The 144179-nt window shown below is 36.2% G+C and overlaps 3 protein-coding genes and 1 non-coding gene across 8 annotated transcripts; 2 read left to right on the top strand and 2 right to left on the bottom strand.

Moving 5' to 3' along the window:
- Positions 1-3820: 3820 nt before the first annotated feature.
- On the top strand, positions 3821-5287 carry LOC127813405 (probable WRKY transcription factor 43). The gene is made up of 2 exons (XM_052354360.1): positions 3821-4362; positions 4718-5287. Exons 1-2 carry the CDS (start codon positions 3962-3964, stop codon positions 4893-4895), a joined length of 579 nt encoding a protein of 192 aa, XP_052210320.1. The 5' UTR covers positions 3821-3961; the 3' UTR covers positions 4896-5287.
- A 1993-nt stretch (positions 5288-7280) lies between these two features.
- Positions 7281-70996, bottom strand: LOC127812464 (E4 SUMO-protein ligase PIAL2). Of its 2 annotated transcripts, XM_052352855.1 has the most exons (16): positions 70762-70996; positions 49506-49578; positions 49103-49168; positions 48234-48299; positions 48045-48127; positions 31669-31720; positions 31512-31583; positions 23002-23069; positions 22868-22916; positions 22679-22763; positions 22483-22584; positions 22319-22370; positions 10237-10288; positions 9587-9704; positions 8587-9509; positions 7281-8420 (listed from the first exon to the last, which is right to left on the bottom strand). In XM_052352855.1, the coding sequence occupies exons 1-16, from the start codon at positions 70950-70952 to the stop codon at positions 7617-7619; spliced, it is 2856 nt and encodes a 951-aa protein (XP_052208815.1). In that variant the 5' UTR covers positions 70953-70996; the 3' UTR covers positions 7281-7616. The 2 variants fall into 2 exon arrangements, with proteins under 2 accessions (XP_052208815.1, XP_052208816.1); XM_052352856.1 differs by lacking the exons at positions 23002-23069; positions 49506-49578; positions 70762-70996.
- Positions 70997-101514: 30518 nt separating this feature from the next.
- TRNAA-AGC (transfer RNA alanine (anticodon AGC)) lies at positions 101515-101587 on the top strand. The gene has a single exon. It is a non-coding gene; the product is annotated as a tRNA-Ala (tRNA).
- Positions 101588-101943: 356 nt separating this feature from the next.
- LOC127812635 (protein LURP-one-related 17-like) lies at positions 101944-111538 on the bottom strand. 4 transcript variants are annotated; one of them, XM_052353117.1, is made up of 3 exons: positions 111348-111538; positions 102700-102795; positions 101944-102381 (listed from the first exon to the last, which is right to left on the bottom strand). In XM_052353117.1, exons 1-3 carry the CDS (start codon positions 111507-111509, stop codon positions 102007-102009), a joined length of 633 nt encoding a protein of 210 aa, XP_052209077.1. In that variant the 5' UTR covers positions 111510-111538; the 3' UTR covers positions 101944-102006. The 4 variants fall into 4 exon arrangements, with proteins under 4 accessions (XP_052209077.1, XP_052209076.1, XP_052209075.1 ...); XM_052353116.1 differs by lacking the exon at positions 102700-102795 and adding an exon at positions 110565-110948 and having other exon boundaries at positions 101944-101997; positions 111252-111538; XM_052353115.1 differs by lacking the exon at positions 102700-102795 and having other exon boundaries at positions 111252-111538.
- Between the last annotated feature and the right edge of the window lie 32641 nt (positions 111539-144179).

Genomic DNA, 144179 nt, shown 5'->3' on the forward strand with positions numbered 1-144179 from the left:
AAAGTCAGAGACGATAGGGAAGGGAGAGCGTTGATCGAAGGAAATGACCAAACATCGGTTCGGTCCTTCTGCTGAAGTTGGGTTCTGGTTGTTTAGCCTTTCATTTATACTACACACAAAACGATATTGTTTTGTAACTTCAGTTTGGTTCAATTAGTTAGGTTACTTGGACAACATTAATGGAACCGAAATTGATAATCGGTTTTTGACCCAAACGTTAACTAAATCGCTAACTGACACCTAAATAACTGAACTGGATGGTTCGATCGGTTCAATTCGATTAGTTTGGTCTAACCGAACCTTTTCTCACTCCTACCTTCTTAGCTTAATGTGGCTCCACCATTGCTCAGAGGGTCACATAATCCTAGGTTTTCAGTTTTAAGCATGTTGATGCACTACATGATAAATATCAAAGTTCAGGGTCTTCGTTGCAATTTAAATAACTCAAAACAGAATGATTTTCTAAGCAAATTTTGGAATAAATTCAAATTATCATTAATACACCTATGATAAGTACAACACATAAATAAGAAAATAACTTCACTTGAATGTATGGGTTTTGACTAGATGTTAAGATGGGCAATATATTTGACCTACACAGTTCCCTTACTAAACAGGCCCAAGAGAAACATGTTGTTATTCCATGGGCTACACCATGGACTACACAATACATAAAAAATGACGAAAATACCCTTTGCGCCTCACAGACTCGTGCTGTCTCACTACTTTGGATGAGAGGTATTTTAGTCATGTGCCTTACAGTTTCATGTCGTCTCACCACTTCACTTCATCATCTTGGGTGAGGGGTATTTTGGATATTTTATTTATATTATGTAGCTCAAAGTATAACCTATGATGTACCAATAGTATTTTCTGGCCCAATAATATCTTGACAAGGATATTAATTAATGTTAAAAGCATATATTGTTACAAATTAAACATTTGACGAGACACTTGTGCATTCATATATTGTCTATTTGGTTAGATACACAATATAATTAGGGGTGAGCATAAGTTCGGGTAAACCAAACTAATCGAACTGAATCGACAAGTTCGATCAGTTCGGTTTGATTTTTCATAGAAAATGGTTTGGTTTGATTATCCTTTTTTTTTTAAAAATTGGTTATTCGGTTTGGTTCGGTTATTTTGTATAAATAATCGAAGAATCAAACCGAAATGTTATTAACCATGAGACCACCCCCCTGAATCGAAAGTGCATGTTATTAACTTATTGGTACTTGTGACTCGTGACCCCACCCTCCAAGTCCACCCCTCCCCGAGGCAGTCACTCATTTGCAGACTAAAACCGATAGAAAGAGAGAGAGCCTCCAGCACAAATCGATCGATTCTGTGCTTGTTAGCGCATCGCCATTAGTAATGGTCACCGATGGTCCTCTGTCTTTCCCTTTGCCGTCGGTAGTTAACCGCCCTCACATTTCCTTTTCTCGTTTGGTCGTCCCTTTTGTCTCTTTCATCAAACCACACCAACGATTATCCCAACTATTCCTTCACTTCCTTGTTTCTTTCTTTCCTTGTGCTTGGAGATTGACCCACTCCAACGACGACTGACCGTCTACAAAGGTTAGTATCGACAATTAGGTTTGGGTTTTGTAAGATTTTTCAAATTTTTTGACTTTCAAATAGGTTAGTTTCTTGATGTATTTCTTTGTTTGAGTTAAGGGTTGTTCGTTTGTACAAACGGATTTGTATTCTCTCGTATGTATTTTCTTATGTTCTTCTTCATTGTAAATGAGTTTGCATTTTTTTGTTTCTCGTATGATATTCCTTTGTTTCTATATCAATTTTTGTAAATCAGTTTGTTTCTATATCAATTTATGGTTTTGCACAATCGGTTTTCAATTACTGGTTAGGTTAACTTAATTTAGATTTTGGTTAGTTCAGTTTTGATTAGTTTGGTTAGTTGGGATTAGTCGGTCGATTCGGTTCGGTTTGATTAGTATATTTTGATTGGTTCGATTATATTATAACCGATTGCACACCCCTAAATATAATATATTAGTTTAGGTTGCAAAGAAAAACAAAAATGGAAAATCGATATGATGTAAGACAAAAAAAAGGAAACGACATTTTTCAAAAAAATAAGAAACAAAAATGCTGGAGAAAAGCATAAATAAAAGAATATAAGGGTGTTTTTGTAAATATAATTTTTAATATAAAAAAATAGTTATTCAATCTGAAAATAAACATCAATTCCATAATGCATTCAAATAAAGTTAAAAAAATTAAAAATTTTGATTAACCTCTTCGTAGACGGAAATACGTTTAACGTTCTCAAATCGGAAGCATATTTCCAATATTTTTCTAATATTAGGAACAATCTCAAAATATTTTCAAAATTATAGAAACAGTTCGAAAACTTTATTTTAGCATTTTTTGACCTTTCAAAAACGAAAGTATTTCAAAAACACCAAAACAACACTCTCAAAATGTTTTCGTGTGTATCATATACATCATACCAAATATCACTTTTCAATGTCTAGTTAACATTTCCATGTGTATATACACACACAGATACATCTTACCATAATATATTCAAATTGTGATTAATTCTAGAGATTGATCTTTAATTCCATATATATAAATTAATGACCATAAGATATCATCCATTTTGGCCTCTGAAATAGGTTATCTATGCGTTTTCAAACCCACCACAACAGCACTTTAGATTGCTATGTTCCTCAAGTTATATATATATATAAATATATCTATATATAGATATAGATATAGATATATGCTCCAGTAGTTGCTTAACCATTCTGAATTAATCCTTGTACTTTCTAACTCCATTTCTACCTATCTTCCTCCAACAACATGCCTGTACTTGTGTTATATACACACTTCTGCAAGAATAGGAGGAATTTCAACTGTTTTACAAAAGTTGGAAAGATCTTTAAAAATGTCAAAAAATTTATTTTTATAAACGATGCTTATAATTCTAAAAAATTTCACGACCATCACATTATTTTAGTAATATTATTTTCTACAAAAAATTATCAAAATATATATTGTTTTTGCTAAAAAGCTCCTACTTGTTGCATTCTATGAAGAAAAATTAAAAATATGGGAAGAATATATTTTCCAATAAGATTAATTAATTAGCTGAGAGGACATGATTTTTGATAATTTTGAAATTTAAAATAAAATTTATCTTTACCAACTATATGTCATATATTCAATATCTCCATACATAATACCTTTTTATTTAATTATGATATCATGTGAGGGAGTGCTTAATAGCTTAACTATTGATTAGGGGTTCTTAATTTCCTCACAAGCCAATCTTAGAGTAACATGTGTCCCTATTAGAAAAATATCACATGATACTATCTCCACGATAGTCGGAAAGAACGTCCTCTAGAATGGTTCAAAAATCACAAATCGAGTCCTACGTAAGGTCATATTCAAAGGTTATATCGTAAGTAAAGAAGGTCAATCACAACTAAACTATTCTCTATATAAATATTAATTTCTCTAAAAGATAAAATGAGAGATTTACACTGTCTTACTCGTCGTTATTCTGCCTTTTTACTCGTTCTAAAATATCAAATACAAACATGGTTGTCAAAAAAATATATCAAAAAAGTAAAAAGTCTTATATTTGTAAAAACTGAGGGTATAATGTTTTGGGGTGGTAGCTACCAAGCAACAGTGAGTGAGAGACTTGCTAGCTTGTATCCATTACCAAACCAACTACACTTCACCTACTTCTTTCTGTTCAACTGCCTTTATGGAAGAGAGACTGTTTTCCCCAAAATCATCTCTCGTTATAACCAAAGCATCCCATACATACAAACATCTCTCTCTCTCTCTGTACGTATATATGTGCATGAGAGACTGTCGTCCAACCTCCATTAACCTACCCCACCTCTGAGCTAGCGATCGAGCTCCAAACATAGATAAATTCTCCCACCCAACACCCAGCAGAAATACTGCCTCATCAATGGCGGAAGATGATCACAGTTATCCCAATCTTAATCACTTGCATCATCTCTTCACGCCTAGTTTAAATCCATTGTCGTCCTCGCCATTGTTACTGACGCCGCAGCTTCCTCTACTTCCCAATATTCAAGATCAGTCGGTTCCTGATCAAACTGCCGCAGCTCCGGACGTGACAATCGACTGGGATGGCGCTGGCCTCCTCGTAGCAAACGCCATTGATCAGAAAGAGACGCCATTGCCAAGTAGTAGTAGTAGCAAATTGGGCAGAGGTTTGGCGAAGAAGAAAGCCCTTAATCCGCCGAGGATTGCGTTCCATACTAGGAGCTCCGAGGATGTTCTTGATGATGGCTACAGGTGGCGCAAGTATGGCCAGAAAGCTGTCAAGAACAGCCTTCACCCCAGGTATCTATCTATCTATCTATCTATCTATAAATAGTAATTAATCGTATTAATTAGTATGATCAGATTATATATCTTGTAGGTAATTAATCGACTAATAAAGCCTAACCCTTTGAAGAAAAATTGATTTTGTTAATTATTTGGATAACATATTGAGCAAGATTAAACATGAATTAGGAGTCAAGTAACATGAGAAGAGGACATGTCACACAACTAGATGAATTAACCATGTTTATAATTAGAAAATGCAAAAAGAAAGTAGATTTGCTTCATATATATACGCATAAATCAAAGTTTTGTTTGTTCTGTGTGTTGTTTAATGTTTCTAATATCTTCTTTGTTGTTTGAATTCAAAAAGGAGCTATTACCGGTGCACCCATCATACATGCAATGTGAAGAAGCAGATCCAGAGGCTGTCAAAGGACACAAGCATTGTGGTGACAACGTATGAGGGCATCCACAACCATCCTTGTGAGAAACTTATGGAAACCCTAGGCCCTCTTCTCAAGCAAATCCAGTTTCTCTCTGGCTTCTAATTAATTGAGAACCCAGCCATATATATACATATATATATTTCTGCTATATGCTAGACTGAATGAATTGATGTTGAAGCATGCATTCACAGTCCTGCTGGCTTGATCACTCCTAACTTATGTATATTGTACATAAACCAAAAGGAAGAAAATCATCAAGAGAAGGCAATGTATGTGGTTGATATGTACGTAGCTGTACATGATCAGGCATCTATCTACTTTCACAAACATGCACACACACACACACACACATATATATATATATGTATGTATGTATGTATGGATGTGTCTTTGTCAATACTTAAAGAAGCAATACTGTCTGATATCAGCTGATATTGTGTGTTCAAATGTGATATTTTCTTCTTTGATATGATAGTGTATTGTTCTTCTTACGGTCTGATATCTTAGTTTGCAAGACAATGAAGCTTGAAGATCTCAGCAAAAAACATAATGATCTTTCTGGTCATAAAGAATTGTTTACCAAAGCTAATTACTCAATTAGTTCCTGCTAGCTGCTAAGCCTTTGCCTTAATATTTATTATATTTATTTTAGCAAATAAAAAAGGTATGACTTTACCAATAGTTCATGTTATTTGGAGTCTATTTATTGAAAAAAAAGAGGAGGTATTTGGAGTCCAAAGGGGGGATTTTATCTTATGATTTTAGCATAATAATGTTTTTGCCTACTTTATCTCTATATATGGATGAGATCATCATACACATATTAATGTCCCAACATGTTTTGATAGTCATCTAGGGTGCAATCACTAACTTATAACATATTAAAATAGGTTACTTACGTGATTAAGGGTGACAAGACTCAAAAATAACATAAGATTAGTGGGTTTATAGGTTTAAATTAAATGAATTCAAATCAAAAAGAAATTGGCCACTTTATCCGTTTAACCCATGTTAAAAATTGTAAGCCACTCATTCTCATTTATATTACTAACAGCATAACACACTCTCAAAAGTCTAATTTAGAATCTCGCTCTCAATTTCACAATAATTTTTTTTCATAATAAATAGATGATTGAAGAGGTTAATCATGTTAAATCATATAAAATTATGTGGATATTATTTATATTTAGATCAAACATGTTACAAATCCTGTTCAAATAACATATTTAATGAATTGTGCCATATTTAGATTAATCTATTTTCTATTATGTTAATGAATTAACATGAGAAGAACATGACTTAATCAACATGAATTTCCACCCTTTATAGCATATGTACAACTCAATTTGCTTGTCTGCTCACATGAACTTAAGTAGGTTTGCAATACTGTTGAGGAATTCACATCAATGAATTTGTATATTTGAGAGTCAATGTGGGGGGTTTTGCTTACCTTAATTATCTCACAAAGTTTCCTGTAAAGAACAAAATTAAGAAATTTGTTTAGGGCACATCTGAATCAACCCTTTTAACACTTGGAAGAGAATTGCGGCAAAACAATGCAGCAAGATTTAGATGGTGGCAGGCTCATGATTCGTGTTTTTCCAAATGAATCATTTATTCCTTTTCTCTGTATTTATAGGCCATGGATAAAAGGTGTAAGTCAAGTTGGTTTCCTCCTTAGTAGGACCCAATCTTTTTATGGTAATTCAATGCCGAAGAGATAAATAAATAACCACTTCTCCATTGGCTTATGTATGGATCTTCCCCCATTAATTAGAGGTATCCTTCTTGGACATAAGAGTTTTTACATTTCCGTGATATTCTCAAATTTTCTAAAAATGAATGTTATGACTTTCTCAAGCATACAATATTATCTTAAGTTAAAATTAAAAATTAAAAAATAATTTTCTAAAACTAAACAACCTCTTTAAGTATTCAGTCTTTAATTTGGTCGCTTAAGTATTCGGTCTTCAATTTTGGTCGCCTAGGTTTACAACTTGGGTATGTTATCTCACCTTTGGTTAGGGTTGAGTAGGTTTGTGGCTCAACAGACCACTTGTTCCTTGGACTATGCATCTCAAAACTCTCTTCCATTTACCTCATTGTGTATAAATTTCTACTCTTAACCTTGTACCAGTATAAAATAAAATAGAAGATAGATTTTAATATATTAAGAATGGAGAGGTCCACACTTGCTGTGTCATAGACAAAAGTTAATTAAAAAATTTAAAAAAAATTAAAAACCCAAAATAACATTTTAAACTAAAAGGTATATTTTTTTTTCGATCTGGAACAAAAAGCAAACAAAATAATTTCTCCAAAAATTCTACGAAAATAATAAAAGAGGAAGTATACTCTGTCCCTCCATAAGAAAATCTTAAATCCATACCCACTTAAAATGACCAAATTTGTCAAAACCACTTGGGGCAGGAAAAAATCTCACCCCTAAATCAAGCTATTTCCTGTTTTTGTTCTGAATTTTAGAAGTAAAATAAAAACGCTACCAAAAAGCCCTTAATTTCTTAAAAACCATAACCAATGAGACCAACCAAGTTACATACGGTAAAACAAAACAACTAAAAGTCACAAGCATTAAGCACAAAACTTGGAGGTACCTAGGCACATAGGTAGCACCTCCAAGCTGCAAAACTCTTCTCTATGAGACAAAAGATGTTAATTAGGGACCAAGCTATACTCACCACTGTTTAACTATGAGAACGCATTCACATCTAGGAACCTATATGGTAACTTTACAGGTGACCAAGGAGCACAAAATTGGTCACCCTATGTACAAGCCAGGGCCAGTTTCCTTGTCAAGATCACTCACTGCATCTCATGGCCACTGCGATGAACACCAGAGTTGCCAGCCAGATTGGATGGCAGGCCACCCGAGCTGCCAGCCATATTCGTCGGTAGGCCACCCAAGCTGCCAGCCAGATTGGTCGTATCAGGAGCATGCGCATTCCTGTTATTTGCCAACAGCACCTCCATTGCTGTAGTCGATGCCATGTTTATAGGTGGTCTAGCTGTTTGAACTGTCTGAGTTGGCTGAATAATGAACTGGCTGAGAGCAGCAGAATAGGCCCGCCCTGACAGACTTCCACGCATGCGGCCAGTGGGCCGCCAATTCTGTTCAGATGGCAAATCAGGCGAACCATCAATCCCTGCGGTTTGTTGCAATGATCCTGCAATGTTCCCTCTCAGATCTCCGGGAGATGGCCTAAACCTATCAGCATTTACTGGAAATGATGATGATGCTCTTGTTGTTTGAAGGGGAACGGGTACTGAAGGTGATGACTGTCTTGCCATCTGGGCAGCTCGCAGGGTAACTCGTTGAGATGAAACCACTAGCTGCGGGCTATTTGCAGATACTGCAGTCTGACCAACTCCACTTTGTGTACCAACTTGTGGAATTTGATTACGCATAAAAGGAGTAGGTAACTGAACAGATGAGTGAACCAGGCCTGAAGACTGATTCATACAGTGGGGAACCCTAAGACTAACGGGCTGAAGATGGCGAGAGTTTTGCTGCTCAGTTGACGCCGATGAAACCCTGTAGGCACTAGGGAGACTTGGAGCTTGAAGGCCAGCAACCCGTTGAGCTGCTTGACTTGAAACCCAGTTCGGCTACAAAAATTCAACAAGAATTTAATAACTTACACACATACAGACAAGAAATGAGAACTGACGGGTGGTGGAAGCCATATGGAAGTGAGCTACCTAACCAGTGTTGTTACCAAGGGATTTTTTAAGGGAAACACAAAAGTAAGGTGCAATGAAAGTGTGAGCTAACCTGTGTTGCAGAGTGCTGCTGCAATGAAGATGAGGTCAGTTGTGATGCTTGACGTGGAATGAAATGTGATATAGGAAATTGCTGCTGCCTTTCCATGGTACTTGAGATTGTATTGAAACCATCCGCAATAGGGGAAACTGAAGAAGTCTGAGAAGCAAGAGAAGGCCCTTGGGGAGTCAAATTATTGAAACTGTTGTTTGATCTTTGTTGCGAAACTGATGTTAAAGACTGAGCCGGAAGGGCCTGGACTGCAACCGATGTTCTGCTAACATGTCTGGGCATGGATGGACCTCTCCCATATTCATTGCCAGCAACAGAGTTCCCAAATTGTGATTGCTGTAACTGCAAATTACTAGGAGCAGAAAGTTGACTTTGTGGCATAGAATTAGGGAGAAGAGCAGACCCATGCATAACTTCAGATTCTCGATTAAAAGTAGGAGAGACAGCATCAGTCAACACAGGAGACATCATAAAATTGGTAGAGAAAGATCCAGGAACTGCACCTGCAATTTGGGCATCGAATCTAGCACCGGGGGCCCCTGATCCATATGTGGACAAGTAGAGTCCTGACCAAAATTCATCCGGTATAGGAGCAGCATTTTGGTTGATCTCAGTTGCATTATTCATGCCAGGAGGCGCTGTTACATTTCCAACACTAGATAGTTGGACATTAGAAAGGACAGGTTTCTGGTCCTGCATTTCAGTTGCAAGAACATCCATCTCATCATTCCCTTCTGTGAGGTCCAAGATATCTGGACGTGCATCTGACATGTCAGTATCACTTTGCTTAACTGGCCTGTCTTGCTGGCCATTGAGCATCTTATCATATGGCTGGTCATTGTCAGTGTTTTCCGCAACGGCCTCCCATGATCCATCTGCAGAGATAATTATATCCACAACATTCTCTCCAACCTCTTTCAAGACCTGGAACAAATAATGGACGGTTTATCAACATAAATACGTAAATGATCAATGAAAAAGTAAACAGGAACACCACTTTCCTTAACCATATTTTGATCAATGCGAATGTCAACATAGCTGACACTCTGGTTACAATGTGGGCAGCGCCATGATGGCCTTCTTGAATTTATGTCCAAAAAGTTGTCAAAATCAAAACACTAAAACAACAACAAAAAAAAAAAAGGAATTAGAAGGACAACATAATGACAAAAGGATTAGCTGCATGGAAAAGAGAAGTCGAAAGAGAAAATGCAAGACTGAAAAGCACAAGAGGTTTGATTCTATCAGAAAATCATAAATATTCCAGAATTTTGTCCCTGATTTTAGTGGGCTGACACAGATATATCAAATTACTGGGAAGTTGACACATCCCATATAGATAAAACTAGGATACAGGTTCAAAGAGAGAAGATCAAGCGATCATGCATACAGAGGGACATTGCTTCGCAGTCCTTGTTGGTTCATGCTCAGATCCTTGTTCCCAATATTGCACCAATTTTGACAAATGGCACAAAATCCTTTTAAGGCAACTTCCTTAACAAAGTTGGATTCAACAACTTAATCAAACTTAGAAGAGATATGCCTTCATTGTGCCATATCAGGGTAGCTTCTACTCTAATGTCGGGTTTAATGTATCCTTGACAAGCATCACAACTTCTAAAATGCGTTGGTAAAGCTCAGGGCACTAACCTGAGGATGTTTGCATGAGTGCCCCTTGACAGGAGTCTTAATACGCCTGAAACTGTTTGATGTAGGAAATCAGAAACAATTAATGAGGAGAATGTAAACATGATTCTACTGGTACCAGATAATGAAACAGTAAATTGAAATTCTGTTTTAGGTTTCCCACTGGGGAAAAGGACAATATCTAGATGGGGGAACAAATAAAGATCTTCCACAACAAAGCTGACTGTTGACTCAAGCCAATTGCAATATATCCCAAGCACATAAAATGAAGAATTAGTATCAAAGATTGTTCTGTGGTCATCACACATGGAAAGTTACAGGTTAATCATAGTTAATATTCAATAAAAGCTCAAACCCTAAGGACAAAAGGGATAAAGGGGACCATAATCACTTATGTACACCAAATCCTCTTCCCAAGAAATTTAAATGGATGTAACAAATGGACATTCTTGGTTTCAGAAGGCCATAAATGGATAGCGTGCAAGTCAGCTAAAGTAGATGTACAAGTAACCCACACAGATAACCAACTTAAAATTCACAATGAAAAAGAATGGAACCACATGAATACAAAACATCATCTGGACAATGACGAACTCACAATTCGAATTTCTTTCTATCAGTACCACGAAATAAGGTAGTTTGACTAGGCACCTAAAAGTATGGAAACTAGGATCAGATCAAACCTAATTGGAGCACTCAGGATTGCAATACAAAATTTGGAAGGGAAAGAAGATCAAAGTAGCATTGGCACACCAATAGGAAAATGTCAAAAAAGGAAAAAACAATGTGTACCAGTTTGGTACTAAAAACGAAGACTGCTCAATGACCAGTGACACTAGCATACCTCCAAGAACCTCTACTTAACTTGCAGGGAAAAATAATAGAACACATGGAAGCACGAAAAGAGATATTCAAATCAAGTTTGAGCGAACAGGAAGGGCCCAACAACTAATATTCAAGCTCATATACCATCCATTTGCAAATTCCTCGCAGATGGGAGAGACCACCTAAAACAGGGGAACATGAGAAGTGGTTGATAGACACTGCCTTAATCCCCACCTTTTTTTGGAGAGGCCGAATGCTACGTGCCAGGAGAATAGCATGTCTTCGCATCAGGCAATTGTCACTACAATGGGTGAATGAAGTACACTTACACTTGGACCCATGACCAACCCTAACCAGAATCCCAAAACCATGTAGAAAAATCCTTACCCCAGCAAAGAAAAATTAGGGAAATGGCTTAAAATAAAATAACATGTTCTCAAAGAGAAGAAAAATTTAAGACGACAAAGAAATGACAGACCTAAAAGTGAATATCTTTACAATTTTCATCATTAGAAATACTTTCTCAATTCATAAGCTTCTAGTAAAAGCCAATCAGACTGAAGAGAGAACAAAAAAGTACCACATTATTATGTACTTGAGATGACAACATGGTGGAAGAATAACATTTCTCTATACAAAATCATGCTTGTAGATGGTTCTTGAGACACATACCCATAAATACACCCATACTGACACATGAAAAGAAAAAAAATAGAATTCCTATGTGTGATATAATATCCAAACTTGTAGAAGAAAACTGAAAACTTGGTATATATTTCTCTTCATCTTCACAAGGAACGGTTATAATATATATAGGAGAAAGAAATCAATCAAATCCCTATAACTAAGGAAAAAAGAAGGAATCTTAATTACATCAATTACTAATTTACATCAATTAATCAATCTCAACAAATAAGATTGATTATAATCAATCCCATAGATTGTGGAATAATTGGGATTGATAATCAATCCCATGGATTGAGGGATCTAATTTTCCAACAAAATCAATCAACAAGAATCAATAAAATCGATCAACACTCCCCCTCAACCTAGTGAATGAATATCAATCCTTCCCAGCTTGCCTATAAATTCTTCAAATCTCTTGATAGACAATCCCTTTGTTAACACATCAACAATCTGATTTTCTAAGGTAACAAAGGGTATACAAACTTTCCCAGCTTCTAGCTTTTCTTTAATGAAATGTTTATCAATTTCAACATGTTTGGTCCAGTCATATTACACAGGGTTATGTGCAATACTGATTGTTGACTGGTTATTACAAAACAACTTCATTGGTCCATAGCTAGAGATTTTTAGGTCTTCCAGCACTATTTTTAGCCACAATAATTCCCACAAGCCTAGTGCCATTGCCCTAAATTCAACTTCTGCACTAGACCGAGCCATTACACTCTGTTTTTTACTCCTCCAAGATACCAAGTTGCCTCCAATAAAGAGAAAATACCCTGTAGTTGACCTCTTATCCACTAGTGAGCCCCCATAGTCAGCATCTATATACCCTGCAACTTTTAATTCCTTTCCCAATCTAAACAACAAACCTTTTCTTGGAATTGCCTTTAGATAGCACAATATTCTCCTCACTACTTGCATATGTTCCTCAGTTCGATTATGCATAAAATGGCTCACCAAGTTGACCACAAATGCAATCTTAGGCCTGGTGTGAGATAGGTAAATCAAACAGCCTACGAACCTTTAATACCTTCCTCTTTCTACCACCAGACCATCAGCATTTCCAAGCTTTAGATTAGGCTCTAAGGGAGTGCCTCCTGACTTGCTACCTAGCATCCATGTTTCCTCCAGCAATTCCATAGTATACTTTCTTTGGGAAAGAAAAATACCAGTACTAGAGTAGGCTACTTCAATCGGTGGAGAAGAATGTAGCGCGTTTGCTGGAATAGTTCGCCTGGATGAGAATGAGATGGGAAGGATAGGAACAGGAAAGGAAGAACAAGAACAGGAAAGGAAGAATAAGGAGGAGTTGGGAGACCAGCCTCCATAATTCATTTAGGATTCCGAGGCGACGCTGAAAATTGGAGTGCGGCGAGTTGAAGTAGGGGGTTCTGAGGGGGGTTGGCGGTCAGAGACCCGAGGGCAACGATTGGAGATGCCCCTCCTTGAAGGCAAAGATCTTGATAGCTGGATATTCCGAGCCGATAGGTACTTTGCGGTGCATGGGCTGACTAAAGAGGAGAAGATGGATACAACAACATTGTGTTTGGAGGGTGCTGCACTTTCATGGTTCCAGTGGGAGCAACGGAGACGAAGAGTGAGAAGCTGGGAAGAGCTAAAGGGGCTGTTGAGGAATCGCTTAGGATCCATGCAGGAAGGCACGGTGGAGAGGTTGAACGAGTTGGGGGACACAATTAAGGAGGGTGAGATGGTGGAATTGTCGCTGAATTCCGTGGTAGGCCTAACTCCACCACAGACGATGAAGGTATAAGGGAAGGATGGTGGTGGCGAATTTACGTGGACTACAAGGCTTTAAACAAGGTCGTCCCTAATATTGCCTGGGGAAAACGAACCCATGTTGTAGTAGATGTTGGATGTGGAGTTGCTAGCTTTGGAGGCTTTTTGTTTGAAAGAGATGTTCTGACCTGTCATTTGCCCCAAAAGATGAACATGAAGCGAAGGTTCAATTTGCCATTGAAAGGGCAATGTCCCCTATATTAGCAGTAATGGGCACTAAGAGACTTCAGTTTTTGAGCAGGGTCTTTGATGTTGTCCACTGTGCACGATGTAGGGTCCCTTGGCATATTGAAAGGGGGATTGACGGTTGAGCAGAACATGGTGTCACGAGGCAGAATGGCTGCCGACGATGATGGTCTTGGGGAGTTCACCAGTGAGGCAAAAGGGCAACCGATGATCGATCGGTTTAAAATGCCAAGGACTGCTAAGGAGAGCATCTTACCGATGATTGGGGCGCCATCAACAGTCCATGTTGTCTGGGAAGCTGGTTTGATTCTTAGCCCGGTTTCTAAGAGATTTCACATGGGGTTGGTTGATAATGGAGCCCCCCCCCCAATGTATTCTCACCATCATGAGGGGGTGGGTGCCTCGTCCAAGCAGGTCATGATGGTGGAAGGGTAACATGTTTCTAGAAGTTAAGGGCTCAATTTGCATTCTGTTGTGGAGCCCAAGGTATAGACCCAAAGATCTTAAATAATGATGTGAATTTGGGTGAACTTCATGATGAGGTTGAGATTTGGCAAGCCATGAAACAACTGACAAAGTCAAGGTGCTGGGAAGTTAAAGAGGATTTAAATGGCTAGAATAGTGGCCAGCACGGGTGGGACAACCACTGTACTAGTTATTGAGTTCCCAGTTTGGAATCTATGGCAAAGCAGCCCCTGAAGATTTCGCTGCAAACTATTTGCCCCGAAAACGAGTGGTGATTAAATCATATCTGACTGGAATGGGGAGAAACGGGTCATCTGTCAGGAATGTTATGGACATGAAAGTTATCCATGGAGGATCGACTGCTACTCTAAGAAACTTAAAGGTGTAAATCATGATTATGGTGCCAATAGGCTCTTCAGATGCACTACCTATAGTTTATGAACGAGACCATCTCTTCTCCAAAGTTAAAAAGAGATGGAATTTGACGGTTGTGGTTGTTGCGGTTGACTAGATTCTCAGCTTAGAGGGGAAACTTACTGTTCGCGACAAGGTGGAGATCATCAACAAGGTGGAGGAAAGGATTGGGAGGTTGGCTTACAAGCGGTCTCTACCACCCTCCGGTGCAATTCACCCTGTAATTTGCATCTTCCAACTTCGAAAGTCTGAAGGAGCAGTGCAAGAGGCCACCACTATCCCTAACCAGCTAACTGCAGAACTGAAACCAAAATTCCTACTGGGGGTAAAGTCAGGCATGGAAAATAACTTGAGGAGCCTCAACATTCTTATTCAATGGAAGTGGTTCCACCACCCCCACCCCCAGCGACCAATTGGGAACCGTACAATTCGTTACTGCATCAATTTCTTGAGTTTCAGCTTGAGGACAAGGTGAATCTTGTGAGCGAGAGTAATGTTAGAACCCCTAATTCGTAAGTTTTACTAGAGGCGTTAAAAAAGAAAAAGAAGGGAGAGGAAAGGGCAGCCAAGGAATAGGACACGAGGTCAGAAGGGCCAAATTCGGTTGGGGGAGAATAACAACCCACATGGTTGCAACGAATTGAGGAGGAGCCAAGGAGGTATAAAAACAGATGAAAAAGGAGAGAGAGGTAGCTAGAGAATTCTGAAGAAGTTTTGGGAGAGAAGGCCCTTTCGAATAAACTTATATTGTTTTCTTTTTTTCTATTCTTAGCTTGTAATTGGAGATTCTTAACGTTGATTGTGAGATTTTATCAATTTCTTGTGAGGATCCTATCATGGTCCTTACATAGCACATGGATCAGGTTGACCCTTCCTCTTGTACACATAAGGTGATCCTTTGAACCTTGCATGAGATATCACTGGATTTGGTATAGGGTTAGGAGAATCATGAGATGTTGGAGAATCTAGTATAGGAGAGATAGGTTGAGGGGAAGAAGAAGTTATAGTGTCAAGAACAGGTTGTGACTGAGGTGTAGGAGATAGATTAGGAAAAGATAAAAATAAGGGAGATGGAGAAAATGGTCTTCTCTATTTTCTATCTCAATTGATACACTGATTCCTCTCTTGTTTTTATAGAGGAAGAGTACAATATGAAAGGAAAGAATAAAAAAAAAGAAGAATATGCCTAAGAATATCCTCTATCAATTAGAATAACTTTCATTTCTACACTCCCCCTCAAGCTGGCTTGCTCACTAATTTTTCAAACTGATTTTTGTGTAATCCCTTTGTAAAAACATCGACGACTTGATCAACTGTTGGAATGTAGGGTATACAAATTACCCTATTATCAATTTTCTCCTTAAAGTGTTTATCCACCTCTACATGCTTAGTCCTGTCATGGAATATCGGATTGTGGGCAATGAAAATCACAACTTTATTATCACAAATCCCATGGGCAACAGAACAAAATTCAGCTTCAGCACTACTTTTGACCACCACGTTTCGTTTCTTACTCCTCTAAGTGACAAGATTACCTCACACAAAGGTGTAGTATCTCGATACAGATCTTCTATCAATAACACTGCCTGCCCAATCTGCGTTTGTATAAACCTCTATATGAAGATGTCCACGTTTTCTGAAGAACAAACCTTTTCCAAGAGTTCCCTTTAGGCACCTTAGAATTCTGTAGATAGCTTCAAAATGCTTTGAACCCGATGAATGCATAAATTAGCTTACTACAGTTACTACAAATGCTATATCAGGTCGAGTGTGGGGCAGATAGATGAGTCTTCCCACCAACCTTTGATATTTCTCCCTTTCTACCACATCTTTGACCTTGACAAGTTGTAGCTCCAAATTAGGTTTGATGGGAGTTTCAACTATCTTACACCCAAGTATTCATGTTTCTTGAGTAAATCCAGGACATACTTACGTTGGTTGACAAAAATTCCCTCCTTAGATCTTACAAACTCCATCCCAAAGAAATACTTTAGAGGTCCCAAGTCCTTGGTCTCAAACTCATGTGCTAGTTTCCTCTTAAGTTCTTCAATCCCTCTCTTGTCATCATTAGTCATTATTATATCCACATAGACAATTAAAATAGTTTTTTTACCATCACTAGAGTGCTTGAAAAACATTGTGTGGTCCGCCTGGCTCTAAGCATAACCATAGCTTTTTACCATCTTTCCAAACCTTTCAAACCACGTTCTTGGAGACTGTTTCAAACTATACAAGGATTGTTTTAAATTGCATACCTTGTTGGTATCGAGGCTCTTCTCAAATCCAGGTGGAAGGTCCATATACACTTCTTCCTCCAAATTGCCATTTAGAAAGGCATTCTTTACATCGAGTTGGTGTAGAGGCCAATCTTGGGCCACCGCGAGAGAAAGGAGGACTCGAATAGAGTTTATCTTTGCCACTGAAGCAAAGGTCTCTTGATAGTCGATGCCATATGTTTGGGTGAACCCCTTGGCAACCAATCTTGCCTTGTACCTCTCTATGCTACCATCTACCTTACATTTTACAGTAAAAAGCCATTTACAACCTATAGTTGTCTTAGCTCTCGGTAGCTTCACAATCTCCCAAGTCCCATTCTTTTTAAAAGCATTCATCTCCTCCTTTACTGCTAGCTTCCAATCTAGATCACCTAGGGCATCTTGAATTGTTCTTAGTACATGCAAGTTAGAAATATTTGAAAGAAATGCCTTGTGGCTATTGAACAGTTTTTGATAGGACAGGTATTTGGCAATAGGATGTTTAGTACAAGATCTTACTCCTTTTCTAATGGCAATGGGGACATCAAGATCAGACAAATCAAATGAAAAAGAATTTAAAGGAGTGAGTTTAGAATTATCCTAAGTGGAAAAAGGACCATCATTCAAAAATGTCAACTGTTAAGTTACTGAAGGAATATTCGGATCAATAACATTTCTCTGAGATTTTCTTCTGGTATAAAACTGAAACTCAAGTTTCGAATTGCTTTGTTCCGTTTGTAGTAATTCTCCCCCGGTTCCAACTCCATTATGCTTGGCACTTGTGAACTAGACACATCCTATTCTTTATTATTTGGAACACCAGTTTCCTTGGATTATTCATTAGAATGGAGTGGAGTGTCAACCATATCAATCATATTTGGAAGAGGTTCAAAAATTTCCAAAAAATTATCTTCTTCTACATTATTCTCCCCTTGAAGATTATTTTTGGTAAAATAAGGTCGATTCTCCATGAACGACACATCAATGTTCATATGAGTTTTCTTTGTCAAAGGATTAAAGCACTTGTACCCTTTCTTATTTGGGGCATAACCAACAAAAACACATTTTTCAACTGTTGGATCCAATTTGGATAAAAAGAATTGTGGAATGTAAACAAAGCATGTGCATCCAAAAATTTTTAAAGGTAGTTCGGAGTACAATCGGCACAGAGGAAAAAGTTTTTTTAGGGAATTCAAAGGTGTCAAAATTTAAGACTCGAGTTGGTCCTAAAATAGGCAATAAGAGTCAAAGAAGGTAATACAACAGTTAGAATCTTTTGAGAGTTTACTAGCAGACAAAATATTACAAGCAAGTTTAGGAACATAAAGTACATATTGAAGATCAATACTTTCAAAGATTTTAATGAGTCCTTTACTAGCAATAAGAGAAAAATTGTCGTATGCTACTCTTACTTTTTCACTACCTAAACAAGAAATATATGAATCGAATAGATTAGACAACCTAGTCACATGATCAGATGCCCTTCAATCAATGATCCATGGAGTAGATTTTAAGGAACTTGACAGGGCTAAAGGAGTTCTACTTGAATAGGCTAAAGAACAATTAGGTGTACCAAGTAACGAATTAGACTGTAGCCGTTGTAGGATTTGATCGAGTTGCTCTTTTTAGAAGGGTCCTGCTTGTGGCTGATTGACTGGAGTGGCGGTAGATGTAACGTCAATCATGGTGGTTGAAATGGGCAGTAAGAACAACACCAAGCGATCAGATATGGTTATCAACAAAGACTAGATCTAGGTGTGTCAGCAAGCAAGGATCCGGCGACCAACGACGTTGGACAGGAGCCAACAACTGAGATTGGTGGCGTTGCTTAAAGATGAACGTAATGATCGAATCTAAAGACCGATGGTTGGATCTGGCGACAACAACGGCGACGACTCAAGGATCTGGGCTTTGGCAGCCAACATTCAATCTGGGCAGATGCTCGGCGCAACGGCCTGTGGCCGAGGACGCGAATCTAACAACAATCTGCCTGATAAGAGAGGCGACAATAGTGACGGCAGCATGGCCATATTAGAGAAGTGATGGCGACCGTCAATGGCAGCAGCGGATGATGGACGACGACAAATTTGAGGGATTGACACCCAAATCTTGGGGAACAATGGTCGGATCTGAAAGATTGATGGCCAAATTTGAGGTATTGATAGTTGGATCTGAGGGACAACAGTGGCAGATAGAGTGGCAGCAGCCTGTGGATCGACGACGGCAACAATAGTTCGTAGAGCTGGATCATGGCGGCCGAAGAAGACGCGATAGTCGTTGAATGATGGCTAAAGGCAGGCAATCGCAATCAACCAGTGGCTGCTCAAGAAGCTAAAGTCAGCAGTGGAGAGGAAGCCGTCGATCGATGGTGCTGGGAAGCCCAACGGTCGGTTGAACGAGGAGGCAAAAAAGGCAGACCGTTTGTAATGCGAACTAGCGAAAGAAACAAGAGCTTTGGCGAAAATAGCGGCGGGGGTCGAGGACAGATCTTGGTCGGCGACGACTAATTTTTGGTGTATGGCAAAGGGATGAAAGGCTACCTAAGGTTTCACAGGGAATGGTTGTGATTAAAGGGTTGTCTAGGGCTTCATAGTGAACGGCTATTATATAATCCCTAATTCCTACTCTAATACCATATAAACAAGGGAGATGGAGAAAATGATCTTTCTCTATTTTCTATCTCATTGATACACTGATGCCTCTCTTGATTTTATAGAGGAAGTGTACAATATGAAATGAAAGAATAAAAGAAAAAAAAAAGAAGAAAAATATGCTCTATCAATTAGAATAACTTTCATTTCTACATAAGGTATCAGCCCCATTGAGTCATCCAAACTTAGCAGCAAAATTTGGTCACCGCTCATACTCTCCCCCTGGTGACCAGAAGGAAAAGGGCTGGAAAATGACTGGTTCTCCACAAAAGTGACATCCTTAGAGATAAAAAACTTTCGAGTGGAAGGATGGTAACATTTATATCCCTTTTTAGTAGGAGAATAGCCTTGAAAGACACATTGAAGGGAACTAGGATCAAATTTGTCCCTTCATTGTTTAGACACATGAACAAAGGCCACACACCCAAACACTTTTAAGGGGAAGAGGAGTATGAAGACCAAGTTCTGGGAAGTGGGATGTGAGATATTGAAAAGGGCTGAGATGACCTAGCACACTAGAAGGACCCCTATTGATAAGATATGTGGCAGTTAACACTGCCTCACCCAAAAAGGATTTAGGCACATAATGCTAGTGTAAGAGAGGCCTAGTAACATTTAGGAGATGCCTCATCTTTGTTTCAGCAACTCCATTTTGTTGAGGGGTGTCAACACAAGAGGATTCATAAATAATCCCCTTTTGTTGGAAAAAATGATTTAAATGATAGTTAAAGTAGTCTCTTGCATTATTAGTTCCATACCTTTTAATTGACACTTCGAATTACTTGAAAATCATGTTGTGAAATGATGGGAGGATGTTACTAAGGGCTACTTTATCTTTCAATAAATAAACCCAAGTCATCCTAGTACAATCATTAACAAAAGAGACAAACCACTTAGCCCCAGAATAGTTAGGAATTTTAGAAGGCCCCCACACATCAGAATGCACCAAAGAGAAGGGAAACAAGGATAGTTTATGAGTTCATAGGTCTCAAAAGTTTTTAGGTTAAGTGTCATATGGTCAGTAGTTCCAGAATCCAATATCCATAGTTCATTCCTAATAGATTTAAAGGCAATTGAGATTTCAGAATTAAAGCACATACCTGCTTGAGCTAGAGAATAGGATTCCCCTTGGAAAGTTTTAAGGAAGGTTTTCAACTTACTCATCTCCTCTACATTTAACTCCCCCAGGTTTGGGATGACAATAGGCTCACTCTTTTTAGTAGATTCTTCTACTTCTTTAGCTGACAGGTAAACTCTTGTGGAGTTCTTAGATGGCAGATTCTTGAATCCCCCCATTTTGCTCAATACAGCCTCATTACCATGCAATTTTAAGCATGTCTCTCTTATGTGTCTTGGCTTCTTGCAATAGGAACACCATACTCTCTCTTTGTTTTGTTTAGGAACAACTTGATCATTTCCTTGAAACGTTCTCGACCACGCACCCTGCATCTTATTAGAAATCATAGCAAAACCTTCCAAATGATGGTCATTAAATATAGTTGTCCTCCTATGTTCCTCACTTCAAACTATAAAATAGACTTCATTGAAAGATCACATTTTTTTCTCGACTAAGGACTTGTGCCCTGACCTAATCAAATTCAGGATTGAAACCAATCAAAAATTCTACTATTCTATCTCTTTCTAGCATAGAGGTTAGAATAATAGCATCTTCACTACATGCCATATTGATATCTTGATAATGGTCTAACTCAAGCCAAAAAACATTCATCCTCTCATAGTAATTAGTCACAGACAAGAATCTTTGTTTTGTGCTACTGACTTTAGTCTTAATTTCATAAACAATCAAGGCATTTTGTACCTTTGAGCAAGTCCTCTTGACAATCTCCCAGATGTCCTTAGCTGTAGATAAGAACATGTAGTTTTTGCTCACCTTGGGTTTCATTGAGCTCTACAACCATGACATCAACATTGAGTCTTCTATATCCCAGGCAACAAACGTAAGATCCATAGCTTTAGGGGTTGGTCCAATGAGGGAAGAAATCTCCCCTTTACCCTTCAAAAAGGTTCTCACTAATTGAGACGATTGAAAGTAGTTACCACCATCCAATCGGTATGAACGGTGCATATTGGGCAACTCACCGGAAGAACTTCCGGTTGATGGCTCTATTGGTATCGCTTCCCTTGTTGACTTGGGAGAAGCAGTTTTTGAAATCTCGAATATTGTATGGAATGACGAAAAGAAAAGGTGAAGTGAGAAGCAATCGGATTATAGTGGCAATTAAGGCCATAAGAGAATGAGACTTCTTTAGGCAACAATTTGCTCTAATACCATATAGAAGAAAACTAAAAACTTGGTATATATTTCTTTTCATCTTCACAAGGAATGGTTACAATATATATAAGAGAAAGAAATCAATCAAATCCTTATAATCAAGGAAAAAAGAAGGAATTCTAATTACATCAATTACTAATTTACATCAATTAATCAATTCCAGCAATTAAAATTGATTATAATCAATCACATAGATTGTGGAATAAGATTGATGATAATCAACCCCATAGATTGTGGGATAATTGGGATTGATAATCAATCCCATAGATTGAAGGATCTAATTTTCCAACAAAATCAATCAACAAGAATCAATCAACAAAACTAGTATCACAAAAGGCTGGATTCAAGATTAGGATTACAAGGAGAACTACAATCTAGTAAAGAGAAATTAATGACAGCAATATATATACATATACATACATATATATATATATATATAAAAGAACGAAAGAAAGAAGAAGATGAAGAAGAAGAAGAATAAAAGGCTTACAAACAATATGGAAGAAAGTTACCTTATTGGACAGTTTAATGAAATTCGTGATGGCCCTTCAATTATATCATCATCTAAAAGAAAACAGGTAATAGATAAATAACTACAGTTACATAAAGCATCACATCATTGGAAACAATCAAATAGTATATTTTATCTTTTGTTTACTCCTGTTCTGGACAATACCTGAATCAAGAGGAGCAACAGCAGGTTGAACATAATCTGGCAGGACATGATGATCAGGTCTTGATATCTCACTTGTAAATGCAACTACTATAATGTAATTTCCTTTCCATAGCGAATAGACTGGGTCAGAAGGCAGCTGGCATTCAAGCAATAAATGCAGGAAAGTTGAACATAGAAGACCTATATTCAAGCATACCATTGGAAAGACCAACTGCTTGAAGAAGATTTGTTCCATATTTAAGCATGTGTGTCACTGGTGTAGGAAGCTGCGGTCCAGGGTCCTAATAGAGTAGGAAAAACACAAAGTTTGGTGTTACAATGTGTGCAGATTGTGCATAATGTCATAGCATAAAATAACTTGTCCAAAATAAAAACAAACACAAACCGGAAACACAGCAATCCTCTTGTCCACTCCATTCCCATTTAATAGAAAGCTATAGAAACCAAATGACAAAAGCAGGTAAGAATAAATTTGAAGTAATTCCACAGCCAAAAGATAAAGAAAGAAATGGACCATACTTCACTTTTGGAGGAGTTATAATACATGAAGATGTCTCTACATTATCTTTTTGAACCACAAATAACCGCTGCAGGTAAACAGGCACAAAGTAACGAAGTAAGCAACAGCCTGCCTCAGTTTTCCCAGTACATGATGCCAACATCATTTACCATTTATAATACACAGATAAATCCCACCACCCACCCCCAAAAAACAAGAAAAAGGAGAAAAAGTTAATTAGAATACATTCATAAGTAACATCACATCTTGATGTGTGATGACTGATGTGTATAAAGTACAAACTAATCCCTTTTGATATGGTTATTGTCTACATCATTTCATGATATGTACTAGTTGGAGTCTCAAACAACTGCAGATAAATGAAAAAATTTTTAGGCACAAGGGTTTTCAGCGAGCCCTTATCACTTTGCTTCTAGTGATAATATGAACTCACCAAGCATATCTAAGAAGCCTGTCTCGGTGTATCATATTTAGAGCTGATGTTGTCTTGGTGGATGAAAGACAACATATCAAGTCTTTATCCCACTATGTGGGATCAGCTACATGATTGTAGCTTTCCATTCATTTGTATCCATGCAATGTAAGAAAATGAGATACTAAATTGGAGTTAGAGACGGACACCTTAAAATCCAAAAATTCACGTCAAAAACCGAACATGTGAAATGTAAGTTTAGTAAAGATAGAAGTGTGGAAAATTGTTTTGACTTAAAGATCAAATCATTTCAAGAAAAGATCAGATATCTAGAACCAATTATTCAAGAAAATAAAAAGATCATTGAGTATGTTACTCACATAATCAAGGCAAGATGGTTAAAGTGGAGGAGGACTTCAAGCATGTTATGTGATTTAAAATCATTTTAAAGCTAAAAAGAAAGTTTTATGAAATAATTAGAAGATCATTTTGTCATATGGCATGAAATATTGGGCAATTAAGCATTGATACTTGCAAACTATGAGCATAACAAAGATAATGAAATTAGAGTGGATATGCAACCATACAAAGAAAAGGGATGAAATGAGGTTATTTCTAATAAAGTCAAGAGTAGTGCCTATTAAAGATAAGATACGCAAGACGCAATTAAAATGGTTTGAACATATGAGAAGAGAACCAACAAACCATTGTGTCAATAAAGTAGATGGAACAGAAGAAGTTTGTAGTGAAAACAATATATGAACATCAAAGAAAATTTAATGAAAATTAAACATGGCATAGATATAATGTCCTTAAAAAAGAATATGGTAAGTTACACTCAGCATACCTAAGGTCTGGCAAAAAGATATTTATAGGAAAAAAAAAAAGGTTTGGCAAAAAGACACATAATACCCTTGGCATTTGAGAAATGACAAAGACCACATACTTAAAAAAAAAAAAAGGAAATAAGGATGAGAAGACCATTTTACCCCTGAATTTTTAAGCAACTTATCTCACCTCTCACCTCTATATTACCAACAAAGCCATTACGGCTATTAACCATTGCCACTGGAGAAGCAATGGCGATCAGCCATGTCCTAAACCAGTGGCTATGGCAAAAAGCCATGTTTATCTAGTTGAGGGGATCATCATTCCGAGAGAGAGAGAAACAAGAGAGTGAAAAAGCAGAAAAAGGGCAAAGAAAATGCAGACAAAATGTGAGAATTTTCGTCATGCTAAAAATTGTAACATTTGGAAAATAAAGGCAAGGGAAGTGAAGGCAGACTTGTACGGTCAGGGGAGGTCCATGTCATTTCACAAATATCAAGGGTGTGTGTCTTTTTGCCAAAGCTCAGGGGTGCCAATTGTAATTTATATAGAAAGATATAGTCATGAATAAAGATGATCGGCTAATTGTAATCTATGTAGCCAAATCCCACTTAACAAAATTAAGGCTTGATGGATTGTTGCTGTTGCTAACTAAAAACAAATATTGCTACACTTTTAAATACTAGGAAGCACAGGCAGGTGCCTAACCATGTTGCATTAGTGCCTGATGTTTATACATAACATGAAACTTGTATGCATCATGATAAATGTCAAAAACAAGTCTAAGTTGGCAACTCATGTTCTTCACTTGGACAAAAATGAAATGCAATAGGTTTGAAGAAAATAACTTAATGTTTGTTGTAAAATCAGATCCCACAATCTATGGGATTGCAATATGTTCTTTGTTGGCTGCCATGTTATGATCCATTGCAAGATATGGGACTTGTCCCACATCGGTAAATATGGACTCTTAGTTTGGGACTTATAACCTCTTAGGCACTTTCCCCTCAACAACTAGCTTTTGGGGGTGAATTCTACCCAAAGGGTTGTAACAGTAGTATCAGAGCTAGCCTCATGGCTCCCAGTGCAATCAAGTGGCGACGGAGGTGACGCTGGCATTGCAGTGTTTGTCCGAGACTAGTTGGGTTAGTGCACAACCTGCCGTCGTGGACATCAGGCTGTAGAGCGTGGTGGTATGTTATGGTATATTGTAAGGTATGAGACTTGTCCCACATCGGGAAGTATGGGCTCTTGGTGTGAGGCTTATAACCTTTCAGCACCCTCCCCCCTCAATAGTTAGCTTTTGGGGGTGAGTTCTACCCAAAGGGTTGTAACAGAACCCTTCATGTTTTTTACTTTCAACTACCACACCAAACAAAACACTGTCCCGATGCCTCCTCCCCTCAATCCTGGCGCTGCCATTGCGCAGACATCCCACCTTATCCAACACCCCATTCCCTTGATTGTTCATTGTCTTAATGGCACCAATTTACGAAAATGGTACCAGTCCATGAAGCTTGTGATGGTAAAGGGAAAATAGGCCATCTTATTGGTGCTCCGCTAGCCCCAAGCCCTCAATCTCCCAAATACAACACAAGGGTAGCGAAAAATTCTCTAGTGATGGCCTGGTTCATCCAATCCATGGAACCCAAAATTGGAAGGCGTTATTTGTTCTACAACACTGCCTAAGAAGTGTGGATTATTGTTCACCAAATGTACTCTGACTTAGAACGTCTCTCAATTGTTTTAAGTCCGGGTTGCCTTACACTCCACAAAACAGGGAAGTATGTCGATCACGGAATATTTTAATACCATTTCTAAGTTGTCGCAGGAGCTTGATCTATATCACACTGTTACTTGGCATTGTACCAATGATGATCAATTGTTTCTAGCTATGCAGGAGAAAGACCGTGTCTTTGATTTTTTTTATAGGGGCTCAATACTGAATTGGATGAGGTATGGGGCTGTATTTTGAGCACCAAACCTCTGTTAACTGTCAATGCGGCAATTGCAATTGTTCACTGCGAAGAAAGTAGCAAACGTATTATGATGACTCATTCCAAAGATCTTGGCATGAATTCTACAGCCCAAGGCTCTGCATTAGCAACTTATCGTCTTGAAAAATCCAAAGGACCTTCTAGGTAGCAGTCACTCGAGCCTCAGAAAGATCGTTTATGATGTGAGCATTGCAACAAACCATACCACACCAAGGAAACTTAATGGGACCTTCATGGGAAGCCTACCGATTGGAAACCCATAAGTCAAAGACACATAAAAATAGCTTATGTTGCTGATGCTCCACCTGCCTCTCCCTCCTCTAGCGTCTTACTATTCACAGCCAAACAAATGGCGGTGCTAAAAAAGCTCCTCCATCCTACTAAGGAACCTAATTTTAGTTCCACTACACTTATGGCTCACAAAGGTAAAATCAGCTATTTTGCTTCCCTTTTATCCTACAAAGGTCCCCAAGACGTTTGGATTGTAGATTCCTGAACGACTGAACATATGTGTGGCTCTTCGGCTGGGCTCCTTAATTTTCACCCTTGTACAGAGGCCATTGGTATTACAGTGGTAGATAGGTCCTTGTGTAAGGCCGCGAGCCGGGATCTCATGTTGTTTGGGTTGCCACTTATGTCTGTTGTTTATGTGCCAAAATTACAGTGCAAGTTAATCTATGTTCATAAATTAGCAATTGATTTATATTGCTCTATAACTTTTTTTTTCTTCCCACTATCAATTTCAGCATTTACCATTGGCGAGGACAATTAGCAATGCTAGAGAGCACAATGGCCTGTACTATTTGTCTAATGGTGGTCTATTCAGTCCTTATGTTCTTATGGATCTTCACACTATCTTTGAATTCGATGTCCTTCACTGGCACCAATGTTTGGGGCATCATAGTTTTTCATATTTAAAGTTTTTGTATCCCCAGTTATTCCTTAATAAAGATCCTAGTTCCTTTCATTGTGATCATTGTGTACTAGCAAAACATTCGCGTTCTCCCCATCCCTCTTGTCCTTATACACCATCACGCCCATTCTACCTTATGCATAGTGATGTCTGGGGTCCATGTCGAGTTTCCACCATCACTGGCAAACGGTGGTTTATCACATTTATTGATGATCATACTTAGGTTTGTTAGGTTTACTTGATGAAAGATAAGTCTGAAGTTCTCATGATCTTCAAACAGTTTCACCAGCTTATAAAAAATGTTTTCTTTTCTTCTCTACAAATCCTCCCCACTGACAATGCTAAAAAATACTTTTCTCATGCTTTTAATCACTACCTTCAAGACTAGGGTATCTTCCACCAAAGTTCTAACTCTTGTACTCCTCAGCAAAATGGGGTAGCCAAGCGCAAAAATCGTCACTTGCTGGAAGTTGTCTGGTCCCTCATGATCGTTAGCCATGTCCCTCATTCTCTTTGGGGAGAGGCTATTTTGACTTCAGCCTACCTTATCAACCAGTTACCATCCAAAGTTCTCAAGTTTAGCACTCCGCTTAGTGCTTTACTCAATATCTTTCCTTCATCTCACATTCATAACTCTCTTCCACTTCGAGTTTTGGGGTGTCTTGCCTTTGTTCACAATAATCAACCCAATCCTAATAAGCTTGACCTCAAAGCCTACAAGTGTATTTTGTTGGGCTACTCTGCTTCTCAGAAAGGGTACAAGTGTTATCATCCTCCCTCCAAAAGATTTCTAATTTCCTGTGATGTTTCCTTTGTGGAACACCAATTCCTACTCTCCAGGGGGAGACTTCATCAGGAGATCAACGTTGGGATCCAATAGCCATAGGAAAACTTGTTAAATCGAACCCTGAGCAACAAGCTTTTCCCTTGCATCCTGTAACCTTACCTACCCTTGATTTTCCCAGCTATTCCTCTCCAAACACTCAAATTAAACCAGGCCCAAATCCAGGGAGAGTGTCCCAGAATCCTGGACCACCATTGAAACATGTTCACTCTCGCAAGCCACACACTCTCAAACAGAACCATGAGTCTGAACTAATGGTAGATCCTCCTGTGGAAAAGGAACCAAGTGTGGTTGAAGAAGATGTAGAGGAAGAAGATGACTTGGATCTCCCAATTGCTATTAGAAAAAAGGTAAGAGCTTGGACAAAGTACCCAATTTCTAACTATCTCACATATTCTCAATTATCAGGAAGTCACAAGGCCTTTATTTCTAAAGTAGATGAGATTCAAGTGCAAGCATTACAAGATCCACAGTGGAAAATGGCGACAATGGAAGAAATGAAAGCTCTAAAAGAAAATAGAACGTGGAGTTGCTTGAAGGAAAAAATATTGTTGGAAGCAAATGGGTGTTTACAGTGAAATACAACTCAGATGGCACTGTAGAAAGATACAAGGCTCGATTGCTAGCTCAAGGGTACACCCAAACCCATGGAGTTGACTATGAAAAGACCTTCGCTACGGTGGCAAAACTAAATACAATTCGAGTATTGCTATCACTAGCTGTAAACTTGGATTGGGAATTACACTAGATGGACATTAAGAATGCATTTTTGAATGGCACTCTGGATGAGGGAGTTTACATGAGAGCTCATCCAGGATTTGGGATGCATGCTGGATTAGGGAAGGTATGTAAACTGAAAAAAATCCTTTCATGGTCTAAAATAGTCTCCTAGAGCATGGTTTACAAGATTTAGCTCTGTTATGAAGAAACTTTGATATAAACAAGGACAGACACATCACACTTTATTTGTCAAAAGAAGTGATAATGGGAAGCAAGCAGTCCTGATTGTCTATGTGGATAATATGGTTATCACAGGTGATGACAGTATAGAGATTGTGAATTTAAAGAAAGAACTCCAATTAGAATTCAAAGTGAAAGACCTCGAAACTCTAAAATATTTCTTGGGGATGGAGTTTGCTAGGAGTAAACAAGGAATTTTTATCTCACAAAGAAAATATGTTCTGGATCTGTTGAAAGAAACTAGAAAACTGGGATGTAAACCTGCATCGACTCCTCTAGAGAGGAATTGGAAACAAAAGATTACAGATGATGATCCACCAGTGGACAGGGAGACCTATCAACACCTAGTTGGGAAATTGATCTATCTATCCTTAACTAGGCCAGACATCGCTTTTAGTGTGAGCTTTGTTAGAGTAGAACACAGCAATCCCACTAATTCTCTCAACCCAATTACTCGCTGAAATCACTCACCACCTCCAAGAACACAAACGATATAAGCGAAGTAAACAAGAATAACGAAAACAGTAATGAACAAAGGGATTTATCCCGGTTCACTCTCAAAATATGAGACCTACATCCAGATTGAAGCGGCCTCCTTCCAATCCACTATCTTGAAACAAACTTTAAGATGATTACAAAGAGTACCCAAATCCACACCCAGCCCATACCCTGAAAGCTAACTGGATTCCCACAATTACAAGACTTATCCCCAGCCACTCAATTGATCCCAACCCACAAAATAAAAACAAAAAACCTTCTCGGAATGAAGCACACGCACTGCCTTGTCCCACGATCCCTATTTATAGACTATAGGGTTGTGAGTTACAATAAACTAACTGATTGACCAGAAATACCAAATAACTAATTCGATCAGCCACCCTTCTAGAAACATGCCTTTTAGAAGTATACATATTCTAACCCTAAAAGAAAAAAAGAAACATACAAATGCAGTCATACAAGAAATATCTGTTTACACAAAATCCTAATCGAGTACAAATGACATAACAAGCTTGATCAACCAATTCATGCATGCTCCCACGAAAAGGCATATGGATGCAAAAATTCAAATCCTAAGATACTTAAAAGGAAGTTCTAGGAAAATGACTACTATTCAGAAAGACAAGTAGTACTCAGATGTAGATTGGGCAAGAGCAGTCGATGACAGTAAATCTACAACTGGGTATTGCACTAAAGTTAGGGAAATCTAGTCACTTGGAGAAGTAAAAAACAAACCATTGTTGCAAGAAGTAGTGCAGAAGCTGAATTTCGTGCATTGGCTCAAAGAACTTGCGAGCTCATTTGGATTCAAAGACTTATGGCAAATTTAAACATGCCTATCACCAGTCCCATGAAACTTCACAGCGACAGTAAATTAGCTATAAGTGTAGTGCACAACCCATCTCAACATGACAAGATGAAGCACGTTAGAATTGATGGACATTTCATCAAGTCTAAAATAGATAATGGAATTATATTCTTGTCCTACGTTCCCACAACTTCTCAGGAACCTAATGTTCTTATCAAAACTCTATCCAAACCAAGCTTTGAGTCTTGTGTGGGCAAACTAAGAATGATTGACATCTATTCACCAGCTTGATGGGAAGTGTTGGAAAATCAAATCTTATAATTTATGGGATTGATTATCAATTCCAATTATCCCACAATCTATAGGATTGATTATAACCGATCAATCCCAATTATCCCACAATCTATGAGATTAATTATAATCAATCTTAATTGTTGGGATTGATTCATTGATGTAAATTAGTAATTGATAAAATTAGAATTCCTTTTTTTTTCCTTAGTTACAGAGATTTGATTGATTTCTTTCTCCTAAAGTGTCCCTTTCTAGTCATGTCCTTTTTTCTTTTTCTTTCTTGAGGTTACCATCATAGTGTGTTGTGCCGTGTCCATGTAATCAGACCCACATCTGTGCTCCTAAGGACCATTACTTCAAACAGAAGAAAGATTACAAAGTTGATCATATTTACCTATCAAAGTATGTTGAAAGCTTAACTTAGGTGGCAGAATAAGAAACTGGTTAAAAAACTATAAAGATGGAAAGATTCAAGGAAAGTCAAGCTCAAGCTAGAGTCCAAATAGCCAGTTTTTCAACAAAGGTTCAAGAAGGGTAACTTATGAAGACAATGTTTCTAATTTCCTAAAAGATAGAAAGCCAAGCTTAACCTATCAGGCATGCGGGCCATTTCATTTGATTTAAGTTGGTTTGCTAACAAATTCAAACCTCAGCCTAACAATACCTCAGATAGATAACATGCCAATACATCATTCCTTTTGTGTTAATTTCGACGAGACTACTGGCATGCATTTCAGGAATACAAATCAAGAATACAAATCAAGTGGGTTCATAAAGTTGGTGGTTTTGTCAGGGCAGACAACAGTTATATTCAAATAAATTACAGCAAAGACAGATCACAGCTATGGAAAACTTTGTAAACATTTCCACTTAATCAGATATATCATAAACCACAAAGATTTTTCCTGTGCCTATAAAACTGAAATAATGAAATCCAGAGAGGCCAAAATATACTTACAATTTTCTCTTCCCCAGGAATTTTTGATTTTTTCGAAATATGGAAATCAGTAAGAAATGTCCCATAGCCAGGCTGCAATGTAGAACAGAAGTATCACCAACTGCAGTTCTTCAAATAAACAAATAATCAACAGTATCAAGGAAAAAGGAAAACCAACCTTGACTTCAAGGGACGCAAGTATCTGGCCCATTTTAATTTGTGGATAGAATCTGCACACACACACACAGATGCATAATTCAGTTATCAGAATAATTAAATGTTGACCAGCGATGCAACATCTGGCCTGTGAATAATTCTTAAACCATATTTCATAACAGAAAGTAAGCTGTAAATGAGTTTGAAGTAAAAGAACTTTAATCCAATTGATTTATCATGAAAAGGCCAAAATGAGTACAAAACAGCTTAATTCTTACTACTATTAACTAATAGCAACTAGCACATTGTTTTACATGCTTCAACAAGTTTTTTTTTTTTAAAAAAACATCTGTATAAACTAAGATCAAATTGAACACACCCTGGAACTGGTCACTTTCACAACTGTGGAAAATTATATATATGTGTATGTATGCATTAGCGCACATATTTCTAAGGAAATTCAGAAATCACAATTGAAATTTTGCTTGAATGAAACTTGCATATATTTTTATGAGCAAAATTTTCAACAAGTTTATTCCTTCATTCACATAAGCATATCTGTCTAGAAACCTATCTGAACATTCTGAGTTAAGGTTGCCAAAGGAGGAAGAAGAATGATATACAAACTCATTCATGTACAAACTGGAAAAACCAAATTTATAATCAAAACTGAACACACCCTGAAACTGGTCACTTTCACAACTGTGAAGAATTAAAAGTATATGAATATATGAACCTATGTTTTACTGAGGAGAGTCAGAACTCAAACTGAGAAATTTGATTGAAAGAAACTTTTAAGGTTAAGTTAGATCAATTAAGCACACACCACTATACAGGTAAGAAGTTAGGTTTATATGCGATTGGTTGAGAATAACATTTTCTATCTATACTAATACCCTTGGTTTCCCAAGTAAACCTACTAACTTACTAAGCGTCCTCGTCATTTTTGGACAAAAAGAGAACTACAACTGCACAGGGTCCCCAAGTTTGAAGTGGGAGGTACTAGGCATACTGCACCCCTGGCATTTCAAACATTGGAAAATGTACAAGAAAACTGAAAATTTGGTACATTTTCCACTTCCACTTGATTACAATATATATATATATATATAAGAAAAAGAAATCAATCAAATCCCTAAAACTAAGGGGAAAAAAAGGAATCTTAATTACATCAATTATTAATTTACATCAATCAATCAATCTCAATAATTAAGATTGATTATAATCAATCTCATATATTGTGGGATAAGATTGATTATAATCAATCCTATAGACTAAGGGATTGATTGGGATTGGTAATCAATCCCAAAGATTGTGGGATTGTTACAGCCTTTAAATCTACAAAATATTTGACCAATCACACACATAATCACAGCATTGATACACGACACTCCCTCTCAAGCTAGTAAATAGACATTGACCATTCCCAACTTGATTGTAAGCTTGTGAAAGACCTACTATTGACTCCCTTACTTAGAACATTAACAAGTTGCGATTTGCTTGGTATATAAAGCATACAAATAAGACCACTGTCCAATTTTTCTCCTCAATGTGTTTTGTCCAGTCATGCTGCACAAGATTGTGTGCAATGCTGATGGCTGACTTATTATCACCATAGAGCTTTATAGGACCTTTCCACTTGAGTCTCAGACTTCCAAAATAATCTTTAACCATAATAATTCACATATCCCCTGTGCCATTGCCCAAAATTCTAATTCTACACTTGATTTGGCCACGACAAATTATTTCTTACTTCTCCAAGTAACCAAGTTTCCACCCAAGAAAGTACAATATCTCGAGATAGATCTCTTATCAATCACTGAGCATGCATAATCTACATCAGTGTAGGCCTTTAGAGTGAGTTCCCCCCCCCCCCCTTTTCTTTTGAACAAAATTCCCTTTCCTAGAATACCCTTGAGGTAATGTAAGATTCTGTAGACCGCTTGCAGGTGAAGGTCATTGGGTTCATGCATGAATTGACTCGTTACACTCACGGCATAGGCTATATCTGATCGTGTGTGAGAGAGGTAAATTAGCCTGCCGATTAACCTTTGATATGCCTTTTTGTCTGTGTCTCTATCTCCCTTAGCTTCACCAAGTTTGTGATTAGGGTCAACTGGATTGCTAGACGGTTTGCAAGCCATTTTCCCCATGTCTCGTAAAAGATCCAGGACATACTTGTGTTGAGATATAAATATCCCATATCTAGACGGTGGATATAAGGGATGTTCTGTACACTCAATATCAGCCATGGAATCAACATTAGAAGATGAGTCAATAGATGTTACCTCATTTCCAAACATTGGAACTGATGATATGTGCAGCCTTGGTTCGGGTTTTAAATTATTTCTTTTTGAGTAAATTTGGAGAAACCGTTTGTTAGTGGTGGTCTCCTCCCTAACAGTTTGAAGAACAAGTTGGAGGGAAGATTTAGGTTCATGAGCTTGTGAGGTAGAGTCAAATGCAGGTTGTTCAAGTAGAGGTTAAGGAGCTGGAGCTAGGTTGTTCAAGTAGAGGTTTAGGAGCTAGAGCTGGCGACAAAAAGTTAGGAAGGAGCAACTCATCCTTATCTTCCACACTTGAGGTCTCTCTTTGAAGAGAACGTTGAGTAAAATAGGGTTCAGTTTCAACAAAGGTAACATCCGTAGAAACCAAAAAATTTTTAGTCGGAGGATGATAGCATTTGTACCCTTTTTTGTGTATAAGAATAGCCCACAAAGACACACTTAAGAGCTCTAGGATCCAACTTTCCCCAATGAGGGCTGTGAACATGAACAAATGAAACACACTCGAATACTTTAGGACTAAGCTAATTTGTGGTAGGAAAAGCAAAATAAAAGCGGGATAAGATTGCCATATGAGTTTGAAAATGTAACACTCGAGAGGTTAATCAATTTATTACATGAGTGGTTGTGAGGACAACTTATCCCCAAAATTGTTTGGGCACATTTTTGTGAAACAAAAATACCCTAGTAGTATCAAGAAGATGGTTGCTTTTTCGTTCTACAATCCCATTCTATTAAGGGGTAGAAACACATGAGGATTCATGAATAACTCTCCATTGAAGGAAATAGTGGGAAAGGGTTTGGTTGAAATAATCCCTTGCATTGTCTGATTGAAACTGTTTGATTGTGCCCCAAATTGATTGTGGATCATGGAAAAGAAATTGGGAAGAATATCACTTACATCAGATTTAGATTTTAGAAGAAAGACCCATGTAACTCGTGAACAATCATCAATAAATGAAACAAACCAACGTACCCCAAAAACATTTGGAATGGTTGATGGACCCTAAATATCACTATGAATCAATTCAAAAGAAGTAAGACATATGTTATTACTAACTGGAAAAACATCACATCTATGTTTAGCAAACTCACAGACATCACAATGAAACCCTCTAATATCAAGATTTTGAAACAACGAAGGGAACAAAATTTGAAGAGTAGAACAAGCAAGATGTCCCAACTTGTAATGATGCAACCAAAGAGTGCCCTTGGGGGGGGGGGGGGGGGGGTTATGTGGTTCTAAAAGACATGTTAAAGGTTGCTTGCTTCCACAGGCCAACAAGTAATTTCTCAGATTTCTCAAGATAGTATAGGCTATCTCGTTCCTTAGCATGTTCAATCATCAATCTAATAGAACTCTTACTCAATTGATTGAACTTTAACTCAAAAACAGTAGAAATTCCTCAATTACAGTAGCTTCAACAATGGATGTAGCGAAAACAATGAAAGAAAACAAAAAGCCTATTCGAGAGGGCCTCACTCTCCCACTTCTTCAACAAATTTTTCCCAGATCCTTCTCCCTCTTTCTCTCCTCCCTTTTATACCTACTCCTCTTGCTCGTTCCAGCCACATGCTCGATTATTCCCTTCTAACTAACTTGTGACTCTCTTACCCTTGAGTCACTTTACTTGGTTGCCCCTTGTGGTCCCCACCCTTTTCCCCTCCTTTCTTCTCTGATAAGTTTGTTTAATGGGGGTTCTAACAACACTCCCGCCCATAAGTCTCACCTTGTCCTCAAGGTGGAATTCTAGACATTGAAGTAGAATCTGATGGTAAGGCTCCCATGTTGCTTCCAATGGGGGCAGCCCCTTCCATTGAATAAGGACATCAAGGTTCCTTTAATCCTTGTGTCTGGCCTTATTCCCAACAAAAATTCCGATGACACCTTCATTTCCAAATCAGCTGAAAGCTGATCAAGAATTTCAAGGGTTTTCCTAATTGCTCTTTCTACCTTGCGCAACTGCAACACATGGAACATGGGGTGGATAGCACTAGAAGGTGGTAATGACAGCTTGTAGGCCACATTCCTGATCTCCTCTTCTCCACTAGAAAAGGCCTATAGAACCTTGGTAATAGCTTCTCATTCAATCTCTTCACCAACATCTTTTGCCAATAGGGCCGAATTTTTACATAAACCATATCGCCCACGTCAAACTACACATCTCGCCGCTTCCTATCTGCTAATTCCTTCATCCGAACTTGAGTCTTCAACAGTTGGGACTTCAATTCATCAAGAATTGAGTCCCACTCCAACAGTTGTTGTTCAATTGCTGAAACTGTTGTAGTACCCTTCTCAAATCTCAATAATGGGGGAGGTTCACGCCCATAGACAATCTGGAACGAAGTTAATTTTGAGGATGCATGAAATGAAGTATTGTACCAATATTCAGCCCATGGCAACCAGCTGCACCACGCTTTAGGTTTGGATGAACAAAAACAACAAAGATAGGTCTCCAATGTTCGGTTTAGGACCTCCGTTTGTCCATTGGACTGTGGGTGGTAGGAGTTGCTCCTGTTCAATTGAATGCCCCGCAATCGAAATAGCTCTTCCCAAAAATAACTAACAAAAATTTTATCTCTATCGGAGACAATAGAGTTTGGAACCCTGTGTAGCCTAACAACCTCCTTCAGAAAGATCCCTGCTATGCTTGCTGCTGTGAATGAGTGTTTTACAGCAATGAAATGTCTGTATTTGCTTAACCGATCAACCACCACCAATATTGTAACCCTCCCCCCTGACCTTGGCAGCCCTTCAATAAAATCCATGGACACGTCCTCCCAAATTTGGCTCTAAACTAGAAGCGGCTGCAGCAACACACCAAGTGATAACGCTTCATATTTATTCTGTTGGCACAAAGGGCAATCACGAACATATTGTTGAATATCCCTCTTCATCCCCACCCAAAACACGTTCAAAGAGATCCTTTTATAGGAATCAGCCTTCAATCCACCCATCATGCCCCTCCTTCAACATTAAAGGAATCAAGATGGAGCCTTTAGGTAGATACAGCTTCCTTTTGAACAGCAAGTGACCATCTACAAGGGTAAACTCAGGTTTTCTAGTGGGATCAGCCTTCACCTCCTTAACTATTAGTTGGAGTGTCGCATCCTCCTCCACCTCCTTCTTAAGTTGGTCAAGTTGCACCACTCGAGAAACGATGAGAGTTAATAATGAAACGGGAGATTGGAGGCATGAGAGGGCATTCACTGCTTGGTTCTCCAACCTGGGCCGATATTAAATCTCACAATCATATCCCATCAACTTCATGACTCATTTTTTACACTCTGGACTGAGCTCCCTTTGTTCCATTAAAAACTTTAAGCTTTGTTGGTTTGTCCGAATATCAAATTTCTACCCAATCAAATAGTGTATCCACTTCCTCACCGCAAAAACCATGGCCATCAGTTATCTCTCATACACGGACCTCAGTCGACCTTTGGGATTTAGGGAATGGTTGAAAAAAGCTATAAGTCGTGTTAAGTTATATGGTTATAGTCTAGGGTTAATCCTATGTTAGAGCCCATGGCCCATGGCCCATTGTATTTGTGTATATATATAGGTGTATAGTCTATAAATTAATTATGTAGTATATACATATTAAAGTTAGGGTTTTCTTCCTAAGTTTCACATGATATCAGAGCCAAAATACAAACCCTAACTTTTAATACAAACCCTAGCAACCACCATACAAACCCTAGCCGTCGCAGCTGCTGCTGCCGCCCACATCACCGACCACCACCATCGGTCGCGTCGCCACCAACCGTCGCAACCTGCTGTGCCGTCGCCGCCCACTGCGTTTCTATCACTCACACTACTGGTCAGCAATGGGTCTTCACTATCCGGCCACCAATCACACACACCACCACCGCCGTTGCATTCGCCGACCTCTGATCTGTTGACCCCCGGAGGATCGTCGCAATTGTCGCCGCCACGCGCCACCTCTCTAACACTGTTCATGGAGACGTTTTTGCTCCGATCTCTCTCTCCAATGCTTCGATCGCAACGCCGTCTTCACCATTGGACTCGCCTCCTTCAGTCCATCCCAGCCCAAGTGGTTTCGTTACCATCTGTCGCCGCCGATTACCGGCATCCGCCATCTGCCGTTGCTCTAGCGTGCCTCCACACCTCATTCTCTATGCTGGATCATCCAGCCTTTATTTTTTGGCTTATTTATCCCTTTTGTTTCAGATTTGTTGATCTTGTAGGGCTCCCTTTTGTCCAACATGGCTGGTACCAGTAAATCTAGCTCCTTCTCTGGTATTTTGTCTACCTCTCCAACCATTGCTACTGAGAAGTTGATGGGCAGTTCCAATTATATCTCTTGGTCCAAGGCAGTTGAACTATGGTGTATGGGTCAAGGTTTACAGGATCATCTAACTACCAAGGCTGAGAATATGACCACAAATAAACCTGAGTGGCAGAGAGTTGATGCTTTGTTGTGCAGTCTCATGTGGCAGTCAATTCTCTTCATCCGATCTATACTAACTATACCACGTGCTGTGAATTGTGGGCTCAGGCCAAGGCGTTATACACTAATGACATTCAATGCATGTATTCAGTAGTGTTTAATCTGCTCAGTTTACGACAGTAGGATTTGACTCTTCCTGATTTTCTTGGTCGGATGGCCTCTATTAAAGCTGAATTTAACTCCTTGTTACCTGCTGGTAAGACTGCTGCAAAAGATCTAGCTTAGCGGGATAAGTTTTTCATGGTATGTACTCTTGCTACCATTGGTCCTGAGCTTGCTCTTGTTCGTGATCAAATTCTTGCTAGTCCAACTGTACCTACTATGGATGAAGTGTATTCTCATCTTCTTCGGGTTTCATCTGTTCCTACAGTGCCCCCCTCTCCTGCAGGTGATCATTCAGTCATGGCTTCCCAGGTTCAGAGTAGTGGCGAACAAGGAGAAGCTCGTGGTAATCGGGGCAAACGCCCCAAGTGTAACTACTGTCACAAGTGGGGGCATACTAAGGAACAGTGTTATAAGTTGCATGGCTGCCCTCCTTATGTTAATGTTGCTCATGCTGATGGTGCTTGATCTGAGTCCTTTGATGGTCATCCACCACAATTTGTCCTTCTCACTGGGGCTAACTATGATGAGTATCTCAAGTATAAGACGTCTCAGCAAACCTCATCCACAATTGCTTCTGTCGCCCACTCTAGTAATTCCACTGCCTGTCTCGTTCAGTCATCCTCTTTGGGACCATGGGTCCTGGACTCAGGTGCTTCTAACCATATCTTTGATAATCCCCATTTATTCTCTCATTTTACTAATTCTATTTCTTTACCTTCTGTAACATTAGCCAATGGGTCCAAAGTAATTGCTAAAGCTGTTGACACTGCCAAACCCTTACTTTCTCTGCCTTTAGATTCTGTCATTTATCTTCCTCATTGTCCCTTTAATCTTGTCTTTGTTAGTAAACTTACACATGTCTTAAATTGTTCTATCACATTTGATGATCATTCTGTTACTATCCAGAATCGCGGTACGGGACAGATGATTGGCGTCGGATGTGAGTCACAGGGTCTCTATCATCTCAACCTTCCTACATCGCTTGTTGCTTGCTCGTTGACTGAGTCTCCTGCTCTTCTCCACAATCGTTTGGGACATCCTAGTTTGGCTAAGTTTCAGAAGATGGTCCCCAATTTATCTAGTTTGTCGTCTTTTCATTGTGAGTCTTGTCAACTTGGAAAACACTCTCGCACTTCTTTTTCAAAGCATGTCAATAATCTGGATGTGTCCCCGTTTGCTTTAGTTGATTCCGTTGTCTAGGGTCCTAGTCGTGTCGTGTCTGTTTTGGGTTTTCAATATTTTATAACATTTATCGACGATTATTCTCGTTGCACATGATTATATTTAATGAAAAATCGTTCTAAGTTATTCTCAATTTTTGAATCCTTTTGTGCTGAAATCAAAACGCAATTTCATACCTCTGTCCAAGTATTGCGCAGTGACAATGCCCCTGAGTATTTTTCTATTCCCTTTACAACCTTTATGTCTTCTCAAGGAATCTTGCATCAGTCGTCTTATGCATATACACCACAACAGAATGGGGTTGTTGAGCATAAAAACAGACATTTGATTGAAACTGCTCGCACTCTTCTTCTACATCATCATGTCCCCTTTCACTTTTGGGCTGAAGTTGTCCTTGTTGCTTGCTATCTCATTAACAAGATGCCCTCCTCAGTTCTTCAACACCAAATTCCTCACTGTCTCTTGTTTCCTAATCAACCATTATATATTCTTCCTCCCCGTGTCTTTGGTTGCACATGCTTTGTCCATAACCTGTCTCCCAGTCAAGATAAATTGTCTGCTTGGTCTATCAAGTGCATTTTTCTTGGTTACTCTCGCCTTCAGAAAGGTTATCGGTGTTATTCTCTTGACACCCGTCGTTATTTTCTTTCGACGGATGTTACCTTCTTTGAGTCGTCTCATTTCTACTCTTCGCCTCATTCTGAGTGTCAACCCATTTCTGAGGCAATCTCTCTTCCCGCGAATCCTCTTGCTTCTATTCTCCATGTTCCTTCTTCTACCCCATTGCAGGTTTATCATCGGCGTCATCAGCCTCGGTCTCCTCCCGATAGAGATGTTGTTCCTACGCCTTCTCCCGTATCTCCTACTACTTCCGCGACTCCTGCTGCCTCACATCCTGCTCTAGTCTCTCCACCTGCTGCAGTCTTGCCTTCTAAGGATCTGCTTCCTATTGCCCTTCGGAAAGGTACTAGTTCTTCTCGCAATCCTCACCCCATTTATAATTTTATTAGCTACCACCGTCTCTCGTCTCCTTTTTGTGCTTTTGTGTCTTCCTTATCCTCTGTTTCAGTACCTAAGACTGTTAGTGAGGCACTTTATGATTTGAGTGGCAACAAGCAATGGTGGATGAGATGACTGCTTTGCATTCCAATGGTACTTGGGATTTGGTTCATTTACCCCCAAGGAAATCTCTTGTCGGTTGTCGGTTGTCGATGGATCTATACTGTCAAGGTGGGTCTTGATGGGCAGGTTGATCGCCTTAAGGCCCGTTTGGTTGCCAAAGGGTATACTCAAGTTTATGGACTTAACTATGGTGACACTTTTTCCCCTGTTGCTAAGATGTCCTCTGTGCGTTTGTTTTTCTCTATAGCAGCTATGCGCCACTGGCCGTTGTATCAACTGGACATTAAGAATGCCTTCTTACATGGTGAGCTTCAGGAAGAGATTTATATGGAGCAACCTCCTGGGTTTGTTGCTCAGGGGGAGTCTGGGCAGGTTTGTAAACTCCATCGCTCACTATATGGGTTGAAGCAGTCTCCTCGAGCCTGGTTTGGTCGTTTCAGTGCTGTCATTCAAGACTTTGGTATGACTTGTAGTGAGTCTGATCATTCTATTTTTTTATACACACACATCACAAGGAAGATGTATATACTTGGTTGTCTATGTAGATGATATTGTTATTACAGGTGATGATCAGGATAGTATTATTCAGTTGAAGAAACATCTTTTCCATCATTTTCAGACTAAGGACTTGGGGTTACTTAAATACTTTCTTGGCATAGAAGTTGTTCAGTCCAGTTCTGGTATTGTTATCTCTCAACGAAAGTATGTGTTAGACAATCTGGAAGAAACTGGGATGCTTGATTGTAAACCTATAGATTCTCCTATGGACCCTAATGTAAAACTCTTACCAAGACAGGGGGAGCCTCTTGCTGATCCTGGAAGATACCACAGGCTAGTCGGAAAACTTAATTATCTCACTATCACTCGCCCAGATATTTCTTTCTCAGTCAGTGTTGTCAGTCAGTTTTTACAGTCTCCTTGTGATAGCCACTGGGATACGGTAGTCCGAATTCTCAGGTATATTAAGGGAGCTCCAGGTAGAGAACTATTGTCTGAGGATAGAGGTCATACTCAAGTAATCGGATATTTTGATGCTAATTGGGCAGGTTCTCCGTTTGATAGACGGTCTACTTCAGGATATTGTGTTCTGGTTTGAGGAAACTTAGTATCTTGGAAAAGTAAGAAGCAGGAGGTTGTTGCTAGGTCAAGTGCAAATGCAGAATATCGTGTTATGGCCTTGGCAACGTGTGAATTTATCTGGTTAAAACAATTGCTTCAGGAGCTCAAGTTTGGGGAGATATCATAGATGAGATTAATTTGCGACAATCAAGCTGCATTACATATTGCTTCCAATCCAGTCTTTCATGAGAGGACCAAACATATCAAGATAGATTGTCACTTCATCCGAGAGAAGATTTTATCTGGCTGTATTACCACAGATTTTGTCAATTCCAAAGACCAGTTAGCAGATGTCTTCACTAAGTCTCTCAAGGGTCCTCGAATTGAGTATATCTGTAGCAAGCTTAGTGCATATGATATATATGCTCCAGCTTGAGGGAGAGTGTTGAGTTATATGGTTATAGTCTAGGGTTAATTCTATGTTAGCCCATGGCCGATTGTATTTGTTATATATATATATATATATATAGGTGTATAGTCTATAAATTAATTATGTGGTATATACATATTAAAAGTTAGGGTTTTCTTCCTAAGTTTCACAAGTTGTTGCTCCTGCATCAAAACAACTCCCAAACTGTGCCCGGATGCATCAGTCTCCACCACAAACTCCTTGGAAAAATCCGATAAGGCCAACACCAACAGTTCAGTCATCACTCTTCTAAGAGATTGAAATGCATGTTCTGCTAATTCATCCCAAAAAAAATTCCCCTTCCGAAGGCAGTCAGTCAATGGCCATGCCAGCTTCCCATAATTCTTCACAAACCTTCAATAATATCCCGTAAGACCCAAAAATCCCCAAAGCTCCCGTAAGGATTTAGAACTAGGCCATTCCATGACTGTCTTAATTTTTGAGTCATCCGCAGTCACCCGTTCGTGAGAAATGACGTGTCCCAAGTACTCAATCTTCTGCTGCCCAAACTGACACTTCTTCGCATTAGCATACAGTTGATGCACTGCTAGCAACCCCAACACACACCTTAAATGCCCCTTGTGCTCGGCCATATCCTTGCTGTAAACCAAAATATCATCAAAAAATACCAAAACAAATTGCCTCAACTGCTCCTTAAAGATCTCATTCATCAAAGATTGGAATATGGCGGAGGCATTGGTTAACCCAAACGACATAACCAATAATTCATAATGTCCCTCATGTGTGCGAAAGGCTATCTTAGGAATGTCCTTAGGATTGATTCTTATTTGATGATACCCCAATTTTAAGTCCAAGTTGGAAAAAACAACAGCCCCATTCAATTCATCCAATAATTCTTCAATAAATGGAATGAGAAATCTCTCAGGAATGGTTACCTTGTTTAAAGCTCTGTAGTCAACACAAAATCTCCAGCCTCCATCCTTCTTCTTAACCAACAATATCGGACTGGAAAATGGACTTACACTCGGCCTGATAAGCCCTGCAGCCAACATCTCCCTAAACAGCCTCTCGATCTCATTTTTCTGAATGTGGGGATACCGATAAGGTCGAACATTCACTGGCAATACCCCCGGTTGCAATGTTATCACATGGTCCTGCTTCCGGCGCGAGGGAAGACCCCCCAGTTCCTCAAACACAAGTTTGAACTCCATGAGCAACTCCTGCAAACTGTTTGGAATTGCCCTTGCAACCTTGTTTTCCGCAGCGATCAAGCTTCCCAGTTCAAGTAGCACCCCTTCCCCATTTTCCCTGAACGCCTTCATCATCGATTTCAATGTTACCAAGGTCTTACTAAGACTGGGATCCCCATGCAATGTCACGGTGGCCCCCCTGCCTTAAATCTCATCACCAATGAGCCCCAATCAACTAGTGTCTCCCCCGGGGAAGCCAACCACTTCATTCCAAGGATCACATGTGAACTCCCTAGCTCCAATGGCAGAAAATCCTCCACTATTTCCATAGTTTACAGCGTTAAGACCACCCCCTTACACACCCCCACCCCCTGAACAGCCATACCCAACCCCATGATCACCCCATATCCTCTTGTTTGTGTCCTAGTCAACCCTAATTTCTACACCAATTCAACTGCTATAAAATTATGGGAAGCCCCACTATTAATTAAGACCACCACCTCTTGTCCCCCCACTTCCCCTTTTACTTTCATGGTTTGTGGAGGAATTAATCCCACTAACGAGTTAAGGGATAGCTCCACCACCTCCCTTAATTTGACCAGGTCTCCCCCCTTCCCCAGAGTTATCCTCTGCCTCAACCTCCTCTATCTCTTCTTCTTCCCCATCCATTTCCTCCTCATAAATCACCATCACTTGCAGCTCCCTATTCATGCATTTATAGCCCATCGAATACTTCTCGTCACAACGAAAACGTAACCCCCCCTTCCCCCGTTTGGCCTGCAACTCACTCTCACTCAACTTCTTGAAAGAAGGAGTGCTCCACTTGCCTGCAGGCGACAACCGATATGAGGCAACCGCACTGACCGTCGGTGATCTCGGTGACGCCGATGGGGGAGGTGTAATCACCACCCTTGGGTGATTCAGAGTTGGACCAGAATGGCCAGAATGAATTGGTCCCCGGTTTTGGCTGATTCCGAAAGGCCTCCCCTAGACCACCTGATTCCTCTCTTTGATTCATTGGGCCACGTCCATCATCTGCTCCAGCCCATTCGACCTTAACACTCTCATTTCAGCCCGGATATCCGACTTTAGCCCATTGAGAAATTGGCCCTCCAACACAGTCTCTGACATGCCTTCAAGTGGTGAGGCCAGTGTCTCAAAGCTGAGACGATAGTCTTTGACAGACCCCCACTGCCTGAGAGCCAGGAATCTCTCCTCCATGGTGCCCTCCTGCATGGACCGAAAACGGCTTCTCAGCATTTCCTCCCAGCTCCTGACTCTATGCCACTTCTATTCCCATTGAAACCAGGGGAGCACAAACCCATCAAAACAGAGAGCCACCAAGTCTAATTTCTCAGCTTCCGTCAACTGGTTGACAGTGAAGTACCTCTCGGCCTTAAAAACCCACCCATCAGGGTCGCCCCCTTCAAAGATCAACATCTCCAACCACCGACTTCTACCACCTTGCCTCCCAAGAGCTTCGTGCTCCATTCCGACCTCGCGGCTATGATCCCCCTGTGCTAGCGATCCTCCCAAAGCAAGGGACGAGTCCACCAGTACGTCCTCCTCGCCCCGTTTCCCCTTCCGCCCCCCCCCCCCCCTCCTGCTCTCCCCACTTCTTCGCCAACAAGTTAAATTGTTTCAGCATCGTCGCTAAACTCTTCTCAATTCCTTGCATCCTCTAGAACTCAGTCTTAAGTGAGTCCATTCTCGCTTGCAAACCATCCATCCTCCCTTCTATTTGCTGCTGGTAAGTCTCCAACCTCCCTTCTAACTCGCCCACCCTCTCCGATACAAACACCCCCATGGATCACGCTCTGATACCAAAATGATAGAACTCTTACTCAATTGATTAAACTTTTACTCAAAAATAATAGGAATTCCTCAATTACAATAGCTTCAACAATGGATGTAGCGAAAACAATGAAAGAAAACAAAAAGGCCTATTCGAGAGGGCCTCACCCTCCCACAACTTCTTCAACAAATTTTTCCCAGATCCTTCTCCCTCTTTCTCTCCTCCCTTTTATACCTATTCCTCTTGCTCGTTCCAGCCACATGCTCGATTATTCCCTTCTAACTAACTTGTGACTCTTTTACCCTTGAGTCACTTTACTTGGTTGCCCACTTTACATGCTCAATTATTCCCTTCTTTCTTCTCTGATAAGTCTGCAATTAGTGTCATAGGATAGCTTGGATACAGAGATTAAGTTTGTGGACAGTTTAGGCACATGAAGGACATTTTTGAGGGTCAAGGAAGGGCTGATTTTGATCTCTTCTATTCTAGCTACTATGATCAAAGAACCATCAACTGTAGCAATTTTTCGATTACAAAAATAGGGTGAGTATGAAAGAAAAAACCGAGAGGAAGGAGTAATATAGTATGTGGTTTTGAAGTCTATAATCCATGAGTCTTTTAAGGGATATATCAAAGGCATTTAAAGCATGTGAAATTGGGGTTTGACCTGATTGTTGCAATGAACATGTACCTGAAGAGGATGATGCTTCAAGAGTACTTAAAAAGTATCGCAGCCTTTCAATCTACTCCTTATTGAATTCTTTTGGTTCATGGGACTATTTTTCCTCATGTGGAGTTGACATATTAACTTACCCTTGGCTCCTATGCTGATGTTGTCCACCTCTATTTCCCCATTCCTTGTTTGGTGGCTTTCCATGTAGCTTCCAGTACATATCCCTAGTATGTTGTGATTTCTTACAGAAAGTACACCACATATTCTCACGATTGTCATTGTCCATGGATTTGAGACCTGTTTTTCCATTTTCTCCAAGTAGTTGGTTCTTCTTAAACCCACGATTTCCTCCTCCTTTTGCCACCATTGCTGAGGCCTCAACTAGTTTGGGGTCCAACATGACACCCCTCCTGCTTTCCTAAGCTATAATAATTGAAATCACTTCATTAAGTGAAGGATCTTTGTCTATAAAATCCTTCAAGGTGGTTGCATCATCACTGTTCTTCATGTCAATTACCCTATAGTGATCCATTTCTTGCCATAGTCCCTTTAGAAAATTGGCATACTCAGTGACAGTTATGTTATCTTGCTTTGTTGCAGCTATTTTAGTCTTTAACTCGTAAATTTGGGCTGCATCCTTCACCTTCGAGTAGGTTTGTTGGATAGACTCCCAAACCTCCTTTGTTGTTGACAAAAACATGCAGGTATCGCTAATTTCAAGAGCCATGGAACTCCATAGCCATGCAATGATCATGGAATCTTCTTCATCCCATGTCGCATAGGCTGGATCTCCCTTCTTTGGTCTGGTTCCTATAATATGGTTAATCTTCCCTTTCCCTTTCAAAATGGTTCGAATCAACTAGGACCATTTAAGATAATTCCTTCCATCCAACCGATAGGCAGCATTAATTTGTTACAGTTCTCCCGACGGCTGAAGCAGCATGGGTACCCATGTTTCCCTTGTATCATGGGAACTAGCTTCATCAGTGGTGGCTAACATCTCCAATTAATGGGAAGAGCCAAGGGAAGAATGGGAAATAACGTACTATTGTAGCAATGAAGACTGTCCGTGATGGTTGTAGTAGCAAGTAAGGCTGGGCAACAATGAAGGTTGCTGGTGATAGGTTGTCAGTAGCAGCAGAAGAATAGTCGGCGATGAAGGCTCGGAAATAAGAGTCCTAGGGTTTCTTAGGCTCTGATACCATGTAGAACAAAACTGAAAACTTTGTATATTTTCCACTTCCACTTGATTACAATATATATAGGAGAAAGAAATCAATCAATCAAATCCATATAACTAAGGAAAAAAGAAGGAATCCTAATTACATCGATTACTAATTTACATCAATCACAACAATTAAGATTGATTATAATCAATCCTATAGATTGTGGGATAGGATTGATTATAATCAATTCCATAGATTGAGGGATTGATTGGGATTGATAATCAATCCCATAGATTGTGGGATTGTTACAACCTTTAAATCTACAAAATATTTGACCAATCACAAACTTGATTCATTGCAGAAAGATTTTCTAATTTTATAAACATCACAGGGTTATATAATGTTTTCTTTAAAAAGGAACAACAAGAAAGCACAAACCAGTGATAAGATGCTACATGAATCTTTCGGTGGACTAACCTAGCTAAAACAAAGGGTAGAATAATCAAATAAATACACCCATTGTTTACACTTTACAGGTTACATAATCATATGAAGCAATAAGCCTTGCCCACTCATCTGAGATGATCTTATGAAGAACAAGAAAGATTCACACCAAATTATTGTGATTTAGACAACCAAGCCAATGAGAGACTTCCCTAATGGGTAGGTAACATAATAAGAAAACAATACACATACCTTCTGCACCTGTTAGTTCAGTTCAGCAATCACCATGACAAGGAAGACAGAAGGTATTGCAGGGTAAAGTAGAACTAAAGCCAAGACCAATACAGGCTTGACTTCAGAGTTAATTATCTCAAATTGGCTAAACTAGTTAAAAATAACATGAAATAATGTAATATAGAAAAATATAACATCAGACCCAAGGTAGAAGGGGAGGCAGGACAAAATAGTGTCACACCTTGACATAATTGTTGACATAAATTGAAGAGAATTGCTTGCTTCAGTGTTAATGTCTCTGACATCGCAGAAACAGCTTGACACCTAAATATGAGGAAGAAAAATGGGTTGCATTAACACCACCTTATAAGCCAAATACATGAAATAAATTGCACAAAAATGTCAAGCAGACTCGGGAAACTGTCAAAACCTCGTCTACAAGAATAAGAAGTTCTTCAGCATCCTTAACTGTAAACCATCCATTCTTACAAGCACTCTGCCAGATAAAGACCAGGTCAGTATGCAAATATATTTGAAGCAAAAGATATTAAAATGCACAACTATCGACATTTGTTTGTTTTGGGGGGGAGATGTTGAGGTGAAACAGAAATTGAAGAAGAAATTACAATGCCTTGTATTACTGAGTAAACAAAAAGTAAGAAGATGAGTAGAGATCCCCATAAAAAGATGCCACGCATGGCATGATAAGTTCAGACTTTATCCCCATGGGAAGATGAATAGCATGACATCTAAAAGGTGATGCTGCTGTGACCCACATTAAAATATAACCTAAATTCTGTAGTATAAAAATAACAGCATAGTAATTCCTAATCTTTAGATTTGGAGAACAATAAAAATGGAAAATGGAAAAGGCTAATCTTTTACATTTCCAGTGCCACTAAAGAAAACATTAGTTATTAAATCCAAATCAAAATGTAAACAACTTTCTAGCCAAAATCAATATTAAAGAGTGTCACAGCCTAAAAGTTCTCATAGGCTAGTTGTTTCTCCATTGGTTAAGCATTTCACTTGCCCTCACAACTAGTATTTCCAGGACAAAGCACAGAAGCAGCATCATTCTTGCCAGCCAAAAGTTGGCATAGCCATATGACAAGAAACATTGAAGTTTGATTTGAAACAAAAGGGAAGACGTGAACAATCAAACAGAAAGCCATAAAAACTTTGCTTTCCTATTCAACTCTTTTAAAATGTGAAACCATCATTTAGCGAAACAAGATGAACAGCAGAGCAGATTCACTTCATAGGTGGAGGGGAAGAGGCAAGTATTCTGGAAAATACCTTGACAGATATCATCAACACCATAACAGCAGCTTGTAGAAAGGAATCATTTTTGCGTTGACATACCTATCAACCATATCATTGAATAAGAATGAAGGGATCCACATAAATTAATTGAATATTGAATATGTTGGTATAGGTTGCAGAAGCCTCTGGGTCATAGATTTGAAAAAAAAGATTAGCTAGACCTATCATTGGAGCTAGACCTATCATTGGGGACTGCTGCTTGAGATAGACAGATAATGCACATACTTCTTATACAAATACAAAAAAGTGCCAATCCTTTCATAATTTATTACATAATGCACAGAAAACACTAATGTCAAATAATAATATTCCACAGGCCAGCTCTAAAAATCCTTGCCGTTTGGCACAGGCATGCATAACTTATGACATCACTTACCTGCTTAAACAGTCGGTGTAAATCATGAAGTCTGGGTGGAACCTCACCATTTGCAATGGCATAGTCAATACCTCTGGATTCATGAAAACACTGTAGTAAGCTAAAGTGAATGTGTATATAGAAAACAATATCACAATGAGTTCAAAAAATGAAGTTATGCCCCCACAGGACCAGAAATATGAATCTGTCTAATAAAATTTAACCTTTGCTCTTTAATTCAGCTTGAAACATAGAAGTAAATTACAAAAAAAAAAAATCAACCTTTTCTCTTTAATTCAAACTTGAAAAGTTTAAGTGTAAACATTTCCCTCAGCCAACAACTTGGAACAGGCAGGTAAGGGTGATCTCACAAAACATTTTGTGTATAAATGAAGACAAAACAGTTCAGACCATCCTAGAACTACAATCATCAAATATACCCAGAGGTTCACCATGAGGCTTGGCTAAATATATATCGCATCTCTCAATTTTTAAAAAGTACATTGACCTCTGCTTTTATAAGATTTTGTAGCAAGTTTCTATCATCAGCATTATTTCAACAATAGTCAGAAAGTTATCTATTAATTTTTTCAAATTCCAAACCTATACTTAACAAGAAATGACATGCATTAAATCTAGATTACCTCAATCAACTGTATGTCCCTCTTTCTATCGTGTGTGCCACCTAGCCACCTACACCATGACCACAAACCCTAGCCCATCATCCAACCTAAGAAACCTCCCATTATTGTACCACCTTAAACTGTTAGAATACTGTATATATATTGTACTCTAGCTATTGTACCACATTAGTACACTTGTACTGCACGTACTACACTGTCCTGGACAATTACTTCCTATATGTAATTAACTCAGCAGTATCAAAAAGATATAACACAAATCATTCACCCATAGGGTTTTTTCATAAACTACCACCAAGCCATCACTACCACCACCCACCAACATCATCACATTGCCAGAATGCATTAACAAGCCCTACAGAATGCCACCACATCCCTAAAATACAACCAGCGCTCAGGCCAAACTTTACCATCGTGCATCCCACCCAAACCACCATGATGCGGGACGGCAATCAGAAGTTGTAAAAAGTAGGGAAGAAAGGGAACACATTGAGAAAAAGGAGAAGAAGCTTGAGAAGTGTCACAACCCTGAGGGTATTTTTGTAATAAAACCTATAGGTGCATAAGTGATTGTACTAAGCAGTTATTGCTTTAGCTACTTGTACCTATCAGGTTATGCCTAACAAACCAAGGCTACTAGCCTATAACAAGCCATGTAAGGAGGACGGGAATCATCAATGAAGAGATTGGTTCTTTCCCTCTCTTTTCTCTCTCTAATTATCCCTCCACTTTCTTCTCTGTTCTTCAATTTCCAGAATTAGTCAAGCCTCATATTCGAGGGTTGACATTCTAGTATTAGAGCTAGTGGTCCTCGACAACGCATTCACGACTATGGTAAAGTGAATTGTGATCGGTTGGAGCAGTGAGTGTGTGATCGAATCTAGAGATAGCAGAAGGAACGAGACTGAAGCAATTGGAGTCGAGAATGAAAGCACTAGAGTCTGGGATGACTCAGACGCATGAAGCAGTCACCCAAAGCAGGGAAGATGTGGCTACGATTAGAGATGGGATGTGGAAGGAATTGACGACCTCTCAGGAGAATATGCAGCGTGAGTTGGAAACACACAGAGAGGCTACGTATTAGTATGGTCAGAGGATTAACAGCATGTTCAACATGTTGTCGTCTCTACCTTAATTTCGGTATTTCCCCCCAAATTTATAGCTAATCCAGATCTGTCTGGTCAAGGCATATTCCCACGGGCCTCAAGGAGGAACGGAGGTAGAGGAGTTACAAGACACGAGGCCCAGTGTCTAGGTAAGGGATCTAAACCAGCATGCTAGTAATCACACACCAATGCCAAGGTTAGAGATACCCTTGTTTGATGGATCCAAGCTGAGGTGGTGGATCTGTCGGTGTAAACGTTTCTTTCAATTCTATAATGTGGATGAACCCCAGAGAATAACCTTGGCAACAACATATCTCAAAGATACGACTGATTCATAGTTTCAAGGGTGGTTTCGATCTAGGGGAGTTGAAACACGTTGGATTGACTTTGCTAAGGAGTTATGTAAGAGATTTGAAGAGAAGAATATGGCCGATGTTATTGAAGAGTTTAATAAACTCAAACAAGAGGGAACCGTCACAGAGTATTTGGAAAAGTTTGAGGAGCTAGGGGCCTTGATGTGGAATGCTCAACGATCCATCACTAAGCAATACTTTGTGTCAAGTTTTATTAGTGGTCTCAAGGATTAATTGAGATCTATGGTGAAGATGATGGTGCCCTCTATTGTTAGACAAGCGACCGAGAAGGCCAAGTTACAGGAGCTGACCTTAGAGGCTATCTACAAAAGGAACAGGGTCCAATCCCGGACCATTCCCTTAATTAGCCTACCAGCAAGAGGAAATTCTAAGACTATGGGAACAGGAGTGGTTTCAGGCCTATAGAAGGGGAATCAGCATGCCTTGGGAATCAGGAACCCAACTATGGAACAGAGGAAGGAGGCATCTTGGGTTGCGTTATAGATGCAGGGATCATTATAGTCCAGGCCACCAATGTCGAAGGCAATTGTTGAACATGGAAGGGACGGATGAGGAAAAGGGAGAAGAAGAAGAAGAAGAAGTAGATAGTGGGGTTGTTGTGAAAGATACCTCTGAGGAGGGCCAAGGAGATGAAGGGAGAGAAATCTCATTTCATGCACTCAAGGGAGACCTACTGGGAAAATTATCAAGGTGAGAAGACAGGCAAGGAAGAGGAAGATTATGGTGTTGAAAGACAGCGGCAGCACCAACAGCTTCTTGAATGAAGCAACTACCATTGAATTGGGGTGCAAACTCACAACCACCACTTCTTTGTCAATAACAATGGCGAATGGAAACAAGATGTATAGCCACAACAAGTGTGGGGCCTTTAAATGGGTGATGCAAGGGTAGGAGTTCACTGTTGATTTAAGAATTCTAGAATTAGAGGGTTGTGATGTAGTTCTTGAGGTGGATAGGATGAGGATAGTGAGTCTCCTAACCTTTGACTTCAACAAATTGGAAGTCACACTAGACATTGAAGGGAAGAAGCTGACATTGAGTGGCAACTTGGAAGCAAGGGGGGTGTAAGGTGATCATTGGTAAGAGGCTACAGAAGCTCATAACTAAAGGGAAGGGGCAGATATCCTAGATGTTCTCTAGTGCAGAAGAACAAGGAAGCCCTACTGCCAATGACTACTTTGCAAAGGTAGCACACCCTAAAGCTTTACAGTCATTACTATTGGAATTTAAGGATTTGTTTGCCAAACCTTTGTCTCTACCCCCAAATAGACCTTTTGATCATTCTATTCCCCTTAAACCCAACTCAGAACCTGTAAACACTCGTGCCTATCGATACCCACCTATCCAAAAGGCTGAAATTGAGAAGCAAGTAAAAAGCATGCTCAATGCCTTGATAATTCAACCTAGCCAGAGCCCTATTACATCCCCCTTCCTTTTTGTTAAGAAAAATGATGGTTCCTGGCATTTTTGCATAGACTACCAACAGCTTAATGCCCTTACTGTGAAAAATAAGTTTCCCATACCCTTAATTCAGGACCTATTAGATGAACTCAAATGGGTTGCCATCTTTTCCAAACTAGACCTATGTGCAGGGTACCATCAAATCAGAATGAACCCTACCAAAATCCCAAAGATAGCCTTCAAAACCCATCAGGACCTATATGAGTTTAAGGCATTTTCTTTGGGCTTACCAATGCTCCAGCCACTTTCCAAGCCCTGATGAACCACTTGTTTGCCCCTTACCTATGAAAATTCCTAGTAGTTTTCTTGATGATATTTTGATCTACAACCCTGATTTAAAACATCACCTATCCCCCCTTAAAACTATTTTTGAAATCCTAAGATCCAATTAGTTATATGAAAAGCTTTCTAAGTGTACCTTTGCAAAGGAAGAGGTGGAATACTTAGGGCATATAATCTCGGGAAAGGAAGTTAGTACAAACTCAAAAAAGATATCAGCCATGTTGGAATGGCCAAGGCCCTCATCTATCAAGGAATTAAAGGAATTCCTGGGGCTGGTCGGGTACAACAGAAGGTTCATACAACACTATGGGATAATGAATAAGCCCTTAACAGAGTTACTCGAGAAGGATAACTTTAAGTGAAACCCCCAAACAGAGGCAGCATTCATTACCCTTAAGAGAGCTATGACACAAGCTCCAGTCTTAGCCCTACCTGATGTCTCTAAACCCTTTGTGGTTGAAACAGATGCCTGTAACAATGGGGTGGGAGTGATATTGGTGCAAGAAAGGAGACCAATAGCCTATATCAACCAGGCACTTGCTACTAAACATTTGGGGATGAGTGTATATGATAACGAGTTGTTAGCCATGATAGTGGCTATAGATAAATGGAGGCTGTTAAAAGTTGTCTCGAGTATAGGATAAGAAGATCAGTGAAAACAGTGTATTTTAAAGGCCAATGAAGCATTAAATAAAAGTTTATATCTCAATTTGTAATTAGTAATAGTTAGGGGGTTAAACTATAAATATATATCTTCATTGAGATATATGCCCACTATTATAAATAGAGGACAAGGGGTAGCTGAGATAGGCAAAGTTCTCATTTTTAGTTTGTAACGAGTAGTGATCATTCCGAGAGAAAGGCTAGAGTTTGATAGCTTTGTAATCTTGGGGCGAAGGTTTGATGTACTCAGGAAATAGAAGGAAGAGAACAACTGTATACTGATCATTCTTTGAATAAAAGAAGGCTGCTCGAGGAGGTTCAAAACTGGATGTAGGGTTGTCCTAAAAGACAATATGAACCAGGATAAAATTTGGTGTTTATGGTTTACATTTTCTGTTTCTTGTTCATTTCATTTTGTTCTGTTTTGATTACATTTATTTTCTGTTGTGATGTTTGTGTCCAAACCGAGAGGATTGTGAGAGTGTCCAAGAGTGAACATATTTGTTGGTTTATAGGGTGATTTCTTGGGCTGCCAGTGCTCCCAATTTTAACAGATTGATATCAAAGCCAGGTCTCTTATCAAGAACCATCAAGAATCGTTAGAATTGAACACATACCCGCAAGAATGGCTTCTACAACCTCTGCCACACGGAATGATGTTGAGAATTCAATGGCCAAAATGATTTTAACCTATGGAAGATGAAGATGAGGGCCTTATTGGGAAACCTAGGTATAGATGAAGCCCTAGAAGCAAAAAAGAAAATACCCGAGTCTCTCCCTGAAGAACAGAAAAAGGAAATCTGTAATAGGAGAAAGGAAATCAACAAGAAAGAATTTAATACCTTAATTCTAAGCCTTGGAGACAAAGTATTGAGGGAGGTGTCAAAGATGACAACCGCGGAAGACCTTTAGAATAGGCTAAAAACCCTTTACATGACCAAGACTTTTTCTACCAGGTTATACTTAAAGACCAAGTTCTTTTCTTTCAAGATGGATAAGAGTCAAGAGCTGCAAGATCACATTAACAGCTTCAATAAGTTGTGTTTAGATCTTGAGAATATTGACATTAAGTATGATGATGAGGATAAGGCATTGGTTTTATTGCACTCATTGCCAAAATCATATGAGACCTTTGTAGATATCTTGAAACATGGTAGGGATAAATTGTCTTTGGATGATGTAGTAGGGGCTTTAAATTCAAAGGAATTGCAGCTAAAGGTAGAAGATACAAACTCAGTCAGTGATGCTCTCTCAGTTGGATCTAGACCGGATAGGAATGATCCTAAGCAAAGAGGGAGATCTAGATCAAAATCTAAGAATGGCAGGAGAAAAATAAAATGCTTTCACTGTCATGAGGAGGGCCACATCAAGAGAAATTGCCCAAACAAAAATAAAGAATCTCAAGAAAGAACCAACCCGGAATGTTCTAGTACCATGAGTGGATTTGGCTAAGAGAGCGCGGATGCCCTATAATTTTTTCTAGAAATGCTGGAAAAGAAGCATAGGTTATAGGTTTAGGGCGTACTCCACATAAGAAAATGGTATTACTAGGAAAATCTTAGGAGTTAAGAGTCAAGAGTCAAGGGAATCGGAGATGTGAAAATTAGGATGCATGGTGGATCAATTTCCAAAAGTCTAGAATCTGTAAACTTGTCCCTGGTTTAATTATAAACCTAATTTCCTTAGGAGAATAGATAGAGAAAGGTATCTAAGGCTAAGGATACTAGGGGAGGGAAAGATATAAAGGAATAGGAATCATGTAGTTTGGTACGGTTACCAAATGTAGAAGTCTCCAAAACAGACCTTGTATATGTCAAAATCCCATTAGAGATTAGTTTCCAAGATCTAAGGGAGATTTATTTAGGCCTTGTCTCATGGTGGAGCTAGGTGAAGTGTACCTAGTGAAGATGATGTGTCCCTAAGAAATTCCCAAGCATGTAAAAGCTTGCTTGAATTGAATATGATCTTGCTGGAATTTGCTTCTGGTATGAGGGATTAGGTTTAGTAGAGTTGTGGAATAGCTATGCCTAGGTCTCCTAAAGCTAGGGTTCTTATTTATGTTGGAAAACTCTACCAATAGGACATGAAATTTGTTTTTTCTAAGGTCAATGGATGAATCTGGAATGTTGTGTAAAGGAGAACAACAAGTATAGTCCTTTGGAAATGTCATAAACTAACCTATGAACCAGGGTATAGCAATAGGTAAACCTGGAAATTTCTTTGATCATCCTCATTGTGTAAGCAAGGGCTGAATTGTAAAAGAAACTCGTGTTTAAGATAGTTGGGCAATGAGGGTCCTCATGAATAGTGAGGGGGAAAGGGTGTATGCAAGTGATGTCTTGTATGGTGCAGCCCATGATGATCAAAATCCAAGTTAAGCAAGGAAAGGAAAGGACAATCATCTTGTAGGAAATGAGCAAGGGAATAAAAAGGTTTAGAGTGATGCCTAGGATGGGTAATTGATAGAACTCAAGATAGGTACCAGTGAGGTATGGAAAAGTTTGGTTTTAAGGATACTTATGCACTAGTTTGAGTGCTAAGGAATAGGCTGGAAAATAGAAACCTCTTGTATAAGAAGAGGAGATGCACTCTTGTCCAAATGAATGGCATGGAGCCATGGAAATTTGGGGAGAAATGAAACTTAGACTTTAAGTGAAAGATCCCTTTAGGTTAAATGGGTGGAGTGACTATTTGGAAATTAAGGAAGGTGCTGGAAATGGGAAAAAGTCTAGGAAAAGGCTAGACAAATGGCCATTGGTTAAAACAGCACATGAAGGCTTAATTTCAGGTCAAATAGGTATCACTAACAGCCATTATCCATGTGAAAATTAAGGGAAAAAATTGATCTTATAGAGTAGCCCAAGGGATTAGAGGCTAGAGGGAAAGGTAAGCAAGCTTGATTGCTTAGAAGGTCTCTCTATGAATGATAGTAATTCCCAAGGTGAAGGTATAAGAAATCTTATCCTTCTTCTAGGATAAGTAAGGATTAAAATGGAGTGTATAAGGAAGCTGTGAGTATTTCAATGGTATGCCTAGTGAAATGTAAGGCATCTTCACCGGAAATTGTCCATGAAAGACTCTCAAGGTGTAGCTGAAAACTTAGGTTAGTGTTTGAGAGTGTAGGATAAAAGAGAGCTGTAAATTCTAAGGCATAGAGGTTGGAATAGAAATTGACAACTTATGATAGCCTAGGTTATCCAAACCTAAGCATATCTTGATAGGCTGGTAGATAGAAGAGGCAACAAGAGAGATGAGCAGTCCTTTGAGTTTGAAGCAAACATAAGAAGGAAAGACAGTGGTAAAGCCTAAAGGCCGATTTTGGGAGCTAGGAGTAAGTCTAGCAGTGTTAAGACCAATCCAGGTAAGGTGCACTGTTGTTCTGATGCTGTGTAAAAGTTTAGACCCTTTGGGATAGAGAAATATCATTAAGTGTGGATTTGGTTTATGGTGGAGTGTACTTAGACGGAAAGTTATGTATTTTAGGATTGCAGGTTGTACAGATGGAACCCAAAAAGAATGTCTAAGTAGAGAAAGTTGAAATAGCCAATGGGCAGTCCACTTGGCTTAGATTCAGTCCCACCATGGAAAGGACCAATCATATTGATGTTAAGAGTTTATTCATTAGGGAAATCCTTGAGAAGGAGGAATCAATCCTAATAAAAGTTGCAGGTATAGAATGCAGCTGAAATGTTATCCAAGGGTGTTCCATTGTCAAATTTATAGCATCATTTGAAAATTCTTAATGTTTGTTGTTGTTGTTCTTGAGTGATCAAGTTTATGCAGTAGTTCAGATGAGAGCAGGTCAAATTCATCTATTGGAAGGCCAAGGCTTGGATGGATGAAACTTGAAGTATACTCAAGACAATGATGGAGAATTGTTAAAAGTTGTCTCGAGTATAGGATAAGAAGATCAGTGAAAGCAATGTATTTTGAAGGCCAATGAAGCATTAAATAAAAGTTTATATCTCAATTTGTAATTAGTAATAATTGGGAGGTTAAACTGTAAATATATAATAATCTTCATTGAGATATATGCCCACTATTATAAATAGAGGACAAGGGGTAGCCGAGATAGGCAAAGTCCTCATTTTCTGTTTGTAACGAGTAGTGATCATTCTGAAATAAAGGCTAGAGTTTGATAGCTTTGTAATCTTGGGGCGAAGGCTTAATGTAATCAAGAAATAGAAGGAAGAGAACAACTGTATACTAATCATTCTTTGAATAAAAGAAGGCTGCTCGAGGAGGTTCAAGACTAGATGTAGGGTTATCTTAAAAGACAATCTGAACCAGGATAAAATCTGGTGTTCGTGGTTTGCATTTTCTGTTTCTTGTTTATTTCATTATGTTCTGTTTTGATTACATTTATTTTCTGTTGTGATGTTTGTGTCCAAACCGAGAGGATTGTGAGAGTGTCCAAGAGTGAACATATTTGTTAGTTTATAGGGTGATTTGTAGGACTGCCAGTGCTCCCAATTTTAACAGAGGCATTATTTGGAAGGAACTCAATTCATTATCAAAACTGACCACCAGAGTCTAAGGTACCTACTTCAACAAAGACTACATACCCAACTGCAAAGGAAGGGGGTGTCCAAACTGTTGGGCCTTGACTACATAATACAGTACAGGAAGGGCAAAGAAAATGTTGTAGGAGATGCCCTATCAAGAAAGGAAGAAGTGGGAACTACCAAGCTATTACGACAGTGGTGTCGGATTGGGTGAAGGACCTTACTAACAGTTATGAAAAATTAGAGTGGATAAAGACCTTGCAGGCTCAATTGGCAATCAGATCTACTAGTGCACAAGGGTACTCCATTTCCAGTGGGTTGATCAAATTTAAAGGGAGATTGGTTGTGGGGGATGATAGGGAATTGAGAGCTAAGATCCTACAGGCACTACATAGCTCACCCTTGGGAGGCCACTTGAGCATCAAGGCAACCTACTATAGGGCAAGACAGTTGTTCTACTGGCTGGGATTGAAAAAGGAGGTGATAAAACTTTGTGTCAACTTGCATGACTTGCCAACGCTGCAAGCATGAGCAAGTGGCACACCCCAACTTGTTGCAGCCCCTTACTATTCCTAAACAGGCCTGGGAGGAAAGTTCCATGGATTTTATCGAAGGACTTCCAAAGTCAGAGGGCAGGGATGTTATTTTGGTAGTGGTTGACAGATTGACAAAGTTTGCTCACTTCATCAGCCTCACCCACCCCTTTACAGCCTAGGAGGTAGCTCGGGGATTCATGGATTCAGTTGCCAAGATACATGAAGTTCTAAAATCCATTGTATCAAATCGAGATAAGGTCTTTACTAGTCATTTTTGGCAAGAACTATTCAAGAACCTAAGGGTGGGGTTACATATGTCTACCACATATCACCTAAAGACAGATGGGTAGACCGAGAGGGTCAACCAGTGCTCGAAACCCTATTTGAGATGCATGTGTTTTGCAAAGGCCAAGAGCTAGAATAAATGGCTATCCCTAACCCAATGGTGGTATAACACAAGTTACCACACCTTAATCAAGAAGGCTCCCTTTGAAGCACTATTCGGGTACAGAACCCCCATACTACCATCAGTGATAGACTATCCTGAAGCTCAGATTACTACTCGGAACAAAATGAAGCAAAATGCAGACTGTAAGAGAAGTGACAAAAAATTCAGTGTGGGTAATCAGGTGTTTTTGAAAGTGAAAAGGTTTCTGCAACACTCATTCTCTTCAACACCTCCAGGAGTGGTGAGCCTTTCCCATAGTGGAAAAAGTGGGCAAAGTAGCTTATAAGCTACAATTACCTGCAGGAGTGGTGAGCCACCCTGTCTTCCATGTATCCCTCCTAACAGGTCTTTGGAGTCTAATGTTGCCATCAACCCTAACCTACCACCGGTGGACGAAGATGTGGAAGTGGAAGTAGAACCACAGGCCATTGTGGATAAAAGGGTGATACATTAGGAGCCCCTTCCCCTCACTCAAGTGCTGGTGCAACGGACACACTTACATCCAGATAACACAACTTGAGAACACCTACCACAATTGCTAAAGCAATTCTCACGAGCTGCTCAACTACTTACTTTCCTTGGAGACAAGAAAGATTTCAAGGAGAGGGGATTGTCACAGCCTTGAGGGTATTTTTGTAATAAAACCTATAGATGCATAAGTGATTGTACTAAGCGATTACTGCTTTAGCAACTTGAACCTATTCAGTTATGCCTAACAAACCAAGGGTACTAGCCTATAAAAGGCCATGTTGAAACTATTAAATAAGATAAGTAAGTGGGTATTAGTGTATTTATCTTTAAGTAAATGTATGCATATATATATTCTTGTACGCTCTCTTGAGGATATACAATCAGTGTATTTTATACATCTAACATGGTATCAGAGCCCAAACCCTAACCTAACCCTAGCCGCCGCCATTGCCGTCGCCGTCAACTGACGTAATCACCACCGGTCGCTTCGCCCGCCGTCGCCATCACCACCGGTTCCTTCATCGGCCACTGGCTTCGCTGGTTTCACGGCCATCGCGGCTCTTCTTCTCCAGATCCGACCATCTTTCGGCCGCACCCAGACCTCGTCGTCGCCGTTGCCGCACCTGTCCAGATCCGACCATTCTCTTCCGGCCGCGCCCAGATCTCATCCTCGCCCTCGCCCTCGCCCTCGCCGCGCCTATCCAGATCCGACCATCCTCTTCCGACCGCGCCCAGATCTCGCCCTCACTGCCGCCGCGCCTGTCCAGATCCGTCCGACCATCCTCTTCAACTCCGGTGACAGCTTCAGCTTCTGTGCGCCCAGATCTGACATTGTTCCAGATCTATCCTTCCTTCTCTTTGGTCCTATAATCCAATCTGCTCAAGATCTGCTACTTTTTTGCGCCCAGATCTGACATTGCTCCAGATCTGTCCTTCCTTCTCTTTGGTCCTATAATCCAATCTGCTCCAGATCTGCTACTTTTGTGCGCCCAGATCTGCTCTTCCGAGCAGCACAACAGGCTACTTCACCTGTCACATCCTTTGCTGACACTGGTAACCCTACTGCCTGCTTTACTAAATCTTCATCTTCCCTTAGCCCATGGATCTTCGACTCCGATGCCACCAATCACATGTCTAGTAATCATTCTCTCCTATCTCATGTTCAAACTTCGCAGTCTCTACCTCCTGTTACATTGGCTGATGGCTCTCAAACCTCAGTCACGGGTATTGGTACCGCATTACCTCTTCTTACTCTACCATTATCATCTGTTTTACAGTTACCACAATGTACCTTTAATTTGCTCTCTGTCAGTCAACTCACTCACAGTCTTCATTGCTCTATAACCTTTTTGTCTGATTCTGTTATTGTGCAGGATTGGAGGATTAGACGAACGATTAGCACGGGACTTGAGTCTCACGGTCTCTACTATCTATCTCCGCCTGCTTCTTCAGTGGCATGCACGACGACAACTTCCCCACTACAAGTCCATTGTCAGTTGGGGCACCCATCTCTTCCCAATCTTAAGAAGATGGTTCCCAGTCTCTCTAGTATTTCTTCCTTAGAGTGTGAGTCTTGTCAACTTGGAAAACATAGTCGTAGTTCTTTCCCAAGTAGAGTCAATAAACGTGCTAGTTCTCCTTTTTCAGTAGTCCATTCAAATGTATGGGGTTCCAGTCGTGTCAGTTCACAAGATGGTTTTCGTTATTTTGCAACATTTATTGATGATTTCTCTCGGACTACATGGTTATATTTAATGAAAATGCGTTCAGAGCTATTTTCAGTCTTCACTACATTTTGTGCTGAAATTAGAACACAGTTTAATTTGCATATCCGTGTTCTTCGTAGTGATAATGCTCTTAAATATTTGTCTCTCCCATTTAAATCTTTTATGGTATCCAATGGGATTCTTCACCAGACTTTGTGTCCTAGAACCCCACAACAAAATGAGGTAACTGAATGCAAGAATTGTCATTTAATTGAGACAGCCCGCACGCTTCTCCTTCATATGCATGTTCCACTTCAATAGTGGAGCGATGCTGTTTTAATTGCATGTTACTTAATTAACTGCATACCATCTTCTGTTCTTAATGACCAGATTCCTCATTCCATTCTTTTTCCTCGAGTTGACTTATATTCTCTTCCTCCTTGTATCTTTGGGAGTACGTGCTTTGTTCACCATCTTGCTCCAAGTCGTGATAAGTTATCCGCTCGTTCCGTCAAATGTGTTTTTCTAGGTTATTCTCGCCTTCAAAAGGGGTATCGTTGCTACTCTCCTCAATTAACTCGATATTTTATTTCAGCGGATGTTACCTTCTTTGAGTCATCTCCTTATTTCCCTTATTTGTCTACGATCTCCGATTCTGTGTCTGTTGGGTTACCTTTACCTATCCCTTTTCTTGACCTAACATCATCTCCATCTCCAATGTCTTCACCCTCTCCACCATCCTTTACCTCTCGCCTTGATCGCTCTGATCTTCAGGTCTATCAATGGCGTCCACAACTCGTGGCCCAACCAGCACCGATAGTTGTCGCTAGTCCGCGGGAGCCGTCTCCTGACTCATCCCCTGTACCAATTCGTTCTTCCTCCTCCGGTCTGTCGCCTTCGACTCTTGATCTTGACTTGCCTATTGCTCTTCGTAAAGGTACTCGCCATCCTATTTCCCATTTTGTTAGCTATGATTATTTGTCCCCTGGATATTTTGCTTTTATTTCTTCTTTATCTTCTGTTTTACCTCCTAAATCTGTTCCCGAAGCTCTTTCCCATCCAGGGTGGCGAGCTGCTATGGTCAAAGAAATGTCTGCTTTACATTCCACTGAGACTTCGGACTTGGTACCTCTTCCCATGGGTAAGTCTACTGTTGGTTGTCGCTGGGTTTACACTGTTAAAGTTGGCCCTGATGGCCGGATTGATCGTCTTAAAGCTCGCCTTGTTACCAAAGGATACACTCAGGTTTTTTGTTTTGATTATGGCGATACATTTTCTCATGTTACTAAGATCTCCTTTGTTCGCCTTTTCTTGTCCCTTGCTGCTATGTTTCATTAGCCTCTTCATCAACTAGACATCAAAAATGCCTTTCTCCATGGCGATTTACAGGAGGAGGTGTATATGGCGCAACCTCCTGGCTTTGTTGCTCAGGGGGAGCTTGGGTTGGTGTGTCGCCTTCGAAAATCGTTATACGATTTAAAACAGTCTCCTCGAGCTTGGTTTGGTCAATTTAGTTCAGTTGTTCTTGAGTTTGAGTTAACTCAGAGTGAAGCTGATCATTCTGTTTTTTATCGTTCCCAGTTTGGCTACTACATTCTTCTAGTGGTGTATGTTGATGATATAGTACTTACAGGAAATGATGATGTTGGTATCACTGAATTGAAGGCACATCTTCACCAACAGTTTCAGACTAAGGATCTGGGTCCTTTGAGATATTTTTTAGGTATTGAGATAGCTCGGTCAAAGCAAGGCATCTATATTTCTCAAAGGAAGTATGCCTTGGATATGCTAAAGGAGACAGGATTGCTTGGATGTAAGCCTATAGATACCCCTATGGATCCAAATATAAAGCTGTTACCGAGACAGGGGGAGCCCCTTTCTGATCTTAGACGCTACCGTCGACTAGTTGGGAAACTTAATTACCTCACAGTCACTCGTCCTGATATTTCATTTGTTGTGAGTGTGGTAAGTCAATTCTTGGATTCACTTTATGATAGTCACTGGGAAGCAGTGATCCGTATTCTTTGGTATATTAAGGCTTCTCCTGGTCAGGGTGTATTGTATCAAAATCATGGACACAATCAGATTGTAGGATATACGAATGCTGATTGAGCAGGATCACCTAGTGACAGGAGATCCACATCTGGATACTGTGTATATGTGGGTGGAAACCTAGTCTCTTGAAAAAGTAAAAAGCAAACTGTTGTCGCCAGATTCAATGCAGAGGCTGAATACAAGGCAATGGCCGTAACAACATGTGAGCTAGTGTGGTTGAAGCAATTAATTGAGGAGTTAGGGATTACGCAAGTTAAGTCTATGCAATTGATTTGTGACAACCAGGCTGCAATACATATTGCTTCTAATCCTGTGTTTCATGAGAGAACTAAGCATATTGAAATTGATTGCCATTTTGTTAGAGAAAATGTGCTCTCTGGGGATATAGTTACAACATATGTGGGTTCCAACGATCAACTGGCCGATTTACTCACCAAGTCTCTTAGAGGGTCTCGTGTGAATTATATTTGTACTAAACTGGGCATGCTCAATATATATGTTCCAACTTGAGGGGGAGTGTTAAATAAGATAAGTAAGGGGATATTAGTGTATTTATCTTTAAGTAAATGTATGCATATATATATTCTTGTACTGTTCTCTTGAGGATATACAATCAGTGTATTTTATACATCTAACAGAAACGAAAGAATAAAAGTCGAAAAGCAAAAAGAGAATTCTGAGAATTATTACTGAATAGATTCAACCTCACATTGCAAATAGAGAATAAGAGAAGAGAAGAATAGCCAAGCCTCATATTCGAGACATAACAAGAAGGAGAAGTAAAGCCAATAGAGAAGAAGAGAAGAGAAGAATAGCCAAGAGAGGAAATCAATACCAATGTATTCAATAATCAAGAACAGAATAAAAAGTTACATATGAGCCTTATTTCTAGGCCAAAAGTAAACCTAACTATAGTGTGTTTAGGAATCTAAATCCTAAAATGATTTCAACCTAAATCCTATTTATCTATAATTATCTAACAAAAAATGGAAACAAATCAAAAAAACAAGATAACAAAATAAATCCTAATCTAAATCTAATTTCTAAAACCAAAATAAAATCAAAATAGGAAACATATCCCTATCATTCTCCCCCAGTGGGAGAAAAAACTCAACCTTGAGAGTATGACTGTCACATTAGCATGCTTGTCATGACCCTAAGGAACCCCAAGGATATATTAGTAATACATGTCGTGTTTTCCTTATTAGTTGCCCAAGGATATATTAGTAATACATGTCGTGTTTTCCTTATTAGTTGTATTTTCTGTTGTTGTTAGCATTTTCAATTGTAAGCCTATAAATAGGCTTGAGTAGTTAGAGGAAGGGGCTTAATGAATGATTTGAATCTCAATTCCCTCTCTCAATACTCTTCCACGGCTTCTCTCTCTCCCCCTCAATTCTGTTATGTTCTTCCTTTCCCTCCCTTTTTGCTCTTCCTTCCTCTAATTCTTATCCAAATTCCTTCCTAAACCCTAGCTAAACCCTAGGGTCATGACATTTGGTATCAGAGCTATCGTCCTCGGCAATTTTCTCTATTGAGTAATTTCAACAATTATCGGCAGTGAATTCTGGCTATTCTAGTTCGACTTTTGAAGCAAAAGTAGACCAGGTGATTTTCGAATGTGATTCCGACACTTTCTAATAGCTGGTCCACATCAGAGTAGCAATTTCGTGAAGTTAATTCAGCAAATCAACAAAGAGAATCGGTTCTCAAGAGACTGCTACGAGTACTGATCGAGGTGAGCAGGGGCAAATCGGAAGACACCACTTGCGTGGAAGTGGATCGAACTGGCCAGAGTGTAAGCGACTTCTGACAATTGATCGAGTAGAGATTTAAACGGAGATTAAGGCATCGAAGAGAAGCAGATTGGAGCGATCGAAGGCTACAACGATCGCAGTCGAGTCCGAGCAATCTCGAATCCGCTGTGAATCAAACGCGGAATAGGAGGACCGTTATCTGCATGCGGCCATAGGCTATTGCTCTCAGTGACGAAATCAAATCAGGTAAGGACGAGTTACGTAGCGGAAGTTGCTTTCAAAAGCAAGACGTTGGACGGTGATTGGGTTCCAACTCCGCTGGGGCTAGCCTTAAATCAATTTGATTCTAGCAAACTCGCTGCATGTGATTGAGGCGAAAGGTAATAGCGGTCGGGAGCGGAAATGCAGATCTCCGTTGTTGCTTGTGAGTTAAGCGAGTCAGGATAGGGCTGATCGAGGTTGTTTCGTGAGGTTCCAGTGACGGAATTATGGTGAAGTTGGAAGCTGCGAGTGGGCGAACTTGAAGGCCACACAAATTCGATCCTCGATTGCTGAAGTGAGGTTGAGGCGAGTAGGAAACTGCAGTTGGCGAAACTGAGAGTCGATGGCTTGAATTTTGAACGCGAACTCAGAGGGAAGTCGATTGTTAGTTGGCTGAAACTCAGGCGAACATCAATTGAGACCAAAATTCTCAAGCGAACGGCAGAAGCCTGCCATTTCTTGAAAGCTGATCGAAGCTGTTTAGATCAGCGATTTTCGGAAATAAGTGCGCAACATAAGTTTGGTTTTAGTGTTGCAGTACGGAAGTAATAGCGAAAGGGAAGTGTCGAGTTCAAAAGTTGCCTGGCAGGTTTCTGAAGATGCTTAGAACAAGTTGTCTGAAACTGTTCAAAGCTAGCATATTGTTTGAGGTAGACTCGACAATTGTTTTGGAGGCTGTTCAACAACAACTGAACTTTAGAGGTTGTAACTGAATTACAGATTAGGGAAGATTGTACAAAATAACGAGCTATGGAAGGTCGATTTTCAGAGGCTGTTGATCATTTTAAGAGGTTGAATTCTGAAGCTAAAGAATCCAAGGTAATGCAGGAGGCAATGACCCATGGCATGAAGGATAATACAGCCAGCAAAGAAAACATAAGGAAGGATCTAGCTGCCTCTCGAGAAAGAGTGCGGAGTGACTTGGAGAGGCATCGAGAGATGATGGAGCAACATGTCCAGCGGATCAACAGCATGTTTAACAAGCTGTCTTTGCTACCTCAATTCCGACTATCACCGAATTTTCCTCCCCGGGCAGTAGCTGATCCAATTTTGCCCAGTCAAGGCACCCTTCCTATGACCTATGGCTTGCAAGAGGCCAAGGAACTACTGGCCTTGAAATCGGAAATTCAGGTAAGATGTTCATCTTCCCACACTGTCAATCATACTCCAATGTCTACGGAAGGGGAGATCAAGTGGACTGATCTTGTTGGAAATTTACATGACCAATTTGGGATGAAAAAGAACATGATTAAGGTGACTGAGGAGTTCAACAAATTAAGTCAGGACGGATCGGTTACAGATTATTGGGATAGATTTGAGGAGTTAAGATCCCTATTGTGGAGTAATCAGCCAGGTTTGACAGAGCACTATTTTGTATCAAGATTTGTTAGTGGTTTAAAGGACAAACTGAGGTCAATGGTCAGGATGATGATGCCGACAACTGTGAAAGAGGTAGCCAAGAGAGCAAGGCTGCAGGAACTCGCCTTGGAAGCCATTTTTAGAAAGCAAGAGTTGCAGCCTAACAGTTATATTAAGGGCAGACAATTGATTGAGGAAGCTTCTAAGGCTGCAAATCATGCCAAGCATGAATTGGAGGAAAAATTGGAATTGGACCGGCCAATTGTAACTAAAGATTTTAGCAAGGAAGAGAGATTGGACAATGCTATCGGTGGGGATCACTGTTCATATCTACTGGAGGTTGATGTATCAGCAATAGAAGGGAAGGATGGCGATGGTGATAGTGTGTCCTTGCAGCTGATGAAAAGTATGAGACTAATAAAGACCTAAGGATAAGGACGGTAGCTGCAAAGAATGAGGAAAAACCTAAATTGGATCAGGCAATTCAGGCTGCCAAGGAAGTAATGGTAATTGTTGAAGAAGCTATCAAGGTTTCACTGACAAAAAAATCTGCTGGAAGTTAAAGATACCCCAATTGAGGATACCTCTACTAAAGAGAAAGAAGACATTGGGAAGATGGTGGGGAAATTCTTTATGTAAGGGAACGAGACTTTTGTTGCTTTGATAGTTCTCATTTCCATTGGAAAGCAGCAGCATCGAACCAAATTTCAGCCTGCAAAGCAATTTGACTTACTCTCTACAGTTAGAGAGATTATGGTGGAAGGTGTGATAGGTCAAATGGAATTAATTTTGAAATCAACAAGGAATGGGTGGATGGCTGGAACAGGTGCCACAGCGAATCATGATATTGCTGTTTTCGGAGGAAAAGACATGGCAAGACAAAAGAAAAGAAAAGTGAGAGATAAGAACAAGAAAAGGCGAAGAAGAAAACAAATTATTAAGGCTGGAATTAGCTGAATAATAGGGTTAACAACAGCCAATTCTTGGGGACAAGAATTGTTTGAAGGGGTGGGGATTGTCATGACCCTAAGGAACCCCAAGGATATATTAGTAATACATGTCGTGTCTTCCTTATTAGTTGTATTTTCTGTTGTTGTTAGCATTTTCAATTGTAAGCCTATAAATAGGCTTGAGTAGTTAGAGGAAGGGGCTTAATGAATGATTTGAATCTCAATTCTCTCTCTCAATACTCTTCCACGGCTTCTCTCTCTCCCCCTCAATTATGTTTTGTTCTTCCTTTCCCTCCCTTTCTGCTCTTCTTCCTCTAATTCTTATTCAAATTCCTTTCTAGACCCAAGCTAAACCCTAGGGTCATGACAATGCTGTTGAGCCTTATGTAATAGGTTGTTAGGCCTCGATTAAATATGCCACGTGTATTGGCATGTCACGGAACCATGCCAAGTTTTGCTGCGGATTTATTTTTCTGCTATGTCTTTAAATTGCTTGCTATGTTCTTTTGTTATTCCATAGAATTCTCTTTTATTCCAGCTGCTAGTTAGTTAGAGAGAATATCCAGCTGTAAAGGTGTTTGGGATAGAACAAAATAGTTGGTTATGAGAGCTGCAATCTGCTATGGCAGCCCCTAGGATAGCTATATAAGTCCAAACGGCTCCTAAGAATCATTATCGAGAATCAATCAACAAATTCCAAATTTACTCCCTGCTTTCTCTCTATCTCTCCCTCAATCTTCTTCTTCTCTCTAAACCTTTCTCTTCTACTACCATTCCCTATCCCATTCTAATACTCCTTGGACGGAAGTTGACAACAGTCCCAGCGACTGTGACATGGCATAGCTAGAGGAATGTTCCAATATGTCCTATGGCAAGTTCTAAGGCAAGTGAGATGGGATAACCGTTTTTGGCGCTCAATCTACGCCTACCCCCATATGATAAATGAATTGGAAATCAGTTTTCCTCTCATTTCTGAATTCTCTCTCTCCCTCTTCCCTCACATCTATCCCCCTAATTACCCAATTCCCCTCTTCTCAATTCCTCTCAAAAATTGAGAATTCTCAATTGTCAGATCAAAGATCTAACAAATTGGTATCAAAGCAAGGTTTTGGCCTACAATTTCCAGTGATCTCGTTGCAATAGCCGACGGCACACGTATGAAACAGATGGAGATGCAGAATCGGGTAGGATCAATGGAAGAAGCTATAAGAGCCATGGTTGATAAGAAGTTGGAGGATGTTTCAGATCGGTTGTGAAAAGAGATGCAACAATTCGCACTAATGTTCTCAAATCAGGCACCAGTAAGGTTGTCCCCTGACTTTCCCTCTCGTGAGAGAATGGATCCAATACTCCTGGGTATTGGCACAAGTCAGAGAGTAGTCGGATCCTCTGAATAGGGGGTTGATCCGACAGTGATGGGTGAAAATATGGTGGGAAGGAGGCTAGAAGCTCCGGTGAATTCTGGCCATTCGAATTCTCCGATGCCTACGTTAGAATTACCAATGTTTGATGAAATGAAGCCCCGGTGGTGGATCAGGAGGTGCGAGAAGTTGTTCAACATCCATCGGGTGGCTGATGACCAAAGGGTTACTCTGGTAGCAACATACCTGAACGATGCAAGCAATGTCTGGTTCCAAGGATGGCCCCTCTACCATTATGTATAAATGGACTATGTAGCATTTGAAAAGGTTGTATCTGAAATGTAAATGAAAAAACAGATAACACGGCCAGATGCATTTTGACCATGTGGAGATTAAGTACCCTATCTTATAAGGTAGCAGATATTGATCAACACTAGTACGCTACTTGTTCAAGATCTAGAGGTGCTGGAAAGAAGAAAAATCAAACCACTTTGGAGCAGCAACTGCAGCTTTTGCACGATAAAATATAATTAATGGCTCATTACCAATTCATCCATTTTCAGATAATATGATTTGAAGTCATAAAATAGATGTGGTCAGAAATCACCCGAAGAAAACATGAGCATTCACCAGATACATCTTTTTCCTCTTAAAAGTCTCTACAAACTCCATGCACGACTAAAAGTCCTAGAATAGCAACTTGTCAGACAATTGGGGAACCATACCACATTCGAGCAGCACAAAGAATCAGTAATGGCGCATTACCAGTCATAAAAACATAGCAGTCACAAATGACATACGGATGAGGACGCAGCAGTTTTTTTTTTTTTTTTTTTGGGGTGGGGGGGGGGGTTAAAAAAGAAAATATAAGGCCAAGCATTGCAACAGTCTGACATATTCCAAAGAACAAAAGGGAAGAATATACAAGGGCTTCTTTTTTGTTGGGCTGGGGATTGGTGCATAACACAACCAAAACCCACGAAATGTTATATATTGCCCTATCCTATACAAGCTCGAGAAAACAGGAGAATTAAACCTAAACCAGATCCAATTTGGACTAGACAGAGAGCTTCAAACAACAGATTTGGGAACTTACAATTTCACTGAACAAGGAACCTGTGCCCAAATAAATACTCAATCCACCATCATATATATCCAAAACCAATCAACTAAAAGGCCTTATGCGGAATTCAAGAATAAATCTAAAAGACTAAATAGGTCAAATTCAAACTGCAAAGCGAGAAAAACAACGCTCGACTCTGGAATAAAATTAGAATTATCAGCATACAGACATTTATATACGAAAATAAGCAAGGATTCTAATGTTCTAACAAGGAATACCTGGCAAGGGCAAGGCAGAGGTTGGAGAACTCAACGGCGTCATTCTTTGGTGAAGAGCAGAAGTGCATAGCTAGCCGATCAATGGCGACACAGATGCGAAACGAGTTTGAGATTGTGTGCTTCTGCACAGAGCTTCTGGCAAAATCCACTCCTGCCACCGCCGTCGGCGAAGTTGTCGCCGCGCCACCCATTCGCACAGCGGCTCTGGCTCCTCTTCTCTGTACGAGTTTCAGAAAAACAGTTGTTTCAAATGAATTTGAAATTCAGAATAAGAACCTTTTTTGCCCTGGAATTTTCGAGAAGAAAATGGGGCCCACTATAGAGAAAAAGTCAAAAAACGATATTATTTTTTTATTAAATCGATTTATATATTTTTTTTATTTTCGATCTTATCCCATTGAATAATGTGATAGGTTTAAACAAAAATTTATTTTTTAATTTTAATTAATGTTAATCTAATTCTTGTCCCAAAAAGTGAATCGCTCACCCAGATGCCTCATACTCGGCCCGACAGAATGTGAGGGGGTTAATCATGGTGATTCAGTTAGGCACAGTGACTGGACTAGTGCTCACTACGCACAAAGAGCCCCTTATTTTGAGATGTTAATCTAATTCTTATCTACACAGAGGATTGCGCATGTTAGGAACTTTTTCAATGCTTACAAAAAAAATAATATTATATTGGTTCAAATATAATAATAAATTTATTAATTAAAAATATTATCATTAAGTTATTGTTTAAATATAATAATAAATTTATTAATTAAAAATATTATCATTAAGTTATTGTTTAAATATAATAATAAATTTATTAATTATAAATAACATCGTCAAGTTATTTGAACTCTACAATAAAGAGAATAATCAAATTACACAAAATAATTTTCATACAAATATTTTGATATTTAAGTCAGACATTAAAAATTTGAATATTGTATTTAAATCAATATCGGATACATACATTTTTTTTAAAATGATAACATGTCTATTTATAAATGAGCATATTAGGATAATATAGAGGAGCATATTAAGAGTTATGTGAAAATGATATATATTATCTATAAGAATAGATATACTCTGAGGAGAAAATTCTTCCAAGAGTTATGTGAAAATGATAGACCTCAAAAAACGTATCTATTCTTACAGATAATATATATCATTTTTACAAAATTCTTGAAGGAATTTTTGGATGTCAAAGTTATCGTACTTACACTTTATTCGGGACCCTCCCCTTATCAAGAGGAAATTTACAAGACAAGTCAAAGCTTGTCATGATTTTTGGGGGACATGGTCCCCGAGGATGGTCTCTAGGAGAATGTAATGGTTTCTCGACCTCTTTACATCTCTGGTATTTTAAAGATTGTAAAGCCATCTCCAACCACATTCCCTATTCTACTCCTTATTATATTATAAATAATTCACTTTCTATTCTGATTTTGTTTAGAAAACTGTGCATGCTCCAATTACACTCCCTATTCTCCTCCCTATCCCACTTGTTTATTAATAAATTTCAATTCTATTTATTTTACCTCATTTATAATTTTTATTATTACAAGATTTTATTATTTATTTGATAATTTAATAATAAATATGACAGTATTATATTTTTATAATATTTAATATATTTATAAATAAATTTTCTAATATTTTTTAAAAATAATTATTTAACAAAATTATTTAAAATATTTCCATAATTCAAAATTTAATTGTCAAACTGTGTAAAAAATCACAAAAATAAATACTATCCTTGTGATATAATAATTACTATTTTAAATACAGCATTAAATAATCTAATTAAATAATTTTGACATTCATTTTTAGGATCAATTTCAAAACATTACATTAAAACATATAGAAAAATTATGTAATACACAAAATGAATTAAATATATATAATCAATAATCAAATACACACATACACATATAAACAGATACACACATACACATTATATTAAAATAATGAGATACACACATATACATAATCAATAATTAAATACACAAATAAATAATCAAGTACACAAAATATATAATCAAATACACAAAATAATTAAATATTTATATACAAATAAATATATAATCAAATACACAAAATAATTAAATACAAGCATATAAAAAAATAATAATCAAATACATAAAATATAATTCACTCAATACTTTAATACATATAAAATATATATATATAATGGAATAGGGAGCAAATTTCAACTCCTCATCTATAGGGAGCCATTTTAACCAAAGTCAAATTTTAAGGAATGACAAAACATATAAGGAGCTGCCTTAGAGATTAATTCAAGCACTTTCCTCCTTATTTTTTGACTTAGAGAGCTGCCTTGGAGATGGACTTAGGGTCTATTAATGTTCCAATCTTTGGGAGATAGTATGGTTTCCTGTGTTTCAGTCATTGCAATCTCTCAATTTTTAGGTTATCAAAAAATTTAAACATTTTTACTCTAAAAAATTATTTTGGGCTTTTGATCTTTTTTTTAATTTTTTTTATGGGTTCTAATCTATGGCACCTCAAGTAGTATATCAATTATTTATACATGTTCTCATTCATTTTTTTCTTTTTATTTTGTTACTATTAAATATACCCCTTGCGAGTCCACTAGGTGTTTTTGCTTTTAAAAAACTTCTCTCTTTTAAAACAAATATATGTAGTTAATCTAAAGATTATTTCATTTCATACACCATGGCTATGCTACACATATATAGTTAATGTTCCTTCCAACCCAAAGGTTTGCCAAATAGGGAGATTCAAGAAGCGTCAGAGCTAGTTTTGGTGATTGGAGTGAGAAGTGATGGCACTTACAAAACACTCTGATGGTAAAGCAAGTAAGGGATTGAGTTGGGAAAGTGTCCATAGGCTGAAAAGAACATATCTTAGCCTGGGAACATATTGGTTTATATAAAGAATAAATGAGGGTTTCCTAACATGCAAGTTGGCCTTGAGTGTTGCAGTGGGCTGGGACGGAGATAACTGGCATCGGCTAGACTTTATGACGGAAGTGTGGTGTAAGAACTCACATTTCCGTGAGGTTACCACGTAATTTAAGTAAGTTTAAAAATGCCAAAAAATTGGCTTAATAGCAGTTATTAGTACCGAATCGACTACAGGGAATGCCTCGAAGTGAAATTGTCTAAGAAAAATAATATGGTCTCGATAATCGTTTCGAAATAAGATTTATGGTATCGAAAGAAATTTGATCGGGAACGATTTTCGGTACAGCTAAAATGCAATTGTCATTTAGGCTGCAAAACCGAATCGTTGTAGGAGACTTCCGAGAAGTCAACATAAGCCTGAGGGGGTTCTGGTTTTTTGTAATGAGCAACATTTCAATGGTTTAGAGATGAAACAATAGCTCAATGAGGACACTGGGGCGGAATCGTCCTTATCAAGTAAACTTCGAGTTATTAATTTTGGATTTTCTATATCATAATGTAAATTAATTTAATGATTGAGGATGTATTTGCAATTAGGGAGTTGCCCAAATGATATAGAGATGGAATTGGGTATTTAAATATGTATTTCTTTATTATTATAGTGTAATATATATAATATGTGCGTGAGTATGTGAGGCCATGCCTCTGCAAGCGTCCTAGCCATTCCCTGCATCTTTAAGCCATTCTTCTGCCAAATCATGGCTACCAATAGAGTGATTTTCACGCAATAGGTGATGACAAGGTTGATTTGGGGTAATGAGTTGCCTATAAATAGCAAATCGAGAGATGAAGCAAAATGGGAAGAAGGGAAACAGAGAGTTTGAGAGAGATCTTGGCCGAGAGAAATGGAGGAAATGGAAGAGAGATTGAGAGAGGGAGCTTGTCGAGAGAAAGAGATCGAGAAAGAGAAAGAGAGAGAGATCGGATGAGAGAAAGCGAGAGAGCTCGTGAGAGCTTGGGTCGAAGTCGGCCATGGCAGCCATGGCCGCGAGCTCAGCAGCTGGACGCGAGGGGCTGCCGCAACGGAGGGTGTGGCAGTGCGGCGGTGCATGGCGGAGGTGGCGCGATGATGGTGGCGGGGCTCGCAGTGGTTGGCCATGCAAGGTACAATAGCTGGCCGTGAGCAGGTTGCGAAGAAGAAAAAGCAAAGGCGCGAAATGAAGAAGAAGAAGAGAATGAGAAGAAGAGAAAAAGAAAAAGAAGAAAAGAAAGGAAACGAAAAGAAAAAAAGGAAAAGAAAATAGGAAAAAATCTCAAAAAATAGGAAATAGATATTTATTAATATTTCAGAAATTTTGGGCAAAAAAATGGTCCGGGCACACGTTTCGAGGATAAGACACGCATACTAAGAAAGCCTGAGAGACTAAGTTAAAGTAAGTAAAATTTCCTAGAAAATTTTAAAAATTCAAGAATATTATTTTATGAATTTTCATAGTGAAATATTTGAGAAATATTTACTTTGGATTTATTGAGGAAAAATAGGAAGAAATAGAGATAAAAATAAAGAAAATGCAAAGAAATTATGAAAAATAGGTTTTAATACTTATTTAATCAAATATTGTGATTAGGATGCTTTGAGACTTAAAGTTGAAGTGAGTTGTGCGAATTTTGAGGTTGGCACGCAAATCGAGGCGATGCATGTATTTTTTAAATAGGCACAAATATCGAGATAGTCCGATAAGCTTGAGAAGGTAAGTGGTACTTCCCAATTGGATTTAGTTTTATGGAAAATGCTTGATTTGTAAGTGGTTCAACCCAAAACCCAATTTTAAGTAAATGATTTTATCATGTTGTCATGCCTTGATATGAATATACCATGAGATTGCATTTACATGTATTGATAATGAAATGTGCATATGTTCACGATGATATTATTGATCATGCATCGTATAAGAGTTTGAGATTATGGACTAGCACTATTGCTCTACCAAGGGTGCACCCATACACTTCAGCCTGGTAAGAAAGCTGTAAAAATAGGGAGTAGCAGTTGGGTGTGGCCGACTCAAACCTAAATAATATGGAAATGACATTTTGCATTCATGCACGAAATATATTTACTGTTCCCTTACTTAGATGATTCATCATCTAACTTGGGCTTTGCCCCTGAAATATTCAAACGTTTCAGATGGAGATTGTAACAGAAACGAGGATGAATGAGGCATGAAATGGCACTTAACAAAGTGCATGATGAATTACATGATGAATTATATGTATGTTATGTAGCCCATGTATTTAAGTTCTACTACATTAAATTATAAACGTTTTGAGGAATGATGATGTATAACCTTATTTATGGTTAATGAGGATGTAAAATTGATAGTTAATGAAGATATAAAAATTGATTTATGATCAATGTTAAGATATCAAGTTCAATTCAAGTTTTCGCAATTTGATGTGTATAATAATTCTTTTTCGAGAAAATGATTGACAATTCTAGGAGGAATACAAGAATGATGTGATTTAGGATTAGTTTGAAAGGAAAAAATTTATTGTCCCAGAATTGTCTCAATTTATGATGCGCCTAACAAAGCGGGGCGTTACATGTGGTGCCGACGAGATCTTTATTAAATGCCGATGGAACAAGAGTGTTTGCAAGTACAGGGGGTGATGATGGTCACTATTGGTTGGTATAGGGGTAGAGATTGAGCCAGAAGATTGATTGAGGTCTTGGGCTTTCATCGGGCTGAGCCATTATGGTCCACAACCCCCTAGATCGAATGTTCGTGAAGGCAAGCATCCGAGCCCGGAATGCCAAGACGATGGCTGAACTCTTAATGTGTGAGATTGAGATAGTTGAGCTAGGGATAGACTTGAGACAAGACCCTCGAGCCGGGTGTTCGCGAGGGCGAGTTTTTGAGCTCGGATTGCCAAGTCATTGTAAATGAGCTTGGGGTGCATTGGTTGAAGAGATGGGGCTTTGTAATTGAAGTCAAGCTCAAAATGCATAACTGAGATGATTGAGGTTGATTGTACATGGCTAAGGTGGTTGAGCTCGGTACGTTCAAGGTGACGGGTGTTATAAATTTTTTCTAAGGCCCATTGTAATAACCTAAAATTTTAGATATAAATAATAATTATTAATTCTGATATTTTAGAGTGATTAGTGATTTATGAAATATTTGTGACTTGGAGAAATTTAAAGAAAGATATTAAATTTATTGTATTTTCACGTGCGAAAGTGATCAGAAGTTTGTAAAATTTTTAGAATTTAGATTATTATTAAGTGTTTAAGGTAAATAAAATATTATAAATATTAATATATTTGTATATAAAATAAAATAATAAATAATAAAATGAAGGAAGTGATAGCAATTTGGAACGGGGTGGCCGTGCGAAATTGTGTGGATATGTATATAATGAGATAATCTATAATATTTTAAGTTAATATATTATGTTAATATCATATATTATAGTAAATATGGTGTGTGTGATATACAAGCAGGGAACAGCGGGGATGGGGAAGGCTCCTCAAGTCCTGTATATATAAATAGAATATGAGGAAATTGGAAGCAGCGCGTTGGACGCTGGGGACGGACTTGAGCCTCGCATTAATTTTATTTTTGAATTGAAACTTGGCTGGTAAGGCATGAAGATGACTATAAATAAAAGGAGAGAAATTTGGGGGGAATTAAGGGAGAAGAAGAAAAGTGAGAGTTATTCAGTGCGTAAAATAATTAGATAAGTGAAATAAATTATTAAAAATTTTGTATGTGTAAATTATAATTTTTACATGGCTAAATTATATATTTTATACGGTTAGATTTGGTTAATTTAGAGCTTTCATTTTGTTATTTTCTATAAAACGTATTATTTTGTAGCGGAGAGGTAGAAAAGATAAGAATCGGCTAGTTAAAGACAAGTTCATAACCCCATATTCATGTTCTTTAATCCCTATGCAAGTCCTCGCCATTTTATATATTTTATCTCATCCATTACTATGATTCGATTTTATGTATTAATTATATAAATACACGTGATAACCATTTTATAATATGTGAGTTGTTGTTGAGTGTATGAACGGTGGGTTTAAACTAAATATAGGAATGTGGCAGTCAACTGACCAACCTCCGTCTAATTTTCAAAATTATCAAATATGTTGGACCAGTCAATAATGTGAATAACAACGGACAATATCCTTAATCTTGAAGGTAAAGTGGTACAATACTTTCCCATACAAGGGATCCATAACTGTACGATAGAAATATGTCAAATATCAATATGTTGACTTGTAAATATGGGGCTAATATCTTGTGCCATAAATGTGTTAGGAATGTATAAATATGGATTCAATGACATGATTTGCATAACGTGGAACATTTGGACTTTTGCCTTAAACTACCTGAATAAATATTCACATAACAACTGTGTAAATACCCATGCATACATGGTGGTGCAAGTTGCATATGATCAAAACCTGATATGGCACATACCTGAATTCACTTTATATTATATATCATAAAGAATTCGTACCATATATTACAACATATCTTTAAGAGCCTTAATACATGAAGAATCCATAATATTTTAACAAGGCTAATCATATGAAACCTCGAATACATAATCATTTCTCAATAAATAAAATACTCGAACCACCTGCTGAATCCATCGGCCACGCCATCACGTGCCGTCATACCTCAACCTGCTCATTGCCCTAATTGCAAGTCTCAACTGGAACGTTGAATGTTCCAATGGCATAACCCATTAGAAGATGAAACTTCTAGTGAGGGTCCAAAAACATATATATGGATGCATGATGCAATAACATGAACAACATTTGCCCTTAGTGTAACTTTCCTGGCCCGCAAGCCCGACTAGGAATTCTAGGCAAATCCCGAATCTCTACCGGATAAGCCTAATGTTATTCCCTCAACGCTCTTGGGAAATTACGGCTACACTCTGAGGGCGACATCCCATTCCTATGCACAAATATCAATATGACAATAATATCGTGCCATGCAAATATCATGACTTTCCATGCAATATGACAAAATGAACATTGCATTCATAAATAGCATGCATATAAGCAATCATATCATAAATAGGATAAGACAACTCACTTTTTGAGATAAACTTGCATTTTCTCAAAAAGCGTGCATCGCCTCGATATGCGTACCCCACCTCGATTTTCGTGCCAACTCTCAAAAGTTATACCAATCACATTATCTCGATCTCCTCAATCATAAAATAATATTTAATCACTAAATATCCTCAATATTCCATTGATTTTCTTTTATTTCCTATTTTCCTTCATTTTTCCTTCTAAAAATCCCAATAATTACATCGAGACTATTTCCTCAAATCTATCTTCACAAAAATTCATAATATGCTATAAAATTCAAAGGAAAAATACTAAACTTACCCGGATGGTGCGTTTTCACACAAAACGAGATTCTTTGGAGGGGAAACCGAGACACCAAAAACTCCAAATCCAAAACTAATGGCACACACTTCAAGATCTCGATTTTTCAGGAATTTACAAATTTTTCTCACATTTTTCCATGTAGGAATGCACCTAAGGAATCTTACCCACGTGCCTGCACGTGAAGCCAGTGCGTGTGACGCACGCGCTTCGTCTTCTCCGGCAAGATGGTCGCCGGCCGACACCGGAATTCAAGCCCAACTCCACCACATGATAGCCCTCTTCTATTCGATCATTGGGTACCTCTTGAGCTTCCAAAGGATGGCTGGAAAGCCTTAGATTTGACGGCCAAACTCTCGGACTCTCCTCCCGCCTCCAAACTCCGGCCAAGCTCGAACAGCCACCAAACCTCAACCACAACGCACCAAACTCTCCAGATAGCTTCCTTAGATCATGGGCTTCAAAAGCCCTATGATTTTAGCCTTCAATTCATTCACTAACACCCCCAATTTGAAGCTCAAATTTTTGAAACCCTCGGCTAAACCCTCTTGCGAAACCCGGCTATTTATAGCCACAATCGACCCTCGAAACGCTCGAGGATAGCCGACCCAACGCCTCAAGCTTCACGACCACCGCTTGGGAGACCAAAAACATGGACAAACGACCTCGATTGGCCGATTACAAGTCGTTGTATTTCCGTGACAATCCGACCGGCTATGGTCGGATTTCTTGAAAATTCGGCCACCCTCAATGCTCGTCGACGGCGTGGCTTGGGTCCTCGAGCTCCCTCGACCATTCCCTCGAGATCCCCATGCTCGAAAACCTCTTGCCGACGACTGTCCGAGGCTGTCGGCAATGGAAGCCTCCAACTTTTCAAAAATTGTATTTTTGGCCCCTACCTTTTCGAAATTACACTTTGGCCCTTTCTATCAAGCCCCTGATATTTCTTTCATTACCATTGGGACCCTCAAGTCCTAAAATCTTCATTTCCTCCTTTGGAGATTCTGAAAAATCATCCTTTCGACCTCCCTCCGGCCGATTCGGTAAATTTCAAGAAATTGCACTTTGGCCCTTAAACTTTTGGGCTATCTCATTTTGGCCATTTCGACTTAGCCCCATAATTTTCCATTATTGCTTTCAAGGCCCTCAAGTCCTAACACATCATTTTGACCCCTGAAGATTTCAAAACAACCTTGTTTCGGCCTTCCTTTAGCAATTTCCAAAAATTGCACTTAGGCCCGAATCTTCGTTTTGGCCTCAAACCCTCTCATTTCTTCCTGAAACCTCTGAAGGGTTGTTTCTCATGAAAAAATGAAGCCCCCTCAAGCTTCCGTTGACTTCCAAAAAGTCATCTATAACAATTCGGTATTACAGCCTAATTGGCAGCTGCCTTTTTCTTGTACTGAAAACTGTTCCCGATTTTATTTCTTTCAGCACCATAAATCCTATCTCAGGGTGCTCACTAATGCCACATCATTTTTCTTTGGCATCTCAGCTCCTGGGCACTCCCGGCAGTCGATTCGTTCATTCATACTGTAATAAATTACCGTTATACCCTCAATTTATCCTTAAATTCTATTTTTGCCCCAAGATAAATTACCCTTGAGTCCTTTAGAATTTCTCGGGTATTACAGATGCTGGGTTGATCTTCATGTACAAGACATTCTTCTCGTAGTTTCATCTATGTCTTCTATTCATCGAATTCCAAAGCTCGGTCTTGGCTGATAGGTTTGAAATGCTATGGCACACATCCAAAAAGGGGGTGAATTGGGTAATTTAAAAACTTAATAAAACTTGAAAAACTTATTCATCCAATTGAGGTTTTAGTGATTTAAAACATAAAACATATAAAATGATAGATGTAAAACTTAAAGAATGTAAAGCCCAATTCACTAAAACCTCCTATTTAAACCCAAGTAGGCCTTCTAATCCAAGAGTAGGATATATATACAACCTCCTAAACTTAAGGTACGCCATTTAGCACACTTGTTAGGAAATCAATCTCTTATTTACAAAACTAGCCCCTCTAGCTATACAAACTAGGAAATACAATAATTGAATAATAAATAGAGGATCTAAGAGATAAATCTTTTAATTACAAGATCTCTCAAAATGATACAAGGCTTAAAAGAATTGATACAAATTAAGATCAAAGCCTTTGAAAGAAAATCATGAAAGCAAAAATATAATTTGAGAAAATGTAAATAATTTGTAAGCTCACTTCACTTCATTCTTATTTATTTGGCTCTTCAAAATCATTCTTGATTTGTATTTATAGGCCTCCCAAAAGCTTTAAGAGAAATATAGTCGTTTATAGCCGTTGGAGTTAGAAAAACTAGCTGTTATGTGATTCTACAATACAAATTGTCGACATAAAACAAAGGTTAGTCAACAGTTTTAATTTAAGATTGAAGACTTAGTCGATAGATGCAAATAAGCTGTTGACAAATGCCTTTGCAAACATACAAACTGTCGATAGATGCTTTCTAAACTGTCGACAGTTTCAAGGCATATATTCAAAAGTTTAGAAACTACCATTTTTTTAGTCAACAGATGACTTGAGCTTAGTCAACAGATGCAGTAGAAAATTTTCAATATAGTCGACATAAGATTGATTCTGCCTTAAGAAAATTCTTTCATGTTTTATCAAACAAAAACATAACATTCCAAATTTCATTAAGAGATTTATCACAAGATTTTTGACATTGGAATACATGATGAAATTGATTTTAATTTTGATGTTTAATAGATCATATAAAAGTAACTTAGAGCACCAAGATAATAACCATAGATAAAATAATTTCATCATCAAGATGCAATTGATTTTTATCATCAAAGGTATATCAAAGACAAAATATCAATCTATCAAGAACATAAAGATGGCCCTTTTACCTTCGAAAAATATTGCTTCATTTTAACCACCAACGGTTCGAAAATCAATTTATGAAAATCATTTAGGGGATTTGTCATGATACTTATTTGTGCAAATCTTCATCTATAGATTATTTGATTTTCATTTTAACAAAGCACTTGAAATTCATTTTTGTTTGAAAACCTGAAAATCATATATTTGACTTAAGATATAAATTATTTATTTTTCATCATCAAAACCAACGCAAGAGTAAAATATCATTGGCAATGCTGAACGTGACCTTAACCCAACTTGCAATATCCTAGTATTTTAAAAATAATAATAATTAATTTTTTTTTGTATTCAAAATATTTTTTGACATCCATTAGAGATTATAATTGAGAAAACTAATGAGCTTAGAGTTAGTGGGCTAAGTTGAAAAAAGAAAAGCTAAGTAAATGGGCTTAGAGTTAGTAGACTAAGTTGAAAAAAATGAAAGGCCAAGTAAATGGGCTTATAATTAGTAGGTTAAGAAAGTGGGCTTAAAATTAATAAACTAAATAAAAGAATAATCTATTCAAAAGAAGATTTAGTGGAAAATAATTAAGATAGCAAAATAATTAAAGATAGTAGATGAAATAATTGAGAAATTTGGGAGACAAAGTGGGGTGTGGACAAATAATTAAAGATTATGGGTAAGATTTGGTGGAAAATAATTAAGAAATGTGACAAAATAATCAAAGATAATGGGCCGAATAATTGAGAAATGTGGGAGACAAAGTAGGGTGTGAACAAATAATTAAAGATTATGGGAGAGATTTAGTGGAAAATAATTAAAAAATGTGACAAAATAATTAAAGATAAGAGTTGAAATAATTGAGAAATGTGGGAGAAAAAGTAGGACGTAGACAAATAATCAAAGATAATGAGTGAAATAATAGAGAAATGTGGGAGACAAAGTAGGGTGTGAACAAATAATTAAAGATTATGGGAGAGATTTAGTGAAAAATAATTAAGAAATGTGAAAAATAATTAAAGATAGTGGATCACTACAATTATGCTAAGCTTAATTTAACCTTCTATAAATAGAGGAAACTTGAAAGGTTTGAGAACTTAAACTAAAAAGAAAAATGTTGTAACAAAAAAGATTTGAGAGTGAGAGAGGGATTTTAAAAAGAGAAAGAAAGAAAATAGGGAAAATAAAATATAGAGAAAAATATCAAAAATTCATAGAAAAATCCTATAGGCTGAGTTTAGTAGTTTGTGTGAAAATTTGTGACAGAAGACGTCGTTGGATATGCAAATCGAGACTTCATTGCAGTATAGAAGAATACTAAATCACTCCGTGGAAAGGTGAGTTATTTTCGAAATTTTTTTCAAAAATTTCAAAAATGTGTGAATGATATTTTAGAATTGTTAATGATGAAATTGGAAGATAAATGCATGATTGGTATTTGTTATGGATTTTTGAGGCAATAAATGCTTGAAAATCAAAGAAAAAATGAGAAATAAATAGAACATGGATTCTGAAAATTGTGAGAAAATTTCTGGGGTTTAGAAATATTGTTTTAGGAATTATTGTGAAGATAAATTGAGAAAATATTTATTTCAAAATCTTGAGGAAATAATAGAAGGAAATGGGAGATATTAGGAAAATTAAAGAAAATTAGAAATCTGATTTTTTTAAGTAATTATGATGTCCAGGATACGTCAAGGTTCATAATTGAGTACGATTGGAAGTCCGACGCGAATTTGAGGTAAATTTATGCTAAGGGCAAAATTATCTTTTTGCAAGATAAGTTGTACTTCCCAACTGGATTTAGTTTTATGGATTTTTAATAAATGATTTTATCATGTTGCCATGTCTTGATGTAAATATGTTCATATAAATTGTATTTACATGTATTGATGATGAAATATGCATATGTACACGAAGATATTGTTGATCATGCATTCGTATAAGGGTTTGAGAGTTCGGGTTGTGACTTATGCTCTTCTAGTGGTGCACCCATACACCTCGGCCTAGTAAGGAGGCTGTGAAAATGGGGAGTAGCAATAAGGTACGGTCGGCTCAAATCGAAATGATATGAAAAAGGACATTTTGCATCCATGCATGAAATATGTTTATTGTTCCCTTACTTAGATGATTCATCATCTAACTTGGGCTTTGCCTCTAGAATATTCAAACGTTCTAAATGGAGATTGTAGCAAAAACGAGGATGAATGAGGCATGCAATGACATTTAACAAAGTGCATTATGAATTGAATGTATGTTATGTAGCTCATGTATTTAAGTTCTGCTACTTTGAATTCTGAATGTTTTGAGAAATGATGATGTATAACCTTATGGTTAATGATGATGTAAGAATTGATTTATGATTAATGTTAAGATATTAGGTTCGATTCTAGTTTCCGCATTTGATGTTTATGATGATTCTCTTTCGAGATAGATGCATGGAAATTTTGAGATGGATATTAGAAATGATATGGTTTAGGAATAGTTTTTAGGAAAAAAAAATTTATTATCCCAGAATTGTCTTGAGTTTTAACGCGCTCGAAAAATGGGGTGTTACACAACTTCATTTGAACAGCTAGGCGTTTATCCAGTCATTTGAAGTGTTATGTTAATTCCTCAATCGACAAGCCAATGTTGGGCTATTTTTCTACTTCTTCTAGCAAAAAAAGGTCGGCAAATGAAGCTGGGTGTCACTGATTGGGAACCCAAAGAGGAAACTGCTACACACCTTCGACAGTTCGCACAAGAATTTCAAGGCTGGTTTCTTTAAGGTGTCCTCTGCCTAGTCCGAGTTGGCCTTCTTTTGGACGATAAGAAAAAAGTGAGGTACCCCTTGTATTTGAGCAATAAGTCATCCTCCTTCAGGCAAGTAGGGCACGATAGCCTAGGTGTGGGGGATTAAGTAATGGTAGATGTGCTTTAATCTAACCTGGTGGTACTGTCCTCTCAGGCCTTGGTGTAGTACAGTAAGGACAAGGAAGGTCTAGCAGCTTATATGCGTAAGGTTTCAGTCTTCTTTCCTTACCTTATTTTATCAATTTTTTTCTTCTTGTTGATGTTTATCTCTTTGTTTCAGGTTAGATGGCTTCGAAGCTTACCAAGGAAGAGGTGAGGGCTCACTATAACAAGGAGAAGGCCTTAGCGAGTTTTGAGCTGTTGGGCTAAACTGCCGAAAAAGGCCCCAGTCCTTTCGAACCCTTCAAAGTCTTCTTCAAGTAAGGCCTTGCCCTAAGCCGTGATGTCATGCCTCATCTGCCTCAAACTCAATTGTCGACCCTCCCTTCTTCTTCGCGTGCCCCATCCCAGCTTCTTGCTCCCCGTCGACCCGAGGAGACAACTATGGTTGAGGAGTTGGTGCTTCATCGAAAGAGGAAAAAAGTGGAAAATGCAAGGTCAAGATGTCCTGCCTCCACCATCCCAAGCCTGGTTGGGAAGGAAGTGCAATTGGTCGGTCCCAATGACCCCGAGTTCTGGACTGATTAGTTCATCGACGCGCAGTTGATCACGACGATAGATTAGAAAAGGTTGGCCTCTCTTGGCCCCGCTCGGGATGTTTTGTTGCATTGAGTGGTAGGCTCTCAATCTCGCGACATTTGCTCAAATTATGGAGACGAAGATGCTGAACTAGCTATCTAGACTCCGCTGCACTTATCAGGATGAAATCAAGAAGACAAAGGAGAGCATCTGGGCAGAGCTGGAAAAAAGGGTGGACGAGCAGGCAACCGATCAGGAGGAAAAGGTTAGGAAGGCTCAAGAGGCCACTGTCAAGATCTCCCGAGTTGTTGACAAGTTGTGTGGTCAGCTGAAGACTGCGGATGAGAAGCGGGAGAGGCTGAAGAGAGATGTGATAGGTTTGAAATCCTATGTCACACACCCAAAAATAGGTGAATTGGGTAATTTAAAAAATATAATAGAACTTAAAATCTTTTTGATTCAAATGAGGTTTTGGTGAGTTAAAACATAAAATATGTATAAAATGATAAATGCAATGCCTAAAGGATAAAAAGCAAGAAAGATAAAGGACACAAAGGATTTATAGTGATTCAACTTAAACCAAGGCAAATCCATTAGCTTAACTACTCACTAAGGATTTTAAACCAATTCACTAAAACTTCCTACTTCATCCCAAGTAGGCCTTCTAGTCAAGATTAGGAAATTACAAACCTCCTACTTATACGCAAGTAGGCTTTCTAACTTAAAAACTAGGAAATACAATAATTGAATAATAAAGAAAGAATCTAAGAGATAAATCTCTTAGTTACAAGATCTCTCAATGTAAAATACAAGGCTTGAATCAAGTGAAACAAATTAAGTACAAAGCCTTTGAGAGAAAAGTTAAAGGACAAATACAATTAAAAAGTATGAAAATAATTTTGTTGGACCGGGAGGTGTTATAGCACACACCAAGAGGGGGGGTGAATTGGTTATTTTAAAAACAATTTTGAACTTGAAAAACTTTTTGATACAAATTAAAATTTTAGTTATTTAAAACGTAAAGCATATAAAATGACAAATGTAAATCAAGAAAGATAAATCTGTGAATCAAGTGAGAAATAAACGAATGCTTGGAAAGATAAAGATACATAAGCACAAGAGAACACAAAGATTTATAGTCGTTCGGCTTAACCCAAGCTTAATCCACTACCTTAGCTCCTTACTAAGCATTTTGCAAATAATCCACTAAAACCTCATACTTAACCAAGTAGGCCCTCTAGTCCAAGACTAGAAAATTACAAACCTCTTGCTTATACAAACAAGCCCTCTAGCACTTAGTTAGGAATTTCAACCCCTTGCTTTAATGAACAAGTCCTCTAGCACATCAAGCTAGGAAAATAAGAGTGATACAAATGAATGAGATAAGGTAAGAGTTAACACTCTTAGTTACAAGTTCTCTCACAATGAAAACAAGGCTTAAGAATAAATTTACAATGATAGAACAAAGCCTTGGAGAGAAAAATATAACAATGAAAGCACAGACTATTGTAAAGCTCGAATAAACTGATTTGTAATCTTTAGATCAACTTGTTTCCGTCCATTAGTCTTCTCTAGATTATCCTTGATGTGTAATTATAATCATCCCAAAAGATTGAAGAGAAATGTAACCATTTGTGACCGTTGGGATTTGAAAAACTAGCTGTTATGCTTTCTGCGAAAAGAGTTAGTCGACAAAAGACAATAGATAGTCAACAAATTTATAAACAAAACAAGGCATAGTCGACAGAAGAGGTGGGATAGTCGATAGAACAAAAATATGAAGAAAACTTATAACATCATACACACACATAGTCTACAAAATAATTTTCATAGTCGACAGAACCATGAAGATAGTCGACTATTCAAGGCATAGTCGACAGATGCAAGGCATATAGTCGACTATTCAAGGCATAATTGACAGAGCATAGACACATAGTCGACTATACTCTTCGAAAAACTTAACACTTAGTCGACAGAAGCCACAAAAATTCTTTTAACTTTATTTTCCAATCTCCTGAATCATAAACAACACATATATATTGGAAAATACTTTGACCACAAACATCTGAGATTGCTTAAAGCATCATTTGATTTGGAGCATTAATATAATAAACATAATGGTTTTTCATCATCAAAACTATAACAAAGGCAAAACATCAAATTTGTAATTTCATTTCACTTCATTTCCATCAATTGGCCTCTTCTAGATCATCCCTGGTTTGTATTTATAAGTGTCCCACAAGCTTCAAGAGAAATCTAGTTGTTTCTAGTTGTTTATAGCCATTAGTTGACAGATGCAAATGTTAGTTGACAGATGAAATGACTTAGTTAATAGAATCAAAGGTTAGTCGATAGATGAAATAAGTTAGTCGACAGATCAAGATAAAATATTAAAAACTATCATTCTGTTAGCCGACAGATCAAAAGGTTAGTCAACAAATGAAATGAGTTAGTCGACATATCAAGACAAAATTTCAAAATAGACGACACATGATTGATTTTTCCTTAAAAAAAATCTTTCATTTTTAATCAAATAAAAATATAATATTCTTAATTTCATTAAGAGATTTATAACAAGATTTTTGATATTCAATTATATGATGGAATTAATTAATTTTTATTTTGGTGCTTAATAGAACATATAAAAATAATTTAGAGCACCAAGTCAATAAGCATTAATAAAATAATTTTATTATCAAAAGCAAAAAACATCAATCTATCAAGAACATATGTGGTCTTTTATCTTTGAAATTTTTTTGCTTCTTTATCCAATGGTTCAAAATCAATTTATAAAAATTATTTAGGAGATTCTTTTAAATCTTAATACTTGTTTTTGTAAATCTCCATATGTATAAGAATGTAATTCATTTGGTTTTCATTTTAACAAAGTAATACTTGATATTGAAATTGATTTTTGTTGAAAAATCATATACTTAAGTTATGATAGAAAACTTTGTTGTCTTTTATCATTAAAACTAAACACAAGAGTAAAACATCAAGAGACTGAAGAGGCTATGACCCGATGGAAACGAAGCTTAAAGCCGAGATCGAGGCCCTCTGAGGTCAGCTGGCTTTCACTCATGCTGAGGCAGACGAGGCCAAACTTGAGGCTGCCAAGTTGAAAGAAGCAGCTGACCAAGGTCGAGAGCTTGGCGGATGAGGCAGTTGATTAATACATGATAGGCTACGAGACAATAGTCTTCCATGGTCGACTAGTATTCCTTGGTGTTGACTTCTCTTCATTTGGGCCCTTTAAAGAGGTCAAGGATGGCCAGCTTGTGGACCCTTCTAAGGGGGATTAGGCTAGTTAGGCCGAGGCCTTAGAAAAAGTGCCTGAAGCCAAGGTTAGTCGAGTCGGGAAAGAGGCTTCTTAGACTAGGGAACCTGCGGTTGTCGACTTGACCTCAGGATTACCGGCTGTTGTCGAACCTTCTTCTTCTGCCTTGTAGTTTTTTGTAATAGTATAGGTATTTGTATTTTAAACTTGTAATTTATTCTTTAACATAATGAAAGATTTGTTCTTGGTCCTTTGTTCGTTACGTGTTTTTTGTATGTTTGTATATGCTGTTGGTTTTTCTTCGATACCTAATGTTTTTCCTTTTTTTTTCTTCCGAGCACTAGTTTGGTCTTGTGCATGCTTTAGGTCGATTTTAGGGTGTGCCCTTCTGATACCTTTTGACACAATTTTTGAACATGGTATACTAGGGGTGGACCAAAGGTTAAAGTTGGTTATTCTTAGGTAGATGGTCTGGGTAGAAAGAGACGGGTCCGCACGCCGGGATTGACTTAGGTGATTCGGCATGGACTAACTGAGCCTACTAAGGCAGGGCACGGCTGTGTTGAGGTCGAGGTAGACCCAAGGTTTGCATGTCGAGATGGACCTGAGTGCTTGGGTGCGGATTGACCGCGCCTAGCTGAGGCAGGGCACAACTGCAATGAGGTTGGGATTGACTCGAGGTCCGCATGCTAAGATGGACTCAGGCGCTTGGGTGAGGACTGATCGCGCCTAGTTGAGGTAGGGCACGACTGCAGTGAGGTCAGAATAGACCCGAGGTTCGCACGCCGAGATGGACTCGAGCACTTGGGTGTGAACTGATTGTGCCTAGCTGAGGTAGGGTATGGTTGCGGTGAGGTCGGGATAGACCCTAGGTCCGCATGCCGGGATGCACTCGTGCGCTTGGGTGCAAACTGACCGCTCTTGGTTAAGGCAGGAGGCACGACTACGGTGAGGTCGGGATAGACCAGAGGTCTGCACGTTGAGATGGACCCAAGCGCTTGAGTATGAACTGACCGCGTCGGTTTAAGCCCCGAGCACAACTTAGGAATGTAAGAACTGTTTTTCTAAACATCTAATTTTGTTGTCAAGAGAACCCCAGTGTACAATCAGATAATTTAACATCAAAGTTGATTTCATTAATAAGACAAGAAAACCTTGGTGTATAACCAAATAGTCTATCTTGTAATAGTATTAGAGCAACAATGGTATAATCAAAGAGTATACTGAATATTGAAGAGAAACACAAAATCAGACTATAACATTAATTAATTTTGAAGCGTAAGAAATTTGCAAAGATGATCATGAGATTGTTACTTAGTTGTAATATTTTCGTAAGCTAGCTGTGTTCCACGCCTTTGGTAAGGGTCACCCCAGTGAGGTGGTAAGCTCCATTGTCGAGGTTACGAGTGACCTAGTAGAGACCTTCCTAGTTAGCGCCGAGCTTCCCTTCTCTGGGTTGCTATCTTACAACTTCTATCTTCCTCAAGACTAGATCTCTTTCTTGAAAACTTCAAGGCCTGACCCTGGATTTGTACTTCCAGGCTACCATTTGTTTAGCTATTTGCTCTCTGATACCGGCTAAGTTTCGTACTTCCTAGAAGAGATCCAGATTAACTCTTTGCTCATAGCCATTGGAATCTTCTTAAAAGTGCTGCCTTCAGGAGCTCGGCTCCCCGACTTCCACTGAAATCATTACTTTCAACCCATAGGTGAGCCTAAAAGGGGTCTCCATCATTGATGTCTATATTGTGGTATGGTATGACCATAAAACCATAAGGAGCTCTTCTACCCAGGCCTTTTTTTCTAATCTAGTTGTTTCTTGAGCCCAGTGAGGATGACCTTATTGACAGCATTGGCTTACCCATTTTCCTGGGAATGCTCAACCGAGGTGAAGGCTTGATGAATGTCGAGCTCCTTGCAAAATTTTTGAAACTTTGCATTGGTAAATTGAGTACCATTGTCAGAAGTGATTGAACCTAGCAGGTCATGTCTGCAAATTACATTTTTCTAAATGAACCTTTTGACCTTTTCTGCTGTAATTGTTGTTAGGGGCTCATCTTCGATCCACTTGGTGAAGTAATTAATGGCCACCACAATGAACTTGAGCTGGCCTGAGGCCAATCGAAAAGGTTCGAGTAGGTTGATTCCCCACTTGTAAAAGGGTTGAGATACGTCAAGGGTGTGGAGTTCTTCTGGTGGGGAGTGATGTGCATTCGCATACTTTTGGCACTTCTCGCATCTTTTCACATATACTGAGCATTTGCTGCGCATGGTTGGCCAATAGTACTCGGCCCGTAGTATTTTTGCTGCTAAGGACATACCTCCAATGTGCCGTCTTCAGACCCCCTCATGAACTTCAACCATCATGTAAGCAACTTGCCTTCCATCCACACATTTGAGAAGTGGCATGGTGAAGCTTCTTTTGTGCAACTAATCCATGATCATGGTATAAAGACTAGTTGTTTGCCCCAGCTTCTTAGCTTTCTCCGGACTCTGGGTAGGACTCCTTCCTTTAGGAACTGGATGATGGGGACCCCTTAAAAACTAGGGTCTGCCTATACAACATGTACTTCTAAATCAACTGTGGGGGAATCCAAGGTTTCCTATTTAACCGACTGATTGTTTCTTGGAGCCTTGGTGCTAGCGAGTTTTGAGAGCAGATCCACTCTTGAGTTTTGCTCCATTGGGACATACTAAATGTGAAAAGATTCAAAGGTTTCAGATAAAATTCTAACCTTGTCGAGGTACTTGCTGAGCTAGGGATCTCTTGTTTGAAATTCACCTTTGACTTGATTAGCCACCAGCTGGGAATCACTCCTTGCAATGAGCCTAGTGGCCCCGATTTCTTTGGCTAGAGCTAAATTGAAAAAGAGGGCTTCATATTCAGCTTGATTGCTGCTTACCCTAAAGTTAAAGCGGAGGGACTATTCAATCAGAAGCCCATCTGGTCCCTCAAAGACTATTCCTACTCTGCTTCCCTTGATGTTTGAGGCTCCGTCCACCAATAAAATCTAGGGTTACTATCAAAAGTTGGGGCGAGAGAAAATAATTCTACGCAAAAGTCGGATAGTACCTGGGACTTAATGTGTCTCTGGGGTTGATACCGTATGTCGAATTAGGATAATTCAATTGACCATGTGATCATTCTTCTTGAGAGTTCGAGCTTCTAGAGTATTTTTTGGATCAGCTAGTCGGTTTGAACCGTGACTTGGTGGTTTTGGAAGTAGGGTCTGAGTTTTCGTGCTACAGTCACCAATGTCAGTGTCATTTTTTCTATCTTCTAGTATCAGAGCTCGAGTCCTTGCAAGACTCAGCTGACAAAATATATTGGTTGTGGTGTTCTATCTTTCTCTCTAACCAACACAACACTAAGATCATTTCTGGTAATGGAGAGATAAAGGAATAATTCCTCACACGACTTGGGTTTCGTAAGTATAGGGGGAGTTGCCAAGAAGTGCTTTAGTTCCTAAAAGGTAATTTCACATTACTCCATCCATTGGAGTTCCGTCAACTTCTTCAGGCATTGAAAGAATGGCAGAGCCCAATCTGCCGATCTTGAGAGGAAGCAAGATAGAGTTGCTATCTAGTTGATTAATTGCTAGACTTCCTTCATATTGTTTGGGCTCTGCATTTCAAGGATGTCTCTGCACTTATCAGGGTTGGCTTCAATCTCCTGACTAGTCAAGATGAAACCGAGGAATTTTTTGGCTTATACCCCAAACGCGCAGTTATCTAGGTTGAGCCTCATGGTATGTCGCCGGAGCTATTCAAAAATTTCGGGCAGGTCCAAGTAGTGGTCATTGTCTTCTAATGTTTTGGCTACCATGTCATCTACGTACACCTTGATGTTCCGTCCTGTCTGATTCGTGAACACCTTATTTGTTAGTCGTTGATAATGATAGGTTGCCCCTGCATTCTTTAACCTGAACGGCATGACCTTATAGCAAAAGTTCGTGTTTTCATGATGAAAGTTGTTTTCTCTTCATCGGCAGGGTGCATTCGGATTTGATTGTAATTGAAATACGCGTCCATGAAGCTTAGGTATCTGTATCCGGAGGCTCCATTCATGAGTCAATTGATGTTGGGTAGGGGTAAGAATTCTTCAGGAATGCCTTATTCAAGTTGGTGAAGTCCACACACATCCGCCATTTTCCTAAAGACTTTTTTACCATAACCACATTCGCCATCCAGTTGGTATATGGTATTTCTTTGATAAATCCGATTTTGAGGAGTTTCGTTGTCTCCTCGACCACTAACCCCTGTCGTTCTTCCCCTAACTTTCGTTTTCTTTATGCAACTGGCCTTGTGCTTGGGTCTAGTGGCAATTTGTGGCAAATAAATGAGGGGTCTATCTTGAGCATGTCTGTAGGTGATCATGCAAAGCGATTGACATTGTGTTGAAGTAGGGTGATTAATTGTTCCCTTAGCTTGAGAGAGAGCGCAAAGCCGATCCTTGTTACTTGCTCAGGTGAGGGCCCCAAGCTTAAGGGGTGCAGTTATTTCGTAGCTTATGGCCAGCTGTTGGGACGCTCGCTTTGCGAGTCTAGTTTGGCCATATTAACGTGCTAGGGAGCTTGGTTGCCGATGCCTTTCTCAAGCCTAGGAGCTGGGGTCCTCAAGCTATCATTGTAGCATTGTCGTGCCGTCTTTTGGTCTGCGTGGACAACGCCGACTTTGATGGCCGACAACGAAAACTTCATTGCAAGGTGTGGGCTGGAGACAACTGCGCCCAAAACATTGAGGAATGGTCGACCAAGGATGACATTATGTAACGCCCTGCTTTCTCGAGTGCGTTAATTTTTGGGACAATTCTAGGACGATATTTTTTTTTCCTTTCGAACTAATACTAAATCGCATTATTCCTCACATCCGTCCCAAAATTTCCCTGCATTATTTTATCTCTAAAGAGAGACATCATATACATACCTCAATTACGGAAGCTAGAATCGAACCTGACATCTTAACATTAATCATAAATTAATTTCTTACATCACTGTTTCTTGAACTTAATTCCCAATACAAGGCTATTCATCAATAACTTAAAACATAAGTCTCAACTAACATCAACACATAACATACATTCTTACCAACATTAACCCTAAATAGGGTTATGCATCGTCATCATTAATCATAAGGTTATATATCATCATTCGTCAATCATCAGTCATATCTTACATCATGGACTTCCAAATCGTTCAGATTTCAAAGTAGTAGAACTTAAACACATGGGCAACATTACATCATTCATCTCATTATTCATTTCATCATGCACTTAGAAAGTGCCATTTCATGCCTCATTCATCCTCGTACCTGCTACAATCTCCATCTGAATATTCCAGGGGCAAAGCCCAATTAGATGATGAACCATCTAAGTAAGCGTACAAAATCATTTTCGCACATGAATGCAAAATGTCCTTTCCTTTCATTTCAGTTTGAGCCGACTGTACCTTAATGCTACTCTCCATTTTTACAGTCTCCTTCCCAGACCGAGGTGTATGGGTGCACTCTTGGAAAAACAACGGTCCCGGCCTGTACTCTCAAACCCTTATGCGGATGCATGATTCAATAATATCTTCATGAACATATGCACATTTCATCATCACTACATGTAAATGCAATCTACATGATATATATTCACATTAAGACATGACAACATGATAAAACCATTTTCATCAAAATGGGTTTTGGGAAACCACTTTCAAATCAAACATTTTCATGAAATTAAATCCAGTTGAGAAGTACCAGTTACCTTATTCGCATCTCATAACGTCTTTGATTCTCGTGCCAGGCTTCTAACGTAATCAATTCGAATCCTCACATACCCTGGCCATCATATTCACTTAACAACATCAATATTCCATTCCTCACAATTTTTCTCTATTTTTCCTATTTTCCTCAACAATTCCTTAAACATTTTCCTCACTAAATAATTCCTTATTAAATAATTTCTAAATAATAATTCCTCAATAATCCAAACTAAGCATTACTCAAGCATATCCTCGAATATTTCTCTATAATAATTCATAAAATAATATTCCTAATTTACTGAAATTTCTAAGGGATTTTTACTTACCTTAACTTAGCCTCTCGGGCTTTCTTGATATGCGCGCTTTAACCTCGAAATGCGTGTTCGACCTCAATTGCCGTGGACCACCTCGATTCTTGCACACCATACTAATTTTCAAGCAATACCTTGATTCTCGCGCACTACCTCGATTTTTCGTGCATTGCCTCATTTTTCATGCACCGCCTCAAAACGAGTGCCTGAACCATTTTTTTTCTCCAAAGTTTTCGGAATATTAATACAACACTATTTCCTATTTTCTGAGATTTTTCCCACATTTTCTCTATTTTCTTCCATTTCTTTTCTTTTTCTCTTTTCTTTTCTCCTACTGTTCATCATCTTCTCTGCTTCGTGCGACCTGCGCCTGCAACTCCATGCCCGAGCCGCCTTCGTGGCTGCTCTACTCGTCGCCAGCCATCACGACCGCCCCCGACCTCGCCGGTCGTCCCGCAACTGCCGCCACGAGCTGCCATCGCGGCAGCCTCCGTTGCACTGCCGCCTAATCGCAGCTTGATGCTCACAGTTGCCATGGCTGCGTGCTGAAGGACGCGACAATGGCTGTCGCTTACTGCCTCGTCGCTGCTGCTTGCCGTGCTGGTCGCCTCCACCAGCCCGCACCTAAGACTTTGTCGGCCGCTACCATGATTGCCCCCATCGATCCAGCCATCATCGTCACTGGCTGATTTAGCCATGGTCGAAAATTAGCCCCCCTCTCGATCTCTCTCTCACTCTCATTCACTCGATCTCTTTCTCTCCACACGATCTCTACTTCACAAACTCTCTTCTATCTCTCTCATCTCTCGGTTACTCTCTGTTTCGGCCACTGCAAATAGCAGCATGAAGCTGCTACACCATCGCCGATTTCGGCCTTCTCTTCTTTCCTCCCTTTGCTTCCATTCCTTCAACTCTCTCTCTATATATATATACGCACCCGACAGCCTTGGCCATCACTCTAGACATCCCTTTCAAACTCTCTGCAAGCCCATCACCCCAATCCAACGTCTGCAAGCTGCTCCCCATGCGCAGAGACAACTTTCTAGAGCTTCCCTCCTGCCCCTCACGAGAATAGATAGAATTTTTTAAAGCTCCCCCTGCCCTTCACGCCTATACGCACGCATGCACCTTATATACATTATATAATATATATATCTTATATTTATATTACACAGTTAATCCCCATAATTCCAGCTTATTACACTTAGAAAATTTCCTAACTTGCCAATACACCCCCAATGACCAATTAAAATTGCATTACCATGCTTAAAACCCATTATTAATAACTTTGATTATACTTGATAAGGACAATTTCGCCCCTGGGTCCTCATCGGGACCCTGATTCATCATGCAACCACTAAAGGGTTGATTCTTATGAAAAATCGGAGCACCCCCTAAGGTTCCGTTGACTTTTCGGAAGTCTCTTATGACAATTTGGTATTTTAACCTCAATCACAGCTATATTTTAGCTGTACCAAAATCGTCCCAATTCCGATTTCTTTTACTTCCATAAATCTTATCTCGGAACGCTTATTGAGATTATACCATTTTCCATAGTCAATTACACTTCGGGGCATTCCCTCCAGTCGATTCAGCAATTTATTTTGCTATCCGGCCAATTTTCGATATTCAAACCTTGCTTAATTGACGTGGCAAGCTTATGCCGAAACAAGGTCTTACACATTATATGGAGTTTGGCAATCAACAACTAAATATTTGACATTAATTGTCTTGAGGAGGGGGACTGCTTCGAAGGTGGTCAATAGTTCGATGTACCCCCTGACGTGTATCTATTTTCCTGAGAAACCAACTAGACTCCCATGGAATGACTTGAGGTCCTCCTCTGAGATTTGAAGTCTTTTCAAAGTTAACAAGTACAATAAGTCGGCCAGACTCCCTTGGTCGGTGAGGACTTTTTTAATGACAAAGTTTGTCGTCATGATAGATATAACCATAGGGTTATCGAGATTTTGGTCGATTCCCTCATAGTCCCTGTCAGTAAAAGAGAATTCCAAGTGCTAGGCTATCTTTTTTCGACTGTGCTCGGTGTTGCTGATTGACATGACCACTCGAATGTGTCATTTTTGTGCTGAGTTGGATTCCCCTCCTCTAGCAAAGCCTTCCAAGATGGTATCAATTATCACTCTTATCTAGTTGGCTGGATGTGCCTAATATTTTACTCTTGTATTTGGTTTTGATGATGAAAAACAAAATCAATTTATTTCCCAAAGTCATTTGTCAAGTATATGATTTGTTGGAGATTATGATTTATCAAGAATATGAAAAACAAAATGATTTATAATTTTTTATATTAGTTGGAGATTAGCAAAAACAAGTATTAAGATTTAAAAGAATCTCCTAAATAGTTTTTCAAATTGGTTTTGAATCATTGGATAAATGAAACAAAATGTTTCAAACCTAAAGCAAAGCAAGTCAATTAACTAGTCGACAAGGTTTCAAGATTATTATGCATCTGTTGATAAAATATAAATTGGTCGACTAACAATATGCTCAATATTGTTCAATTAATTTTAAAGCTTGACTTGGTCGGCTAAGCTATAGGCTTTATCGACCAACAGCATGCATGTTGCTAACTTGGTCGACTAAGTTATAAGATTTATCGACTAACAGTGCTTATGTGCTGACTTAGTCGACTAATTCCTTAAGTCTGTCGACATAGTTAGTTGACAGAAGGATAGCCTTAGTGGACTAAGTGTCATGCTTATTTATGTCTTGGTCGACTAAGTGTTTTATTATTTTTATGACTTGGTCGACCAGCATATTTTGTCTGTTGACCAAACTTGTTATTTTGTTTGATTCTGTCGACTAATCATTTTTATATGTTGACTAAGTCTTTTTTTGCAGAAAGCATAACGACCAATTTTTCAAATCCCAACGGTCACAAACGGCTAGTTTTCTCTTAGATCTTTTGGAATGCCTATAAATACAACTCAATGATGATCAAGAAGAGGCTAATGGATGGGAACGACTTGATCTAAAGATTACAAATCTTTTTATTCAAGCTTACAGAATCTGTGCTTTCATTGTTGTATTTTTCTCCAAGGCTTCGTTCTATTGTTGTAAATTTATTCTTAAGCCTTGTTTTCATTTTTGAGAAAAATTATAATTAAGAGTGTTAACTCTTAGCTTCTCTCTTTCACTTATATCGTTCTTATTTTCCTAGCTTTGGTAGCTAGAAGGCTTACTTGTCTAAATATGAGGTTTGTATATTTCCTAACTTGTTACTAGAGGGTTTATCCGAAGTGATAGAAGAAGTTTTAGTGGATTGTTTACAAAATCCTTAGCAAGAAGCTAAGGTAGTAGATTAGGCTTGGGTTAAGCTGAGCCACTATAAATCTTTCTGTTCTCTTATGTTTGTGTTCTTTGTTTATTTATCTTTTCAAGCATCTTTATATTCCTCACTTGATTCATATATTTAACCTTTTTATTAAAAAATATTTCATATTTTTCAATCTTGTGTTCTCCATTGTCAAGACGAGATTGTCTTTATACTGTTGATACCTCATTATGCCATTTCAAGATCTTAAGGTTTAACAAAGTCGTGGTCTTCATAAACATCATCTCCTTTTTATCAAAAGAATTTTTATATACCAATTCACCCCCTTTTGGTGTGTGCTACAGCATTTCAAATCTAACAGTGCCTCATTCTAGTCCTTGTTAGCTCTCGACCTTCGCTGTGACCTTCGGTTCCTCCTTCGATCTTGGTCCCCGCGTGGCGCCCCAGTCTAGCCTCGCCCATAAAAGTATTGGCTAAGGTGGCCTTCCCGGATTAGTCGCTCAATTTGATCCTTGAGCGCGACGCATTCCTCAATGGTATGGCCAAACATTCGATGATAGTCACATCGTTTGGTCAAGTCAACATGGGCGTTGGGGTTCTGCTACTTTTTATCTTAAGAGAGGTAGGTGATCCTCGAGTTGTAGACTTCCTAGAGAATTCGATCTCTCCTGACTGTCAAAAGGGTATAGATTTCATACCAGAGTTGGGGTGGTTCGGGTACGCAGGCTTCTTCTCTTCTCTCGGGCTAATTTATGCTTTCCCTTCCCCGTCTAAAGCTTCTGTTAGGTTGTTGGTGGCACTCGGTTGATTGCGCCACTTAATAACTCGGTTGTGCTTGGGCTCGAGGTAGCAAGTTGCCACATCTGGTTGCCACAGCTTCCTCAACATTATTGTAGCTAGCCGCACATAGTAGAAGTTCATCGTGGTCAACTGGCGGCTTTCTTGCTAGTGAATCAGCGAATGGTCTGGGCTATAGCCCTGTTGTGATAGCATATAAAGAGACTGCTAGGTTGAGATCCTTGATTTGGATGGTCTCTCAGTTAAATCGATCCATGAACGCCCGGAGTGGCTCGCCTTCTCCTTGCTTCAAATTAATTAGACTATTTAAGGTCTTACAAGGAGCTCGGTTGGTGGAAAAATGTATAAGGAAGTGGGTTGTCAGCTTAGAGAAGTCGTGAATAGAGTTTGGTTCCAAGGAGGAGAACCATAACAGTGCGAACTTTTTGAGAGTACTAGGGAAAGCTAGGCACATGATTGGATTCGTGCCTCCACTTAGCAACATCATGGAGCTAAACATGGACAAATGCTCCTGGGGGTCGGTGGTGCCATCATATAGTTCCAATGTGTTGGGGAGGTGAAAACCACTAGGCAGGGTACGGATATGATGAACTCTAAAAAAGTATGGATTGGGTTATACAAGGTGGTGGAACAAGGGCATGGGTAGCCTGCTAGTGTTGGTAGTGGCTACCTTGTGCGTCATCATCAACCCGCTCATTGTGTTGGTTGCGCTGTTGATTACAGGTTAACTTGGCAACCTAATTTTGGAGTTTCTAGATGGTTCGAAGGAGGACTTCCATGGTGGCTGGATTCTCCGACTGAGGTGGTTAGTGGTTGGGATTTTAAGATGGGAGTGAAGTTGTTTTGGCTTCTGGTTCTAGTTATGGCTAGTTGAATGGTAAATCAAGAGCTTCAAGTGGGTATATGGGGTAGGTATTCTTTACCGTGCCCCACGATAGGCGCCAAATGTTCCTTCCGAGCCAAATGGTTGCCAAATGGGGAAATTCTGATAGCGTCGGAACTGGTTTTGGTGACTGGAGCAGGGGGTGGCGACATCTACAAAACATTCCGATGGTAAAGTGAGTAGAGGATTGAGTTGGCAAAGTGTCAATAGGCTGAAAAGAACATACCTTGGCTTAGGAGCAGGTTAGCTTATATAGAGGGAAAAATGGGGTTCCTTGACATGTAAGTTAGCCTTGGGTGTTGCAGCGGGATGGGATGAAGATAACCGGTGCCAGTTAGACTTTCTGACAGAAGTGTGGTGCCAACGAGACCTTCATTAAATGTTGCGTTAAATGCCGATGGAACGAGAGTGTTTGCAAATACAGTAGTGATGATGGTCACTGTTGGTAGGTATGAGGGCCGAGATCAGGCCAGAAAACCGATTGGGCCAGTATGGTCTAGATAAGAACACATATCATTTAGGATCCATCACAAACAAATACAATTTAAGCATTCCTCAATGCGTTCTCTTCAAGATCTTCAATTTTGTTTTACTTAAACATCAAAACTACCCCTTACCTCAATGATCAAATGCTTTAATCTAGTGGAGAATTTGTAAGAATTATCTTATGATTCACATAATAATTAATAAAAATATCTCATTAGATTAATCAATAACAATTATCTGGTATCTTACAAGATAATTGAAATAATTATTGATATGTATTTGATGAAATAATCAAATTGAATATCAGATATAATAGTGTTAATTTGATGAGATTATCAAATGATTTAATAAGATAATTGATTATTTTAAAATTCTATTTGATTTAGAAGATGTGGATAACTCGTAAAGAATCTTGATGGGAAACTATTTCTACTATTATAAATAGATGTTTGGTTATTTCCTTATTCAACACAAAAAAACAATTATAATTATATTTTATATCCATCATTATGGTTGAAGTTAAGGGAGAGAAACTAGGTTCTAGTTATTTCGTCATCGATCAATAATTTTCTTATGGTTTGAAGTCCAGATGGATCCAAGTATGTGTTTACTTATTGTATTATGTGATTTACATAAGTTTTTTTCGATCCATAAACATGATATATAATTATTTGTTATTATTCACAAAACAATATTATAATTTACATAATTGCCTTCGTTCCTCTCTTATAAGTTTGGCTTTTGCTTTGCTTCACATTAAGTTTGGGCTACCATATTGTGGTTGTGGGCTAGGTAGCACAAAAACGATTTGGAGGCATCATTTCAACATTTCTAAATCGTTTCTCATTTTAGAAATATTTTTTATTTTGAAATTGTTTACACTTATTTTTAAAAAAAAAAATTATTTTTTCATTTTCGTTTCGTATCAGAAATGTTTCTCATTTTCATTTCCGTGCAACCTTGGTTGTGGGAAACAAAATGTTATTCACTACGATAATTCAAGATATTAATAGCATTTATTTTCTAAATTTCTTCACTCTTGATCTTACTTTTCATTCAAAGGTTTTATTTGATTCAATGAAATTATAAATTTCGATCCATGTATATATATATATATATATGTATATTTAAGCCCAAATGAACTAAGTACCCTCACCCTCAAATTCAATTCCATTACTAATTAAGCTTAAATATCAAACCCAAACTTATTTACTTAATTTAAATAATTTCAAATTAGGACAAGACAAGGATGTGGTGACCTGATGGTTTGTGAATACATACTGTGATATATTATTTACATAAGCAACAATCGAAGGGGATGTAGCTCAGATGGTAGAGCGCTCGCTTAGCATGCGAGAGGTACGGGGATCGATACCCCGCATCTCCACTTTGTCACCATTTTCAATCTTCTCTTTTGTTTTCGTTATCTTCCCCAATTTTTCTTTCTCATCGATTTCACTTTATCTTTTTTGTTGATTTGGCTGCATCTCCTTCTCCTTCTTTTCGATTCTCTCCCTTTATTCTCTCAATATTTAGATATAAACAATATAAATTTGAGTTTTTTAAAACCCATCACTTGTAGATTCTCAGAATCCGCCGGCTACCAACGCAAACCTGTCAGCAAAGATGGGTTCTTGTCGGGGATATTTTTTTTTTGTTTTCATCTTGATTAAATTTAATTTTAATCTAACTTAATTGTCATTTTATTAAATGATGATGTGTGCAGCCACTTTTAATTACCCAAAGATCTAGCTATTGATTTCTTTTCACCACAAAACAAAAATTCAGAAAGAAAAGGTTGAAAAATCACGAATACATTTGATCCAGTAACATGACAATGGCCATGGCGAAGCTGGGATTGATTTCCGGCCGCACGCTCAACCGGAAAACCTCCAACCCCAAAGAAACGCCGCCTTTGCCAGCTTCCTTCCTCTTGATCTCCGCCACCACCCTCCGCCGCGACTCGTCCACCACTCTGCAACACCGGAGAGAATACGACCCTTCTATCACGTACGCCTGCCTCTTCTCCGGCGGCCCGTGATAAACACGCGCCACCGCGCCGTCGCTGGGTTGCAGGATGTTAACGCGCCTCCTCATGCAGCAGATCGGCTTCTTTGTTGAGCAGCCATGGCCGCCAGCTTCGCCTTCGTACACGAGCCAGTTATCCACTAGCCTCAGTTTCTATTTTCAAGAAACCCAATTCAAAGAAAATCACAGAGAAGAACCATTAAAACATAATCTTTTGCTCTTAACAAAAAAAAAAAAAAAATCTAATCTTTTTCTGTTTTACTAAGAGATCAATCTAGCGGCAACAGCGAAGAACACTAAGGGCATTCTCAACCGGCAAATGCTAGGACAGGGTCAGGGTCCTTATAAACCCAAAAGGCCCAGTCCTATCCTGGCTTGGATCCCCTAAGTCCACTAGGCTAAGGGGCAAATCTTATTATTGTTTAAGAACATTATTAGTTTATAATTTGTGCCATATACGTAGGTGCGTACCTTGCGGCGGCGAATGGTGAGGATGGGGTGGCCGGCACCGTCCATGAGAGTGGAGTCCTGGGTTCGCCCGGCGTAGTTGTCTACTCTGAAGACTAGGTGGCCATTGGAGTCGATGACTGTGAAGCCTTTGCAGCTGAAGAGAAGCGACTTTCTCCAGACTGTTAGAGATGTCCAGTCGCCAAGATCATCAGTCCCGAAATGGTCTTCCTCTTGCTCCGGAACTACTGTACTTCTTGATGAAGACTTAAAGAGAATCATCTCTCTCTCTCTACAATTAACCTTTCTGAAGTTAAGAGAGACTTAAGAATTAATTAAGAGGGCATCCACACACGTATATATAGAGGTGATCAGAATAGGGATCAAAGATATTTAATTAATAATATATTTTATTTATTTTTATAATGTAATAAAAATATTTAAATATTAGTCTAACTATTTAGGATAAAAAAAAACCACAATCAAATCGAATGCTTTTGTTTTTAGTAAAAAACTCAAATTGAGAAAAATTAATAGCATAAATAATAAAATATCACTATGATGACATTGTTGCTATAATAGTGATATTGTTATAATAATTTTTGAGTATTCAATACTTATTTATAGATCTACTGATATATATATATATATATATAAAAGAATTAACTTGTATAAATTTATATTTTGATCAGAAGATGAGTATGAAAATAAATTTGAATGAGTCACGATGATAAATTTTCAATTGTAGAAGAAGTTTTAATCTTATTTTAGATCACAATTAAAAATAAAATATAATAAATATACTTTATTTTATCATTTAAATTTTAGGGTTTTAAGTTGTTATATTTTGCAAAAATTCATGGGGAATGAGAGAGTATTGGTATGATGGATGGATGGATGGATGAGGCAGGCATTATGGTGGAATATTGAATTGTATGGTGACATATTTGAAATTGGGGGAAATGAATTTGAATGAAATTAGGAGCCACCAGTCTCTGGCCATCTCTAGAAGATGGCAAAATTGAATTCTACTCCACAAAAGTAATGTTGCCTGGATTTTCAACTGTATTAATGTTCTTAAATAATATAATAATATAAATTCAATAGAACACTAAATATATAAACCAAATGACAACATATTTGTGTTCGGTATTAAATGCGATTACATATGATTCAATCTTACACTAAATGAAATATACGAATGCAAATCTTAGATCAAAATAAATCTATAAATAACAAATCTTATTTCCACTACTTCTTAGACATGTAGTCATTCAACGGGACTAACATACAATATGTTATAGAGCGTTAAAAATCCTAACCCAACATTATTATTTAGAGTAGTGGAAATGGGGACTAGTTACAAATAAAATATTTATTCAATAATTCTTCTATTATGAGTTATTAGACATTGACTTACACACTCTCTTAAGTCACATCTAAATTCAAAAAATTGATTTGCACTCCCCACTAACAATTAGATAGTCCACTATTAGTAATAAGAATCTCGTGCACGTCTATTTTGTCTATTTTAAAGATAATCAATTATATCATCAACCTAATTTTAACAAAATAAAATCATTGACAATTAATTGTAACTCATAAAAATATTTTCAACATGAATTTGTATGTAGTGGGAGAATGTCTCGAGTGTAGTTTTAAAGAGATTTGTAGAGAAAGAAATTGGTTAGAGGTACGAATGACCTCATACGCGAACACTCCAATATTTAAGTCAATCTCCGAATGAAAAATATAGAATGCATAGCAAATTGAGCTCTAATAAGTGTCTAATTTTGAGCATACTTAAATCGAAATAAAGTTATCTCATTTATAGAAATGATGATACCAAAAAGACCATATTTTTTGACATACATATCGGACATCATTTCGATTTTGTAGACAGGAACATTGAAAATAGATTTGACTCAATTTCATATAAATAATACGTGGAGATTATGTCTCACGAGATCTATAATCTCTTAAAATACTCTAAACTCTCGGTCACATTCCAATCTCTCGATTTATCGATAGGTTTGTGAGATTCTTTCTTTAGGATTGAGTTAAAGATGTTTATATAATAATATATTATATATTATATATTATATATTTATTATCAAAATATTATAATTAAATGTTAAAATAATATTTTTAATTTTATTACTCAACTTGACACGACATCCTCCTAATGCTAATAGCTTCCTCACCCTTCCGGTAACGGCTAATCCCAGCAACCTATTACCCACGTGCTTTAACCAATCAAATTAAGTAAATAAATAAAGGGTAAATTAAATTAAATTATATTTAAATTTCGTATTTTATTATAAATGAATCATTATATTCTAATTTTGGTCATTTAATTATAGAGTTTATTTAATTTTACCATTAAACGATTTTTAAATTTATATATTACTCCAGCAAGCGAAAGGCCTCTAGATGAAATTGGAACTCAAAGTCAAAAACCAAAATCGAAAATCAATACTTTGAAAATGTGACAGAATGAGATTATGAGAATATTCAACTGAGAACATTCGATGATAATTGACCATTGCAATTTTGTTTTTATATCTTTCAAAAAATTTAAATAAGATTAAATTTATAGTACAACAAAAATGATTTGTTGCGACATCTTTTTAGGATATTTTTTAAAAAGTGTCCTCTAAAATATAATTTTAAGACACAATTTAAAGAAGTGTCTTAATATAATAACTCTAATGAGACACAACAATTAAGTGCTCTAATAGACAAATTTAAGTGTTCTATAAAATATCATTTTAAGGCACAATTTAAAGAAGTGCCATAATAAAATAATTTTAATGAGGCACGACGATGAAGTGTCCTAATAGACAAATCTAATAGGTCAGAATTTTTAAAATGCTCCATTAAAATAATTATAACGAAACACTTTAATGAAGTGCCCTAATAGATAAATCTTAAGTGCCCCAATAAAATAATTTTAATGAAACTTAGATATGCTATAAAATTAATATAGGCACATATATTAATAAGATGATGTGTAGATTATGTGATCACACACGTGCAAGAAGAATGAAAGGTTTAGGGATTAAGCCAAGGGAAGGGTAAGTTGGAGATTAGATAAGGTCTTGTGGGGGGATGTGAAGAATAAATTTATAATTATTTTTGAGGCATTTTTAAGTATTACAACAAACTTAAATTTATAGTTATTTTTTAGGCATTTGTAAGTGTCTTAATACGTTTTTGGGACACAATTACACACGATATTATTAATAGTGCCCTAATAGTTAAAATGTCATAATAAACTATTTATTAAGGCATTTTAAAATGCCTCTTAATCCAAAATTTGTTGTAGTGTTAGTGTGACGACAAATTTAAGTATGTTATAATTTAAAAAGTTATGAGTTTAAATTGAATTAAAAGAATTTATTTTTATTTTTCAAATAAAATATATAAAGAGGGTATTTTGAGAACTTGTTATAATGACATGATTTTTTATGATACTTGGAGTTGATCAGCAATAAGTCTATCTAGAACCAAGTGCATTACCTAATTGTGCTCAAAATTGAAGACTCAATTCCCCATTATATTTTCCAACAAATAAGTCAATATCGATACTAGAGGTAGAACTAAACAATCATACCTAACAATGCATGATTAATAGCTTATTTGTCTCTTGAAGATCTTATTTTTATATAAGTATATTATGAGGTAAAAAAATATTATAATTGTATCATATGAATAATCAAATCGCAACTCCTAAGTCAATCTAGACAAATAAAAGTCTAGTTTCAAGTAGACTTGGACCTATATTTAAATTTGAATATCTTGAAAACTTTAAAAAGGGTTATTTTCATAATTTACCTAAAATTCAAAATAGAAAATTTCTATTTGCAACCATGTTTTCACTCTTCGCCGTCATTAAAAATTTAAATTTTTTTCAGTCATGTGATAACTCTCTATAGTTATTTTTTTAAAAAAATACTCTTTTTTATCACACATCTAAAATACATCAACAAATAAAATATGACAAATACATATATTCATATATACATATATATATATATAGGAGGTGACGGCCATGATCGTCGGAGGTGTCGAGCCTCACAGCCCTATACGCACACACACAAATACACACATATATATATATATATAGGAAGCGACGGCCATGGCTACCGCTTCATATATATATATGTGTATATATATATATATTTATATTTGTGTATGTGGTATATATGTGACTGTTAATATATATATATATACGTGTGTATATGTACGTGTATGTATGTGTTGTTCTATTGTTCTATTTTTATTTATTTTTTTATTTTTAATTATATCGGATTTAGTATTTTTTGTTATATTGTATTTGTTATGAATATGTGGATGACGGGTAATTAATTAAGAGAAAAAATAAATATGAGAGTAAAATGAGTTTTTTAAAAAAATTATTTTTAATATATTAAAATATAACTCTTGACCAGAAGACAATTTGCCTACACAGACTATAGATATATGTATCATGGCCTCACATCCATGTCGGAGGTCAATAAAACACATTACAAAAACAAAAGTATGGACCAGCTGGTGCCACCTCTAAAGCCCAGATTGGTCACCCACAAAAATCTTGTTTACAATTCCAAGATTATCATATGTGGTAGCATAAGGTTTACAGTCCCCCATCCACTTCAAATGCATATTTTTCTGGGAAAATTTTATATATTTATATATTTTGTGTTAATTTAATTTTTATATTTTAATATATAAAAAAAAATTAAATGAGTGAATTTAATATTTTTTTATACATCAAAATAAAGAAATTAAATTAACTCAAAAATATAAATATAAGTATGGGTGTGGAAACAGTCAATTTGATAAGAGTGTACAAACGGTCGGTTTAATTATCAAACAAGCCAAAATTCACTAATTTATTAAATCGAATCGAGAAATAAAATCAAATCGAATCGACTGATTAACCTGAAAAATCAAAAGTAACCTATAATAAAAAAAAATTGAATTCAAACTGTATAAATCGAATGGAACAAATTAAATAGGATAAAAAATAGAAATAACCGATAAAAAATACATAAAATCAAATAAAATAATTTTATTTTATAAATATCAAAATAATATCATTTTAAAATTCGATCCCTTCAATTCTTCTAACTAAAAAATCGAATTGAAAATCAAAAATTAAATTTTTTTAAAAAATTAATCAAACCGAACCAATATAATTAGAAAAAAATCAAATCGATTGAATAAGTTTGATCGCTTCAGTTCGTGTAAACTGAATTTTTTTAATAATTTATAATATTTTTAAAGGTACTTATATATTAATATATTATATATTTATATTATCATTATATAAGATAGAACAAATTAATAAACTAATATTAAAAAAAATCACAACACACCACGTGTAACGAATGTAAATTGTTTTGGGAAGAAATGACAGGATTCTTTTGACATATTGGCGTGTTTAGTCAATGAAGGCCACCAAAACTAGAAAACGTATCTCGTACTATGCTATGACTTTTAGCCTCTTTAAACAAAACGTGAACACGTGGCGGGGAGGGAGCTTGCTTGGGACCCACGGATCCTAAGCTTTTTAAGGAATGGAGAAATTATTTCGTGTGTTTTGAGATATAATGCGTAACACTTGAAAGTGCTCAATTATGAGAAAAATCATTAGAATATAGCTTCAATTGACAAATAAATTAGAAATGTTAATATTAATAAGTGTTATAGCTGAGATATTATGATGAATTTATTTAATTAAAAATATTATTATCAAGTCAATTGACTGTATAAAAAAAGAATAATTAAAGGACATGGGAATATTCCTATATTTAAGTTAGATACTACTGAAGATAATGAAAATTGTATTGAAATCAGTATTAAAAAGATACATTTTAAAAAATAAGTGCATGCTTATTTTATAGAAGAATATAAAGTAATATTAATTAATATGATATTAAGATTCTTACAAATAACGTTTATCTTGATCTTTCATAATCTTGTTACAATTAAGGTTGTTATATTTTAAAATTCATTAGGATTAGAATTTTTATAGATGATATTTATCTCAATATTTTGAAATCTTATTAGAATTATAATTCTTTATGAAAATTTCTTATTCCTTTCTTGAAATATTTGAAGTGATTTTTAAATATCATAATTATCTAGTTTGCACGTTTGTGTGGGAGCTTGTGTATAAAAAATTTATATCTTTTAGTCCAAAAAGTTATTTTGGGCTTTTAAAATTTTTTGTTATAAATTGAAAGCATTAGCAGCCTTTAAATATACCCGAGAAATCAATCATGATATACAACTAACACAATAGTAGTTAATAAAGAACAGAAATAAAAGCATAAATAGGATAAGAAAAACAATCATAATATTTTACTATTGGTATTTAAGTTTTGATGATGAAAATGTTTTTGAGAATGTTTCTCTCATGTTTTTAACTTTCAATCTAAAATTAATTTCAAAATAATGAGACAAATACTCAAAGTCCAAATAAATGATCTTAACGAGATTGGAAAAATAAAGTAAAAATCATATCAAATCTCTTGAAAGAAATTGGAAAAAGCTTTTAAAGAAACAAGTTATTTGTTGACTATATTAATTTTTCTTCTTTAATATGTCAACTAATCTATATGCATCTGTCAACTAATATGATGGTTTCATTCAAAAAATTTCTAAGCTTAATTTTGTCGATTAAATCATAAGACCTGTCGACTAACAATATGTAATTCCAAAAATTTTTAATGGTTTATCTCATTCTGTCGATTAACTCCTTTAATTTGTCATCTAATATAATATATAAATTGTTTCTATCGACTAACTCATTTATTTTGTCAACTAAATATTGTTTTATTGTTTGATTCTATCGACTATCTCATTTCTTTTGTCGTCACTTTGTATCGCAAAAACTTGTAATGGCTAATTTTTTGAGGTATTAAATGCCCCAACTATCATCAATGATCTAATTTTTGGATATATTTACCCACAACTATAAATACATGGATGGCCCATTTGAAGCTCTTAGATTATTTATTACTCATCTACCAAGTGCTCAAAGTATTAAAGTGCTTTAATTTCTCTTGTTCTCTCTTATTCATTTTGTAAAGGCTTTGTACTTATTTGCTTATATTCATTTAAGCCTTTTAACTCTTAGTTGAAAGAACTTGTAATTAGGAGTGTTAACTCTTAGATTTTCTGTTTCAATCTATTCTGTATTATTTCCTATCTTGTGAGCTAGATGACTTACTTGTTTATAAGTAAAAGGTTTGTGTTTGTCTAGTCTTGAACTAAAGATCCCACTTAGAATCAAGTAGCAGGTTTTAGTGAAGTGTTTTAAAAATTCTTAATAGGAGCTAAGGTAGTGGATTAAATTTGGTGTAATATCCTAAATTTTTTAAAGGGTTCAAGAGTAATTTTAACTTGACCTATAAGTAAAATTATCAAAAGATTTAAGACTTAATTATAATTTCTTATAATTATCAATACCGAATCGATTATAGAGAATACCTTGAAATATAGATATCTAAAGAAATTAATATGATACTGACGAATATCCCGAGATAAAATTTATAGTATTAAAGAAAATTTATTTTGTTGCATCTCCTACTCCTGCTTTCCGTTTTTTTTTCCCTTTATTCTCTCAATATTTAGATATGAACAATATAAATTTGAGTTTTTTAAAACCCGTCACTTGTAGATTCTCAGAATCCGCCGGCAACCAACGGAAACCTGTTAGCAAAGATGGGTTCTTGTCGGGATTTTTTTTTTTTTTTCATTTTGATAAAATTTAATTTTAATCTAACTTAATTAACATCGGTGTGTGCAGCCACTCTTACCCAAAGATCTAACTATTGATTTCTTTTCGCCACAAAAAAAAAATTCAGAAAGAAAAGGTTGAAAAATCATGAATACATTTGATCCAGTAACATGACAATGGCCATGGCGAAGCTGGGATTGATTTCCGGCCGCACGATCAACCGGAAAACCTCCAACCCCAAAGAAACGCCGCCTTTGCCAGCTTCCTTCCTCTTGATCTCCGCCACCACTCTCCGCCGCGACTCGTCCACCACTCTGCAACACCGGAGAGAATACGACCCTTCTATCACGTACGCCTGCCTCTTCTCCGGCGGCCCGTGATAGACACGCGCCACCGCGCCGTCGCTGGGTTGCAGGATGTTAACGCGCTTCCTCATGCAGCAGATCGGCTTCTTTGTTGAGCAGCCATGGCCGCCAGCTTCGCCTTCGTACACGAGCCAGTTATCCACTAGCCTCAGTTTCTATTTTCAAGAAACCCAATTCAAAGAAAATCACAGAGAAGAACCATTAAAACATAATCTTTTGCTCTTAACAAAAAAAAAAAAAAAATCTAATATTTTTCTGTTTTACTAAGAGATCAATCTAGCGGCAACAGCGAAGAACACTAAGGGCATTCTCAACCGGCAAATGCTAGGACAGGGTCAGGGTCCGTGTAAACCCAAAAAGCCCAGTCCTATCCCAGCTTGGATCCCCTAGTGGCAAATCTTATTATTGTTTAAGAACATTATTAGTTTATAATTTGTGCCATATACGTAGGTGCGTACCTTGCGGCGGCGAATGGTGAGGATGGGGTGGCCGGCACCGTCCATGAGAGTGGCGTCCTGGGTTCGCCCGGCGTAGTTGTCTACTCTGAAGACTAGGTGGCCATTGGAGTCGATGACTGTGAAGCCTTTGCAGCTGAAGAGAAGCGACTTTCTCCAGACTGTTAGAGATGTCCAGTCGCCATGATCATCAGTCCCGGAATGGTCTTCCTCTTGCTCCGGAACTACTGTACTTCTTGATGAAGACTTAAAGAGAATCATCTCTCTCTCTACAATTAACCTTTCTGAAGTTCAGAGAAAATTAAGAATTAAGAGGGCATCCACACACGTATATATAGAGGTGATCAGAAAAGGGATCAAAGATATTTAATTAATAATTGTAATTTATTTTTAAAAAATGTTTTTATTATATTTTATTTATTTTTATAATTTAATAAAATTATTTAAATATTAGTGTAACAATTTAGAATAAAAAAGAAACCACAATCAAATGGAATGCAAAAATTTTACATAAAAAACTCAAATTGAGAAAAATTACTAACAGAAAGAACAAAATATATGATGATATTATTACTTAATAGTGATATTATTATAATAATTTTTGAGTATTCAATACTTATTTATAGATCTATTGCTCGTCTATTGATATATACAAAAAATAATTAATTTGTATGAATCTATATCTTATTTAGAAAATGAGTATGAAAATAAATCTTAATAAGCCACGATGATAAATCTTTGATTGTAGATAAAGTTTCAATCTCAGTCAAATTTAAAATTTAGATTAAAATTATCATAATTAAAAATAAAATATAATAAATATACTTTATTTTACCATTTAGATTTTAGGGTTTTAGAGTTTTTAAGTTGTTATTTTGCAAAAAAATCATAGGGAATGAGAGAGAGTACTGTTGGTATGACAGATGGACGCATAGCGCAGGCAATATAGTGGAATATTGAATTGTACGGTGACGTGTTTGAAATTGGGGGAAATGAATTTGAATGTAAATAGGAACCACACGTCTCTGGCCATGCCCATTTGTCGCAGTTTAATTAAAAAAATTATAATTTTTTATTTTTTAGATTATAATTTCTAAAACTTAGAATAAATTATGAACTTGTTTGTTACAGTTTCTTAAAAGTTGTAGTTAAATAGTTTTGGTGTTTGATATCATAAGCTGTAAAATAACTTATTTTTGTATAATTATCCATAATACCCTTAATAGTTATAGAATGATAATTTAAAAATTAATTAGTGTATATATATAAGTTTTAAGTATTATAAAAAAATTAATTAGAGTATAGAAAGAGAGGAAGATGGTGAGAGAAAGGAAGAAATCTAAAAATGGAGATGGCGGTAGAGAAGAAAAATCCATGATTGCGTAGACAAGAGGGTAATTCTTTGTTAAAAATAAGGGCAAAATTGTCAAAAAATATAATTATTTAAGCAGAAGTTATAAAAGCTAGGGTATCCCAGTTTTGAAAAAGTCAGCTTTTACCCCTTCTAAAAGTTAGTAGAAGCTATAAGTTAGAATTCCATAAGTTGAAACAAATAATACATCCCAACTTTTTTGAAGCTAGAAGCTAAAAGTTGTAACTTTTAAGCTGCAACAAACAGGCCCTATGTCTAGAGGGATGGCGACATTGAATTCAATTCCACAAAAATGTTACTTGGATTTTCAACTAATCTTGTCACGATATAATAATAAATTATAAAATAATTAAATAATATAAATTCAATAGAACATCAAACATAAATCAAAAGATGACATATTTGTGTTCGATATTAAATGTAATTATGTATGATTTAATCCTACCCTGAATGAAAAATATGAATACCGATCTCATATCAAAATAAATAATCTGTAGATAACAAGATGTTTAACGAGACTATCATATAATATGTTATAGAATGTCAAAAATCCTAATCTAACATTATTATTTAGAGTAGTGGAGATGGGGTCTAGTTACAAATAAAATATTTATTCAATAACTCTTTCATTATGAGTTATTAAATAATAACTTATACTCTGTCTTAAACCACATCTAAATTCAAAAAATTGATATGCACGTTCCACTAACAATTAGATAAACCACTATTAGCAACATGAATGTCGTGTTTGTTTATTTAAAAGATAATCGACCATATCATTAGCCTAATTTTAACAATATAAAATCATTGACAATTAATTGTAGCTTATAAAAATATTTCCAACATGAATTTGTCTATAGTGAGAGAATGTCTCGAGTGTAGTTTTTAGGAGATCTATAAAGAAAGAAATTATAGAGATGCAAGTAATTTTCTGCGCGAATACTCTAATACTTAAGTCAATATACGAATGAAAGTATATAGAAAAAAAAAAGTATCTAATTTTGAGCATCCTAGATAGAAAAAAAGATATCTTATCTATAGAAAGAAACATACCGAAAAGACCACATTTTCATATGAGCATATCAGACATTATTTCGATTTTGTAGATGGACATATTGAAAATAAGTTTGACTCAGTTTCATATAAATAATATGTAGAGAATAAGTCTCTCGAAATTTATAATTTTTTGGAATACTCTAAATTCTCGGTCACGTTCTAGTCTCTTGATTTATCGATACGTCGGTGAGATTCTTTCTTTAGGATTGAGTTCATAATATTTATATAATAATATATTATATATTTATATATATAATAAACACATTAGCATGTAATTATTATCAAAATATTATAATGAAATGTTAAAATAATATTTTTAATTTTATTACTCAACTTGACATGACAGGCTCCTAATGGTAATAAATATGACTCCGGTAACGGCTAATCCCAGCAACCTATTACCCACGTGCTTTAACCAATCAAATTAAGTAAATAAATAAAGGGTAAATTAAATTAAATTATATTTAAATTTCGTATTTTATTATAAATGAATCATTATATTCTAATTTTGGTCATTTAATTATAGAGTTTATTTAATTTTACCATTAAACGATTTTTAAATTTATATATTACTCCAGCAAGCGAAAGGCCTCTAGATGAAATTGGAACTCAAAGTCAAAAACCAAAATCGAAAATCAATACATTGAAAATATGACAGAATGAGATTATGAGAATATTCAACTGAGAACATTCGATGATAATTGACCATTGCAATTTTGTTTTTATATCTTTCAAAAAATTTAAATAAAATTAAATTTAGTATGATGGCAAATTTAAGTATGTTATAATTTAAAACGTTACGAGTTTAAATTGTATTAAAAGAATTTATTTTTATTTTTCAAATAAAATATATGAAGAGAATATTTTGAGAACTTGTTATAGTGACACGATTTTTGAGATGACTATTCTCGCGTAGTCTTCAGTGCTCGTATCATCAATTATGTTAAGAGAGATAAATTATAGATCGAGACTTTGCCTCTTATGCAGGACGATAATCGAACTCGCAAAGTTGGGGTATTTTAGCTTCTACAACTTCTGATTAAACAGTTATATTTTTGTGATAATTTTGCTCATATTTTTAACAAAGAATTACTCTTTTGTCTACGCAATCAAGGGTCTCTCTTCTCTACCGCCATCTTCATTTTTAGATCTCTTCTTCTCTCTCGTCATCTCCATCTCTCTCTATACACTAATTAATTCATTTTTAACACTTAAAACTTATACGTATACACTAATTAATTTTTAAATTATCATTCTATACCTATTAAGGGTATTATGGATAATTATATAAAAATATGTTATTTTATAGTTTATGATATCAAACACCACAATTGTTTAACTACAATTTCCGAGAAGTTGCAACAATTAAATTCACAACTTATTCCAAATTTTAAAAATTATAATATAAGAAATTAGAACTTATAATTTTTCTAATTAAACTACAACAAACAGGTCCACATGGAGTCGAGTCCAGTCGAGTCGGACGTATATTCAAATATGAATATCTTGAAAACTTTAGAAAGGGTTATTTTCGTAATTTACCTGAAATTCAAAATATCCCCAGTCAATTTCACGACAAGAGGACAATTTGCTTACACATAGACATATAGATATAGATATGTATGTATCATGGCCCCACATCCATGTCGGAGGTCAATAAAATACACCAATTGTGAAACCAAAAACAAAAGCATGGACCAGCTGGTGCCACCTCCAAAGCCCGGATTGGTCACTCACAAAAATCTTCCAAGATTATCATATGTGGTAGCGTAAGGTTTAAAGTCCCCCATCCACTTCAAACACTTTTTTTTCTTTTTTTTTCTTGGGGGGGGGGGGGGTGGGGCGGGGGGGGGTTCGTATATTTTTTATATTTTTTTGGTATAATTATTTATTTTTTTATTATTTTAATTACACTATTTTGGTGTCAAAATAATTTTTATACTTTAATATGTTAAAAAAAGATAAAATTAAATGAGTGAATTTAACAATTTTTTATACGTCAAATTAAAAAGATTAAATTGACTCAAAAATGTAGATATAAATATGAATGTACAAATGATTAGTTAGGTAGAGTGTGTAAGCGGTCGGTTCAATTATCAAACCAACCCAAATCTCTTAATTGATTAAATTGAATTGAAGAGCAAAATCAAACCGAACCGACCGATTAACTTGAAAAACCAAACCAACCTATGACCAAAAAAATCAAACTAAAACCATATAAATTGAATCGATTAAATGGAAGAAACGCAAAAAATCGAAGAAAATAGAAATAACTGATAGAAAGCACACGAAATCGAAGAAAACAATTTCGTTTTATAAATATCAAAATAATATTATTTTAAAGTTTGATCGATTCAATTCTTATAACTAAAAAACTAAATCAAAAATTAAAAATCAAATTTTTTAAAAAAATTAACCAAACTGAACTTATGCCAAAAACAAAATAAAAAAAAATGAACATAAGTTGAATCGGTTCTTTTTGGATAAATTGTACTTTTACTCTCTTCTAGTTATTTGTAATATTTTTAAAAACACTCATATATTAATATATTATATATTTATATTCACATTATATAAGATATAACAAATTAATAAACTAATATCACAAAAAAAAAAAAGAATCACAACACACCACGTGTAATGAACGTAAATTGTTTCGAGAAAGTTCCACTGGAAATGAGAAGATTCCTTTTGACATGTTAGCGTGTTTTGTCGATGAAGGCCACCAAATATCTCGTACTATATTATGACTTTTTGCCTCTCTTTAAACAAAACGTGAACACGTGGCGGGGGGCGGGGGGAGGTTGTTTGGTACCCACAGATCCTAAGTTTTTTAAGAAATGGAGAAATTATTTCGTGTGTTTTCAGATAAAATGCGTAACACTTGAAAGTGTTAAATTATGAGAAAAATCATTAGAATAGGTCGAATTGACAAATAAATTAGAAATGTTGATATTAATAAGTGTTATTGCTGATATATTATAATAAATTTATTTAATTGAAGACGTTATGATCAACTCATTTGAATGTAAAAAAAAAAAAAATTAGAAGGTAAGGAACATTTTGATGTTTAAGTAATGAAAATTATATTAAATTTAATATTATAAAGATACATTTTAAGGAATAAGTGCATGCTTATTTATAGAAGGATATGAAATAATATTAATTAATATGATATTAAAATTCTTATAAATAACGTTTATCTCGATCTTTTATAATCTTGTTAGAATTAAGGTTATATTTTAAAATATGTTAGGATTAGAATTTTTATAGATGATATTTATCTCAATATTTTGAATTTCTTTTAAAATTATAATTAGAATATTCGAAAAAATTTAAATATCAAAATTATTTAGTTTAAGCATTTGTGTGGGACCCATGTACATAAAATTTGTATTTTTTAGTTCAAAAAGTTATTTTGGGCTTTTAAATTTTTTTGGTCTTTTAATGGACTTTTGCCTATGATACAATAATAAGAGTGTGTTTGATAGCATTTAGTTAGAAAAAAAAATATTTTTCAACTTGAATAAAAAACAAAAAACACCCCCCAAGAATCAATTTTCCATAAAAAGTAGGACAAAACATACTTTAAAAGACTGTACCATGAAATTTAATTCTATAAAAAATGTAGCATGTCAAACAGTAAAGATGAAATTCAATTCCTCGAATGTGGTATTTTTTATGAAATTTTCATACTATCAAACACACTCTAAGATTATCAAAATTCCTTTAAATTTTTGGGTATTAATTTTGAGAAAAAACATTATATGTGTGATAATTGTGATTCGAAATTCAAATTTGACTATGATTGAAATTTTAAATTTAACTATAATTGAAACACATTTACAATTGAAATTTATTTTCGTGTCTGATTAAGATTTATCTTCATGGCTCATTTTTTAATTAAAATATAAATTTATATAAATCTTTTTTTTGTATATATTTATGAATGAGTATTAGGTCTATAAATAAGTATCCAATACCTTATAATTATTGTAGCAATATTTTTATAGTAAAAAAATTTTTTGCTAGTCGTTTTTCCTAATTTAGGTTTTTTATGTAAAACTTTTATGTTCATTTATGTATTTGATGGTTTGATCATAGTTTATTTTTGATGATAAATTCGTACAAAATGAATGACTTATGGGTTTATTTTGAAATTTGGGTGCTATTGTAATTATAAAAATTTTGCGGAACGTTTGAGGAATTAAATTTTGAAGAAAAAATTGTTAAAAATGAGATTAATGATTGATTATTCAAAATTTTGATACTTGACTGGTTTGGAAAAATAATTTTTACAGCGAATGAAATTTTAATTTTTTTTTTCTAAAAGGTTGTAAAAAATAGGCCTAACATAAATTTGATTGGTAATCAAATAGTGGTGTAGATTACGAGATTTGAAGATTTAATTAATTAGTAACTAAATGTAAAATTAAATTACTATTGAATATAGCAATGTATTTAACCCATGTAGTGATTGAATATATAAATATATATCTATATTGGTTTCTTGTTTAACTTTATTTTTATTTTTATTATTTTAAATCATGAGAAATAGAAGAAAGAGACAAAAAAGTAAAGGGTAAAATAGCCATTTAGTCTTTTAATTTAACAAGAGGGTAATTATTGTTAGGGAAATTCTATTTGAAGACACTCATTTTGCTCTTTGCAGTTATATTTTTTTAATATACCTGAAATACTCTTTATTTAAAATTTATTTTTGCCCTTCCCACTTTTTCTTAATAAATTGGCCGTCACCTACCATATGCGGCTGCCTATTCATACCGGAGATGATGTAGCCAAGAACGCCAGTTGCGATGGGGTGACGACAAAAAAAAAAGAATGAAAATACAACCAAGAATGTCAGTTACGATGGGACGAAGACAAAAAAAAAAGAAAGACGAAAATACAACCATGAAGTAAAAGGCTATACATGCAACCACATACACAACTACACTCTATATACACACACAACCAGACACAGACACAGACACACACACACACACACATATATATATATATATATACACAGACACACACACAAACATATATATACACATACACAAACGCACACATACATATATACATACCTCCGAACCCTAGGGTTCAGGACGTCTTAATAGCCCCTGAACCCCGTCTTTGAAGCTCCCTTGAACCCCAGGGTTCGAGGGCCTTTAAGATGCCCCAAACCCTGGGGTTCGGGGTGCTTCGAGGCGCCCCCAAACCCTAAGGTTCGGAGAGCCTTTTAGGGAGGGGAGGCATGGAGGTAGTCGTCGTTGGCGAGCGATCTCCGCAGGCGACCATACATATATGTGTTTGTGTGTGTGTGTATATATATATATATATATATGTATGTGTGCTTGTATATATATGTATGTGTGTATATGTGTATATATATATGGGTGTGTATATACATATGTGTATTTGTGTATGTGTTTGGATGCATCATTTTTTATTTCATGGTTGTATTTTTATTCATTTTTTTTCCTTCACCCCATCGTAACTGGCGTTCTTGACTGCATAATCTCCGACATGAATAGGCAGCCGCGTATGGCGGGTGGCGGCCAGTTTATTGAGAGAGAAAGTGGGGAAGGCAAAAATAAATTTTTAAATAAGGGTATTTTAAGTATCTTAAAAAAATATTGTTGCAAAAAACAAAATGGGTGGTTGCAAATAGAATTTCTCTTATTGTTATTCCTCGAATATCAAGAGTTATTCTTACAATTATCAAACCTCATAGCATTGCTTTACAATTTATGCTTAAGAATGACAATAAATTGTTGGATCAAATTATGTTTTATCTTCGATTTTATATTTCTTTTTATCTTTCCCTGGGATCCCTTATTTTCCCTCCTGATCAATTAATGCATTTAAATCTTGATCTCTAACTCATCATATGTTTATTATTTAGTTAATTTATACAAGTATTGTTGTCGAGATACAATAATAAATTTATTTAACTAGAAATGTCGTCATCTAGCCACTTAAGCTTGCAAGAAAGAAAATAGTCAGAGGGTGTAGGAAAATTCCCACACAAACATTCTGATACTTAAATCAGACATTAAAAATGATGAAAGTTATATTGAAACCAGTATTATAGATGTATATTTTTCGAAATAAGTGACTGTTTGTTCATAGAGAGGTATTGAGTAATCATAATTAATTAAATATTAGAGTTCTCATAGATAACGTCTATTTTGATATTTATTAATTTTGTTAAGATTATAATTCTTATAGTTAACGTCTGTCTTGACTTTTTCTAACTTTGTTAGAATTAGAATTCTTACAAATAACGTTTATTTTGAGTTTTTCTAATTCTGTTAGGATTATAATTCTTTCGGATAATATCTATCTATTATAGATGACGTTTGTCTTTCCAAAAAAAAATTTAGACGTTGAAATTATTTAGTTTGCACGTTGTGTGAGACCTCGTGTATGAGAAAATTTATACATTTTAGTCCAAAAATTTATTTTAGACTTTTTAGATCTTTTTTTTATCACATTTAAGTTTTATTTTAAAATACCTCAAGATTATGCTCTTGACCAATTGTTGAACTTGAGACTTTAGATTTCGAAATGAAAGGTGTTGTGTTTTAGGCAAAATCTCATTAAAAGACTAACAAAATCCAAGAGCCCAAAATAACACTTTGGGCTTTAGGGTGTAAATTTTCTTGAAAGGGGGAGATCCCACATAATATGCAAACTAGATAATTTTGACATTCAAAAATTCATTCGAATATTCTACGAAAAAGGATAGGCAATTATTCATAAAGAATTCTAATTATAAAATGATTATGAAATACAGGGATACATATCATCTATAAGAACCTAAATTCTAACAAATTGAGAAAATATAATGTAATATCCTGAAAATTTGAGAAATAAATAATGATTAATAATTTTGGCATTTGATGTCATTTTGGAGTATTAGAGAAATTAAGAGAAAATATTTACTTATGTTATTTTGAGAAAATAAGTAAATAAGATAATTATTAATTCTTGCATTTATGGAAATTATTAATTTATTTGGGAATTTGGAGATATAAGAAAAAATAAATTAATTTAATGGATTTTTGAAAGTTTTCGGGTGTAAGTGCAATAAAGGAAATTGGAGTCTGGGGTGTGTGTGCCAATAATGAAAGTTCTGGGGGCTGAAATGTGATTTGCCGAAGTGGCCGCAAATCACCTTAAATATAAGTGAAGGCATTATATGGTTAAAGGAGTCGGCTAGCGCGGGCGGTCGCGAGTGCTCGTGTGCTGGGTGAGGTCGCGGGTTCGAGCCCCCTCGGGTGTGCGCGCACGCGCTAGAGAATTTTGGCTGATTTTTCAGCCAAAATCCTTGCCCAAAACGGCGTCGTTTTGGGCAAGGCGGTGGCAGCCATGTGCAGCTGCTGGGCTCGCCACGTGGCGCGCTGTGGGCCGCCCATTTGCCTCGCGTTAAAGCAGCATTTTTGCTGCGATTTAAGGCCGATTTCGGCCAAATTTGAGACAGAACCAGAGGAAGAAAAATGAAGAAGAAGCAGCGCGCGCGAGGGTCATTTTTTAGAGAAAAATTGAAGATTAAATTACGTTTAATCGTGATTTAATTAATCAGGTAAGTAAATAATTATGTGTTATACATTCTCTACGGTTGAAATTTAATTTTGGGCTCAATTTTATTAATTTTGGGAGTTTAATCTAATTTACAGCGTGTATTAATTTGGTGATGTTTAAGCATGGAAACGCTGTAATCAGCTTAAGCGAGGCAAGTTCTCCTCTACCCTTGCGATCTATTTCCATTTGGTGAATCCCTTGTCTTCCCTTAATTCGGTTTGATTTTGCGTTTTAATTATACGAATTAGGAATGTTTTGGGCATGATTTAATTTAAAAGAAATATGAGATTTATTGGGATTTTATTTACGAGGTGCCTATGTGGGATTTAGATGGCTAAATTAATTATATTATACGATTAGATTTAATTAATGTGAGTCTCGGGTTTTATTAATTGTTATCAAACGTTTTTAAACATTTTACTTCGCAGCGGGAATGCAAGAAATGGAGGAAACGGTCGTGTAAAGGCAAGCTCCTAACCCTCTTCTCGTGTTCTTTAATTCCCGTGAAAGACCCCGTGATTTCCTGTATTTTATCACCTCCCTTACTTTAATTCGGCACTTTGTCTTATTGGTTGAACTATTATTCATTTGTTTTAATTTAAATTAAATCTGAGGCTTCTATAATTTTATTCGTTGTGAGCCTAAGGGGGTTTGTACCGCCCCCATTCCTTTCAGAATGATGCTGAACCCAGTTGGGACTAGGTTCCTAGACGGGCGGGTTTATTTATGATTTTATTGGGTTTATTTACAGTTTTTCTTAGATTTATTTATGGTTCGGTTAGAGCTATCGAGCAGTAGGGCAGGGGTTGGTTGTTGGTGACGTTGGGGTAGACTATGGTACGGCCCTGATGTGGACCGTCGGATGGACACCCCTAGTCACTGGCCGTTAACCGGTGCCGGGCATTGCTGACTAGCTCTGCCGGTATGTGATTTACTGCATGATTAGATACATTGTATTACTGTTCATGATTTGATATGCACATGGGTACGGGATGCATATTGGGATATCCATTTATTGAGTATGCTTGGACACGGACATTCTAGTTTGGTTAGGTTGCATCCAGCGCGAGCATATGCATGGCGTGTGGTTTACTATGTGGGCGGAGCATGGCCTGATGCCTGGATGTATGGGCGCCTTGTATCACGTTGATGCTCACTACGCCATTGCATTTTTATGTGCATTGCATGGATACTAGTAGTATTTAGTTCTCGGACGGGAGTACCGTTCCGAGGGAGCCTATGGCTCGGTTGTCGGGAGTACCGACGGATACAGGTGACGGGAGTACCGGCCTGGGACAGCGCGCGCAGGTTTGTGGAGACATTTGTTGCCTTTCAGGGCAGCGGCAGGTTGGTATGGGACTTGGGTGCCAAGTGTCTTATGTGGGCCCCAATGACCGGTATGTGCTTTTATTTTGTTATGCTGTTGAGCTGTTGTGTTGTAGCGTCTCATGGCTTGTGTGTACCTGGGGGTTTATTCTGGGGTGAGATTTCTGGTTTTGTGTAGCCTTCAGCCTTTTCTTCCTTATGCTTGCTGAGTCTCTCGACTCATCTTGCTTTCCATCATTCCAGGTAGTGGCGGCGTGGGCCATGGCAAGGGAGTCAGCTTTAACGGCAGAGTCGGTGTGGTGTATAGGCAGTCTCGTCAATCCCTGTCAACTTTGATGATTGTGTAGGGTCTACTATATTATTTTCTACTGTGCCAGGTGTTTTCTCGAGTCTTGTGTATTTCGGCACAGGAGTTTGTGTTTGTTTATTTATCTTGTGACCGCTGTGTTAGCGGGGTACCCGTAGTGCATGCATGTGTTTTTCTTCGCTTCCGTTGCTCTCATCTTTGAGTATGCATGCCGGGGTGGTTTTTGTCTGGTGTCTCATTCTTTTCTCCTCCCGTAGGCGCTCCCGTTCGGGTAGTCCGGGTGCTTGGGATATCCGGGCGGGGGTGCTTACATATAAAGATATATATTATTTGTATCATAATTCTAACGAGTTCCAAAATATTAAGATAGACATTATTTGTAAGAAAGTTATGACTGAGAAATGTCAAAATAGAAGTTATTTGTAATAATTCTAATTATGAACTAATTCGGATTACTCTATACCCATTTATCTAACAAACACTTATTTCAGAAAATATACGTCTGAAATTCTAGTTTCAATATGATTTTAATAATTTTCAATATTTGATTTCAAGTATCGGAGCATTTGCATAAAAATTTTCTCACACCATTTGACTATTTTTTTTTCTTGTAGACTCATGTAGCTTGATAATAAAGTTTTTAGTCAAATAAATTTATTATTATAGATCGACAATAACAAAAGATAAAGCCAACAAGCCACAGTGAAATTGTATCCACTAGACTTAAAGCAATATATTAAATTTGAATAGAATAGGATAAACACTAATACATATAACACTTTTATAATGATTGGTTTTATAATTATAAAATATTTTAATAATTTTATTTATTAATAGATAGATACTAATATATTATGGAGAAAATTTTATCTTTGTCATTCATGCAAATGTACCTTATAATGATTAAGGGTGTCTATGAATTGATTATTTTAAGAATGTTTCATGTTTTCTCTAAGTATTTTGAGGTGAGTAATTAGCTGTTGGTATCACAAATATCCACATTTGTGTAAAAGAGCCTTTAAGTGCACAGAGAGGTTAGACAAATTAAGATTGGGTGTTCCACATTTCTACATGGTCATTTGAAAACTTTCTCTAACATTTGTTTATAGTTGTAAATATTTTTGTTTTGTTCAGAAGAATGTTCTTTATTTGTTAGCATAGTTTTATTTCTTCTTTTGATTTTATTGTGATACCTGAAATATGCCTTAGTATAAAACTGTAAATGTCTTTTGGTCTTTTCAATGAACATAAAACAAATAACTATAATTTATCCTATTCATGGAGACATTTTTAATTTTACTAATAAATGCTATAATTTTCATATTTGTCATTCTTTACTTTAATCATAAATCTATTCTTAAGAAAATCATATATTTACCACGTCGATGGAAAGGAATGATGAAAAATCTCATAATTCTTCAAATCTTTGTTACAAAGTGGATAATATAAGTCTTTTAGATTAATTTTAATGATTTGATCGCCATTTTTTGGATAGTGTAATATGTGAGAAATTCTAAAGAATTCAAGAGTAAATTATCTTGAGGGAAAAAATAAAATTTAAGGATAAATGAAGGGTATAACGGTAATTTATTACCGTATAGATGACCGAATCAACTGCCGGAAGTGTCCTGGAGCTGAAATACCAAAGAAAAATAATGTGACATTAACAAGCACCCCGAGATAGGATTTATGGTGCCGAAAGAAATCAGATCGGGAATAATTTTTGGTACAGCAAAATGACATCTGCCAATTAGGCTGCAAAATTGAATCGTTATAGGAGACTTCCCGGAAGTCAATGAAAGCTTGAAAGGGCTTCGGTTTTTAATGAGAAACAACCCTTCAGAGGTTTTAGGAAGAAACGAGAGGTTTTAGGGTCAAAACGAAGATTCAGGCCTAAGTACAATTTTTTGAAATTGACGGAGGGAGGTCGAGACGATGATTTTTTAGAATCTTCCAAGAAGGAATGGAAGTTTTTAGGACTTGACGATCGTAATGGAACTATTGGAAAGCTCAGGAGCTTAAAGAAAAGGACCAAAATACAAAATGAAAAAGATAGGGGCTAAAGTGTAATTTTCCAAACTTGGAGGATGGAGCAAGCTGCCATGGCTAACCAGCCACATCTAAGCCATGGGATTGCACGGGGGTTGGTCGGGGATGCTTGAGGATCAAGCTTGGGCCGACAACAACCAGGAGGGTGGCCAGAATTTGAAGAAAAGCCGACCAACTTTTCAGCCGAATTTGGGAAGCAATGCAAGTCATCATTACGGTGGGTTTTTGCTGCAATTAGGTTGATCCAGGGGTGGTAGAAGCCTTAGAGGTGTTGGTTTAGCAAGCCTTGAGCATTTGGAAGCCCGCTTCACCTATAAATAAAAGTGGCCAAATGCATTGGAAAAATTAAAATGTTAGATTTGCAAATTTGTGAATAAATTGAAAAAATTGGATAAGGGGCTTTTGTTGGCCATATCCAAAGCTTCATTTCTGGGCAATTTGAGCCAGTTTGGTTGAGAGATGAGTGAGATTCGAAGTCTCGTCGAAAAAATGAGTTTCGCCGGAAAACGAGCTTGAGCAGTCTGAAAATGGCTCGGTTTGAAGGATTTTATGGTATTATCTTGTAGAGGGCGAAAAGACGAAACCATAGATTCAAATGGGGGGTCAATCGAAGGTCGGATGAGGGAGATATGACTATTAAACCGAAAGCAGCGCACCAGTCCGACGAGCTGAAGGTTGAAGAAGACCGGCGCGTGTGGGACACACGCCAGCTGGGCCTCGCGAGTGGGCGCGTCCAAGCTCCAAGAATTATGAAAAAAATTTCTAAATTCCTCTAAAATCAATCTCTAGAGGCATATGTAAAAATATTTGGATTTGGACTTCTCGATGTCTCGATTTTAGCATCAAAGAGCCTCATTTTGCGTGAAAACGCAACATCCGGGTAAGTTCAGTATTTTTTCTTTAAAGTTCATAGTATATAATGAATTGTTGTGGAATTATATTTGAGAAAATAGTCTCGATAGTATTTCTTGGATGGGGACTTGTGATTTGTTGTGTTGCAATGTTGTGGCTAGGTCACAGCCTCAGTCTTTTGACGCAATGACTTACCTAGTTCATTCTGCGAGGTCATTGTGATTGGATTTGTGGTTTGTAAGAAAATGGACATTTCAGTTAAAGACTATATGGTAGGACTTTTCGATTTTTATGTTCAAAAAAATTGGCTAAATCTATATTTTTACCCTTATATTTTTATTTTTTTTCATGTGGCTATTCAAATTTTTTGTTATTTTAATTACACCATTAACATAATTTTTGAGTCAATTTAACCCGTATATTTTGACATTTTTTTTGTGGTAATCTGAACTTTTTGTTATTTCTATTACACCCTTAAACTTACATTTTTTAGTCAATTTAACCCCTATAAAGATAGAGTGTGATGCGAACCCCATATACCAATATGGCACCCATAGATCAAATCGAAAATAAAACCCTAAGAAAGATTAAAACAAAATTATAAAAGAGAGAAAAAAAAAAAAAGAACCTTGACCCAATGATTTTGGAGAATCACGAATCAAATGTATAGATGTCATTCTCAAGAATTAGATGAGAATGTGGGAGATAAATTAGATTTGATCGTTACAAACATTAACTTAAGAAGTTCTTCGAAAGAATAAGAGAAAAACTTTCAAATTTGTCTTCAAAATTTCTACCCCCTTCTTTACATGTGAATGTAGCATTTTATAGACAAGTTAATCCTAAATCTAATGGAAAACAAATAACCAAATTACTAAACAAATGGGCTTTAATAAAAACAAGGATGAGCACAAGTTGCCCCCGCACGTATAGCCCAGCGGTTGGGGGCGAGCACGTCTTGAAAATGGATGGACTATAGCCGCTATATAGCTGATGAAAGGTCCTGTGTTCGATCCTTGGTCGTTGGGTTCCGTGTTTAACCTCTTCTTCCCATATGTGGGGCTAGCAGGGATGGGCCCTTAAGGTGAGGGATTTTACCTTTTGAAGGATGAGCATAAGCTAGAACAAGGTTTTAAGCCCAACAAGCCTAAGTTGGAATGTTTTAACCTAACCGAATACATTCTAGAATAATAAAACTAGGCATAGCTAAAATAAATAACTAAGGCCCAAAACACGCAGTTCATATAGAAATAAAATAAGTGCATATTAGGCATGTTGTTGCATGACTACAACAATAAACTTATGTATAGGAATCTACCAATGGATGACTTGCGCGTGACTTATTCGAGCGATGGGTGACCTGCTTGGAAAGAAAATCGGTTAGGGGCACGAGTGAGAATTTTTGCGCAGACCCTCCGATGCTTAAATCAAACTCTCGTATAAGTGAAATACTTGAAAACAAAAAGTAAGTACGAGTGTGAGAGATTGCGTACCGTATGAGAGGGAAGAAATACCCTATTTATAGTGATGGAAGAGGCTACCAGGTGTCGGGTGGTTTGATCTCCTCAACAAGAATCTCGGAGAGGCTTTGACCGAGTCTCGCGGGGGGTAGTTTTAACCAATTCTCTTGGAGGTGTTGGTGCGGGAGTGCGGACATGTGGGCACATGGACACAATTGTGGTTTCTTGGATGACCCTCACTCGGGGGTATGCGCGAGTGCGAGCAATAACACAGGCACAGGCTAAGGCAAGCTTGGGATTGTGGGTGCGCGAAATAACGAGCGCAAGCGTGCGGGGGCACGACATCCCAGAATGACCCTCACTCGGGGGTGTGAGCAATAAAAGGGGAATGGCCCCCCTCTATGGAACCACGTGGTGTGGCCTGGAAGAGGGGCCACACATGGCTAGGAGGATGGCCCCCTTGCCAACGGTGCCACGTGGTAGGCCCAAAAAGGGGCCACGCGCAGCCAGACCCCCAAGTACGGGTCACTCAGGGGTACAACCATTGCCACCCCCGAGTGACCCTTACTCGGGGCATTGTGGATGCTGCATTGCCATGTGACGCTTCCTCTGATTGCCCATAACAAGGCCCATAATAGTTTAGGCCCAAAATGTGCAAATGATGTGGTCTTCTTGTGTTTTGACCCAAATGCCTTTAGTCTTGCTACACTTGGACTTGAATATTATTTTTAATATTTTGGTCCAACTAGTCTTGTGATTCTTCTAATCTGTCCAATCCAAATTATTTAAGACTCTTGGCCCAAGTTTCCTTAATTAGCCCATTTAAAGTTTCTTTCATCTTTTAAGTTTTGACCATCCTCATTGGTCTACCATAGATGTGCAATGGATCATTTGTGTTGATTTGTTGTCATTCATGACTATTATCTTGATTTCCATTAGATTGTGATATGTGTTTTATTATCTCATTTTAACTTTTTTTTTATATATAAAAATACAGAAATTAAATTGATTCAAAAATATGAGTTTAGAGGTCTAATTATATGAAAATATCGGCACATGAAAAAAAATATCAAAGTACATATTAAATTGACTTGAAAATATAAGTTCAGAAATGTAATCGAAATAACAACAAATTTAAATAAATACAAGAAAAATATATAAAAAAAAGTATAAGAGTAAAAATGTAGATTTAAAAAAAAAAAAAATCCTTTGCATGGCAGGTCAAGTAAATTCTCTGGTAAAACCATTGCCATAGACCGTACAAAGATTAAACTTCTATGACAATATTAAAAGTTTTTTATTTTTAAACACGTGGCATAAAAACCCGCGACTAGACTAGCCTTTGGGTTGGGCTGAAACACTCTTGGGCTTCTAAAACTTTGTAAAGGGTTATCTTGTTGGGTTGGGCCTAACCAAGCTTTAGCTTTAAATTTGCTGCAAATGGATCATGCTGTCGGGTCGGAACTCCGGCCCAGCCCATAGTGGGCTCGGGAGAATTATTTTTCATACGGGTTCCCATGTTTCAATATAGAATATTTTTTATATTTGAAAATAACTATTATGACGTAAAAAGTTAAATGTATGTTAACATATATAAATACGTATAAAACTCCTCCTATGACATAAAGGAACCACATTTTTAGATATTGACAAATTATAAATCTTATTTTAAATTTTAAAACTAAAAATACTTTGAAAACAAAAACTAGAAATTATAAAATATAAATATAAAATGTCATTATAAGTGTTAAACTACAAATTACAAATTACACTTTCGTATAAAACTTATACGACACTAGTTGATCTTGATCGATACACAAATTAGTACCAAACATTTATAAATATGCTCATTTCATTTTATGTTTCAATTAGATTATACGATACAACATGATATTAATAATTGTGAATTTTTTCTTTTCAAGTGACTAATTTGGTGACATATACTAAAATAAGGTCACCATGGTCCACTAATTCTTTTTGTAATATTGGGTATTTGAATCTTAAACTCGAACAATTTTTATGAAGCAATGTAAATTGTCTTATCTACACGAGTCAAACAAAATTATACACGACAAATAAAACCTTGTAGTAACCACAAGAGACTTATAGTACCTACACAAATCTTATCATATAATATGATGAGTAGAGCATCACGTATCGTGACAGACATGACTCACAAGAATCTAATTAAAAAATATCTTTTTTATGAAATCGATGAGACTTGTATTTGCATCAAATTCAAGATCACGACAAAGACGAACTTGGACAATCCAACAAATTAGTCATCCGCAAGATGTTCACAACCAAGATAATGATGAGATAAAAGAGGCTATGATTATGGTCCTTTCAAGGCCTAACCACATGCCATATGGTCATGTCTATAAGCAAACTTACCTTGTGGGATATAGAAAGCCATTAACATGTATATTCTAATGGGTGCTCAATTAAGAAATAAGATATATCTGTGTGTGTTGTGGGAAGCTTGTGGTTCCTCAAGACATGCAAGATAACAATTATTACTTTGTACTTTAGGTGCAGTGGGATTTTTCCTCTTGTGTCTAAGCTCTTTTTGCCATTAAAAATGCTTTTAGTTAGGATGACATTATCTGCTCTCAATGATTGAGTGTATTTGAGACCCTCCTATTCATATTTGTTTTATTAATTTAACTAACTTTTCATTCATCTTTAATTTATATTAAGCAACATTAATGTAACGGATTAAATATAATAATATATAGTTCACCGTATTAAATTTTTATGTTGAAAGAATTAAATGGGCAGACCCTATATAATCATTAATGTAACAAATTAAATATAATAATATGTGATTCATCTTATAAAATTATTATGTTGAAAGAATTAAATATACAGACCCCATATAATCATTTATTTGAATTGTCACATCAACATTGTTTAATATGAACTAAACAACATTATTTAGGAAATCAAAACTCTCTTCCTATATATAAAAATAAATTTGAAATTTGGGTGCTATTGTAATTATAAAAATTTTGTGGAACCTTTGAAATTTGGATACTTGAGTGGTTTGGAAAAATAATTCATAAACCAAATGAAATTTTAAATTCTTTTTTCTAAAAGGAAAAAGTAGGCCAAACATAAATTTGATTGGTAATCAAATAGTAGTGTAGATTATGAAATAATGAGATTTGAAGATTTAATTAATTAGTAAGTAAGTGTAAAATTAAATTACTATTAAATATAATAATATATTTAATCGATGTAGTTATTGAATATATAAATACAGAGTGTTGATCTCTTAAGTAACGTTATTTAATTTATACTAAGCAATGGTAATGTGATAACTCAAATATAATAATACGTGATTCACCCTATTGAGTTGTTGTATTGAATGAATTAAATGGGTGGACCTCTATGATCATTATATTTAAGTTGTCATATCAGTATTAGTTAGTATATCAAAATTCAATAAATATATATTTATATTGGTTTTTTGTTTATCTTTATTTTTATTATTTTAAATTAGACAAGAAATAGAAGAAAGAGAAAAAAATAAAAGATAAAATAATCATTTTACTAAGAGGGTAATTATTATTATTGTTGTCTAGAAAAATACCCAAGAGGGGGTGAATTGGGTTTTTAAAAAATTAATAATTTTAACTCTTTTAAAAAATCTTAAATCTATGATCTTAATATGTGGTGGTTGTAGTAGGATTTAAATCAATAAAATCACACAACCACACAGAACAAGAAAAATTTACAGAGGTTCGGCTCTAAAGAGCATAATCCTCTCTCTCAAGATTTAGTTTGAGATTCCATTAGGGAGAATCAACACTACATTTTAATTGGAGTTAGAACCAACATCTAATCACTTGCCTAAGCAAGAACCACTAGCACACTACTAGCAAATACAATCCCCTCACACAACAAGTGATTAAAAATAATAAACTTACAACCAGAGATAATTACAAACAAGTCACTAACGGTTGAAATTCCACTAGCTAGCACACTTCCAGCACTTCGAACATTTTCACTCTTGTTTGAATGCTCTATCAAATTTGTTCTACCTTGAGTTTCTATAATTACCTTATATATATACATCTTCCAAACACACTAGCCATTAAAAAAAATATTAATATGAAATTTAAAATTCAAAAAATGTTTAAGTTTTCTCAAACAATAAAAAAGCATGTCTCACATTTAATTCAAAATAAATTTACTTTTTGCATGAGAAATCAAGATTTGAAAATTCAAATATAAGATTTTGAGGTATAAATGATTAAAACAATAAAATATGTCTAAAAGCAATTCTCTTTTAATTCAAAATAAATTTATTTTTTGCATGAGTAAGAGAAAATATGTCTAAAAATAATTTTCCTTTAATTCAAAATTTAAAAATTCAAATATAAACTTTTGAGACATAAATGATTAAAACAAGAAAATATGTCTAAAATTAATTTTCTTTTAATTTAAAATAAATTTACTTTTTGTATGAGTAAGAAAAAACCTGTCTAAAATCAATTCTCTTTAATTCAAAATAAATTTACTTTTTGTATGAGAAAGAGAAAATATGTCTAAAAATAATTATCCTTTAATTCAAAATAAATATAATTTTTTCATAAATAAGAAATACATTTATCAATAAATGAAAATTCAAACATAAATTTTTAAGACATAAATAATCAAAATAAGGAAATATGTTTAAAAATAATTCATTTTTATTTCAAAATAAATTTACTCTTTGTACCCACTTTTAATTGAAAATAAATTTACTTTTTGTATGAAAAAGAAATACATTTATATCATAAAAATATTTTTATTATTATCAAAATCGTATTTACTTATCTTTAAGCTTAATAATTATTTCTCAAATATCAAGAATAAATCTTATAATTTTACCAAATCTTATAGCGTTCTTTTACAACTCACCCTTAAGAATGACAATAAATTGTGTTTGGATCAAATTTTATCTTTGATTTTCTATTTCCAGGGATTCTTTTTCCCTTCTTTGTCAAGTAATGTATTTAAATCTTGATCTCTAGTTCATCAAACCTTTATTATTTAGTTAATTTATACAAGAATAAGATTGTATACAAGAGCAACCATTTCTGAAATGGTGGAAGAGTTTGGTGCCTTGTAGGCAAAAGATTCTATATGTACATAGAATAAACAAAAAATTATAATTATAAAATATTTTAATAATTTTATTTATTAATTGGTAGAACATGTTATGGGTATTTTCTAGATAGAGTTAAGCGGGCTGAACTCGACCCAGCAGACTGACCTATTTTCCCGAAGGCCAAGGTCATTAAAGTAAGATCGCACGTCGTCGAAATCCGAGTTCAGACCATGAAACCTAGCAAACTCCCAACGATACTTTTAGTTCGTTGGCTGAACCGTTCATCTCGCATAACAAAAGGACCACGGAATAATCGAATGCGATATCCACCTACCTTATTTGAGATAAATCAAATCCCTATAAAAGCGGAATCCGTTCCTAATTGTGTGGAGTTGATAAGAAAATATTATTTTCATGATATTATCCTTCCATTTTGAATTTTATTCAAATTGTAAACACTCCACACTATAAATAGGAGTCAAAAACCATTGTATGGGCATGAGCAGTAATATACTGTTACTCTGCTGAAATAACCAGAGAGACAGTCGTGGACTAAGTATCGTTTAGGCCGAACCACGTAAAAAATTCTTTTGAATACCTCTTCCACTCTTTTGCATTTATTTTCTCAGCACAGACAACCGAATCACGGTCGACCAGTTCCAAACATCGACAGATCGTAAATATTAATAGATTATGGACAAGATTTTATCTTTGTCATTAGTGTAAATATACTTTATAATATTTAAAGGTGTCTATAAATTGAATGTTTTAGGAATGTTTCATATTCTCTCCAAGTATTTTGAGGTAAGTAATCAAATATTAACATTATAAATGTCAATATTTACTCAAAAGAGTCTTTTAAGTGCTCAGAGATGTCTGACAAATGAAGATCGAGTGTTCTGCATTTTTATGAGTAATCATTTGAAGACTTTATCTGATATTTTATATAATTGTAAATAATTTTATTTTATTCGAACGAATGATATTTATTTGTTAGCATTCTTTACTTTAATCACAAAATCTATTTTTAAGAGAAACATAAATTTGTCCCTATTGATGGAAATGAATGATAAAAGATGAAAAATCCCATGACCCTTCAAATCTTTGTTACAAAGAGTATAATATATGTCTTCTAGTTGAATTTTAATGACTTGATCGCCATTTTTTGGATATAAAATTATCCGGCCCATGTGTGTAAACTGATAAATACGAATGGATTGTTAGGAACTAAATGAATGAGGTTTGGAATTCCCACTTTACTAAAAAAAAAAAAAAAAATCCTTACTAATTTACTTCAAAATTTACCTTATCTCTTGAAAGTATTTATATAAACTATGACGCATATTTCCTTACAAAAAAAGAATTATCGAAATAGGTCTGACTTAAGAAACAACTTTTTTGTTGTGTTATTTTCTCTTTTTTAGGTAAAATATAGAAAAATGTTAAAAAAAAAAAAAAAAGATTTCATTCCGGTAATAATATAGCTTTTGCTTAAGAAAACATAGTTAAGAATAAAAAATAAATTTTAGTGAGAAATATTTATTAAATTACCATATAAATTTATTGGGTAATACATATATGAGATAGATAAAATGTTTTTTTTTTATAGGATTTTTATGTAAAATGCTTTTGACTTAAAAAAGTGCAACCATCTAAAAATCATTTTATTATATTTATATTATTTTTGATAAAACAATGTTGATAAATCATTTTATTTGGCATGTAATGGATGTGCTTAAGGCATTATTGGTGTCATGTTGAGGTATCGAGCTAAAAACTTGGGTGGGGACTTATGATTTTGTCATGTTGTTGTGTTGTGGTTGGGTCACGACTGTAATCTTTTGATGTAATGACTTATCTAGTTCATGTTGTACGATTAGATTTGTTGTTTATAAGAAATGGGACGTTTTGATTAAACATTTTATGGTGGGACTACTCGATTTCCATGTTGAAAAAAAAAAAATGCTGAATATATATTTTTATCCTTATATTTTTATTTATTTCATGTGGTTTCTCGAATTTTTTGTTATTTTAATTACACCCTTTAACTTAATTTTTAAGTTAATTTAACCCTTATACTTTAATCTTTTTTTTTTTTTTTGTAGCAATTCGAATTTTTTCGTTATTTTGATTATATTCTAAACTTACATTTTTGAGTCAATTTAACCTTTATATTTTAACATAAACAGAGTTTGATGCGAACTCCATATACCAATATGGCACCCACAGATCAAATTAGAAACAAAATCTCAAAAAATATTAAAACAAATTTATAAAAGAGAGAAAAAATAATCTTGATTGATGATTTTGAAGAATCACGAACTAAAGGTATAGGTGTCATTCCCAATAACGAGATGAGAATGTGGGAGATAGGATTTGATCATTACTAGCGTTAACTTGATAAGATTTAAAAGTTATTCAATAGAATAAAAGAAAATATCTCAAATTTGCCTTCAAAATTTCTGCCCCCCTCTTTACACATGAATGTAGCTTTTTATAGGCAACTTAATCCTAAGCCTAATGGAAAACAAATAACCTAATTGCTAAACAAATGGGTCTTAATTAAAATAAGAATAAGCTTAAGTTAGAACAAGGTTTTAAGCCCAATAAGCCTAAATTGGAATGTTTTAGCCCAACTAAATACAAGCTAAAATAATAAAAATAGATATAGCTAAAATAAATAACTAGGGCCCAAAACACGCCGCCCATATAAAAATAAAAAAAAGTGTATATTAAGCCATAATAATTAAGGTCCAAAACATGTAAATAATGTGCCCCTTTTGTGTTTTGGCACCAATGTCTTTAGTCTTGCTATACTTGGACTAGAATAATGTTTTTAATATTTTGTTCCGGCGGCTCTTGCTCTTGTGATTCCTCCAAATTGTCTAATCCAAATTGTTTATGACTTTGGTTAAAGTCTCAATGATTAGCCCATTTAAAGTTTATTTCATCTTCTTAACTTTGACTCTTGTCATTGGTTCACCCTGGATGTGCAATGGATCATTGGTATTATTTTACCATTCTTCATTACTATTGTCTTGATCTTCATTAGAATCTGGCACGTAATTTATTATCTCACTTTATATAAAATATAAGAATTAAATTAATTCAAAGATATAAGTCTAGGGGTGTGATTGAAATAATAAAAATATCAAATTATCACATGAAAAAAGAGTTAAAGTATAAATGTTAAATTGACTTAAAAATATAGATCTAAAATATAATTGAAACAAAAAAAATTGAATGAATATAAAAAAAAATCGTAAAAATATAGGTGTAAAAATATATATTTGATAAAAGAGAAGGAGAAATCTTTGCATGGCAGGTCAAGTAAATTCTCAGATAAAAATATTGCCGTACAAAGATTAACGACAATATTAAAAAAAATTTATTTTTTAAACTCGAATAAACATGTGCCACAAAAGAGACAAAACCCGCCACTAAAACTTTGTGAAGGAAACTATCTTGTTGGGTTGGGCCTAACCAAGCTTGGGCTCTAAATTTGCTTCAAGTGGATCTTGCTGTCGGGTTGAAACTCCGGCCTAGCGCATAGTGAGTTTAAAAAAATTAGGCTGCGTTCTCTTTATTGTTTTTAAGTAATTTTTAATTTTTTAAAAATAATGAAAACGCGTTTTCTTTTCTGTTTTTAAAAATATATTTTTGAAAATTAAAAAAAAATTTATAAAGAAAACTCAAAACACCAAAAAGTTATTTTGAGTGTTTTCATGCAAAACAAAACTCTAAATTCAAAATATATTTATTTATTTATTTATTCGTATTTTATTATTATAATAGAAAAAAATATTACAAAATTCATTAACTTTAAAATATATATATAATTTTAATAATATATTAACATTAAATATTTCTAATTTACTAAATAATCAAATTTATTGAATAAAATATTATTAAAAAATTATTTTTAAAATTTCAAAAAGAACGTTTTTTCTAATTTTCTGTTTTGAGAAATAGTTTTTCAAAATGACAAAGAGAACGTGTTTTCAATTTTTTAAAAATAGACTACCAAAATAAAAAATTGAAAATGAATTTAAAGATCAAAACTGAATAATTGAAAAATAAAGAGAACGCAACTTTAGTTTTCATACGAGTTTTTGTGGTTCAATATTTGATATTCTTTATATTTGAAAATAACTATTATGACGTAAAAAATTAAATATATGTTAACATATAGAAATATGTAAAAAACTTCTTCTATGACATAAAGAGCCAATTTTTAGATATTGACAAATTATAAATCTTATTTTAAATTTAAAAACTAAAAATACTTTGAAAACGTAAATTACAAATTATAAAATATAAATATAGAATGTCATTATAAGTGTTAAATTACAAATTATACTTTCGTATAAAATGGCACTAGTTGATCTTGATCGATTCACAAATTAGTACCAAATATTTACAAATATACTCATTTCATTTCATGTTTCAATTAGTATGTACGATACAACATGACATTAATAACTATGATTTTTTTTCTTTTTAAGTGACTAACTTGGTGACATATATTGAAATAAGGTCATCATGGTCCACTAATTCTTTTTGTAATATAGGATATTTGAATCTTCAATGCGAGCAATCTTTATGAAGCCATGCAAATTGTCTTATTTATACAAGTCGAACAAAACTCTAATACATGACAAATAAAAACTTTGTAGTAGCCACAAAGGGACATATAGTGCCTATACAAATCCAACCATATAATATGGTGGATTGGGATAAGTGTGACTCACAAAAATCTAATTGAAAAATATTTTTTTTACGAAATAAATGAGAGTTAAATTTGCATCAAACTCAAGATCACGACAAAGATCAACTTGGACAATCCAACAAGTTAGTCACCCACAAGATGTTGATAACCAAGATAATGATGAGATATGGTATTTTGTCCAAATTAAAAAATATATATTAATAATTTTTTTGTAATGATAAATGCTTTTTGAATTTATTGTCATTATTAATAATGATAAAAATTTAATAATTTTATTTATTAATAGATAGATTGCAGATATTAATAGATTATAGACAAGATTTTATCTTTGTCATTAGTGCAAATGTACTTTATAATGTTTAAAGGTATCTATGAATTGATGGTTTTAGAAATGTTTTATGTTGTCTCCAAATATTTTGAGGTGAGTAATCTGAGTGTTAGCATCATAAATGTTAATATTTGCTCAAAGAGTCTTTAAGTGGTCAATGATGTCGGACAAATAAAGATTTAAGTGTTTTGCATTTCTACGGGTAGTCATTTGAAGACTTTATTTGAAATTTTATATAATTGTAAATAATTTTATTTTATTCAGACAAATGATATTTATTTGTTAGCATTCTTTACTTTAATCATAAATCTATTTTTAAGAAAAACATATATTTATCCCATTTGAAGGAAATGAATGATAAAAGATGAAAAACCCCATGATCCTTCAAATCTTTGTTACAAAGAGGATAATATATGTCTTCTATTTATATAAACTATGTCACGTCCATTCTGAAAAAAAAAAAAATAATAATTATCGAAATAGGTCCGACTCAAAAAATAACTTTTTTATTGTGTTATTTTCTCCTTTTCAAGTAAAATTCATGAAAATCTTAAAAAAAAAAAAAAAAGACTTCCTTCCAATAATAATATAGTTTTTTGCTTAAGAAAACATAGTTAAGAATAAAAAATATTTTTTAGTGAGAAATATTTATTAAATTACCATATAAATTCATTGGGTAATACATATATGAGATAGATAAAATGTTTTTTTTATAGGATTTTTATGTAAAATGCTTTTGACTTAAAAAAGTGCAATCATCTAAAAATCATTTTATTATTATATTTAGATTCTAGTTGATAAAAAAATGTTGATTAATCTTTTTATTTGGCATGTAGCGCATGTGATTAGGGCATTGTTGATGTGATATTGAGGTCTTGAGTTTGAAATTTGGGTCGGGACTTGTGATTTTGTTGTGTTGTGGTTGGGTCACAACCCCAATCTTTTGATATAATGGCTTACCTACTTCATGTTGTGCGACTAGATTTGTGGTTTATAAGAAATGGGACGCTTCGGTTAAACATTCTATGGTGGGACTATTGATTTTTTTTTTTTATTTGACTACTCGATTTTCATGTTAAAAAAAAAAAAAAGAGTTGAATCTATATTTTTATCTTTATATTTTTATTTATTTTCGCGTGGTTACTCGAATTTTTTATTATTTTAATTACACCATTTAACTTGATTTTTAAGTTAATTTAACTATTGTATTTTGATCTTTTTTTTTACGTGACTATTCGAACTTTTCATTATTTCAATTACATTCTAAATCTGCATTTTCGAATCAATTTAATATCTGTATTTTGATATGAACAAAGTGTGATGCAAACTCCATATACCAATAATCTTGACCCGATAATTTTGGAGAATCACAAACTAAAGGTATAGGCATCATTCTCAATAACGAGATGAGAATGTGAGAGATAAATCGAATTTGATCGCTACAAGCATTAACTTGATTAGATTTGAAAGTTCTTATGAGAAAATCTCTCAAATTTACCTTCAAAATTTTTGCCCCCCTCTTTACACATGAATGTAGCTTTTTATAGACAACTTAATCCTAAACCAAATGGAAAACAAATAACCTAATTGCTTAACAGATGGGCTTTAATTAAAATGAGGATAGGCTTAAGTTAAAACAAGGTTTTAAGCCCAATAAGCCTAAACTGAAATGTTTTAGCCCAACTAAATACAAACTGAAATAATAAAATTAGATATAGCTAAAATAAATAATTAGGGCCCAAAACACGCAGTCCATATGAAAATAAAATAAGTGCATATTAGGCCCATAATAATTAAGGCCCAAAACATGCAAATAATGTGGCCTTTTTGTGTTTTGGCACAAATGTCTTTAGACTTTAGTCTTGCTATACTTGGATTTGAATAATATTTTTAATATTTTTTTCTAGCTGCTCTTGTGATTTCTCCAAGCTGTCTAATCCAGATTGCTTATGATTTGGGCTCAAATCTCATTGATTAGCCCATTTAATGTTTATTTCATCCTTTTAGCTTTGAGTTTCATCGGTTCACCATGAATGTGCAATAGATCATTGGTGTTGCCTTATCATCCTTTATGACTATTGTCTTAATCTCTATCAAATTGTTTGTGATATGTACTTTATTATCTCATTTTATATTTTTTATGTAAAAAAAATATAAGAATTAAAAAAAATATATGAAAAAGCATACCATGGCTCTAAAAAGAGCTGCATGATATATAGGAGGGGAAGATATGTCCTCCAATTTGTGCTATATGTCTGTAAGTGTGGGACAGTATATTTAGGGCCGACGAAAAAGCCCACGTAGCAGCAATGTGCCGATAGAATCCTCATTAATAAGGATGTGATTCGTCATTAATAAGGATGGGATCTATGGTGAACGCGTGAAAATGCAGATGCGGTTGTAATGATATTTGTTACAAGAGACCAGGATGGGACTAGCACATGCCGATCAAATGGGCCAAAAGGGGTAGGGCTAGGTTAGGCCTGAATGGCCTAGCTGGGATGGCCCACAACTCGTAAATATTTTTTGGCATATGATCTTCTCGTTATGCGAGCTAACTGAGTAAGTCGGTAAACTACAAGAGTTTGCTAGGAGTTTGCTCGAAGTGTAGTTGGGGGTTCGTTCGAATAGGCCGACGAGCTAGAGGCATTATTGGGAGCTTGCTTAGCCCTGAGATCTAAGCTCAGGTTCCAGCAATGCGTGAGCTCGTTTCGGCGAACTCAGCTCGAGGTCTATTGAACCTTATGCGATTGGGTCGGCCCGTTGCTTTGAGCTCAACTCGTAAAGAGTAGAATGAGAAATACCTGTAACAACATCAAACTCAAGATCACGACAAAGACCAACTTGGACAATCCAACAAGTTAGTCACCCGCAAGATGTTGATAACCAAGATGATGATGAGATATGGTATTTTGTCCAAATTAAAAAAAAGAATATTAAGAAATTTTTTGTAATGATAAATGCTTTTTGAGTTTTTTCCTTTAATGTATAAATATTAATAAGTTGACTTAATATTAATCATAGTGTTATTATTCAAATTCAATAGAAAGTATTGTTAGTTTAAACCCTAGAAGAGACACTTAAAAAAATAGTGTAAGGGGATCACTTTGTGGCTATGCTTATGGTCCTTTCAAGGCCTAACCACATGTTATACGGTCATGTCTATAGGCAAACTTACCTTGTGGGATATAGAAAGCCATCAACATATTCTAATGGGTGTGTGTGTGTGTTGTGGGAAGCTCAAGACATGCAAGATAACATTTATTATTTTGTACTTTTGGTGTGGTGGGATTTTCCCTCTTGTGTCTAAGCTCTGTTTGCCATTAAAAATACTTTTAGTTAGGATGACATTATCATATATATGCTCTCAATGATTGAGAGTACTTAGAGACCCTCCCATTCATTATTTGTTTCATTAATTTAACTAATCTTCCATTCACATATATATATATATATAATTTTGATCTTCTAAATAACGTTACTTAATTTATATTAAATAACGCTAATGTAATAACTTAAATATAATGATTATGTGGCGTTCACTTATTTAATTTTTCAACACAATAATTTAATAGGGTAAGTCCCACATCATTATATTTGAATTACTATATTAATATTGCTTAATATAAAATAAATAACGCTACTTAAGACATTAAAACTATCTCTTATATATATATATATATATAATAAACTGAACTTTTTAATAAAATGTTACTTCATAAAGAATGAGAGTTTGGTGTGGAAAAAGTTTCACAAATTGGTTGTATCCCCCTCAAGTGTGAAAAGGGTTAGCTGGTCCATACTAAATTACCTTCAAAGTAGTGGTGGAGTCACGTTTTGGCCAACTGGGGCATTGCCCTAGCTGACTTTTTTATTTTTTTAATTTTTTATATATATTATTATAAATAATTATAATTTTTATAATTTGACCAGGGTTAAAATTATAATTTGGCTCGAATTAAAATTCTTTCTTGACTCGGCCGCTACTTCAAAGGTCCCTTCATGTTTCTTCAGTGCTAATTGTTCAGTGCTAGTTGAAGACTACAAGGGGACGTTTAAGACTTGTAGCTCTTGGTGATATAAAAAATCAGAGCTCAACTCTTGAACAAATTGAGAAAAAGACGAAAAAAACAAAAGGAAATTGCTGTCAAGAAGAACAAAGCTACAAAATTTTTGCTAGAATATTCAAAACCTTATTCTTCTTTAATCTTTCTATTTATATATATTAGTAGAAGAATAATTATAATATTTTTTTAATTTTTAGGTAAGATTTAAAAAAAATTATCGTTAAATCTTATTATTGTAATTAATTTTGGTTTTTAATCAATATACCTAAAAAATACTTTATTAATATAACTTCAAAACCCTAAAAATTAGTGTTTATTTACATGATAATAATAAAGATTTGATAATTCTAGTTTGATGAATCTATGGGCCCTACATAAAGTACTAAAAATATATACATTTAACATTGTTTTAGTCATGCCACTTCATGTGATGTGGAAAGCAATAACAATGGTTATTGCATGAGGTGTTAGGCTTTGTCGCATTTGTCACTTAGTGGGGGGTTTTGTGTAATGAATCTTAGGAAGAAAAATAATTATTAATTATAAATCTATTGTGTAATCATTTCTATCTATCTATGATCATATTATTTTTAAAGTCAATCATTATACGTTCTTTTGATTTTATGTTTAATTTGCTATTATATTTTTTATTTTATTCACTAATCTCAAGTTTGGTATTTATCGGTATTCTTCTCATATATTCAAATCATCTCTATTACGGGTCTTATTACAACTCTTAATCTTAATTATGATCGTATTATAACTTCGCTCTTTTTGTTGTGTCTCTAATGATATTTTTAATAAAAATTATTATTACTATTAGATGTATATATAATTTTAAAAAATAATAAAATATTTAAAAATACTTATTACCTTTTACCTAATAACACGGTTCTATTTTGCCATATATTATCAATTATAGATTTTTCATGATTATAATGAGTTTTAGGATTATTACATGTCTTTGTTAAATTATTTAATTCGTATTATAAAAAATAAAAAAAATTAATTAAGACCATAATTGATTTTGTCCGGTCAATACGGCTCTCTTTGAGTCATCTCTTTTTTCAAAATTATAGAACTATTTCACCGAGTTTCTTAGAAAGAGTTGTCTTATGTCCTTATGTACTCTTTGCCTACTCACTTGGATCGATTTTGGATAGTCTTTATCAAATTACTTAGTTCATATTCTAAAAGAAGAAATTAAAATAACTAATTAAGACTATAATTGATTTTGTCTGGTCAGTGCGACTCTCTTTGAGTCATATCTTCTTCTAAAATTATGAAACTATTTTACCGAATTTCTTAAAAAGAGTTGTCTCTTAGGTACTCCTTACCTACTCATTTGGGTCACTTTTGAATAGTTTTTGTCAAATTAATTAATCCATATTTTGAAAGAAGAAAAATAATTAATTAAAACTATAATTAATTTTGTCTAGCGAGTGCGACTCTCTCCGAATCATTTCTTCTTTCAAAATTACGAGACTATTTTACCGAATTTCTTAAAAAGAGTTGTCTTGCATCATTAGGCACTCTTTACCTACTCATTTGGGTCAATTTTGAATAATCTTTGTCGAATTAATTAATCCAAGTTTTGAAAGAAAAAAAATAATTAATTAAGACTATAATTAATTTTATCTAGTCGGTTCCGACTCTCTTTGAATCACCTCTTCTTTCAAATTAAGAAACCATTTTATTAAATTTCTTAAGAGAGAATTGTCTTACATCCCTTTTAAGGTATTCTTTACCTACTCACCTGGGTCGGTTTAGGATAGTGCTGGAAGAATAAAAATAATTAGTTAAAGGCCATAAGTTTCAAAAAAGCAGGCTGAAGAAGCCGAAACTGATGAACCCACCAACTCCATAAATCATCTCATTCAAACACTCTATTAACAACCCATCCCATCATCACCATCATCTCTCTCTCTCTCAATTGTCAAAGTCCAGCACAAGTGCCCATTAGTCCTAAAAAAAGGGGGTTAGGATCTAGTCTTTCCATTTTGCGTAACCAAGACGGCCGCTGCCCACTGTCCAGCCTCTCTCAAGGCTATTCATCAACTGTTCCTATAGAGTTCTCTTATTATTATATTCATATTATCAATTGAATTCTTTTTTTTTATATTAAATTAGATTATGTAGATTTTATTTTGTAACGTAAAAAACTCGAGGATGCTTAATATACGGATAATTTTTTGGGGTTAGTTACACCAATAATCACTCAACTTTATATTTTATTACTGTTTAGTTACTGAATTTTAAAAGATTACATGTTAGTCACTAATATTTTAAAACTGTTGCTGTTTAGTCACTAAATTTTTAAATAGTACCTAATAGTCATTAATATTTCAAAATCGTTTCTTACCCATCACTCGTTAGTCACTGAACTTTAAGTTCATGAGTGACGGATGAGAAATAATTTTGAAATATTAATGACTAATAGGTAACATTTTAAAATTCAGTGACTAAGTAGCAACCGTTTTGAAATATTAGTGATTAACAAGTAACGTTTCAAAATTCAGTAACCAAACAGTGACAGAATATAAAGTTGAGTAATTATTAGTGTAATTAATTTCAATTTTTGGCCTCGAGTTATTCTACATTTTTTAAAATCCATGATTCACTTGAACTCGGTCTAAGTGCAAAAATAGATTCACAGTGAGTCGAAATTCGAGATCTAACATATTAAATAGACAC

This window comes from Diospyros lotus, chromosome 11, assembly GCF_014633365.1.
Source record: "Diospyros lotus cultivar Yz01 chromosome 11, ASM1463336v1, whole genome shotgun sequence".
In the NCBI taxonomy this organism is placed as follows: Eukaryota; Viridiplantae; Streptophyta; class Magnoliopsida; order Ericales; family Ebenaceae; genus Diospyros; species Diospyros lotus.

Excerpts from the sequence above, each read along its gene's own strand:
- LOC127813405 (XM_052354360.1), top strand. The coding sequence starts at position 3,962 with ATGGCGGAAGATGATCACAGTTATCCCAATCTTAATCACTTGCATCAT. Across the intron at positions 4,363-4,717 it reads AAGAACAGCCTTCACCCCAG|GAGCTATTACCGGTGCACCC; the intron begins GTATCTATCTAT and ends GAATTCAAAAAG.
- LOC127812464 (XM_052352855.1), bottom strand. The coding sequence starts at position 70,952 with ATGGGTGGCGCGGCGACAACTTCGCCGACGGCGGTGGCAGGAGTGGAT. Across the intron at positions 23,070-31,511 it reads TTCCTGGGGAAGAGAAAATT|CGGTTATTTGTGGTTCAAAA; the intron begins GTAAGTATATTT and ends GTTTACCTGCAG. Across the intron at positions 22,371-22,482 it reads TGTTGCTCCTCTTGATTCAG|ATGATGATATAATTGAAGGG; the intron begins GTATTGTCCAGA and ends GTTTTCTTTTAG.
- LOC127812635 (XM_052353117.1), bottom strand. The coding sequence starts at position 111,509 with ATGATTCTCTTTAAGTCTTCATCAAGAAGTACAGTAGTTCCGGAGCAA. Across the intron at positions 102,796-111,347 it reads TCATCGACTCCAATGGCCAC|CTAGTCTTCAGAGTAGACAA; the intron begins CTAGTCTTCAGA and ends TCCAATGGCCAC. Across the intron at positions 102,382-102,699 it reads TCACCATTCGCCGCCGCAAG|AAACTGAGGCTAGTGGATAA; the intron begins GTACGCACCTAC and ends TCTTGAAAATAG.